Below are 144179 nucleotides of genomic sequence, written 5' to 3'. Positions count from 1 at the left end.
CCCAGACCTGCCTGAAACGCCTCTTGTAAACACATTCGTTCAAATCTACGTCAGTTCGTGGTATGATTTCACAAAGACCGCCCAAATGTATATGCAAGTAAGGCGGGAGTACCTGTCAGTACAATTGCTTTGGATCCTGATGTTCTAAATATGGTTAGAGGCGTTACATTTCCGTCACGCATTTGCAGTATTGGAGCAATCACTACGCACTGGTTAACTGGCCAATCATAGCACACCTCGCTTTTCATAGCGATGAGATTTGTAAAAAATCTGCGCATTTCATAGAGGCGAGGCAAAGAGGAGATAGAAACATGCACAGTATGTGGAAAATACAGCGTTTTTTAACCTTAAATCGTGTATACACATTGCATTACATCTAAAACAAACACTAATATTTGTTTTAGCTGTGTCATATGACCCCTTTAACTTCTGGTAGACCTTTGCAAAGAGTCAATAACTGCTGTGTAGTTTTGATTTAATTTAATAAAATTAATTTACATTAAAATATAAATAAACATAAAATAAATATAAAAGAATAATATGTTACTATAATAAAAAAGGACCAGAAGTTAACTTTAGGTTAACTTCCAGCCAGGCGCATGCGTCCGATGAAACCTAAAAAAGCAAAATGCATTAAAACATTCCAAACGTCCTTTCACTCTTTCATTTGACCCTTAGCCCTTTCCAAACTGATCTAGTGGGAAGATTTAAAAGTGGTTCTCTCCATCTCAGCTCTGTCACACACCGAGGTGCTAAACATGGCTGACAGGCCGAGCAGAGCAGGGGGCGTAAGTCCCTCCGCCCTGATCCGAGACCTGTAAGGGCCATGTCCAGCGCAAGGGTATGGGCCTAAACTCGGCCTGACAGGTCCTCGACACATCTCACAGCCTTACTGACATCTGGACGTGTGCTGTAAAATCGGAGGAGTTCAAACCAATTTAGCGATGTAACCCAGGTGACACAGGGGACGGCTCGGTGGGATTACGGAGGTCGGAGATACCTGTCCACTTGCAATTTGCAATCTCCGTGGATGGAAGAGAAAGGAAATTCTGCATTAAAAGAGCTTGGAGCAATTCCCAGCCTAAGTTTAATCTTGATGCATGAAATCATCTGTCCGATTTAATTAAGAACCGACTTGGCATTTACTACGGTGATTTTTAAAGCTCTTCTCCATTACGACACAGCTTCGAAAAGAGAAATACGGTGGATTTGTAAAACACAAACAGTTCAGACGGTTGTTACAAAGAACTATAAATAATAACCCGTCTGAGTGAATGAAAGCAAGGTCTGCATATTCCTCCGAGTTACAAGACTTTAGGTGTGGAAGACGAGGACGCTGTGTAGATGCTCAGTGGGCTTGCTTGAAAATGTCAACAAAGCTGCAAACATCTGCCAGGGACCTGTCAGTTAGATCTGATGTCCCTCTCTGATTCTCCTGTCGCGGCTCCTCGCCGGTACCCTGCGCTCCAGAGGGGGGGAGAAGGCTGAAGCTGGATTGGGAGGACCTGAAAACCAAATCTGAGCCAACATCTGCCTGATTCGAGCTGCGTAAAAAAAAGTGTTGTCTTTTTTGCCACGTGCCTTCTGTACTGAGGAATCAGGGATGCATGTGGTTGAATAAGGGGACACCTGTTATGGCAGACAAAGCTGTCAAAAGCGTAAAAAAATTGAGATTCAGGCTATGTGATATGCATAATACAATATGTCAGGATGCTTGGCTGAAACGATTAGAGGAATCGTATGTAGAGGACAATAAGGCGGATATTAGAATGAATGAGACAATATATAGTATACTGTACACCACCTAGTGCAACTAGATGGATTCACACACGTAGAGCTTTGATAAGACAATTGTGACTAATAACATCATATATGAGAACATTATGGATGATATTGGACACACAGGTACAATTGTCAGGTAATAAAACAAGTCTTTAATAATTAATTTGTTCAAGAAATCGTATAATTGCGTCTGCAATTATTGATGCTGGTGTTACTGTTATACGATACATTTCCCGGTTTTATTTATGTTCATAATATACACAACAGTTTTTTGTTTACTTTTGGGCAATTCCACGCAAATGTCAACTTCAAGATTAAGGTTTAACCAAAGGTTTTCATCATACTGATAGGACAGAAGTCTGTATTTGGTTGTTTAAATACCCTTGTGAAGTCTCTCAAAACCTTAAAAAAAATGTAATCATATTTTTCCATATCAAGTATGTGAATCGTCACATCCACAATGACATTTTTCAACCATATTCCTCATAAATATTATAATAAATTAGTATAAAATTATGATTATTATAGTCAATAATAACATTATTATTATTATTATTTATAAATTATTAAAATAACTTTGTGGTCTGTGAATATCCCCCTTTTCAATTTTTTGTGTATTATTGCTTCTGGTTTACACATTTTAATTCACAGAAACGTTGTAATGTTATCTCAATAACCCTCTAATGGGTATATAATAGCTTGTCCCTTTTTACAAATTTAAAACTAATATACAATGATAACTTTCTGATTTCACTCTATAGTCAAGGGTTTAGTAAAATATAACAGCTGAATCAATATATTGGTAATAAATAAATTCACTGAGAATTTACATTTCAAGTTTTATCTGAAAATGTCACATTCGTATTGCTGGAATTGCACTTTTTTCAGACTAGATTTGTGCTTGCAAGACCAAATTCATGTGTTTGATTTCCAGAAAAAAACATGAATCATCTGCAATTGTAGTAAATGCAGTAAAAGCCTGATTGGATTAAAATGTCTGTGAATGAATATACATGTCTCGAGGATTGCAAGTAGAACGACAGTGCAAAAGATTCCATGTGCACCATGCCTTCCATTAACTTCACGTGCGCCCTCCGAGACGACCCTCTGAATCCCATGGGAAGCTCAGCGCTGAAGCAGACTGTCCGGCTGTGACATGCCGGCCTTCTAGACAGGTCTGAAAATACAAAGGCAAATTAAGCAGTGAGAAAAAGGCCAACATCTCATCTCCTGATCAAAACTCTCGATGGGTGTGAAACATCGAGCAGCTGTCCCGTATTTGCCAAGAAACGGTGAATCGCACACACAAAGAATGTGGAATCCGTCAGCGGAGGATATGTTTGCGTTTTCCACTAAACGATCAATTATGAGCATTACGTTAAATGGTGTAATTTCAAACACGTGGAGCTGGATGCTGAAAGGGTACGAGAGAAGAAAGGGTTCAGGGAGATGAAAAAAGCGGTGTGTTTTAAAGGTTTAAAATAATATTTATTCCTCCGACGCTCTCATATCTAAGCAATTTAGCCGTGGTTGGAAATTGTCTGGCTAAATTCTTCCATTCCCACAGTTTAATCCGCTCAAGGGAGATTTGCAGACGATTTCCAAAACCATTTTCAACTTAAACTTCTCACAACCCGGAGAGAAGGGGAAAAAAGAGAAAGAAAAATGCAGAGAAATGTGAAATCTTGACAGGACGAAGCCGGCCTTAATGCTATTTGAACACAGCTGTTTTCATTTAAACACAAGGTATTCACTCTTCTTAAAAGACTAACATCATCCCTGTTTCTCTCTGTAATCTCCACAGCTTGATACATTTGGAGAAAACACTGTATCAGAGTATGCAGGCAAAAGTGTTCTTCTTTGATAACTCAAAATGTTTTCCAAATGTCATATATAAAACCCAAATAGTAGAACTTTTGATTTAACTTTTCAGCCATGTTTTATATCTACTGAAGCCATGCAATATATGTGAGGAAAACAATGACATTACATTTGATACTCAAAATATTGCACTAAAAAAATTAAATATTTATTCATACATAATTATTAAACAGACATACAGTATATTATGTAAACAAAAGCTTTTCTCTTAGTTACGATTAGTCGTAAATCGCCTGACAGCCCTACTCCCGATTCTTATACAAGAAGACCTGCTTGTAGAGACACATAGAATTTTGTTTTGTACGGCATTTATTAAAAAGAAAAAAATAAGCATGTTTTTAGAATCTGGTGACATGGTCAGACTCTTGGTCACTGTGTAATTTTGAAGAACTACTGTACACTGTAAAGGGAAGGTCATTCAATGCAGCAATGACAGGTTTTATTGAGATTAGAAGGCAGTAAATAAATTTTACAGTCATTGGAACTCTTAGCGATCGCTTGATGTTAAAGACACTCCGGTGTTTGTGAAAATTCACCTTCTCTAGTGAATTAGGTGGATTGAAAAGGGCAACTCTTTAAACTTTTAGAGATTTTTGCCTCACTTGAAATAAAAGGGATTTCTGGAAAAGATATGGCATATGGGTATATATTATTCTGTCAACGGTAGATTTATGAGGGTTAGCAAAAGGAGCATGTTTTACAGAAGAGTGTTTTAAGACTACTTCTCAAGATTGACAGAGTTAAGGTTAAAAGTTGATTCTAAATGAATACAACACCTACAAATATAAGCATTATCTTCACAGCCATGATCCCTTACGTGGACCATTTCAGTTTCCAATCAGTTTTTCTGATGGTCTTAAAATGTACTATATACAGGTATGTGTTTAGGTAAAATAACCATTTTTTGTAAATTTTCTCCCAAATTTCCCAAACAATAAAAATATGGTTTCTATTTGCATTTATCCTGCAGAAAAGGACAACTGGAGAAACAGGTCAAAATAACAAAAAAGATCCTCTGTATTTTTCAGACCTCAAATACTGCAAAGAAAGCAAGATTATGTTCACTTTTAAGCAATATAACAGTATTTTTAAATGTGATTTTTCATGTGTTTCATGCGTCTTGTCATGCTGTCAGTCTTTCACATTGCATGTCACTCCTGAGATTTGATTTTGTTTAAATTCAACAGACACTAGACAATAGAAATGCTGATTAAGTGAACAATTGGAATGGTCTTTTACATTTTTATCTTATTCTCATTGTTTGTTAATCAAATGGTCTAGAAAAGAGACAATTATAAGATATCAATATATCACAATATAGTTGATGTATTTCTTTGACACCTAAATCCTCACTTTCAAGCAATCATAGACATTCCAAACTGAGAAACCATCTTCAATAAAGGCCACAGATAACTCCACTCATCTGCCACTAAGTCGTCCTCACCACAAAGTCAGTGCAGAGTGCTGCTTGTGTTTTGAAGAAATTGAAAATACTGCCTGGGGCACCATCACATTACCGGTCATGGGGGAGCCGCGGTAAGATCACTTTATGGAATAAGCCCCAAAAATAGGCCAGCTGTCTCTTTTTCTCTAGCACTGCATGGGTACGCAGCCAACCTGACTTTAGGTGCTCCTTTCCAGATGTGGCAGCTGACGGGTGATGATGATGGGGTGATTCTAGTGATTCTAGTACATGTTGTGATTATTTCTGAACAACCTCCTTGAGAACAGTGTATTGTCTGAATCAAACCCAAATAGATTTGTTTCCTTTAATTAGACCTTTATGACAGATTCATTGGAAATATCTGAGCCACAGATGCGGATAAGGCTGTCAATCTTTACAATTCCTAAAAAGTGTGAACAACATCTCCATGATGGTAAAGTACATCTAAACTACACAGAATTAGTTATCTATATTACCTTCATCATTGCTCTACCAGCATCTCTCTCTCTCTCTCTCTCTCTCTCTCTCTCTCTCTCTCTCGTTCAGGTGAGTCCTGTAGAGGTTGCAGACCTTGTGCTGAACAGTGATGCACAGCCTCCATTACGGCTGTGCCTGCGTCCACATGGCCCGATCTGTTGTTTACGACGCTGACATGTCCCGTAATGGGGGTTTGTTTTTTATCCTGCACCTCAACATGGACCATACCCTTACACCAAGCTTTCACTTTATAAAGCTGCAGTATTAATCTCCTAAAGACAAATTATAGCCCTTTATTTAAATCTTATTCTGTTTAGTGTTTACTGGGTTTTGTGTATAAGGTTTAATAATAAAATGAACATTGATATAAAAACATTTCAATTCATTAAAATGATAGTTCACCCAAAAATTGCATTTCTGTCATGAATTATTCACTCTCTAGTTGTTCCAAATCTGTATACATTTCTTTGTTTGGTTGAACACAGAGAAAGATATTTGGATGATTGCTTGTAACCAAACAGTTCTTGGACCCCATTGACTTCCATAGTAGGAAAAATTAAAACGGTATTCAAAAATTGTTTGCTGTCCTATATTCTTCAAAATACTAAACAAAGAAATTATAAAGTATTTTTTCTACTGGTCAATGGGGTCCGAGAACTTGGTCATACGCATTCCTGAACATATATTTCTCTGTGTTCTCCAGAACAATGAAATTTATACAATTTGGGACAACTCGAAGGTGAATAAATGATGACAGAATTTGTATTTTTGGGTGATCTATTTCTGTTGTAATATAGTGGTCAAATACACGTTTAGTCAATAATTTTATGTTTATGGCATATAGTAAAGGAAGCATTGCATGCCGCACATTAGCAGTAAAGAACAAGTGGATACACTAGACGCCTTAGTTGATTCCCAGATGTAAAACAACAATCAAAACACTTTTTTCTCTTCTATGGTATGAGAGAGAGGGTGAAGAAAAAGAAAGGAAATACATCCACTCTGAAATGCCATGAGAAATTGAGTGGTGTGTAAAGAATGAAAGGTGTCTAGTTTAATGATGAAGAGATATTATCAAACACACTGAGTGATGTGATTCCCAGCAGGATCTTGAGGGCTTCAGAGTCACGAGCCTATGAGAATGTGACACTAAAACATGGCAGCTGTCACTAACAAGGAAAGTCAAACTCAGCGTACTGTTTAGGCGCACAAACAAATACACGCGCTACGAGAGCACAAGAAGTTAAATACAATTACCCTGCGTCAAAATCCATTTCTGAAGAAAAATCACAAGATAAAGCATCTTGCTTCACAAAATAAACATTCTACTTTACACAGCTCGGATAGTCTTGCGGCGGTTTCATTCAAATTTCATGCAGGTGGCACAGCGTCTGCTTTCGGTAGCCCGGGGCTACGCTGAAAATGCTCTTAAATTCTTTAAGAAGGCTTTTAAGTTCATCTAGATTGCAAACACAAGAGCCCAAGAGATTTGCTTGAAGTTCATAACTAGAGGACCTAGCATATCTCAAGAAAAAGGGAAAATACATACACTAGATCTTGGTAACCAACCCCAATGAAGGGAATTATCTTAGAGACCGCACCTCTAAGCATTTTCCAAACTTAGTTCCCAGATGAATTTCTCAGTCTATACTCGAATATCTTTACACAACCAGGTACATTTTACTTGAACTCATGAGACCGACGAAAACCAAGTTAAAATATTCCCATTACAAAGCAGATTGATCCGAACTCAATTCGAAGTAAAAGTTCAGCACCATAAATGAACACAAGCATGGATCACGCAGGTTTCCAAAATGACTTTTTTATGTGTCAGGGCGTAAACAATCAAGCCCGTTTAGTGTAATTTTTTACAGGCCTGCTTAGTGCATGCTGGGCACCTCTGAGGGGGGTGAGGGGCTGGCGAGGTTACCGCCACATCTGGAGCAATGAGTTTGACCCCCTCGAAAGGGCACAGAAGTTGCCCCCCCACCCCAAAACCGGCAAACAAAAGCAGCAGCGAGATGGTCGGGGCCCCGCGCGCCATTCATCGTGCTTAATGACTTGTTCATTAAGAGTGATGATGGATAAAGACTTCTCACGCTGAGATGAAATCAAGATTTATACGCACTGTTTCCGCACCCAACTCGTGGGAAGATCATCATCATTTAATTCTATCTCTGCGGCCGGTGATGGGCATCCAGAGAGCGGGTTATCAAACGGTGCAGTCAGCTGGCAAAACCTGCACGCAGACACACGCGCGCGCACACAAACACACGTGGGGGAGAGAAAGAAAAAACACGCCTTTGGCACATCTGGAGCTTGCCGCCACAGCTGAGGGTGAACTATAGATGCTGGCGGGAGGCCAAATCACAGAACGAAAGGAACAGAAAATGGAGAGAGAGAGAGAGAGAGAGAATGTTTAGGATGCCTCCACATCTACCAAAGCTTCACCTTGTTTGGATCTCGATCATTATTTATTTTTCCCCCGCACAATATGTGTATGCTATCTCCTTCAACGATGGAAATAGAGAAAAAAAACCTCAACATTAGTGTGTGCACTCGCATCTCTGGCCCTGCGACCCACCTTCCTCTCGCTCTTCAGCTCCTTATCTCGAGGTGGAAATAGGCCCCAAGACACTTCATCAGTGTCCTTCAGCGGGCTATCTGCAGCTCCCAACTTTTATTAAAACTTCAGCTCTTATCAGCTCTCAGGTAATTCAGGCATGACAAATTGGGCACCAGATGCCACCTCTATTTGAGGCCCGCGCTCCGTTCGCGCTCCCGCCTGGAGCCAATGAAAGGCGGCGAGCTGTTGCATTGTGGGACGCTCACCTCTAAGCCCGGTACGTCTGGCCTTCGCACGGCCTGTCAGAATTTTTTAACGATTTAATCAGTGTCGCAGAGACACCAGAAATCCCAACAGAACCCCAGATGCTGTTGTCTTTGTGTAGAACGTAGTTCTACACAAAGACAGTTGTGTTTCACGCAGCATATCCTTGCTGTCCATTCCGAAACCTCGGATGTCCAAATAAGCTGTTTTTGGAAATGGATAAAACACTTTAAATGAATAAATACTCTGTTGTCAAAGTTGACAAGCACTTTTTAATACTTTTCATTGGTTAGATATTTGCGAAACCCAGTGAAAAACAAGAGGCGACTAATGGTAATGCTTTATGACAAAAAATCAAATGGAGATACAAGGTCTCATAAGGACGAACTGTTCTTATTTGTTTCTCAGGTGAACTGTTCCTCTAACATGTATGCCATGCTAAATAACATCCGCAAACTCGGCCACGATTGGTAAATTGTGTTGTAGCTTTGAGGTACAAATTGTAATCGCACAACTAAACGGTACAGACGGGTGATCTGAGCGATACATAACGAGTCGGCCTTCTGTGTGATCTGTAGGCGGCTGCAGTTACTGCTACCTCATATATTCATGTCCACCGCCACACACAATTCATACCGGCCCATTCTAAAGATACGATGCTGTTTATGATACCTTAAAAAAAGCTGAATATGGAGCAAGTTTGCTGAACCTTAGCGTACAAATGATGCGCGCGCTCACTTAAATAAAATCACGGTTGACTGCACTGAAAATCAATCAACGCCTGCCATCCCACTATAGAGTATTACTACACATTACATTGATGTGTCAAATAGATTGTTAGACAGGCCCCGAACCCACACCACACATGGGCCAAGCGCTGACAGAGACACTTCAGAAAAACACACGACATGAATAAAAAAGCACATTGAACAGTACATTGTCACAGGACGGGGACAATAATTGAATATACCAGACTAGATTCAGCTGCACCTCATGTCCAGCAGTGCATTGAGAGGGTGACAATAATGAGCTCTCTACACGGAACAGGAGAGAGGATGAACCCGGGTAGAGGAAAGGGAGGGCCGCACTGGTCCGGACCCTTGACGGGAGATTGTATGAGGACCCTCGGTCGTAAATAAGAGTCCCTGATGGTGTGGGCTCAGCGGACGTGAAGCATGAGATTGAAAACCAAAGGCATGGGATAGAGAGAGAAAGAGAGAGCGCAATGTTGAACACTGCATAACTCTACTGACAATCACTGGCTTGTCTCCGGCTCACACACATCTACAGTATCTGCACTTTTCTCTTTCAATCCTTTCTCTCACACATAAGGAAAAGTTGTATCTAATGGAAACATTTTCACTTGTATTTTATATGTTAACGCTTCATTAAAGTCCACAAGCACACATATTTAAACCTATAAAGGGTTTCAACGGCAACAACATAACCACACGTTACAGGGTATGCACGTTTTTTTGGCCGAACTTGACTTCTGTAGACCTCCTCAAAGAAAACATCACAGTAGATTATTTCTGAACTCCAATGAAACCGTCTGTATTTCATACTATATGTAAAAATGTATAACTACGCAACTACTGAAAGACCCGACAACATAATTCTTATTTCAGACTACCAAAATGTCGTTTCAAAGCTTTGGGTTAGATCCTCCATCAAAAAATGCTTCCTCTATTGACACATGTATGGTTTAATAATGAGGTTTATTTAAATGAACAGTACACCCAAAAACTTTTTTCAATCCACAGTTTAAACACCTCCATACATCCAAGGTGTATGTGACTTTCTTGCTTTAGCTGGACACGATTTGAGTCATTTTAAAAGATGTCCTTGCTCTTCCCAGCTTGCATTGGAAGAATTGGAGAGTGCTTTCGTTTTTGAAGCTTCAAAAGGCGTATTTATCCGTCAGTAAAAACATCCAGCGGGTTAATAAATGTCTTCTGAATATGTTGGGCGTATTTAGGTGGGTTTAGACTTTGAAAGTGTATAGATGAGAACACTACACGCTTCAAAAATTGGTGCTCTCTCCAATGTCATTACTTCACTGGGAAGATCCAGGATATCTTTCAAAAATATTCAAACTGTGTTTGGCTTTGTACACCATGAGGTTGAGTAAAATATTGATTGTTTGCAAACTGGACCACATGGTTTTCTGTGAAGATCTTGCTACACAAACTCTCAGGTAATACCACATTTTCATTGAGTTCTGAGGTAAAAAGCATTCATAAACAGTATTCATTTAATCTTTATGAATAATCTTGATAATACATAAATATTAATAATAAGGATTTGTTCACCATAATATCGATAACATTATAACATTGTTAGTTCAGAAATCAGCACACCTGTTATTCGACTGGCAACTTTTTATTATCCACACAAGAATCCTAGGCAGATAAATACTCTCGTTTATTACAGACATTGTGCAATTTAGAAATTGAATATTGTCATCTCAGTATATATCTCTCAGTTAAGCCATCACGCATCCAAGCTCACAGACAATTTTTCACGAGCCAAGTCCCCCCAATGCTGCCTCTCATGTGTGTCCACCCACAAATGAAAAATAAAATGAACAAGGGACATAATCGCATCATGTGAATTAAAAATATATTTCAAAACATGGTCTCTAAGTGAATCACAATTACATGAACACGCATAATCAGATTCCTCCGCCAGTATCATTATTTCAGCAAGGCTTCGTGTGATTGGCTAACCCCGGCCCTCCCCTCCCCGCTTCAAGTTCTTTTCTGTCACCGGAGACGAGTCTCCCGGCCAGGATGCCAGCTGTTAGCCTGGGCTAAAATGTGTTTTAAGTGCTGCTGCAGGCTGGTAATGCGCCGTGCAGCCTGCCAGGCCGCGGGCCTCTGAAGGCAAATGAGAGAATCAGTGGTTAAAAAGCAGGCCTTCGCTTGGGCCCGGGCCAGAATTGAATCAACTGCGTGGAGCCGTGGCATCGCCCGGGGGTACGGGCTGAGATTTGTCTTTGCTCTCCGTCTCTTCCCTCCTTCCTTTCATCCTTCGGAAAATCCTTTCGCTGGATCTCTGCGTTGCCATGCGCCTGTGGGCCCTGGCGCAGAGATGCATCCTACTTTGAGTCAATTAACGATTCGAATTAAAGAGAACGGCAAAAAAGCCTTCAAAGTGAATTAGCTAAAACAAGCAATTTGGGTTTGAGGTTTGAGTAATGCAGGACTCTCTGCGACTAGAGAGCGCAAAAAAGTGCTTTTCCTGATGGGCTTTACACATTGAATTTACATTTGTGCCAGTGCGCCAATTAAAGGGTTAACTCCAAGCTGTTCACCCAAATTCCCCTCGGAGTTACTCAAGGACACAGGCAAACATCACCTGAGACCACATTCTGTCAAAACAATAGGGCAAACCCAGCCCGCCAAATGCTTTCCACGCTCATTTAAAGCTTTGCTGAATGGTACGGAGCTTCATTTTGAAGTAAAAAATGTACTCAAGTAACTCCAAAATAATCCCTTGCAAATTAAACTCACATGTGTTGGTCTGACTCATTGGGTTTGCATCCGCACAAACCACATATTAACCCCGAAGACCTGAATCAGGGTCTATGCCCCCCCTGTTTTCCATTTCCTTACGTCTTTGAAAAATAAGCCAATTCCCTCAACAAAAATGCATTCGGTTTGGCAATTTGTTTTGTTCTTCAACTTTACTGGATAAACTAGACTTGGGTAGGATCAGCCAGTGATAAATCGTGTCCATTAAGCTCGGATCCTGTGCACCTTAAAGTAAAACACATAGCAAAAAAGAAGGAGATCATTAGGAAAATGAGGAGAGACCTGAACTGTGTTTGTGAGAGTCGGAGATAAATGATAGCATCTCACTCCGGTCCATTATAGATTCTATTTATACAGCCGTCCTCAGAGGAACACCGCTGGTCCACAGCCATGTGTAGAAATAGGTTACCGGCGTGTTGGGAGACTCTTTTCAGCAATAAATAAAAATGGATTGAAACAGCACGGTTGTGATGTTTATTATTTTGACATTTTTACTCAAGCTTAAAGTGATAGCTCACCCACAAAGGACACAGTTGGACACAAAGACAATGCACACTCAAAAAAATAATATGTTGGACTAACTTAACTTTTTTATGTCAACTGGTTGCACGTAACTGGATTACATTGAAATTAAATAACATTTTTTATTTCAGTAAATGTAAGTTAATTGCTTAAGGTAAAAGCAATGTTGTTTAGTTGAATCAATTTAACAGGCTTTGTTTTGTTTTAAACTATTGAGTTAATTAACTTCAATTATCCTAAAATTTATATTTTTACGTTCAACCAAAATAAATTCTACAGTTTCATTCAGTTCCTGTTTATTCAATGAATTTATTCAATAATTTCAATAACTTTTACAACATTTTCCAACAAGAATAACTTGTGCAAACTCTGTAATCTCTAAAGACTGCCAACCTAACCAAAGGCAACACTTTTCTGAACAAGGGTAACCACCAAACTCAAAAATATAACTAACTCTTTAAAACTTTTAAGATAAATGAACATTAAACACTAACAAGTGTTTATTTTTACTGAAAAATGCACGATATAAAACACTTATTTAAGAAAATAGCTCTCAAAATGTAGTGTACGCAAAGCATGCTGGGAAATATAAGTCCTCTGCCCTATTATAACTATTTTATGTTAACACAACACAACTCCTTTATGTTGTCCCAACATGAATGGATTCAGTTATATGACTAAACACAAAACAATTATGTTGTAACCATATTTTCCAAAAGCTGTGTTGCTTTAACTTAAGCAAGTTAAGTAAATTGAACAGACAGCAAAAAAAAAATTTTTGAGTTCAAGTGAAGGGGTGCCAGATAACAACATTCTTCAGAATATCTTCTTTTGTGTTCTGCGGAAGAAAGAAAGACATACAGGTTTGAAATGGAAAGAGGGTGAGTAAATGATGACAGAATTTTTATTTTTGGGTGAACTATCACTTTAACATTCATGTATTATTAAATGAATAGTGCAACTATAGAGAAGTTGAAGAATCTTTACTGCATTCAACAATTCAAGTTCAAGTTATTCGATTAAGTTGCAGTGATTCTCATAATTAGTGACAAATATTGAATGTTTATTTTGAAAATTATTTTATAGCTTCCGAAAAGTTGCAAGTTGGCCCTAGGGACTTTTTTGGAGGCATCTAAGGGATATATGTCATTCCAAACCTGTATGACTTTTTTATCCTGCAGAACACAAAAGAAGATATTTTGAAGAATGTTGGTAACAACACTGGTCCCCATTGACTTCCATTGTATGGACACAAAACCACTGAGACAATTCTCAAAGTATCTTCTTTTGTGTTCCATATAAATAAATATACAGGTTGAGAGGGTGAGAGTAAATACATTATGAGAATATTTAATTTAATTCATTAATTTTATTAGCTCTTTCTAAGATAATAAAAACATAACGCTTCATTGTGTAAGCTACACCTCTGAAGACACAGTTATGTATATTATATTGCATTTCTGTCCATAGATCCTCAAGAAAATAACACACTGGACTTTTAAAACTAAGATGGAAAACAGCCACCAACAAGACATTAAAATCAGACACCTTCATAGCACGACATGTTCACATACTGTATATCTCCATTTGGAATTCCTTGTCATCACGCATTCCAAGGTATGTTCGAGACGCCCGCTCACCGGCTGACACGGTGATCCAAGCTCTGATTGGCCCACTGTCACAGCCCTCGCTCTCTGACGCAGGATAACCTCGCAAATGAGAATTTGACTGACAATGGAACACAGTGAAGTGATGGAAATGGCAGTCTTCCCCAGCTTCTCTCGCTGTAGTCCGGGCTGGGGTGCGAGCAACCCGCCCCCCACCTTCAGATAGAAGAGGAAGCAGAAGGAACATAAAAGATTGCCCCCTGTATTTTTTCATTAGACTTTTCTTTTGTTACCGGATACATAAATCGGCAGTGGCACAATGCAATATGTATGGTGCTGCTCCACCTGCGGACGCGAGGTAATGGCTGCCATGTCGCAGGAGTCAGGGATGATAAGTGAACCGCAGTGAATGTTAATGATAGTGATCATTCTGGGCTTCTCCAGCTCTCCATCTTCCCGCTCAGGCCCCGTGTGTCACCGTCCGCGTGGCAGGGTTCATAGGAGTAAAACGAAAACAAACGTTCAAGGTAAAGAAAGAAAGCTACTTATCTGGCATGGATAAAAAGGAACCACTATGGCAAGAAAGCAGTCTTTGTTCACTTTACATAAAATACTGACCTATGGTTGAGCTCAACTGGTTCTGTTATGACTTCCTGTTGGGGGTGATTTACATTCAAATATGGCAATGCTTTAAATCCAAAGAAATGAGCTAATGATTATAAAAAATATAACCGACTACTTCTCTAGACCCGCCCACTGGTTCGCGCATGACAGTACTGAAGTAACACAAGTTGTGCGGAACCAAATAGAGCGAGCAAGCAATAAACATACCATTAAAGATAGCAAAATATTGTGGAGTCAGTGTTTGGTTGTGGAAGACAACAGTCGCAGCATCACCTTCCTTCGGATTCCGACATTAGTAATGCATGGTTGAAGTTTATTTTAAAGAGGTTCCAGCTCACATGGGAAAAACATTACCGCAGTTCCTTTGTGAACAAGGCAGAGGTCACGATGAATTTGCGGAGCGACTAAAAAAAGGAGTGCTGTGCCGTCAATATTGGATCCGATAGGATTGGCGCATCAATCTTATGTAAGTAAAAAATGTGCCCGATATGCCTTGAGCCTGTGCGAATCGTTAAACACCATACAACTATATGCTATAAAAACTATACGCAAAGCCTTGCCATCACATCTGGGAAATAAGTCAGTAAATTTGAGTAAAATTACAGGATTCATTTATCCCGTGTGAATGCCCCACATGAAATACAGATGAAGGGAGGTACAGTAATTAATAAATCAGACAAGATAATACTAAAGATAATACTAAACCTACTAAACAGATAATACTAAACCTTTGCGAATAGGGCGAATGTGTGACCTAACATTACGTGTCTAACCAAATTCACAGAAGGCTCCAACTGAGTTTACTACACAACTTCTATCCAATCATAGCAGTGGGCGTTTGCTTCCAAGTCTTCATGGTGGAACGCCCGTTCAAACCGATCGTCAAGCCGGCCTCAAACCCTGGTAAAAAAATAACCTATTACTTATTGATTTTGATGTTTTTTAATGTAAAACCACGCGAACGTCATAAGTAGACCTCATACAACTGTATAAAACAATAAACAATTCCAGTTCATCACACCTTTTAAGAGACAGTTCTGCCAAAAATGAAAATTCTGTCATGTGCTCACCCTCTTGTCACTTCAAACCCGTATGACTTTCTTTCTTCTGCAAAATAAAAAAGAAGATATTTTTAAGAATGTTGGTAACCAAACAATGGCTTTGACCATTTACCAAATCAAAAATTCCCAATGTTTTACTCGCCCTCAAGGCATCCTAACTATGTTTTTCTTCTTGAAGAATAATACAGTCGGAGTTATAATACCAAGTATCGTTTTATTTCCAAGCGGCAGAATGGGTGAATTGTTGTTGACGTTTTGAAGCTCCAATAAGTGCCTCCATCGATCAAAGAACTGCTATACATGGCTCCGTGGTCAGGGGTGCCGCCAGAAATTCTTGGCCCTATGGAATCCAAAATTTCTGGGCCACCTACAAATAGGAAAATAAAAAGGGGATCTGCTCTTCTGGGCCCTAAATCAGCCTGGGCCCTTATAATCGTCCTAACCTTCCACCCCTTTGCGGCGCCCATGTCCGTGGTCTTAACAAAGGTCTTCTGAAGTCAATCGATGCATTTGTTTAAGAGAAATATCCATATTGACAGCGCTATTAACGCTGATGTCTAGCTTCCGTCACCTCTCGAATGCGTGTTAACCAAAGGCTTGATTTTCCAGCAAATCTTGCATACACTACACTTCCATAATATTAATCCTCAGAGGATCTAGGCTGCATTATTTAGATCAACCGGAACCAGGAACACATCCAACAACAAATGATGTATTTGTTGCATCAAAGAGTGCAGAACAGTACTCTACTCTAAGCCAGTCTTGTCTCTTTGTTCCAAGGTTACGGCAGGATGCAGTTCATGCCCAGACCTGATGGCAGAGCTGAGAATGGGAAGCGGTGACCTGACAAGAGCTGAGATGATAGAGCTTGATAAAGGACGCGGCAACTTGACACGATTTTTCTACAACACTTCAAATGCTTTTAGATTGTTAATGATAATCTTAAATCTATAATTTACCTTATAAGTAAGTTTATAATTTTTTTATTTAGCCTTGTTGTGCAAGCACTGTTGAGCTTGTGCAGAGGCAGCAGCTTTTGCCAATGGGGAACTGGAATCCCCTGGTTCCCCTGAAGTTTTTGTTCTCGATTGGAGTTTTGGGTTCCTCGTCACCGTTTGCATATTGTTTTGCACTATTTGCCTGGCCGGGGGGGCTGCTTAAGAATTTAGAAGTAAGACATAATTAATATTGCACATAAGAATTTATAATCCGTTTAATATTTGACCTGTGCTTCTCTCTCCTTTATTTCAAATGTGTGCTTTCACTGTGCGTGTGTGCGAGTGTGTTTGCGTTTTGCGTGTGTGCGTCTATGTCAATGTGTGTAAGTGTGTATGCATATTGTGTGTGTGGAACATTTGTATGTCTGTCTTTTGTTGTTTTCACCCTTTTCTTGTTTTTACAGGTATATGCCTTTAGTTGTTTTTCTTGTATTCAATGTGTCTCATGTACAGCTGCTTTGTAACAATGAAAATTGTAAAAAGCGCTATATAAATAAAGTTGAGTTGAGAAAGTGGAGTAGACGCTATCCTATTGGAACAAAATGGAAAATGCAGCGACACACCTGCTACATCTGCCGGAAAAACAAGCCTCTGGTGCACGCGTATCCGGACTGCATCATTCTTCAAGAAGAAAGCCATATTCATTTAGGATGCCTTGAGGGTGAGTAAAACATGGGGAAGTATCCCTTTAAAGCAGAGTTGCCAACTGGCACGCATGAGACTCTAACGATTGCAGTTTGTACCGCGAACAAACCTGAGTGCGCGCTTATATCTGTCATTACGGTAAAAACACTTCATGAGAGTTTGTGGCACTTATCGCTGTGTTAACACTAATAGAGAAGATGCGCTAGAGCTTTTCATAGAGTTGCACAACAGTTCATGTTTTCATGTTATTTTAAACTGTTTATAGGTGAGAATATTGTTTCGTAATGTTTATCAATTGTCTTTAAAGACCTTTCTCAAGCAATCTGTGGAATTGATACATCTTTCTAAAAACCTTCAATTGCAAGTGTCACCTTATAAAATATTTCTACAGTAAAACAAATTCATATGTATAAAAGCTTCTTCATTCCGATAATATTTTTTAGAAAGTTTATTTTCTGGATTTGAATTAAAAAAAAGTAAATAAATACAACTAAATAAATACCTTTTAGTTGACCTATTTGTTGTAAAACAATTCTCACTATAGTAACTATAGGTTAACTATGAAATATGTAATAATTTTGAGGCAAAGTCCTCTATATGTCACCTTGCCTAAATAAACTTTTTTTGTCATACCTGTAAATGATGTATTACTTATAGTCCTCATTCAGAATCGTAAGAGAATCGCAATCTCTATTTGAAACAAAATAATCGTGTTTATCAATTTATCCAGAATCGTGCAGGTCTAACAACATTCTTCAAAATATCTTCTTTGTGTTCTGCACTTTTAGTACATCACTTGGCCAGTCAAATTAGAGAACCACAACTAATCGTTTTTTAAAAATCATTCAATCAATGGGTCATGTGACTGGATGACCAGTAGGTGCTGATACAGAAATATTTATGCAACAACTCTAAAAGTTTAGGGAGTCATTTATGTAAAAAATGGTTTGTTTTTACTGCTTGCCCTTCTTCATTGCAAGTCAACTATGCATGTTAGTGCCAAATCTGAGACATTTACAGCTTTGAATCGCATTTGTTTATGGAAAACATCCAGAGGACAAAGCATGTATGCTAGAAAGTTGATCTAGATCAAAACATACCACTTACTGAACAGAACAAAACCGTTACATGAACGCATTCTATTTTTTCAACAACGTTTTTTTATTGTTCATCACAGATGAGCAACAATATGATTAACTGCACATGCAATAGTCTCTTATCTTTCTTTCTTTCTTTCTTTTTGATTAGTCGCACAAGCGGAAGTTGGGAACAGGTGGATACAGACAGATGTTGTAATTTACATTGAGAAACATGCCTGGGGTTCATATCTGGCCATTGTTGTAAATGGCTCTGACAACCTGCACACAAGCTGTGCCTGCCACCAGTTCCACACACGCTAATGAAACCTGACAATATTTGGACAAATGAAATGGGCTCATCCTTATTATGCAGTACGCACAAATTTGGTGAGCATCTTAACATATGACCCAATTTGAGGGGCGAACTATGTGTTGTTTTTTGGAAGTTGTGATTTGAAGTGCTATATCATTAAAAACAAAACAAACTGATAAAGCTTGTTACTTCGATGAAAGTATAAAACTGCAATCGTTTAATAATTGTATATTTTTGGAGTTGAGGAGAATTCACACTTTAGACAATAATGTAGCTTATATGGTGGCCCACAAACGCTACTTGATGTCTTCCTTTCTTAAATTAGCAACTTGTTTTTTGTTAAACTAATTGGACTTAAATGACATTTTTGCCTTAGAGGGTCAGTCACACATGTTCCCTTGAATATTTTCAATATTGCAATTTTACATTTTACATTTAATTTACTATTTGTCAGAAACTGTGTGCCAGATAAACATCTAAGTGGGAAATCAACAACAACCTATATTTCTTCCTAATTAGTATTTCCTTTCTTAAAAATAACTAGATACACTTTTAATTAGACCCTGAAGCTTTTCCTCAAGTTATTTTGCTCTTGTTCCTCCTCACAAGCAGTGGGAACATCGCTCCCATCTGGAGCTCGCAAGCTTTTTGTAGATGCACATCAAGCCGTAGAAATGTGACAGGACTTATAATGGAGTCAGAACGGCAGAATCTCTCTGAAAGTGGCCCACAACAGCGCCTCCGAATTACCCCGCCTCACCGAGGATGACGATCGGATACCGCGAGGACACTGCAGGTGCCTCCTACCGATGGCGTTCCCTTATTAGTCGCACGTCAATCAAGCCTGTTTACGACGCCAGGTAGCTGCCTTTGATTTGCTTTGACATAAAACTACATTAGAACATCCTACGAGTCTCCCCAAACACACAAATACACATACGCAATTACGTATATGCATGCATCTTCCACGCTGTGACTCCACGCCTCAATTCCACACAGAGCTGGACCAATTATTTTCTGCTGTAGCAGCATTTCCAAAGCAGCAACGGAGGGGGGGAAACAAACAATACACCTCACGGCAACTCGCAGACACACATACGGCACCCATATTCCCCCCGTGCCCCACCCTCCTCGATTACTCAGCCTTCTCCTTGTCTAACTTTGCCAAAGTCTTTAGAAGTTGCCAAATGCGGTCATGCCTGCTTAGCTTTCTGGACTGATTGTGCCAGAGAGGGAAATAAGACACAGATGTATACAAACACAGGGTTGTGCCAGTTGTGAGACAGTTAACGACTTCATTTCCACCTTCTCTCCCCCTGCAGCCGGGCACAGGTGGGGTGTAATTAGGTTCCTCTCTCCACAGTTCAAAGTCAAGCCTTTACCAGTTGTGACAACCGAAAGGAGGCTACATCCCTATGTACTTACAGCTATCCCACAATCCCTCCCGCCGAAATGAAAATGCGGTACGCGGGTCCCATATGATGGTCATCGCTTGTCAGCTTACCGAGCTAACAGTTTGAGTTGGCATGGGCGAACAACGAGGGCAAAGTTTTCCCAAACACACCTCACCCTCGCATACCCACAACCACCCCTCAGAAGACCAGAGTCCCAGAACTGAGCTGTCAGCACGGTCGTCCTTCATGGGCCAGTCTTTCATCTGGCAATGTTAAAAAGGGGGGTTCAGTGTAAAACTGAGATTTATATCCTTCAAGTCACATCACATCAGCCAAAACAACCAACTCGGTGCTAAAGAGAAAAACAAAGAGAGAAATTACCCAGGATGCCTTTGATTGTGGTGACCAGACTGAGAGTGAGAACAAGACGACGCAGTGTGCTTGACAACATCAGACAGACACCAGCAATGCAAAAAGAGAAAAAACACCCTTGTTGCCAAAATCTACAAAGCTTTTGTTAGAAATGTTTCTGAAGGCACAAGTGCTTGGATACCAACACTACAAGCCCATAATGAGCTGAACTATGCCGTATAACACATTGCTTCGGTTCATACCGATAAAAGATTGAAAACAAGATCCAATAGAGAAACATTAAATCAACCAAATCACTCCTAGCAACCCTTTGGATGAAAATCAACTATTATATGATGTGCTTGATAGGGTATTGCTTACTGCCAACAAAAAACACATCCAAGATATATCAAATATTCACCGTTGTGTCACTCAAAACTTTTTTTTAAGTGGTTTTGTGTCCATACAATGTAGGTCAATGGTGGCCAATGATATTTGGTTACCTACAATCTTTATAATATATTATTTTGTATTCTGCAATAGAAATAAAATCATTTAGGTTTGAAATGACATAAGGATGTCAAATTTTCATTTTTAGGTGAATTATCCCTGAAAGATCTTTTGACAGAACAGCAATATGATAGACATAACTGTCTTCAGAGGTGTATAAAGAGCTTACATAATGACCTATTTCTATCTACATACACCATGGGTTCACTTAGATGGAATATGTCATATTGTTTCTACAGTAGCCCTAAATGGACAAACTTCTCTACAGAAAGCGTTTCGTAATTATATTATCTCCTTCAGCAAAGAAGCGAAAACGTGACTACATCTTAGTTATGTTTCAGCCACCGTAGTGATCGAAAGGGGGGGTGATTTGAATTCAATTTAGTGAGAGTGAGTGGAGTGAGCCGTTGATTGCAGTTCAAATCTCACAGCTAGATGCTGATAAATGTCATACACTGGACCTTTAAGTTATACTTTTAGGTCCCCATGTAAGATTTGTAAAACTTACTGTGAGGGGGTTTACTCAAATCTCTAAACCCAAGTCTAAGCAATACTAAAATAATGATATTTGCCTTAGCAAGCACTAAACATCACTAGCGACTGAAAATGCTTTATCTTCACTTCTCGTGAGTGGCACAGAAACGTATATGAGTGTGTGTTTAGACGAAAAGCAGAGACTCTTATTAAGGTATATTTGCCTGACACTGAGTGATTTGAGTGTTCACCCACTCAGCAGGCACGCTGGTATAAAACACATTAACTGTCTTTTGATAGCACTTTACCTGACACTGTTCATCTGCAGTTATCTGCTCCACTCGCTACGCGTGGAGTCTTTTGTGAAAACCGAGGCTAGATTATGGAAAACAGGGGAAATAGACAGACATAATAGACAGCATCTATTGTCAGCGATAAAATTGAGACTAAGTCAGAATTATAAAATTGCAGCTATGGGCCAAGAAACATATTTATGCTCGGCAGACCCATGGCTTGGTATTGATCCGACATTGTCTGTTGACACATTAGCACCCATGAGAGATGAAATTGTTTCATAATTTTGGGGAGAGGAAACCAATTTCAAGACAAGGTGTCACTGTATATATTTTATTTGCCGTAATTACTTTTGCCTGCCAGCTGAAAGCATTGTAATGCATCAAAGGCCAAGTGAAGTGCCAGACAGATTGCCAAGTCAACAATGAGGTATTGTTCACCTCTCGACCTGAACTTTCTGTTACATCCTACCACCCCCCCCCACACACAAATCTCCCAGTTCTGAATTCGTACAGTAATTTGAACTTCAAAGCTTTTGCATATTCTCAAGTTACATGCCAGCCAATCATGTAAAGCTTTGAACTCAGAGAGATGTTTCTGTATAAACCTGGTTTAGAAATATAAACTATAACTTACACACATGATGGAAGTTAGAAACACCAGGCGAGCTGCTGCCCAGTGCTATATTTTTAATGATCAGCTTTTCCAACTGTACCACCGATGAAGATCAAACGAAATTGAAATGTGTCTTACGGTTTTCTGTGATTAAAGCTCCATACCACGCATGGTTGGGGATGGGCATTCTGGCGACGGGGTGGCTCACGGCCATGTTTTAAACACAACAACAAATCTCCAAAAACAGGCATCTGAATCTCAGTGACATCCTAAATAACTGAAGACTTCATAGAAATCAAAAAATATGGACATAAATGAATGTAATGCTTTGTGTATGTAGTCATTTGGAATATATGTTGCACATATGTGACGATATTCATACAAGCACACGTAATTTTCTGCAGATTTCTGGCTGCATGCTTGACTCTCGTCTTCAGCAGCTGCACCGCTCCACTTCACATGACCACAGCCAAAGAAAACAAAACCTGAATCTCTGATTCCATTCTAATTAACAAATAATTAGCAAGGAATGTTTTCAATGTGCTCAAAATTCATCACCTTCCAGGCAAATTTTTCAGTTACACTTTTGGCAAAAAGTAACGCAGTTCAACTACATCTCTAAACTTTAGTGGTCATAAACAACGGAGTCCTTAAATGCCCTTATACCTTAATACAAAACATGAGACGAAAAAGGCTATCGCCAAAATGGGTTTGTTGCAAATTTTAGTTGCAATTTTGTTTGGTTTATAAAAATACATTAAACTTATAAACTTTATAGATATTGAAACCCAATTTGAAGACAGTAAACAGAAACTGTATAACTAGACTAATACACCTAACACATAGGCTATATGCAGAACTTCTACGTTTCTTTTGGTCAAGTTGTATCTTGCAGATTAGCAACCCAGAGATAATTATCTCATTTTGATCTTTGATCTGTTAAACATATCAGAAAACATACCACAAGATCCTGTGGCCAATAATAATTTTTTCACACCATTGTACTGCAACTTCACACTTTTCCAAGTGTTACATGAAACAATAACATGAAGGCCGATTTTCTCACTTTGAACTTCTCTACCTCCGGCATTTAGATTTCCTCTGACTTGGCTCGTCAACGCATGCCATAGTCACAGGTTCAACAGTTAAAACCACTTTGGGCTAAAAATGGAAGAATTAAATAGCATAAGTAGAATAATTATTTACTTGACAGTTTAATAGCGAGAAACACAGACGTTGACTGGGTGGGCCCCTAGTATGATCTCACAAAGAGCTGCTGTTTTCATTTCAGTCTTTAAAGCTGAGACTACCAGATGCTTGGCACTGCCAACGTGGCACAAAGTAAAATTATGTTGGTGCTTTAGCAATTTGTTTGACGGCCTTTAGTTTTAAAATTCTTACTCTTAAAAACAAAGGTTCCTATTGGTTTGCAGTTGGGCTGTGTGGTTCCATATAAAAACGTCCTTCCACATGTAGTGGAAAAGGGATTTTAAAACCATTAATCATTTTTGAATCTTGCATATATAAACCTTAAAATAGTTGTTTGACATATTGATTCAAATGTTCTGTTGGTTCAAACGTATTTTGTTCAAACGTTTGTGTAGTGTTAAAAAACTGAAACAGGAAGTTCTTGGGTACGTCATCCGAAGTGATCTATTAAAAGGTAAGAAAGAAATTGTTCTTTAAGAACCTTTGATGAAATGGTTCTGTGGGAAAACAAAAATGGTTCTTCTATGGAATTGCTGCACCTTTATTTTTAGCGTTACTTTTTATTTTGGTAAATTTCGAATTCAAGCAGGACTTAAATCTGCCTGCCTCAACACAGCCCACTCTCATGAATTGCGTATAAATAACACGCACTGTGCAATATTGTGTGAAACGTACGACAAAGTTCGATTTTGCGTGCATACAATACGCCTATTTTTGCATGCATATGATAAGTCAATTTAGCATATTAAACAGCAATTTGTCTCATTAACCTGTCCCCTAACCCAACCCTAAACCTAATGTTAGCCTGCGTGCATATTCTAACCTCTACCCGAACCCTAAACCTAACAGTATTATTTAAATTATCTCAGTGTTTCCTCAATTACATTTAAAAATGGCTGCTCTCCCCCAAGGTGCATGGAAACATTGGCATATCATGTGCACCCAAAATCGGAATTTGGCGTACGTATAACACGATAATAAACAGCTTGTTATTTATAAGCAATTGATGAGACGGGGTTGCTCAACAACAACACTAAACAGTATCACAATCAACCACTATCAAAAATTAGACCATTATGACACAGACACATTACAAACACAAGGTTGTTTGACACAATACCTTCTGGATTCTACCAGATTCATCCCAGTCTTGATAATCAAACTCAGATTACTTAATTTTGTTAATCTAGATGCTTGACCACTATACAATAAAAGAAGACTCCAAAGTTAACCCAGAAACTTTTTTAAAAGCATATTTGTAAAGGCCACTTTGCCTTGCAAATTATCTTGAGTGTACTTTAACAAGGCCCATTTTGTATATCTTTTCATCAGTGGAAAAGATTCTGTCCACGCCTGTCAAATCTCTCTTCCTTTTAACACTGCACACATCCCCTCTCCAGCCTCCCAACCTCTCTTCTAATTGCATTGCTTTTAGCACAGTAAATCTCTCTGTGTCACTAGCTGTACTCTCTCCATATAACGTATTGCCTCTGTTCCGGCGTGCCTGGCACTTTCAAAAACTTGCTGCCTTCAATTTTTTTGCTGTACTGACGTGATTAATGATTGTATTAATTAATCGCTGAATGTATGCTAATTGTTTAATTGGTCGCTTGATCTATATAAGATCATTTATAAATTAAATGAGTTGATTTACCCTGGGTATTGATTGGATCTGACAATGAATTATTTGGCCAGCTACCTGATTTGCAGTTTCTCCAATTAATTCACAAAATGGACGTGCAAGTACTGGTGGGGTGAGGTTAGAACCAGCCAGGTAATCTACGAAAACGGCTTTTATTTATGAAACCAAGCAGGTGAAAATAATCCATTAGTATTAATGCAGAACTGTAAATTTTCATAGTAGCTGGTTTAAGGAAAGCTAATCTTCAAGAATTTGTCATTGTAAATCTAAATGTGCTTCAAAAAGGAAAGCTTAGCTTTGAAAATCCTCTGGAGGGATAAGAACTGATTTCATAAAGCCTCTGTATGTTTTTCTGCTTCAGTTTAAAATCGACTGTAATATATTCAAACTGAACTTATCTATGTCAATAATAAGTTTCTTTCTCAGCATGTGGAAATGTTTTAATTTTCATATTCATGAGAATTTGTACATAAAATGTACACCTGCATTTGCGCATGCTTGCATAGACAGTGCCACATATCAACGTTCTTGACAGCATCTAAACATAAACCCTATTTTGTATGCACAGCTTCAGAGATGTATAAATGTTTACAAATCCTTTAAAACTAGTGAATACTGAAACTGAGAGAACGTGTGATGGTATCTGCATAGGTGGCCATTAAACAGAACTCCATAGAGATTGTGACTCTCATTCAACAGCACCTGGGGAATCTATGCACAAGAAAAGTCTTTTTAGTTGAAAAAATTATATTGCTGAATTAATCAAATATAGATGAATAACAAAATGTAGATAATATTAAAGTAAAATCACTTCAGATCAAATTGCTCAGCATTTCTAAATTTCGAAAGAGTTTACGCTTTAGATGTGGTCACTGCATATTGCATTTTACCTATAGTCAATCCAAACTTTAATTTAGGCCTACACACTAAGAATTGCTGTGTTACAAAATAACCCAACCTTAACCCAGCTGCTGTGTAACTATGGGACAGAACACGCGCTGGGTTATTTTGACCCAAAATGCTGGGTTGTTTGTTTGACCTGTGTTTCGGGTTAACTGTGTTTCTGGGTAAACATAACCTAAACATTGGGTTATATGTTGTCCCATTGCCTTGCTACTTTTATATTAACCAATAAAAATAATCTCACGGGAATGTAAAATTATTATAATTTTTCTGTAGTACAATTACACAAAACAAATGCAATTGTAAATATGCATTTTTATTAAATTTATTTCTTTACATTTATTGAATGGGTGCATATTGGGATACATTTCATCCAACACCTACAGACACATAAAAACAAGTTTTTGTAGATCAGAAAACTGGATGCATGCTATAATCTCACAATCATGTTGCTTTTTTATTTTAGATGGCTATTTCTTTCTTTTTCTTTAGACAAATATTTTTGAATAGCACAAATTGTATTCTTAAACTTTAGAGAGAAATGACATCATGACTGTCACATTTTTCTTGTGTGCAAGATCATTTTATTTATGGGTCTTATTTTGAGAGAACTAAAATAAAAGTAGTTTCTGCACTATTTTTGCAGATTCTTCATGTCGTTTGTTTCGTCATCATTAAAGTACATTTGGCGCGCTTAAACGCGTTGTCTGCGCATGCGCGTCGTGGTACGCTTGATGTTACAAGAAGAAGCGTTTGCCCGTCCTCACAAAATATATAAAAAGGATTCAACTGTCTACTGACTCACTGCAACAAGGTAATAACACCACGATTTTAAAATGTGGTCATGACGGTAAACTAAAAACGTGCTAAAATAATAGGCTACTAGTTATTCAAATTGTTAGGATTCCGTCAGATGTTCTGAATGTAGCCCAGTGTTTGTATGTTTTGTAAACAAAACGTTCAATATTAGGTTCAACTTAAAAGCCTTTTTTTGTACTGACATGTATTTCTAGTTTGTTTGAAAATACAGCACGATACGAAAGTAAAACCAGTGTTGGGTGTAACTAGTTACTAAGTAATTAGTTACTGTAATTTAATTACTTTTCCCTTGAAAAGTAAAGTAAGGGATTACTCATATGTTTTCTGTAATTTAATTACAGTTACTTTTGATGTACTTAAACTAAATACTTTGTGAAATATATGCGTGTGCAATAGTGTAATTGACATCAAAATTCAAAGTCTTACTTTAAAATCTGTGCTTTAATGTATAATTCTCACATTTGTAATACTTTGGTTCATAATATTATTTATTTGAATGATTTAAATAAGCCGTTTCATGTCTATCCTTGAATCACTTAACTAATCAAGGTTGATGTAGGATATAGAAAGTAATTAGTAATGAGTAATTTGGACAGTAATCTAATTACACTATTGAATGTAATGAGTAACTAGTAATTAATTAATAACTAGTAACTAGTAATTAATAATTACATAAAGTCCATAAATATAACCAATAACTGAAAGAAACATTCGAAATATTCTTCTGCATAATATAATAGCGATTCATTATTTATTTTAACCTTAAATAATAATGTTTGGTTAAAGTCTCTTACTGTATGCTACAGCTTGTAAAAGGTTTCTAAAATAACATATTATTTCAGTAAGAGTAAAATAAACGGCAATGAGTGAATGTAACATACTATTTCAAAACAAGAATAAACTTGAATATCAATAAACCATATATTTTTATTAGGTTTCACCTTCAGTATGTGTCAGCTCAGGCCACTGTCATGACCTCATCAAAAGTCTTGAAACATATTTTAGACTAAGAAAGAGCTCATTTAAGCATGTACTGTATCTTTCTCAGACTCTTTCTCTCTCAATCTCCTTCTCTTTCTAAAGAGGAACCTTAAGAGGTCAGGAACCCAATCACACTTTTGTAGACTTTATGTCCTGCCCTATAGACACGTATGTGCTCAGAGCTTGAAGTTTCCTGACTGCCTGAACTCGCACATAAATACTCCTCTAAAGGGCCATTCGGAGACCCTGAAATGGCCTGTTGCCTCTAGTTGGTAAATGAATTTCAGAATCACCTTGATTAAGCTATGTTATTAGTGACAGCCTAAATAATAGCAAGTGCTACAGAATGCCATTTACTGAAAGACACAAACCAGTTAACCTCTCTGGCAATCACTGAGGTTACACTGGCTTTGTGTTCACTGAAGATCTCACGGGCATTCTGCTCCTCTCTAGGATGCGTTTCAGGATATTAGAGACTCCGATCACGTCTGGTTTTAGGATTTTTTGGGGATTGTGATGGACAAAAACCATGTATACAAATATTTTGTGGATTAATCACTGAAAAACAAAATGAATTAATTAAATCCCCATGCAACTTGTGATTGTCCCAATCAATACAGATCTTGATACCAGTTGTATGCAGTTTGATAGAGATTAGAAGATGGTTTGCATAACTTCCTGTGGACTTTGAGTAAGCAGGAAGGGAAGGAGGGAGGAAGCAGGTGATAAATGGCGATGGGCAGTGCCAACAGGGAAGACTGTGGGAGAAGCTCATTCAGGCCTGTCTGATTTATAGCATAAGGGGGCACTGTGTATACCTCGCCATTTGCCATTTTGCCCTCTTGCCGCTCTCCTTCACTCCACTTTTGATGTGGAATAGGTTAGGGGGCATCGAACTGACACTGATCTGTGTCTGGCTAAGAGTGGAAGTTCTTTACGTTGATCAGAAAAAACACTTTGGTTTAGTTAATACAGTGGATGCTGTTACAGCACCTGTCTTGACGCCCTTGTTTTATTGTTTTTTTTAACTCTATCAAACATGCCAACACGGCCGAGCGGCAGATGAATGATGGGGAGACAGGCAGATGGTGCGATGTTTTTCTGAACAAGAGTCGAAAGGTGAGCGACGTTTGAAGAGTCTCTTCACAATAATCACAGCAAGGAGGAAACGAAAAAGTCGCAAACATTCACGCGACCGTCACCACGTCAACCTGTGCCATGCGATTCCTCCGCCCCCCGAGTCGTGCCCTCTTCAGGCTAATTACAACCTGTCAGACTGTTGTGTCACCTCACCTGCGTTTTTCAAATACCACTCTTCTTTGATGATGTTCAAAATATTATCTTTCAGATGAAGAAAAAGCAACGAGCACACGTGTGTGTGACTGGTTGGGTAATTATCATGTTTGCGCTGTCAGAGGAGCTGATTAGACTGACTCATAAAAACATGACCCTCCGGCCCAGAAAAAACAAGGCCACCCATATTTATAACAGGCAAAGGGAGAAAACACCTGAGCAGACTATTAGTCTGTCACAACATTCTCACCCTCCGAACACACACGCATTTAAACACTTCCACATGGAGCTCAAGTCAGCAATTTATGAGCGTCTGTTAAACACAACTTGACAACTCAGCAGGAGAGCATGTTGTCACTCAGTTTTAGTTTGTTTAAACAAACTTAAAACTAAAAGAGAGAATATATGTAATGCATTGTTGTTATCGTCATGGTAACACTTTACAATAATGTTGCATACGTTCACACAATAGTTGAGAAAACAATGAACAATACTTTTACAGCATTAGATAATCTGGGATCATGTTTGTTTTAACTTATACTAGAAGTTGAATGCGTTAATGTTAGTTCCAACATGATCAAACTATAAACAATAGATTATTCATAATCAAAATTAGGATTTGTTATTGCTATAAAATATTGATATTAATCATTTGTTATATTTTATATACCTACCTAACACAATAATTCATATTAAGATATCCTTATTTTAAAGAGCTATATTTGAAGAGTTTATTTGCAAAAACAGATAACTTGTTTAAATAAAAAACTTTTTTATGATGTTATCATATCTTATTGTGTTATATGTATTTTTTCAGTTATTGTTTCCTAATCAGAACAGAACACAAAATGTATTTTGAAGAATGTTGTTAACTGCCCCTCATACATTTGAATTGGTTTTGTGAAAAGAAGAGAATGGGGTCCGGTGCTGTTTGGTTACAAACTTTCTTCAAAATATCAATTGTGTTCTGCACAACAGACAAGAGGGCGAGTAAAGATGACAGTATTTTGTGTGAACTATCACTTTAATTTTTACTTTAAATGATTAGCTTCAATGTCATGAATGTAAAGATTTTTTTTGTGTGTTTGATGAAAACATACTAAAAATCATAATAAAATATCATTTGTACACTTTCAGTACTCCACACTAAATTTTGATTGCCCGTGCAGACACTGTCAACAGTGTTAATTTGCGTAGTAAATTAGACAACATTAAACAGGAGAGAGAGAGAGAGAGTGAGAGAGAAAGGGGGGAAAGAAGGGGAGAAAAAAAGGATAAAATTGGGACTTTCTTGGCAGCTGAGTGACAGAAACAAACAGTCCAGGCTTGAATAGCGCTGCATGTTGACTCTGACAGGTAACATGTCACCCAATCGAAAGCAAGCCGCTAATTAAGACTCTCAAACACACACACGCGCGCACACACAAACTGTTTTTCCAATGATGCCTGAAACATAATTTTGCATATGGACTCGCTGCAGCCATTTTTGATTTTGCAAATAGGTAAATTATACATATTTTTTGCAACAATAACGCTAATATTCTTATTTAGTAAGTAAAATAGTTTAGACCACTTATCAAGATTTAAACACTGGTCCAACAGCACTTCAGATTTCATTTTTGTTCTATTTTTAGAATCATGTATAATTATATTTTAAAGATATTTGTTTCTGTTCTGATGGTGGAATTGTGTTCAAATGTTTGTGCAGTCTTAAAAAAACGTAATAGTGACCTTTCCCCAAGTCCTACACAGACTAAATAAACTAGACCATCAGATGCCCACCCAGTGCACAAATAAATGTCTCAATAAAAGTCATATGTAACATTTAAGCCATCTTCTATACCGAGGATCTAACGTCAATGCCAATTGATTTCACTGGCAATTTTTTATTGTTTCTGTGCACTTTTAGATCCCCCTGTCTTATTAAATCATATTTAAATAATACAATCAATGTAGTTAAAATGTTTTGGGAGGATTTTAAAGCCATAGAGACGAAATAAGCGTTTGAAACTCTATTAATTTCATCGGTACATGGCGTCATATTTAGATTTAATAGAAAGTTTTTAATGAAGCTCGATTGGGGAAAAAGATCTTCTACTCCATTACGATTTGATGGATGGCGTAGAAAGGTTAGCAGACGCTCATTAGCACTCTCTTAAATTACCAAAGCAGTAGCCGCTCTTTCTTGTTTTTCCTCTCTCTCTCTCTCTCTCTCTCTCTCTTTCTATCGCTTTGTCTGTCCCTCTCTCACCATCACCCTGGCTGACCTAAAATAAATATAATCTTGAGGGGGAAAGATGCCATGTTTTGGGTCTATGTGTATTTAGGGTGTTTCTGCCAGAGGCGGCATTCGGCAGTGAAACAGGAAATCTATATGTAGAAAACTGTCTTAACATATAGGTTTGTGAAGTCATTTTGTATTTTTACTCGGTACAAAGCTGCATTTATTCAGTACGAACTCCAGGGCAAAATATCCCATCCTTTAGATATTAGTCTGCAAAACACAAAAAATTGCATATACAAAACGTACAAATATAAACCAAAATTTGGACGTGTGGTTTGGTTTTGATGCTACGGTCGGTATAATCCAGGTGTGTGTCTGTCTACGAGTATGTAAATGTGGTGGTACATTTGATATGATATTATCATAATGGCCCCTCCAGGAGAGTCTGCATCTCCATCATTTCACGTGGCATGCAGATGATGGAGACCCTGGTGAACTAATATACATATTAAAATAAATGTACATATAAATTATACGGGGGTGTTTTATATTCGGGTGAAAGATGACGCAGGGTAAATGTAATGTCGTTATGAGTGAAAGGCACATGCTGGCCTTGAATTCACAGTCACACATGCATGTAGCATGCGTATAAAAGCGGGGATAAATTAAAAGTTGCACATATATTTTAAAAGAGAAGATGACATGTGCGTATTACCTGGATCACTGAAGGTTGTAATTCCCTTAATATAGAATTCAACACTTTTTTGTCTACAAAATTGTCTCAAATTGGAGTTGACTAAAATGATGAAAGTTTATTGTAAAATGCAAACTTTAGTGCACAAAGGATCAAAAATAAACTAGATTAAATAATTCACAGTTATATAATACACACTAAAATAAATTACTGGGAAATTGCAACTGGCAAAACAGAGAAAATGCTAAATTGTCATTTGACCAACAACGGTGTAGTAAAATAACCAAATGAACACACACAACAATTAACATGAGTCTTAAATGCAAAATAATGTGTTATATTTAAAAATGTCACTTAACACTTTAAACTGAACCCCACCATCAGAGTAGCGGTGGGGAAAACCAGATCTGGATTAAAAATGCTCTGGAATGAACAAGGCACACCACAATGCCCATACTTCACCTCAGCCGTGTACGCCGATCATTACAGAAACACCCCCCACCCCGACCCTCTGCCACAATCCATCGGCCCTGCAGCTTCCTGTCTGCACATCATTACAGCTCTGATTATTAGTGACAACGGTGAACGCCCATCACTCAGCCCATGTGCCATATTGGCAGATGAAGAGTACCCTCCGCTCCACACAGCCCTGCTTTCAGACCACAAATCTAACTGAGAGGAAAAAGGAAGGGGCCCAGACTAATGATCAGTTTGGTCTGACTTGTTGACTTTGAAAGGGGTCAGTGCATGTGCGCCAAACCAAAACGTACCATTGGTGTAATGTTTTACATAATTGTGCTTATGTTATGCATACTCTATTTTACCTTTCTTGATTATAAGAAACCTTTCTGTTGATTTGTTTCTTAAACCATAGATATAAATAAATGCACAACATTTTATCAATAGGTGTACACATATTTTTCTACAATTTTAATTGTTGGGCTCAGATTGGATAACATAGATTAGATAACAATGGATTCCACTGTGGGGTTAGGGGCTTCAAGATGTGTACACAAGGGTCTTGCACGACCATTATCCAACCCTGTATGTCATTGTAATATAGTGTTAGCAATTACTCAGCATAGTGATAATATTTACCCAGTTCATTTTTTCACATTCATTTATTAGAATCCTCAAAGCAAGGTAAGCATGTGGAAAAAATTCGAGTAAATTTGCATTAAGCAATGGCAATAAAAAATTCACATATGCTAATCCAAACGGGCAGCATGATACAAAAAAAGTTTAATAACAATAATTTATTCATGCAACACCGTCCCCACTGAACGTGGTCATTTTTTAATGCATGTGTTTACTCGTTTTTTTCATTTTTAATAATGCTGGCGAAACAAAATAGTCTCCCCTCCGCCACTGGCCCGTAAATAATGATAAATCAGATGTTTCATCTCACCGGAACGCCAAATAAGCAAATAATGCAATTTTATCAATTAGGCTTTTGTCTTAATTGTTGACTTCACTTAGTGTGCGAGCAGCAGAAAGGCAGAGCGCTGTGCCATTTTTCAATTAAAAGGTCCAGATGTTTTAGGAGGCATCAGTAGGCACCGGCAGTTATGAGAAATGCTTCATCTGCATTGTAATAATCACTACAATATCAGCTCCGGGCAGCATTTACATACTCATGTTTTATTCCAGCCTTCTTTTCTAATGTAGCGCTTAATTATAGTCAGCATCCCACAATAGCAGGCCTCTGGAGCACCCAAATTTATTTACTCTGTAATGTGGAGAGGCACCGTCTCTTTCTTTCACGCGGCGGTGGGCGCATGGGACAGGAATAGATGAAGTTAAAGATAAAAAAACATATACTTATTTTTACGTGTCACACATGCATAAGCGTTTGTGTGGTTCGATTTAATTTTGGGAAGGGAACTGGAAAGACTTAAATGTGTTTGAGTAGCTGAAATTGTGTCTTGCTGTCTTTTTCCTTCATAGACAGACATTGAACCTCAAGTGACTGATTTCGAACAAGGGATGCACCATGTGTTGACATCTTTGCGTATCGCAATGGTAAGCAATAATGTAATCTTTTTAACAATTTTAAAAGTTCTGATGTATGGTTTCATTGGATGCACACACTTGGCCCGAAGCTATACTTACGATATGCGTTTGGATATTATATAACAATATATTTTATATTAATTTTATATTAATTTATATTAGTATTATATTAAATACTATGTGTATTAAATTACATTAAAACTACTCAACAGTTATTGATTCTTTGCAGAGGTCTACTGAAAGTTACGTTTAGGCCACAACATGACGTTTATGTTGTTTCCGCGGAAAGGTATAAAGTCTGAGATTGTGTGGAAGATGATCAATTTATTAAAAATAATGTGAAACATGTATTGTCGCATTTGAAGGTTCTATTTGATATTATGTCAACGTATTCATATACAATTTTTTTCATTATGTTGAGTACATTTTGGGACTTGGTTATATAAAAAAGTTATACCTGCAAAGTCAAATGGAATGCAAAAACTTTGAAGATCATCATCTTAAAACTGTTCAAAATGCAAATAGAACCCATCATTTTAAGGCGATGGTATGTTGGCTATACAAATGTAAATTTATAACTATTGTAAAACAGTTTTACTTTACAAAGTAAAACCATCGCATATTGTATAATGGGTCGGGCCGATATATGTCGATATCATCCATCCCCGATGTCCGATATCCATCACAATGTTGGGCTGGCATCGTGATTCCCCTGCATGACGCAATTTTCATCAATAGGAGGGTCCCCGGTCGTCCAAATGTTGATAGCTGAGTCCGGTATGGCTTTCTCCGCATCTGTCGAGCTCGTCTGTTCATTTTCCGCGGTTGGAAGCTGTGGAACACGTATGCGCACATGACGTAGTGAACAGTGATTCGTAGTAATGCGCTGTGTAAACTTGTCAATGCACGTTTACATGCACATTCTATGCCGATTTTAATTAATCAGCTGATATATGCAAGATCATCTCAATGTGTAAACCAGTTTTCTTTTATAGGGGAACGATCAAAAAAAGCTTAAGCAAAAACCGATCGGCAGAAATAGTTTTTTGCGCAATACATGTTAACGCGATGACCGGTTTTCTCTCAGTTTTGTTTATGTGCTCATGCCTGGAAGCGAAGTAGTAAAAGTCCGCTCTCGAATCATGCAGTTCATGTAGAAAAATAAAAATGAAGAACTATTGTTGCATATGCAGGTACATGAGAAGTGATACTAAAATACAGCCTCTTACCGTATTCATTTTCAATTACTAAAAAGATTTTTTTTTAGATTATGTGAGATCTTTTTTTTTAACAATGTAATTAGAAATGTTGTAAATTAGAAATTGAATTTATCATAACATTCTCTAAATAAGGAGACTTCACAGAAGATCACATATACGCTCTCCCTTTAACGTCATCGCTTTCTAGAAGAAACAAGATCTAGATATTAAAAATATGTTTATCTTCCTTTGATGTAGGATAAATTGGCTACAGTGATGCACTAGAATTTAGGCAAAATAACGCGGATAGAAAACTTTCAGAATAACCTACATGGAAGGAGAACGCCTATGATGCCATAAGCTCTTTCTCTACAGTCAGCTTCATGTTCTGGAACGGAGCATTTGTGTCTCTATGTGATAGTTAGAGAGGAAAAAGTAAATGGGTGCACAAGAGAAACATAACAATTGGGCAAGATGCATTCATACTCCGATCTAGAGACTGTGTGTGTGTGTGTGCAAGCAGGGGAAGAAAGAGAGAGTTGTAATCCACTTTCTGTTCTCTCTGCAGAAGGCAATCAAATGTGCTGCTCATGTGTAAAGACACTTATCTGCTTGGGGAGTATTTGAACATCATATTTCCACAGGAAGTGAGTATCAGCCCTGACAGGCGATTGCCTCTGTTCTCTCATATGTCTCTATAGACAGCACCTCAGAAGAAGACGAAACAGAGAGAGAGGGAGATAAAAAGTGTGACATTTTCTCAAAGAAAGGCCTTTTACAACAATCATATAAAAGTTATCGATATCCTCAGGAGTGTCAGCATCGTGTGGTTTGCAGACTTTGCGGGGGGTGGGGGGGGGGGGGTCGATCGCACGGTGATAAAGATGGAAATTTTAATCAGACATGCTCATCTTCCTCGTGTGCGGGCACCCTACTTCTTCGGCTCGCTCAAGGCGCTTTTTATCATTTCTTTGTAAAATGATTTCTCTTCATCATTTTCAGTGCAGGTAATATACCCCTTGCTACCGCTTCGAGCTAGACAGGTTTAATGTGTTCTTAAATTCGCAAACAAATAGTTTTGTGATTGTTTTGGTGGTATAGTGTCATTGAAGTCAGCAACAGCATCTGCATCTTTTGGGAGTCATTTTCAGCAAAGATGCTCTACTCTTCGACTTATTCCTCAATATTCGTAAAGGAGTTCGCCTAAAAAATAAAATTCTATCATCGCACTTTTTCAGACACTTTCTATTGTAATGAAAGTGAATGATGACCTGTCAAACTCTAAAATACAAAAAATCTAGAGAAAAGAATTATAAAAACTGTCCATATGACAAGTGTGCTGTATCTTCCCATGTAAGATCTTTGTGGGAAAATATAAAAATTGAAGTCGCTTTTGACTTAGTATTTGGTCTGTTAAACGATGAATCGCAATTAATTGCTTATTGAATAAAAGTTTGTGTTTAAATAATATATGTCTGTGCACTGTGCATATTAATTTTGTATGTATATACACATAAACATACAGTATACATTTTTTACAAACAATTATATATCATTTTAATTATTGGGAAATATAAATAAATACATCTAAATATTTTGTATGTGTTTATAAATACGAAATTAATATGCACGGTACACAGACTCATATTATGGAAACAAACTTTTATTCTGGATGCGATTAATCGTGATTAATCGTTTGACAGCCCCAGTTTTAATCTTTCTCTCTAATGACCTGTTAACTGTTGGTCGCTTCAACCAGATAAATTTGAGATATCAATATCAAATGTAGCATCATTGCTTTTCATAAAAGACTTCTACTTTGAAATTGAAAATAATTTATATGTTTATACTTTCATTATGTTTTTATTTTAGCCTGACATCCTTTTTACCTCCATTATGTTAAACGGACAGGATTTTCGTCAAAAGGTGTTCCATTAAAAAAATTACTGTAAGTACTGTAAATGATCACATCATTTCGATTTTGTTTTGATGACTACTTAACAATCTGGGGAAAGAGCTAGTAAATGCTACTGTACAGCTGTAACATTTCTGGCATGACTTAAAAATGTGTGTCAATTTCAATAGCACCCCGATAAAACAAGCTCCGCTCAGCTTCCAACCAAGCAGGAGAGATGCTAATCAAATTCACACAGTCTGAATTTTTTATAGCTTTAAAGGATTGTCAAGGCTAATGGCGCCTCCTCCACTGAATGTCTGGCAGTAAATCAGTGCGCACGGGCCTCTTCCCCAAAAACAATGACTAATACAGCACTCTGTCTCTCCAAATGCTGGACTGGTGTGAAAAATCTGGGCGAAGTAGCCCTCATGACACTGATGCATCGCAGACACAGTCACACTTACATTCATCATGTCCTATGCTAAATTAATCTTGATAGGCTGGAGACCAAATTACATTAGTCCTCAGTTTCACACACCGCTCCTGCAAAAGATTGCTGGACAAATGTTTATGGTCAGTTACTGTTTTAGGACAAGTGTAGTGAACGTACGACATAAAACATAAAAAAATTTGTGACACTATTAAAGAACTACATTTTAGACTCATTACAGAATCATGACAGTAGCTACTATTTTTTTAATGAGAAAGCCGTGTAGCACTACAAAATGTTACATTGTTGATGTCACGTTGTCCTACAGTTTCAAGTCATCAAACACACCTCTAAATACTCTATGTTGACAGTCTGGTTTATTTTTGACTCTTTATAAAATATCAAATATTGATCATAAACAAAAGAAAAACATTTTGTTGAATGTTGTTTTTACTATGTTTTACCAACTTATAGTACTATTTTACTATGTTTATTGGCCGGTTGCATAAACTGATTAGATTAGTCTTAGAAGTTATATCTCATCTTTTTCTGCAAGACTGGTCAAAACATCTTTATATCAATTACATAAAAATATAAATTGAGCTAATTGAAATATAAAAAGTAAGACGGATTAGTCCAAACTAATTGCTAGTCAGTGAGACAAGTTGTTAAGACACAGTCTTAACTTAACGGCTACATTTATGAAACTGGGCCTATAATCTAAATAAATAATTAAGTCTTAGTTGTACCTAGAATGTTCTTAAATGTATTGCTAATAACTCCTAACTGAGATATTTTGTTTTTTTTTGTAAATTAAGTTGTGTGTTTTAAAGCGATAGTTCACCCCAAAATGAAAATTCTGTCATGAATCACTCACTCTCTAGTTGTTCCAAATCTGTATACATTTCTTTGTTTGGTTGAACACAGAGAAAGTGTTGTTTACTTGTAACCAATCCGTTCTGGGACCCCATTGACAACCACAGTAGGAAAAATGACAGTGACCACGTTTGCATGGACATCAGTAACCAAAGTATTTGCCTTATTCTGAGTAAGCTAATATTACGATTAAGGTGTTTACATGACTTGCTTTAAGAATATACATTTGTTCCTGTTTTACATGTTATAAACTACATAGTTTGATTAATGGCATACGTCATTACGTCCCTAAGCGATGGCGTTTGACGTTCCCTTAATAATTTCATGTATCGACAAACAGTTCGTCTTCGCCATGGTATCACATACAGTTTTTGGTGTTTTATTAATTTTCCAGAATTGTTGGAATCTTTCTTGTTTCCCGTTCGGACCAAAAATTAGCTTTCTTGCCTGAAGCCATGTTGTTTGCCGTAAAATGAATCGCTGTCCACTGCTGTGCATGCAAGTACCCTGTCGCAAAGTGGCGAGTAAGTTCCTACGTGCCGATAATAGTGCGATTAAGGTCATGTCTAAACCGCACTTCAATAATGCGTCTAAAATAGGAGAACTCCACCCGTCTTAATTCGATTTTTGTTTACTTCGATTATGAGTTTAGACGGATTGAGCTGATCACAAAGCTCTGTTTGCACGGTCCATTCTTAATCAAAGTATTGTCTTAAGTGTGTTAATATCGGATTATTGTTGTCCATGTAAACGTGGTCAGTGTTAGTCAAAGTGCCCCGGAACTGTTTGCTGTCATATATTCTTCAAAATATCTGATTTTGTGTTCAACAGAACAAAAACATTAGAAAGTAAATGATCCTACTATTATAGTCAATGGTGGTCAAGATCTGTTTGGTCAAAATAATTCTTCCACACTGGAACAACTCAAACCGTACGAGAGTAAATGATGACAGCATTTTATTTTTGGGTGAACTATCCCTTTAATTGTGATCTGTTATGTATCTTTGATATAGTTTTAGAATGCGTTTATAAAGGAGATTTAAAGGAGATTGTAATGTAATTTAATTGAATTTGGTACATTGAAAAATGAAAATCTAGTGGTGAATTTTTAGAACCAGGTGAGTTAAAATGCAATAAAAATAGATCAGTGAAAGGAACGACTGAAAGGAATAAAAACAATGCATTAAGCGAATATTAATTACTCTCTTTTCTCTTTTAAACCCAGTGTTAATTGCTTAACTGTTTTAATTGAAACAAACTAAATTTAAGTTGAACTGTTTTAATTGAAAAAATAAAAATAAATTCCATTCAACACACCTAAGACACGCAAACATTCACACATACGTTTGCAAACACAAGCACTCTCACTCCTGCATGTAAACACATTGTCAACCGGGGCAGCTAACCACACATGCATAACATTATTCCTCTTTCAAATAAACTCATTTTCTTCTGAACTAATTAATACATCAGTAAGCAGGAGAAGAAAGGTTTTTCCTTGTAATCATTTATTCATATCATCACGTGAATCGCTCGGCTGCCTTGCGCAAACAGCGGCGACAAAGCAATGCGAATCATCCTGATAGGTAAAAGGAACCATTTGTATGCATGTGCTGACACTTCATTTGTATCAGGAGTCCTCTCCCCCCCCCCAAAATAAATATATAAAATAAAAGTTGGGAAGTTTGCCAGGCTGGTGAGGTGGCCATATTTTAAAATACATCATCATGTCACTTCTTTAATGTACCATAATCTATTAGGCACATGGCAAACTAACAGGAATCTTTTTAAATGATGGCTTTTTATGGCTTTGTGCAGGTGATTAATTAAATAAAAAGTCAGCATTGCACAAATCATCCCTTTAATTAGTAGGAGGAACGTCACCGCAGCGTTCAACGGCGTTTCACGGCGGGGGGCCGAGGCGGCAGGGGGTGCCAGTCAAAGTGCCACCAAGAGTGAGTGTGTGTGTGCAAGTATACCAGCCTTCTCCGGGCCTACGGTGGGTACCCGGCAGCAAATTCCAGGTGCTCATGTCAGCTGGAATTCAACTCCAGCTGTTTGGAGGAGATTGATTTCATTATGTTCTTCTGCCTCCCTGTTTTTCTCTACAGTTTTCTCTATAGTTTTCTTTAATTGCTTGTCTTGTGAATTGGCGAACGTTAAATCGGAGAATTACCAGTTTTCTTTATCTTCAGTCCGCTAAACTTTTCTGGAGTGTCGGAGAGAGGCAGAGCATATAAATAAATTAAAACGGCAATTTATTCCCATAATTGTGCTTGCTTCAAGGCTCACAATTATAAATATACATCATGCATCCGAAGCCTAATTAACTTTCTCCAAATTAAAGAGCAAAAATAGACCCTGTACAGTACCGTTCCACTAAAATTCAGCGGTGACATTAAATCGGATTGGGCGTCATTCACATCCATTATTATCTAATAGCGGCGGTTTTCTGTTGCGCTATAATTACTCGCTGAGAAATGTCCCATAAGTCTTTGCTGCTTCGCAGATCACACGAATTGTGTTATCAGGACTCGCCTTTTATTGAATTTACTCAGGTTCCTCTTTTCTGATTAGAGGAATCCATTTCTCTCTCCACTTGGATAGATCTATCCTCCATCATGGTTAATGTTAACTTCATGTACACACTGAACAGGCACTGCCGGGATCATCATTCTCATTAATGAAGCTCAGACTCTGGTCCCTGTGTCCTCCTCTATACAAAATGCTTCTTCATTTCAGAGTTGCTCTGCTTTATTAAAGCTCATTACCATTTCTCTTTTAATAAGGCCTCTTTAAAGTCATTACCTGCAGTGGGGTTTAAAGAGTACTGCTATTAAAAGGTTACTTAGATGTGAATAATAGCCCTGCGATATACTCAAGTTAATTACTATTGGAAACTGGTTGAGGTTTAATTTAATGCTGACCCGTTCCATTGAAGAATATGTTTTACTGACAGAATTGACAAAAGAAAAAAGAGGAGGGGGAGGAATCTTTTACGGTCAATAAGCTTATTTATGTCAGATCGTTCAGAGTTTGGTCTATATTCGTGTTCACAACACAGGGATCTATAGGCACGTCCATCATAGGTGTTTGTATTGTTCTGTACGGTCCATTAAAGATTATACGAGTAGTGTAATTTTTTACTAATCGAAGATGAACTGAAAACTAAAGATATTTTCCTTTATATTCCCTCCTTGTTCATCACGACCTCTTCCACCACCTTATTGTCACCACTGAACCAGACAGAGTCTCACTTGAATTGTTTTTTTCAGTCCGAACCTTTTTCGGAGAACTCCTCATTCGTTTAAAGACTCCTAACTGACTGCACAACGCACAGGCGTATTTTACATCGTCGTCGATATCACACGTCAGTTCGGCTTAACGACAACATACAGGAAAGATATAAGGGAACCCCCCTCCCCAAACTAGACTTGGATGAACGTCGTATCCCTCGTTGCCGTCTCCTCATACATAAATCTGCGAGGCTGCTTAATTCAATCTGCCTCGTGCATCTGACTTGGCACACCACAATTTGATTACCACAACTGTACTTTTTAACTCCTGTCAAGGAGCAAGTGAGGCTTATGTAAACATCTGCCAGAACACATGGTTGCTTCCGATTAGGCCGGCCTTAAATCAAACCGCAGCAATGAATCTTTACCTGACACTAATACTTTTAAACTTCATACGCACAATTAAAATGAATTGCGGCTAAAGCATACAGGACAAACCGCATTAACAGGTCATCTCCTATGTATAGGCTCTTTCTCTATGTCTGCCTGCCAAGGATTTCAGACTGGATGTGGTTAGCTGTCTCTGCCACGGTGGAAATCAGATAAACGCGGGGCGTAGATATACACAAATCCATGACGAATCCCTTTGGCATGAGGGTAAATGGCTAATGTGGACTTGGGTTATGAAAGTTTTTACTTTTTAATTTTAAATGTTGACTGTATGTTGCATATTGCGACTTCTTTTGGTTTTCTATGTTTAATTCTTGTTGTTATTAGGGGGAACAAAAGTTGCATTTGCATAGATGCACAAGACTTCGGTATATTCAAGCTGAAATTGAAAAAAGGATTTTATTTTGAAATCCTTTAAAGAAATATCTTGAGAATTTTGTGATTATGCAATATTGTAGCATCTTAACTTAAACAATATTGTTAATACATACGTAGAGTATTATTTTCATTCAATATCAATACAATGCAGTACATTTATCATATCATTCAGTGCATTTGTTGCAGTTCCGTTGCGGTTCCATTGTTTTTTACATGTAAAATAAAAATGTAACAGGGTTATTCTCACATGATAATAGTAAATTAAGCTTTCCAGCAATATTTGTAAGTGACAATCCAACAATCATTTAAAAACAATAAAAATTGAGTGATATATTAAAGTGCATCTTTTATAATGTCAAATAATATTTTTTTAAATATGATATAGACCATTGTAGCACTTGTGTTAACAGAATTGTGTGTATATATATCGATCATAAAACTTATTTGTCCCCTAAGTGGTCATCCTAACTGTTGTTGAGCATGCGCTGTGCCTTCATTACAGGAGAACAAACTTCCCCTTCTGGTTTCCAAATAAACACATTGCTATTATTCTTGTTGTGTCTTGGAGAAAAGCAAAGTAACAGCTATCCATTTTTAAAACAGATTTGAGTATTAAATGAGAAAATGGGGTGGTGAATGTTAGATTAGGCCGTGTTCACTCATTAAACCAGAGGGACTGTTAATGACTTCAGCAGTGCTGAAACGGCACATTCGTGAGAGATGAACAGGCAACCGAGCCGCTCTGTTCACAAAGTTAGCGTTCAAGTTTAAATGGGCTGTCGTAGTCTCGATTCCTTCTGGTTTTGTAAAAATACCACTAATGTGGCCCGAAACGCAACCTCCGATTTATGATACACGTATTGGCAGAAAGAGCCGAGAAATTAGAGTCAGAGCCCATTACCTTATTGGTCTGTTATCAGTCCGTTTGATTCAGTGCATGCAAAGCTTAAGAAAGCTTGTTCTGTATAACATAAACTGCAGAAAAAAATCTTCTGAATTTATTATAAATGAAAGAATCATACTTGCAACATTTTTCATGGAATTGGCAATGCAACACAGTTTAGTCATACATCAATCCACCTGAAGAAAGTGTAATGAAATTTAAATGAAAATTATAAAATAAGATGCATTTAAATGTTGCTAGGGTCTCTGTCACTAAGAGAGATGTTATAAGTAAGATTTTACTCTTTTCCTTTTTGTCACTCACTACCTACCCCCCAGACCCTCCTGCAATGATTGACAGCCTGACTTAATGACTATGTTTTAAAGATGCATTTACCAGAAAGCAGCAGACCTTTAAATACGCATTTTTCCCCTCATTCACAAAAAAACTGAAGAAAAGACCCAGAGCAGAAATTTCTTAATGCTCAAATGGAATTTGTGCATCACTAGAAAAGCTCAGTATAAAAAATATGTATCGCAATTGACTTTTTAATTAATCTTGGTTCGTAATGTGCCGCACGAGCGTGTTTTCTTTTTTTCCAAGCAATCTGTTTCCCTCCATCTCAAGGTTGCTTGACTTTAAACCCGTGCACAGGAGAGACTTACGGGTGTATGTTCGAACCCTTTCATAAATCTCAAGACTTTTCTGGCTGCATAGTAATTAGCAAAGGGCAGGAAGTCCTGTCATCACTTTTTCACCGCACGCGGCGTTACAACAGTAGAAAAGATTGAGATGGGTGATGTCATACATGGGTGGTTAAAGAGTCAGGGGATCCTGGGGTGATCTTTAAAAACAAAAGAGCCTGGAAAAGTCAATTCGGAGTTTAATATTTTTTGTATTTGTTATAATGCTGTTTATTTGTTTATATTTAATAGACATTTTTGGATGTATTTTTCCAACAGAGAATTCTATTCTATTGAAAAAATATATTTACATATAAAATGCTTACCAAGTAAAATTAGTAGTGTAGAGGAAAATATAAAAAAATTATAAAGCAATAAATGATATATAGTCGATTGAAAATAAATAAATGATATGTATTCTCAGGAAATATTTTAAAATAGTTTTACTTAGAAACGGTATATTATGGTGTTCATTTAAATGTACATTTAGGATTATTAGATCACTTTCTTTATATTATTAATGAAAATAAATATAAAGTGCAGCGGAGATAAACAACGTTGTTGCTAACTTCAATTGACAGATGACCATTACAAACAATTCAGAGAACTACAGAAACAACAGAAGCAATATCATAAAAGCGATTCAAATTTTTTGTAAAAGTTTATTGATTTCAGAGTTCTTATAAAAGATTTTTAGTTTCTTCTCCAAAATGACAGTGATCACAACCTCCAGCATCATATTAAAGCATGAAAATGAAAACAAAGACATAATACTGAAATATGTCATAAAACTGCAGGCTTGACAGTCGTGTTTTCTTAATGGGGTGTGATGGTTCGGTTCAGTTTTAATCAGTCTAACATCAGACAGCCTCTCTGTTCATGCAAACAGCGGAAACAAATGCAACTCTTTAAACTTTTATCTATTTCTGATAAGCAGCTTTTTTGGCGTTCTGCTGGACTTCCACACACTGTGTCTTTATCTGTCGCTCTTTCCTTCAGACGCTTTGAGTCTTTGAGCTATTGCAAATGGACAAATGAAGCTCTGTTCATATAACAGAGCTGGCTGATCACAGAATGTTGTCACACATTAAACAAGTCCTTCTGTCATCACTATCTGACAGGACAGATTCGCAGATTTACTAGCGGATATATCAGCTGCTCACTTGGCATGCTGGCACACCACACAGCGGCACTACAGAGTGCAGGACTCTGTTAGTCTACTGAGGAGAAACAATATAGAACGGTGTGTATACTAGTAGGGTGACAGTGGATCGAAATGTTGTAAATTAGAGTTTTTCAATAATAACTTGGTTTTGAGTGAATATGCACAATTGCTGTTTTTCTGTTTCAGTGTTTTTATTTCAAAACTGAAGGTAAAATTTTTGTAAAAATTACAAAAACCTTGTTACTGGTCGTTGGCAACTTGTCACATGTTTTAAATGTTTTTATTATATTACAAATGTATTAAATTCTTTGATTACTTTAATGAATATTTGCTCATCACTAGTCAAAGTCACATCAATGGTTTTCATGTGATTGTGTTTTATATTTGTTAAAGATTAAGATCAGTTCCATTGTGACATTTTTAAACAGACATGTCATTTGATCATGTGCATATCTTAAACTACATCAAGTAAATTAAATCTTAAATGTAATGGATTGGTAGAAATTAGTAGAAGCTAATTTAGAATTTAGAGCGTGAAAAATACAAAAATAGGATATTTACAATTACGCTGTTGCTCTAAAATGTATAAAATGACAAAAATGCATTTAACTTCTTTTGAAATATTAGGACTGTCCAAAAGATACTAAATTTTGATATAAAATATAAAACTCAATAAAAGTTGAACAAAACAAATATAAGCTGAAGACGGTTAGCATTCAATACACCTGGCTTAAATCTCAAAATGTTTCTTCCTGTGAGAATTGTGCAAAAAACAACCAACAATCTGCAAGTTGTCTAACATCAGGTTCAGGATTATGCACATTAGTCTGATTAATGGTGTCCGCCACCAGATTACTTGATTTGATAAGCAGTACAACCTATCATCAACATAATACATCACAAATTGTTTTGTCAACAATTTATGGTACTATTTATCAAATGACCATCGCCACTCGCTGAGTAATAGTGTCATATCTGACATTATGTCAATAGAAAAGTTGAGCTAAGGGCAGCCGAGCTGCCGTGATTTAGACACACTGTGTGCTGACCTGTGTCTATGTTTAATTCATAGCAGATGTGCAGAGGTAGATGGATTACTGTTCCTAGATCAGTGTTTAAAGCATGGATGGGTAGGAGTGGCCAGGTTGCTATGCCAGTCACATACCTAGACCCGCTAGAGTTAATATCTTTGAACACACAGTTGGATAGAATTGTACACGCAGGAGGAGACTTCAAATAAAGAAACTGGAGACATATTCCTCTTATAAATACCAAGTATGCAGTTCCAGCTGTATGGATGTGAATTTTACAGGCAAAACTTGAAATATAAAATCTCTCAGAAAATTTATTTATAACCAATATATCGAATCGTCTGATTATATTTGACTAAACAACCGATGAGTCCAAACTTCAGAAAAATATTAGTTTTTGCACAAGTTTTCTATTTTATAAGAGGAAAAGTTTTATGGATGAGACAAAAAAAGACACGTGTTTGACAACATACTATGAAGGATTTCTGTGAATTAAAATCCACAAACAAGAAGCAATAATACTCGACAAATAGAGAAGAGATGGCTCTTTATAGAACATAAAATAGTTACTACATTTTAATTTTCATGTGCCCATTTATGAGAAATATGGACAGTTGTGGATGTGACAATTCACTTGACTATGGAAAACAATGCTTTTAAGACTAAGAGAGTCTTCACAGGCTTATTTAAATCACCAGATATTGACATCTGACCCATCAGTATGGTAAAAACCATGCTTTTCATGTGTTTGACATTTGCAAATGTGCCCTTTATAAATAATTGTTGTACAGCTGATGGTGGGCCTTCTTAATAATTATTTTATATCATTTGTTCCATTAAATGCTTTACAAATTATGTACACAATAGTATTGTTATTATTACTGGGGTTTTGAGAGTGAGGCACAAAACAGTAATATTTTTAAAAGTATTTAAAAAGTTTTTAAATTCATTAGACTGACACATTTATACAAAGTGAATTATCTTACACATTCTCTGTGATTTAAACTCATCACATTTGCTATTTTTAGAGCAGCATACATTTATTGCATGAGTTACCAAAAAATCTGTGTGATCTGTGTGAAAGTGGTGTACAATAATTGCGTAGAATGTGTGTATGCGGTGGCCACATCTTAATTCTTTTTAGGTCATAAATACTCCCCACATCATAAGACTTGTCACATTGTACTAAAAATCAATACTGAGTAGGACTAACAGATATTCGGGCACTTTGCAAATACAGGACAGAGTTACTACAGAACGTTAAAGTTTTTGCACCTCATTTAATGTGACAAAAGTCCTCAGTTTTTCTTCCACGCATCAACAGCTCAAGGAAAGAGAAGTCATTTAAAATCCCACCTTTTCATATAATCATTCTAGACATCATGATGGTCAACACTTTCCGGCTGCTTGTTTTATGACGTTGTCAAAGGTTTTCAGATAGCGTGCCCTTGAAATGAAGGCCGGGGTCCGGGCCAGTCATCAGGGGGATCAATGCTCCTCCTGAGATTGGGCTGCAAGTGGCAAATAAATTCCACAGCAAAAGCATCACTTCCACAGGTATGAAAGAGGCGAGCCAAACCCTGCGATCCAGCGCCGGCTGGTATATATGGCTCCTGTCCAAAGCATTACTGGCTCATCTTAAAGGTTACAGTGACTACCCTGTGCACTAGTGTTAACAGAGCTTCCTCTCTCTGGGTTTATGGTCTGTGTAATAATTTTAAGCAAAGTGAAGAGTGTGTTTCCACAGGAGATGTTGGAGGAACAGCTGTGGGCCGGGGAGGAGGACAAGTAGAGAATGATTGATCACTAGGAGCGGAGAGGCTGTGTACCTCTCACCTTCCCCCTGCGAGGCTCCACGTCTGCCCCTGATCCCCTACATCTGCCCGCCTTAAGCTGAGCTGGAGGAGGAGGAGGAGGCCCGGCTGGATCTATCTCAGATGTTTCTGTATTGTGGAATGAAAGAGAGGTATGCAGAAAACATGGGCCAGGCCTTTAGCTGTAATGCTATTTTTTATTTAAGTTGGAAGGGTGCTTATAGATACAGTTTTAAATCGATATGGGACATGAAACATGACATCTGAAATTTTATAACAGATGCATATGTTGATAGTTTAATGTTAGAGCTGTTGATAGTTGAAACAGGGTTATGTAATGATACGAAAGCGTCGGCCAAAGTCCACAGTCAATGTCAGCGGTAAAAGCAATGAATATTGCAGAAGTTCTCACACGTAAAAAAGTGTTGAATGCTCCATCATTTGAAATTCGCTTTATTAAAAAAGCATCTGCTGAATGAATAAATGCAAATATGGAACATGTTTTAGTCTTTTTAGTACAGGACATTTGGCATGCAAGGGATGGGTGTTTTTAGTGTTACCTTGTTCAAATGCTTTTTTTAAACTAACAAAAGTTACCATGATAACCAATAAGCACTTTGTATTTGTATGGAGAACTCAAACTAAAGGAATAAAAGACCCCTGAGTTTTGAACTACATGTGGGTGGGCAGGCAATGACAGACTTAACAGCAAATGTCCAATTTTGGATGTAACTTAAAAAACACTTTCCTTGAAACATGTATGTATAATGCATAATAAAAGTAGCTTTAAAGCATTGTAATGCACCTTTTGATGCATTGTAATGTCTTATAAATAATTGTTATTACTGTTAATACATTATATTCATTTTTACACTACACATATTAAATTGGTTATAATTATTAACTACATTAACTACATATAATGTATAACAACACACATTATGAAGAATTATAATACATTTTACCTTTTAATAACACTTTATAATGCATTATGCATACATGTTTCAAGGATTAACAAATATTTTTGTGAAAGTTGGATTAAAAGTTATCTTGGTTTAAGGGTGCACTGTGTTATTTTTTTTGGAGGATCTATTGACAGAAACGCACAAAAAATACATGTCTTCAGAGGTGTATAAAGACCTTACATAATGAAGCGTTATGTCTTTATTATCTTAGAATGAGCTATTTCTATCTACATATACTGCGGTTCCCCTTACATGGAGTTCACCATGTTAATTCCACAGTAGCCCTAAACAGACAAATTGCTCTTCAGAGTGCATTTCGTAAATACGTTATGTCCTTCGACAAAGAAGCAAAAATGTGACAACATCTTTGTCCGATATCAGCCATAGTGCTTCGTAAGGGAGGGGTGAACGGTGGAGTGAGCCGTTGGTTGCAATTCGCAACCTCACCACTGGATGCCGCTAAAATCTCCACATTGCTCCTTTAAATCTCTGAATAAATATGATGATTCTTAATAAGAAAATATTTTGTTTTTAAAATATACTAGTGTAAAAGTAATTTGAATAGTTAATAAAAAACAGCAAAGCTTTTGCTAATTGAAATATTATTTAATAATGTAATACATTGTATATTTTAGAGCAGCTAAAGCATTCTCCAAAATGATTGTTAAGTCTTTATCAGGCTCTCCTTGATGATTTAAGGTATGTTAAAGATCTCATTTTACAACCTGAGGGGCCTATTTCTTTTTAACAGGACATTGTTACTAACCTGTCAAAATGAAGCGATACTTTATAAAAAACATTAATATGATATTTGATTGAAATACACCATTATGGTTTCATTAGCTCATCGATTTAGCACTAATCTCATATCAGAGACCATCAAGCAAGTTACTTGCAATAACCCGGGGCTAAATGTTAAAATATGATCCAGACTAGCTAATGACCCTATTACAATCGACCCAGGAAGCTGAGAAAGAGATTCTCCAGGTTCTGCTGTGGCTCACGCAGGCTGCCCTCTGCTGTATCATCATCTCACTATTATACATTAGAAACCAGCACATAATTCATTCAGCCAACACAACTCGTAATGTAGAAAATGAGAGAGCGAAGACAAAAGAGAAAAATCCTCCCTGTACTGTCATTTTTTCTTCTACTCTATGATGTAAGAGGTGAACGTCCACCAGCAATGACCTATTAAATCAGGCTTCATTCCCGCAATCCCTTCGCCAAACAGGCACCAGATCAAGCTGTCTGCAAAGACAGACAGTCAGGAAGAGAGAAAGAAAAGACGAGTGTGAGAGAGACAGGCAGGCTGACAGACAGACAGACTGAAAGAGACGAGGGGAGAACTGGAACCGTCCAATCAAAAATTATTGCAGCTCAATGAATGTGTCCTGTAAATGTTGGCATGCTAATTGTGCATTTATAACATTTTTAATGGTTTGTTAATTTACCTCCCTCTCTATGATTGCACTTGAAATGAGTTAATGACTGTGGGGGGAGAGTTAACAACATGCCCTGGCAGATGCAATATTTCCCTCTTATTTATCAATCTGGCCTGGAGAGACAGAGCAACTCAGACTGAAGTGAATGAAAAGAGAGATGTCTTGTTAAGAAAGAAAGAAAGATCTACAGGTCCGTAAACACATACAAAAGTTTGAATATAAAACTTGCAACACCAACAAACTTTCAAAACTATATATATATATTTTTAATGTAACACAATAAATTCACATCAATTCACGCTTACCCTACTAAAACATTCCTGACCGTAAAATTGACGTATGATAAGCATGCGGCGAATATCGGGAAATAAATAAACAAACAGATAAACTAGTTAAGAGACTGGTGCTAACATGGTTAGTAATGTCTCTGGCACTGTCCGTTCAACTCATTTCCTCCAATCTTCCTCGGCAACAGGACACGACTTGGCGACACATAGGCGACAGAGTGAGTTGCTCGACTACTTGTGCTGTAACCCGGGGGATGAAAGCATGTGCAGAGCACCACTCGAAAGTCCAGCTCAAATCCTAAACTGTGGAAAAGGTGTATTCACATTTTTAAAGTAGTTTATATTTTGAAAAATAAAGTAGGTTACCTCTTTTAGGGAATCTCTTTGGTAGGAAATCTCTCTTTTTAGGATTTTTGTTTTTACTTAAAATTCTGAATCGTGTATTTTTCAGTACTACCTTTTTGATTCCTGTGCCATACCTCATATACCTTAACTTTCTGAAACCTCCTATCTCCATATTTTCTGGGGTTGTTTTAACTTTTTGCTATAATTCATTATAATAAGCCACTAATAAGAATGTTTTTCACTGGGTTTTGAAAATATCTTAACAATAAAAAGTGTTCAAAATGCACTTGTCAACTTTGATAACACGATATCTAATATTTTTAAAAGTATAGAGTTTTTTCTATTTCCTGAAAAACAGTGAATTTGGACATTTTGGGTTCCGGAAGGACATCGATGATATGATGTACAAATTATGACAAAAAACAGGAAAGTTACGTACATTGCTTTATACTATACATTTTACAAGTTACAAATATGTGCAATCTCTGGGATGGAACCCACGACCTTGGCATTCATAGTGCCATGCTCTAATCATTGAACTACAGGAAAGCTTTAAGGGTCTATTCATATATGCCATGTTTGGTTCGATTAAAACAAACTCTGTTGTGAATGATTTGTCAGTGCGGTTTATTTGTGAAAGTGTTAATGCTGCTAACCGAACCAAAGTGAGCACCAAACAAGCAGACCGAAAGCACTGAAAAGATGGGTCCGCTTTCAAATGAACTCTGGTGTGGTTCGTTTGAATTATGCAGGCAACACGTTCCAAAGGCATTAAACCTAACCAAAAACAGGAAGTGATAACATATACAACCCGTAAATCAAGTGATTTGGTAATATAAAAGGTGTGTTTAGTAGATCTGTGCTTGGGCATGTAACGGATAAATTCCTGGTGCCGTTTTGACTGCTTTAAACGGTTCATGAGGCCTTCGCGAGCCGGCATATACTGAGCATTTATAACCCAGCACATAGCATTGTTTTAGATGTCCGTTTTAAAATAAAAACCATAAAAGCTGTCCAATCATGTAAGTTGTTAGGTTCGATATCTTTAGGTTCACTGTAAAAATGCCAGTCTGAACGCTAAGCGAACCAATTTCTTTTTTGGTCCGGTTCAAAAGAACCAAACTACAAATATGAATGTACCCAGTCTCTTACTTCCAGGACATAAGACCAACAATATTGATGACTCATCCTGCACTACACAGACCTTTATTCACTATAACAAGAATACATTTTTAAAGAGTACATATTACGAGATCATTTAGATTAGATTAGTGGGTAATGTTGCCGTGTGTGAATGTAAGCAATCTGTCAAGTTGTAAAGCCGAAGGTGCACGAATAGCAAAAAGTTATTGGCTTGGAAAAAAGTAGTCGACTCTGAATCATGCAAATGAGTTGTGCCCTAGTCCGATTCGGTAACTTCCGCAGATCAACATCACTACAAATAGTACCCGCCTACGTTTTTGCTAGGAATGCCCACGAAAACTTTACTCTTCTCCCTCAAACACTATAGCTCGTGAGCCTCATTCAAGTAAGACCAATCACAGCAGAATAGACCATCTGACCAATCAGATCAGAGGAGGCTGGCGGAAAGGAAGGGATTAGACGGATGATTCACCAAACAAATCATTTGAGAGTCATTCAAGAAGTAAGGTAAGAAAAACTGCATATTAAAACAAAATAATTGTGTTTTTACACCTTGTATGCACCTAAACATGTTGTTGAACACAACATAAACCAAAATAGGATCTTAGAAATAAAAGAATATTTACTCTTTAAAGTGACAGTTCACCCCAAAATGAAAATTCTGCCGTCATTACTCACCTTCTTGTCATTTCAAACCTATGATCTTCCACAGATCACAAAAGATTATATTTTGACGAAAGTTGGTAACTGAACAGCGCTGGCCCCCCGTTCACTTCTATTGTATGGACACAAAACCAATGCAAGTGAATGTGGTCCAGTTACCAACATTCTTTAAAATACTGCATCTTCTTTTGTGTTCTGCAGAAGAAAGAAAGTCATACAGGTTTGAAATGACAAGAGGGTAAGTCAACAATGGCAGAATTTTCATTTTGGGTGAACTATCGCTTTAATATTTCCCGTCCCAAATTCCTGTTTCAAACTTTTCCACACCAGTAAGATCTCTTCACTGAGGCTGATCTCTGACCCAAAAAAAAGAGAGGGATGTCTTGGGAGGCACTTTACGGTAACACATGCGTTAAGTTACTGTACTGGAACTCCACTCCACCCCTCACTAAACAAGCCACTCTATCAGTAAATGCTAATCTCCTAATTAACAAGCTAATTAGGTAATTATGGCTTTGCAGAAGGATGCCTAAATGAATTATGACAACACAGTCAATGCTTTCTGAGACACCTGTGGGCCCCTTTTTGGCTGTCATAAAAAAGTGGGGTGACAGCCTGTTCAGTTTTAAAAACTTAATTCTCCCGGAAATGATGTGTGTGTTATTAGACAGGGGCTATTTGTTTTAAGACTGTCAATTAAACCTGTCAGAAAAGAATGATTTTATGACTAATTAGCATCCCTATATGCATAAATAAGCAATAAATAATTTAATGTTAATTAATTGTTAAGGAGGTAGAAGGTAGTTACACAGTTTTGTACTGATTTTTTCGCCCTTTTTGAGTTTTGATGATATATAAACTGCAAATGCAACAGGCATTTCGATTGAGAATTATCAAGCTTTAAACTTGTTCTTTAGGCACGAGGAACAATTAGTTTCCATTTTATTATTGTTTTTATGACATGATAATTGATGTTTTGATCACCTCTATTTTCGAAAATGTTTCCAGCTCAAGTGGTAACTTATTAAATACAAGTAAAAATGTTTCTTTATTGAAAATAATCATGAACTTTGGGCTTATCTCCAAGACCAACGTTCAGCAGCAACGTTACCATATATGAGGCAAAACTACAGCCGATTAAAACACTCTTTCACTTTCCAAATGTTTAAATATTTTTACTTCTGTTGAATTATGAACCACTCATGAATTCACATTTCAACTTAGTTGAAGCGAGCGAATGGTAAACAAACAATAATACAAAATTTGTTTATGTCATTATGTAAACATGGCAACGGGACCACAATAAACTCAAGTGTCTTTTTTTCCCTCCCGCCAAAAGATTTGCTGTCATACCCGGGGAAATGAATTATGTTGACATACGGCTGAAAACAATGGTGAAAAGGGATACAACGTAAGGCAATGAAGAATCATGGCGTTGTGGAGGAGAGGATCTGGAGCTGTTCCTTTGAGCCCTCTGTGACAGGTATACAGAGCCACCTGACAGCACAGTATTTCAGTGATAAATGCAGTGGGTCTGGGACTTCCATTCACTAAACTCAGGAGTGTACTGGGCTGATGCTTCAAGGTCAAGCGAATATGAAAGAGCGGAACCACACAGCTTGCTGAAAAGAGAGCGTGAGTGAGGGGCTTCCTGCAACTTCTGCAGGTCAAGGAGCGTTGAAATATGCCGATGGTTTAATTCATAGTTTGGTCCATTTACACAGTGAAAATAAAAAAGACTACATTTATGTGAGAATGAAGTGGGAATGCACACGCATACACACGATGCTTGTGTCGCAGCCAAAACAATTGAATTACAGGGCTGGTGCGTGTTGTCTTACTCCGTGATATGTGTGAAATGGTTAATTAAAGGTGAGCTCATTATTCTTGCTCAGGATCCAGTAACTGCGTTAATGTGATCCATGACTAATATATCACCCACTTATTGCACCCGAAGAATTTAATCAATTGCTCTGAACACCAATTCATACACAAGAGTTTAAGCAAATATGCCACTATAAATTCCGCTGTTTGATCTGCATTGTTCGCGTGGCTGCGTATAAATCAAAAACAGGTCTTTGTGAATGTAGTACGATCACATGGTGCTTTATATTAAACCATATAGGCCTAACTCGTATAGCCCGCATTTAATGTCCTCCAAGGGTATACTAAATGGAAAAAAATGATGATTACTGAAACTAAACGTGGAACAATTTAATAAATGTCATGGAGACAAAATCCAGGCTTTCAAACCTTCAGGCGTGTATTTCTGTGTACTTTTTCTATTGTTTATCCTCAGCTGGCTTATCCCAGAGGAAGTTTTCATTTCCTGCATATCTGATTATTCGCTCTTTAATTAGCCCGTGTTAATTTCCCGTGTTGATGTGTCAGTGGTGGAGGCAGTCCACGGGGCCTTCCGTCAGTTCATGCACTATATGGAACGGGACTTTCTGGTGCCAGCTTTCACAAATTCTCAACGTAGCGTCACGTGATTTTGCTTCTGGAAGGGTGTCTGATTGACTTTCTTACTGTGGAAAAATTAACAGCTCTGTTTGCTCTGTATGTGCCTCTGATTCGTGGTAATTAGTCCCATCACATCAGAGGCTGTCATGTCACAAGTGCAACCCTGCTGAAGTGCATTAACTCCACTATTGTACCGGAGGATTTAAAATTGATCATAACCTGTACGTAGCGTAGGCCTATACCATACAGAATTAGCTAATTTTTTTTGTGAAATAATATAGATAAACTTGACCAGTGATGCAAATTCCAAATCTGATTTAGATGGAAGAAAAAAGCACATTTTAATTACAACAGAGAGTGAGGCGTATTATGTAAATGCAAAAATATATTATTTATATGCAAACATGATTAGTTAAAAATAATTTTGGGAAAAAAATCATAATAAGTGTTTGTGTGTTCTGATGATATTGACGCTCCTGTATGGAATTCGCATAGCCTACTGCATAATGACCATGGATTTGATTCTTAAGAATGCTCCTTGTGATCAAACACTATAGTAGTGTACTTTCTGTCAAAATACATAAACGTAATGGTATATGTGTAAATGTCTGTTGAGATTAAATATAAAGGTGCTTCACGATTTCATAGAAAAAACGTTTTTGTATAAATGGTTCCATATTGAACCTGATAATCCTTCACAATATAAAAAATGAAGAAAGAGACGGATCTTTTTAAGAACCTTTGACTGAATGTTTTTCCTAGAACCAAAATCTGTTATTTATGAAGTACCTTTATTTCTTTAAGTGTTCCCACATTAAATATTGCAAAACTGTGGAGGTAGTGCAGATTTTTCGAAAGTTATGGTTATACTACAAATAAAATGTATTTGTATTAAAATTACTACACTTTTACAATAGTTAAATTACGGTTGATTTAGCAAAGGTAGCTTTCATTATTATTGGCTGAAGGGCTATTATTTACAGTCTCTTAAACACAAGACAGGACATTTTGGCAGTAGACAATAGACCGGGTATTTTAGGAGCGCATTAAAACCAGCTCACGAAATGTCGTAATCTGATATACAAAATACGGTAGTTACAAAGCTTACTAGGCGTATGCAAAAAGCCAGAGGAAGACGCAGATATGTTTCAATGTATCTCTTCGCTTCAAGCCCACAGAGCAGTCTGCTACCATAGCAACTGCCGAGGAGCGCTGCGCAGCGCCGCCTGCTTGTGCAGTAGATGTCACCCTTGGCAACGACCAATCAGAAGTTGATATCTCTCTGTACAACCGTAGCGAAGGTATTGCGCTCGGAAGGCGGCCGCTGCCCGCCAGCGGGAGTCTCGCATTGGTCGGGCGCACCGCCACTCAAACGCTGCGTCTCCCGGATTGGTCCGAGGCGTTTGTTTCCAATATTATAAACATGTCCTCTGCTCGCCTACCCCTGCAAGCACGGCTTGTCGGAGGCGACCATAGTGTGGTGTAAGGAAGCGAGGGGCTGTGCAATTCATTATTAGTTTTGAATCAGACAATATAAAACTCCGGTATGCACTGCCTTTTGTTTGTTTTATTGAGAATGTAACGGCATTTGAACACACGAGCACGCTTTGAAATGAGGCAGACGTAAAGCAGGGACTTAAACGCTCTTGATTTGATGTTCTGCTCTCATCATTATCATCACCACCAGTATCATTAGTAGCTAACTGGCATTTTGTTTTCGGGGGCTCCGGCGAGAAGTGACAAGAATCCGAGACCCCTCCTCTGCAGGGCGGAGCGTGCATTTTGATGTCGATTTGTATCTTTTTTTCTTCTCTGACACGTCCGCACTGAGTGAATGGCATTGGCACATTGTCAATCGCTCACTACTGCTGCCATCAAACAACATAAAGCACACACAGACTGCGCGCTCGACTCATAAATTTCAGCCGGCAGATATTTTTGCGCATCGCTTTATTGCGCGTGATTAATTTTTTCGCCGGTTTTTCTATTTTCCTGGTCAAACTGAGAAAACTTTTTTATACGTTTTTATATTTTTCCTATAACCTTTATATTTTCGCTCGCCGGTGCTGACGATTTAATTTATTTCGCCGGGCTTCTTTTATTTTCTTACGTTTCGTTTTTGGAAAAAGGCAACATTTTGCCACTTACTCGTGCTCAATGAGTTTGTGCATTTATTTTTAATTACATCGTCATTAATTTTGCCTAATTGTTAGTTTCCATCAGAGACGTGGGATGTTTTGTTTGCAGCTGTTTGTAACGCTACGGATTTGTCCAAGTTTTCAAGAAGTGCACAAGGCGAAATTATCCTAAGAAGACAGCGAATAAGAATTCCAGACATCTGCGAAGGAGCCTCAACAATCACATCCAGCTCTTCAAAGAAAAAAGACAAATTGGCATGAAGATTCCGACAGGATTGAACGGGCAAACACTGGCACCTGAACGCTGAAGTTTACTTAATAGACAAGAAAAATCATCGCTAATTTCTCTCCAATGGACATTATTTCAAGAGGATCAAAGACGATTTAAACCTTTTCCAAAAAGTGGTTCCTGGGACATCAATTCCACAATATTTCATCCGAGAAAGCGATTTATTGTATTTGCTGCGTTGCTTCACGGTCAATATTTTTGTACATGCTACGGACCCGTTAAACGCCGCACATGAAATAATCAAGTTGTTTATTGCATGTGCATTATCCGACTTTTTTCCACCAATCTCAGTGACTGAGCAGAAGCGCATTGATTGTGTTGCGGCGGACTATGGACGAGCAAGCCCGGATCATGCAGGCTCTCGGCGGTGTCAGCCTGGCTGGTCACTCGGTACAGGGAGGCATGGCTCTGCCGCCTCCACATGGACACGACGGAAGCGATGGGGATGGAAGAAAACAAGACATCGGTGACATTCTGCATCAAATCATGACCATCACCGACCAAAGCCTGGACGAGGCGCAAGCAAAGTTGGTGCAATTTTTAACAGAAACGTTTTCATTGATACTGTTTTGATGATTTGCGTTTCTTATTCGTGGTTTAATGTGCTGTCATTTATCCATTCAAGTAGGTTAACTTTTAATATGCACTGCCCTCGACACGTCTAAAATCCCTTGTCATAACAGTTAATATTTGTACAAATGTAAACCATATGCGTGTCACCCCGTCACGTTTGGCATTTCACATTTTCACAAATTGCATTATCAAAGTTTAGGGTAGAATACACCACTACTTTTGCCGACACATGTGTATTGTAATAAATAAAGTGTAGCCCTGACCTTCACATTGACAATGATACACAGGTAAAGAAAGTAGTGAACACATGTGGGCATCTCATTAAAAGTTTCAACATCACACGTTTTACTCCTGAACTAAAGAGGCCTTCTACGGCCCTTAGAAACTACATGGAATCTTTGTGTGTAATGCTTGCATCTCATTCTAGAATTAAAATAAATATTCCGTTTATATTTTATGTTGCTTTTTTTATTTCTTGCTGTGTAACATTGACCATGACGTTAGAAACCCCGACCATAATCATTACTTAAACGTGTTGTCTGTATAAAGTAATGCATTTTCTGCGCAAATTCAAAATAAGTACTGGATGTCTGCAAAAGTTTTTAATGGGACAGAATTATGAGTTTTAAGTGACTATATATCAATCTCGTTTCTTGCTCCCAAATGGTACAGGAAACATGGACTCAACTGTCACAGAATGAAGCCTGCCCTCTTCAGTGTCCTCTGCGAGATCAAAGAGAAAACAGGTAAGATAATGCAAAGGCAAAATTACGCACAGACATCTCGTGAAGAAAAAAGCAACAGTACAATGCCACTAATCCTTTAGACACCGCCATCTTAACTGGTGCGTTTTATTTTGGTCGTCTGCGGGATCCGGTTGTACTGAGCCAAATTACGCATCCCGTTTCTGATTCTCAGATGTGAAAATGTATAGTCACACTTGCATTTGCCTGCATAAAACTGCGTAAAAGACTAAAATAATAAGCAATTTCCCCTCTACGTTGCATCTCGTCCGTTGCACCGTGAGGCTGAACTGAGTGCCTTCTACTAGGTGCAAGCATGAGAGAGGCACCCTGGCAGTGTACCCTTGTTTACAGCGCGCTATTCTTACACCATCCGTTGAATCTTTCCACACCCCCAGTTGGTGAATTGTTAAAAATTAGGAATCATATGGATATTGTGTATTTGACATTTAGGGTTGCAGTGCACGGTGTTAATAATGTAGATCTTGCTTGTTTTAATTATAATATCTTCAAGTGAGCGCTTACGCCTGTTTAGAAATGCGGTTCGGAGAGCGGTCCAATTCCTGCGCTCCTCTGCCTAATTATGCGACCAATTTACTAGATCATTATTGGCAGTTTTGGAGGATCTGTAGTTAATTATTGCCCCATTTTATTACGAAAGGCACCGATATTGTGAAGGTTACATTGTTCACATGCGCGTTCAGAGACGCGCGGGATGTTGGTGTCGTTGTGTTAAATTGTGTTAAGACGGACTTGTTATGAGCAGAAGCGGTCGATGTGTCATTTATTATTGATAGGAGACAATTGATTTAGTTTGACGTGAGACTCTGGAAAGGGATTTAAAAACGTGTATTTGCGGTTACCACAATCACAGCCCGAGATCTTCAAGTATGCATATTATTTATAAAATGTATATTTTCGTTTTTGAGTAGGCCAGCAACAAGCATTGATTTTACTGCCTAGTTTATTTAAATATATTCTTGTGATTGTTTTGTGCATATGCATTTATAGCTCATTTCAGAGGGACGTGTGAGAACACGTGCACGTGTGTGTATCTGTCTAAAAAAGTGCGTGTGTGTATTTAAGAAAATACGCCTAAATTGTTAAACATATCTATGTCCTGTCCCACCAAACAGAAATATTTCTGTCCTCACTTTTCTGACAGACTGAAGCAATGAAGTTCAATGACAGAAACAGCATGTGCGTTACCAAGGCTATACCGCCTGCCCCAATGACACGAAGCATTAGCATATGTCACTGTCTCCCAAAAGATAGTTTTTCAGTGCCCGTTGAAACACGGGATAGCTTAGAGGATGTAATTTAATGTGCAGTTTTTTCTTGATGTTCCGCGGCTGGTTTTATTTAAGCGACGGTTAACACACGCGGGTGATATGGCGAGGATGAGCGCAAAGGCGCGCGCGTTCTGTACCCATGCAGGTATAAAGAGAGAATGACCACATAACCTGATATGCAGGATCCAGAGAGATACTTAGATAAAGGGCTTTTACCAGGAGTGTGCAGTGTGTATTTTGGAATAATGGGGAAGAAGAATAACAGACCGAAATCCTCAAGGTGAGCCCGAAACATCATTGCTGTGGCATTAAATTCGACCAAAAAGATGTTTGTGGTTTTGTCTTTTCTTAAAACGAACAATAGCAGTACATCACTACTCTAAGTGTTTGTTTTAAGAAATTACATCATAGGATGTTGACATAAATATGTTCAACGGTGCTCTTTGGTTAAAGGTGTAATTATTATTGTTACACCTTCTCAAGTCTACAGGAATTTATTATAAATACATATAAACTATAACTCGGTATTTAGAAAAAGGGTTGTGCTTATTTTGTAAGATTTGAATTCTTTAAAATGAACGAGTTGATCATTTTACATATTAGAGCCTATAATGTAAAAGTTTGAAAATCAGTTCATGTGTTTATTGTATAGTCTCGGTGTGGTGGCAGGCAGAACAGTGCTTTTCCAGATTTGTGGCCTTTGTGTGGCTTATAAGCAGGAGTGACTAGAGGAAGATCATAAAACTTAATGAACTTCTCGGCCGTTTGAGGTCTCGACTGCGGGAGGGCAAGGCCCTGCTCCATTGCCTGGTCTGCTTGAGGAGTTCTTTATGTCTGTCCAGAAATGATTCTGTAACTTATCTGATGAGGCTGTGATATGTTTCAAGAAATGATGAGGATAAAGTACGAAGGACCAGTAGAGAAAATTTATGTGTGGTGTTCTTGCATAATATGATAATACACTTCATTTAAAATTTACATTAATATTTAAGAATGTCAGTGCACGTGATGATATTTTTATCTCAAAGAGTCAGATTTTTTAATAAGTGGAAATGGATGCCTTCACTTTGTGTCAGTTTGTGCGTATGTGAACACAAATACATTCCTATATTTTTTTCATTTAAACAATCCTCCTTAATTGTCACATATAAAACACAATAAATTTTTATTTATAGGAAACTTTTATACCCTTTCTTTTTGCCTTGCATGTGAATTGTAATTATTTTAAACCCACCTGCAGCTGTTGACTGAGTTTCCATGTGCACCTATCATGTTTCGTTTAATACAGCTATGTCCCTTATTACATTATAGCTCTAATTAAATATGCATAAAGAGTAGAGTCCCTAAGTATGCTAATTATTTAAATGAGCTTGTTTACTAGCTCACTTGCTGTAATCTCGGGTAATCCCTCTGACGCTGCCTGTTTGAATGCTTTCTTTTTTCCCTTCTTAACGCATCCGGACTAATTTCCTAACAAGCTTCTCTCTGCTAATTTGTTTCTTAACTCACAATTGAACTCTCAAGCATTATATTTTCTGCTTTCCTAGTTTGTGCATATATGTTGCTTTTCATTATTTTCTGCTCTGTAAAATAATTTCAGAGGATAAACTAGGAGTAAGAGAGGTTTGTGTTGTTTTTAAAACAGACAATTGACTACTGTAGGATACCACTATTCCAATCTACCTGCTGTAGTGTGAAAGTATTTCTAAAGCCGAGGTTTTTGTCGTCAGTACAATACTTTTTTCCTTTCAGCGCGGGCCTGTTGAAGGACATTGTCTCCTCAGACTGATAAGAAAGACTTCCTCTGATAAGCATTCTGCTACGGTTGCTCCTTGTGTTTTTTCTGTGAGGTTTTTAAAACATGCCACACACATACCTAGTGAGCATCTAGTGTCAGAGTAGTATGCACATTTTGCTTATCGTGCTTAACAGATGTGGTTCTTCAGAAATGAGAAGTTGAGGGCCCGTTGTCGGCGTCGTTACCGTGAGGTAATCTGTCCCGCGAGAGGGTAAGAGACGGACAGAGGAAATTTGTGAGAATGGAAAACTACAGCACGCAGTGGATATAATTCCTGGAAGTTATCGGATGCGGCGCAAACGCTCGGCGAATTGTTTTGCATGCCGTACAAGTTCTGACAATTTATGATTGCTGTGGAGATCAGTCATTGAATGTGCTATATTTGCCCATTGGATCGTGTTTATTATTTTCTAAATAACATAACAGAACGAAGCTTTAAAGTTACACAATAACCGGTTTGCTAACATCACAACTCATTTTTGAACATTTACTGGGTATCAACCACCATCTTTGCATGGTTTACGATTAATTCTTTTCATAGTTGAACCGTACGTGTTTGTGACATTGTACAGTTTGCGTCATGCAGTCATCGCTAAATTTATCTCTTTTTATACAATTATAGAAAATACTAACAACTGCCATGGCTGATGTATGAAAAAGTTCCTATCAGAGATATTTTTCGTCCTTTTATTTGTGAATCGCAGCAGAGCTTTGAAAAGATGAAACATTCATTGTTGCTTTTGGATGTGATGCAAAGGGGGCTTGAAGGCGAAAAAGGGTAAATCAAACCTGAAGTGTTTGTACTGTAACTATGTAAACAGTGTGAAGGAAAAGCTGTGTATGTACATCTGTTTGTGTAGAGAGCGGAGAGAGATGATGTGTGTGTGACTGTTGCACGAGTGTGTGTGCGTGTGTCACGCCGGTATGTAATAGGTTTATGAGTGTGTACCCTGCATGTTTGCCGTGACTATAGAACATCACACGCTTCTCTCGGCATAATCATCATGTCACCGTCACTGGAGGGGTGAGAATGTTGGAGTTACACATTTGCACCAAGAAAAGGATGAGGAGAGATGTGTGGAGCGCCTCTGGATCTCACTTATCACTCATTCTGAAGGTTGTGAAAGACAACTGCTATATTGACAAATGAACATGCTGAGATAATTGTCCGATTAACCGCAGATTACCGCAAATTCAAAGTCCTGTCGGGGCCGGTAGGTTTGAGATGTTTTTCTGGGGGCCCCGGGGCACTGCGGAGAATTGGCATGAAAAAATGTCTTTCTGTTTTTCCAAAAAAGTGTGGCTGGGTGAGATGATGTGGGAGAGAGAGAGAATGAGAGAGGGTGGGCGGAAAGGAGGAAAGGAGGGAGATGCATACATGGCGGATAAATGGATAGAGCCGGTTTGCAATGCAAAGCCGTCTGTAGTGTTGGAGAGCCTTCTTGGCACTCCACAAACTGCGACTGGAGGCCCTCAGTAGATTTCCCCATTGCTAATGCCCTAGAAGTATTAATTCACTTTGATATGCTAATTAGAGGGCATTATGCAAGAAATGAGATTAAGTGGCAGCGTGAAGTCATTTGCCTGTCAGTAAATTGAGTGTTTTTAGCAGGAGGGGTTTGTTTTTTCCCTTCCACTTTCTCTCGCTTTTGCATTTAAATGAATCAAATGAAGGGAATGTGGCAGAATGCTTGAAAATCTTTTTTTTGTTAGCAGATGCTGTTTTTTGCTTTCTCAGTGACTTTTGGTTTCCGTCGCTGTCTCGCTTTCCTCCAGGTATCTGTTTTTTCTAAGGTCTCTCAAACTTGTTGGCCCTAATGGCTGACTCTTTAACTTTTTCTTGCATAAGTTTTTAAATCATCATCTTTATAAGTGTGTGTGTGTGTGTGTGTGTGTGTATGTTATGACTATAAATGACAGCATCAATTTATTTGTTGGTATTAGGGGTATCACAGCATATCGATATGCTCGATAACTTTGATATAAAAATCCATGATCATTTATATTGTGTTATCCGTACACATATCGTGATATCGTAAAACATTCAGCATCCATTCGAAATGTTGCTTTAAGAGTGGTTGCAAACTCTCTCGCTCTGCACCCATGAACTTGATTTGTAAACCAAGAGATAAAACACAAAGTAAATAAAATTACTTTATTTCAATAAATAGATATTACCACGATAACCGTGCAGTGAACATTTGATATTGTGACAATGCTAGTTGGCATCATTTATAAAAAAAAAAATTCGGAGCTTTCCTGTAGCTCAGTCGTAAGAGCATTGCAGGTTGTGGGTTCGATCCCAGGGGATTGCAAATACCTATGTAAAATGTATAGGATAAAAGCAATGTAAGTCGCTTTGGGTAAAAGCGTCTGCCAAATGCATAAATGTAATTTAGTTTACTATCTGTGCCGCTTTTGATCTCGGCCAAAGAAGTCCCGAATCTCGACGTGCGGAGAACAAACATGTCCGGTCTGTTTCGAGAGGGAATACAGAAGTGCAGCAGCGAATTGAGGAAGACCTCTGCTGGGTCAGCTGTGTGCTAATCAGTCAGCGTGCGTGCGCGCGTGGGGGGGCCTTGCGCTCTGGTTGTTTGCTTTCTCGCCGCCGGTAGAGAGCAGGGCTGCCGGCAGCAGTGGCAGATGCGGCGAGGAATAACAAAGGTGAAAGATTACCTCCATATGGCATTTCTGACCAGGAAAGAGAGAATGGGGGGGTTAGGTGCGCTCCGGAGCAACACTCCGTTCTGAAGTGAGGTTTAATCAATACAGAGAGATTACAGAAAACTATTACAGGACCAAAATCATAGGCTCTTCTTTCTCTCTCGCTCGGTTTCTCTCTTCTCTTGTTTGCGGGCTCGGCGGCGACTGCCTGCCTATTGACTTGTTGTTTTTCTGACCTTTGACTCATCAAGTTCAGAAACGGGAGGTCTGGAGGAGAGACTGCAGGAAGCCGGCAGCGTGGCCCCCGCTGCGCTGTTCCCCTCACATACGCACACGTACACTGGTGGTTATTTTTCAGTGAAGGGATGCGTGTTGTTATTTTCTGCGTGTACGGCGAGCCCCTTCTTTGTGCACTCTGAACCGGCTGAATTAATTTGTAGCCACCGTCGTAATTAACCACATGGAGGCCGGCTAAAAGCATTACCTTGAAAAAATGGAATGCAAGGATTTCGAGAGTAAGCGTTTCTTAAGCCCTCGGGGACCATTCATTTTGAGGCGCCCGACAAAGCGGTAATGAGCCAACTAAATCTACCCTGAAGTTAATTTGACATCTGCTGGGTTATTGTTGTTATTACTTGTATTGTTATCGTTATGTTTTTGGGTATTTATTTTCGATCGTTTATTGCTTAGTTAAGTAATACGGCGCAATTTTAACGTTACGTCAACGTGAATATCGTCAATATGACGTTAAGCTAAACGCCACGGCTCGTTATAAATGCCGTAATTACAGATTTATTAATTAATGAGAGAACATACTCATTAATTGTTTGCTAATTATAAAATAACAAAGGAGCACTTAACCATGAAACTATGAAAAATCGACTACCGCTCGTGATCCATATTCGTGGAGGTGCGAAGCTGTGCCTCTCATTCTCCTTATGACATCATCAGGAGTGCGGTCGTTGCGTTCCAAAGTAAATATTAGCGAGCGTCGCCTTCCTCTCTCGCCTTTAGTTACAATAGAACAGCCTCTTTTTTCCTAAATGCCCGAGTAAATGTATGCAGCCTGCAATAGAAAGCCATTCAGCAGTGGAGACAATTGACTTTGGGCTGGTTTTTTGTTCCCGTCTGCCCCAGCGATGCGTCTGCAGTGACAAGATAGAGCAAGGCAGAATGGCTTTTGCTCAGCGGGGCGTCTGGACGCCTGAATGCCGTGGCCTCTCTCTCTCTTTTTCGCTCTTTATCTTGCTTTCTTTCTCTCATCCTTTACTCGACCTAGTGTTTGAAATCGAGGAAGGTTGGCTCCTATCTGCCTTCATGGTGCTGTCGAACCCTTTCAGTCAGCAGAAGGTGTGCATGAAAAATAAAGAGCGGATGAAGGTTTTAGGAAAAGAAAGAGGTGGAGAATGTACGTCAGGCTTGAAAGAGGCGAAAGGGAGAAAATCTATGAATGCAAACCTTTACATGATCAGAGTATTTGTCTTTTAAGACGAATTGTTTCTCTTTTGCACCTTTTGCTCAGTGCTGTATTTTTGTTTTCGAGGATTATCTTGTTCTTGTGTTACGAACACATAGTGTGCACAAATGCAGAGAAATGCATTCACTTCCATCCGATTTCTCGACCTGTTCTTCATCAAATTTTGGTTTCCGTTTTCTATGAGACATTAGTTATGCAAATAAGCTTTTATGGAAACTGCCATAATAATTAGCGTCTAGCAAATTATTGCTGATTTATTATGAAATTCTGTTCTTGTGCATGTGAGTAGAAATTTGGCAGAGGTGCTAAACAGGAAAGGATGCTTTTGGAGCAAGGTTAGCCTTTTTAATTGAGAGAGACGATAGAGATGACAAACAATTTGAAGTTGGAAAGAAAATAGAGTTGAACCTGGATATTCCACGTGAGCACCCGGATGCATTGTGCCCAGAGCACGAGGTAACTGCTACAGGTTTGTATATATTTTTTTGGTGAGCTTCAGGTGAATATGTGATGGGTTGTCTACATCACCTGAACGTCCTTTGGGTTCAATAAAAAGGAAAGTGTTGTGATAGAAAGTGTGACATAGGAGAGAGTTTTAATAAGCCACTGCAGTGTTTCTCTGTATGTGGTCTTTGTATGAGAGGAAATGTCCACCTCCCCTGTATCTGTATGGCCATTAGCCACATTGTCTTTTATTTGCTTGTCTTCTTCATAAATTGCCTCTTGAATCCCCAACACTCACACACTTACACACACACACAAGGCCAGCCTCTTCTCCAGTCTAACATATCTAACATGAGCGCGTGTTTCATTTAATTATCTCTTCAGACTGCAGCTCTAGCATATCTGTGAGGAAGCTGACGTTAAATAGTTGATGAAGATCAGACCAAGATTGGGCCAATCAGAGCGGGGTTTCCACAAATTCATTGTTTTATTATTGGTCAAGAAATGAAATCCATTAAATATTGCAAAGCGTATGGAGAATTTTTTACCCCATTTGACACTCTTGATTCCTGACCAGTGACATGCACTCACGCATGCACACAAACACAGTAATGTTCCCCAGACATGGTGACTGATGCAAACCACTGATGAATCTCACATCACCTTTGAATTGTCAGCTATCATTTGCCGTTTAACCAAATTGTGCTCTGTATTGAAACATTAAATTTTCATTTAGAAAAAAAGGGTAAATGTTCCCACCCGGCGCTGCTGTTTTAATATTTTACATCTCCCCTCGCCCTGTCATCTGTATATGAAATAAGTGCAATTTGGGATGCGTTGTCATCAATAATTTTGTCACCGGGGCGTAAAAGCCATGAAACAAGCATCCACCCACAGCAGTGTCTGTCGCATACGGAGCAAGGCGTGATGTGATGAGCTATGCTAACATTGGCCAAACGTTCTCGATATGTTATTTGTGTAACTCGATTCGAACGCCGCTGTCTAACACCGGCCCCATTTGTTATTGACGAGATGTACACGGGCTGCTATGAGGTTTTATAAAAATATATGTTTTTGATATGGCAAGGCATGGTTGTGTGTTTATTGATATATTATTCACAATGTTCTGGCTTTGGTTTGATATTTGGGAGAATATTCTGAATCCCGTTATTCTATTGTAATCACTTTTCAAGACCTGAAATTACTTCTGACACTGTTATTCATTTTGAAGTTGATTATTCAGTGTAAGTACATTACTCACAGAACTATTACAGTTGTTTCTCTCCCCATAAGAAAAAGTTCCTTTCAAAAGTTTTCTTGGGTCATGGTCACTCTGGCCGCCCAACACGGTATGGTTACCCACCAGAACCTGTATCACTGTCACAATGCTTATTAGCAGAAAGAGGGTCAGGTGGGAGGGGTGGGGAGGAGAGTGGTCCTTTCATTGTAATGACATCGCTATTTATAGATCTCCATTTCATTAGCCTTCTCTGTTTCAGTGGAGAGACTTCCTCAAGGGGCAGAAGATATAAGTCCATATACTTCCTTGTGCAACGTACATGTGTGTGTTGCTATGTTTGTGTAAGCACACTTGCTTTTCTTGGGTACACTTACAAATATGTGACTTGGTAGAGACAAATGTATTGTTCCCTTAACTTATAGGGTCACGTTTATTATGCATACTTATGCAAAATCTGCTTTATTTCTTTTGTATAATTTCGAATTATATATATATATATATATATATAGTCACACAACCGGTTTGCTGAAATAAAAAAAGTTCCGTCTTTATAATTATTTATTTTTATAATTTTGTATGAATATTTTAATAGCAACTCTCCAGCAATTGTACACAATATTACCCAATGAAATTTTAAGAGATCACTCCAGTTTTTAGCAGAAACCAAATGTTTCCTTTAATGGTGATCTTAGAGTGCTATTTTTTAGCCTAAATCAGCATTTTAGGGTGTTATTCTCCCCCGGCGCTGCTCCGTCTCCCCTCTGCCCATCTGCATTCCTCAAATGAAGCCCAAGTGCCATTGTTCCTTCAGCCTTTCATACGTTACAATGATATATTGAAAGTAGAAATGGGAAAAAGACTGCAATGCAATGAAATTTTAATCAGCGTCTTCTGCTGCTTTAACAAGGCAAATAATTCTTATTGGCCGCTGCGTTAAGATTTCTAATATTTAATTCATAACAAAGCTGGTGTTATTCTGCAGCGGTTTGACAAGCCTCGTTTCGCCTGGTGACGATTGCCGACTTATAGAAAAACTAAAACTATAAGCAGACGTAAATGTCCGAAAGCTGGTGGGCGACGTTCTCAAGAGTGGTTTTTAAAAAATCAACTACTAGGCATTCTTTGGATTTAATCGCTGCAGGAGTTATATATCGATTGATTTGCACTTCTTTATTTAACATCAAGAATCCGGCCTAATGCCATCGCTCACTTTGACCGCTGTGTTTTTAGTTAACGTTCACATTCAGTGCCCCTTTCACCGTTAAACACACTGAATAATTGAAATAGTTAACAGAAGGCTGTAAACAACTTTGAGGAGTTAAATGTGTTTATAGTGTTTTAGCGATCATGTCGAGTGAAGGTTTAATTTCTGAATGTGTTATGAGATTTACATTACGTGAACTGTATAATGCTTCCGATGGTTTGTGCAATCTAAAAAAGCATCAACCAAATATAGTCCTCCGCCTCTCTTATTCTCTGTCTCTTCACCCTAAGCCCTTGAAGTTCATTTTTGTAAGCTGAAGCAACGGAAAGATGGCGTAGGGCCAGTCAAAGCTAGGTGCTGTCTCATGTTTCAGTTAGAGGGGGCAGATCCTGTTCTGGGCTCATGGTGAAATGGCTTAATTGGTGTCAGAGCCCCTGGGATAGTCTTTCTCATGCTCTCTATCTTTCTCTTTCACTCTCCGTTTCTTTCTTTTCTGTTTCCCTTTCTATCGGTGTGCTCCAAAAAAGCTAATCTACAGTCTCACCTCTCCTCTCTTCTCTCATTTAATTTCCATCCTCTCGTTTAATTCCTCTCCTTATTGAAACCGGGCCAGTGCGTGATACGTGAACGAGAAGCGTGCAGCACCATAACAATACTTGCTGATGTTTGGTATGACAGAAATGAATATGTACTCAGCTCCTGGGAAAGCGGTGATTAATGACAGCGGGTAGAGGAACATGGACCTTTCCTTCTGCTGCACTTTGATGGGGATTGAAAAGCAGAAACGAAAAGGGTCGGGCTTTTATTCTCTCTTGGAATGCGGAGGTCACTCGCGGGGACATTATTACAGTTTTTTTTCTTCAGTTCTGCTCCCTGGCTTTCTCTCTGTATATATTTTCTATTCCTTTCTCACCTCTCTGCTGTCGTTCCCGTGCGTTTCTGGTGGTTAGAGGTCCTCACGGATGGAAACCTCTGCCAGCTTAGATGTGATACTGTCTCAGTGAGGTGTTGACAGTTGCGGCTGACCTACGGTATATGGATTTTTTTTAGAGGCGCATGCAGATACCAAGAACTAGAAAGAATATACAGAATGTTCAGTTTACAGTGCTTAAGAAATTTATTAGACCACCACAGTCTAGTTCAAAGGGATATTTCACCTCAAAATAAAAATTCTGTCATCATTTACTCCAACAACTTAAAGGTTGTTCCAAACCTGTATACATTTCTTTGTTTTGCTGAACGCAAAGGAAGATATTTGGAAGAATGTCAGTAACCAAACAGATCTCATCTCAGCCCATTGACTCCCATAGTAGGGAAAATATAGGGACATTCTTCCAAATATCTTCCTTTGTGTTCAGCCAAACAAAGAAATTTGTACGGGAACAACCTGAGGATGAGTAAATGATGAAAGAATTTTAATTTTGGGGTGAACTATCCCTTTAAGGTTTGTGCTGCCCTTTACTAACAGTATTGTTGATAACCAAAATAGTTAATCCTTTACATTAAAGCCTTTATAGTTTAAAAAGATTCCTAAAATATTTTTCTCTTTTTATGGCATGTTGCGTAATAAATAAACCAATAAATAAAGTATTAAATACACTGCACTTTTTATTGGAACTATTAGACTGCATGAAATCTATATATGAATATATTAAATAACCAAATGTAGATTCATTACATAGTAACATTAATGTCTAAATGCAGTGATTGGCTGTTGATTTTGTTTAACACTCGGCTAACCAGAGTTACAATTATCAGCCTATCAAAATTCCCAAATATGAAATATTTAGCTCAAATATCAGTACAGCATTCCTATAAATCATTCATATGTAAACCACCACACATAGAGGATTTGGTCGAATCAGACTTTTCGAACACCATGTATTCATGCCTTCATATCGGTTAAGATAGTGAGGTTAATTACTGTCACACAATTTCTTCTTCCCCCACACTGGTTCTCTCTCTCTGGCAGCGGCAGGGTCCCAGGGACATCGCCTCAGTTACTTGTTAATTCATTTAATCAGAGTTCTTGGCACTCTGCTCCTCTCCTGGCTGGTGCAGTAATCTTATTTAGAGCGAGGCACAGAGGAAACCGCGTGTCCGCGACCCGAGACTTTCATTCCTGTCAATATACACGCCGTTTCACGTAGTCCACTAGGGTTCTGACGCAGGCCGATCTGTGTTTGGCTAAAATTGATTGTTTACTGACTGACTGTGCGAAACAACCTCTGAATCTTTTCTTCCGGCTGTACGGCAGGCTTACCTAGAAAATCGGCTCTTTGAGTTTCATCTCAAATATCTCCTCCTCTTTGAAACTATAACTAAATCCTCTTTTTGATCTCGGTTTCATTTCGCATCAAAGTCAGAAGAGGCCAACCCGACTGGACGACACATGGCGGTCGCGATATCATTATCTCATGTGTCCTGCCCTTGATGGCATGTATTTTTAATCAGCCGCGGCACGTCTTTTGGTTCACCCCACCTGTACCCAACCGTATTTGCTTGCGTTCATCTAGGTGCGGCAAAAAAAGGGGCCAGGTCTGCTGAGCTTTATCACGTTTCGTGAGAGCGCGGTGCTGTGGAAATGTGAAGTGTAGGTTTAGACACTGGCCACTCTGCTGACAGTTAGATTTTAAGCTCACTTCTGCCTCTCAAATAAGCAGCAGCTCTGTCAGAATGATTGATAGCGATTTGTTTTACGTGGCACAGTTTGAGGTTTTTCGCTCCCTTCGCTGCCTTACAAGGATCGAGAGTTGAGAGTTTTAGAAGTGGAGCAATGAGCTTCGTGAAAGACGTACTATTGTTAACAAACAGACAAGCGGTGCGGAGGTTTTGTAGAGGTCCCATTGATTTGCCAGCGAATTTGTACACGTCAGATATTGACTGTAATAATGCAGTAAAGTAGTTTGCCATTAAAAGTTTTTTTTAAGTGGCAAAGTCTATGTTATACATGAAATATTTTTTGTCTCATCACACTTGAATTGATAAACATATATATACCTTTAATATATATAAAGTGTGCATGGTTTGAAACACGTCTCTTTTTAACAGTCTTTTTAAATTAATGTAGCACTTTAACACAGATTTCTTCATTTATCCTGGCCTTTATAATATTAATGTAGTGATGTTATTCCAAACCATGCAAATGAAGATTACTCAATGAGGACAGAGGGCGTTTCTCAGCTACCTCCTCAAATTAGACCTTGTTTTTATCTGAGTTGCGAGTATGTGTGCAAGGATATCAATATTGATTTAGCATGTGTGCGTTCACTAATTCTAATGCACACCTTGCATTTTTGCAGACCGTGTTTAAGCAGCACGGGTGCGTGCATTAGATTTTCGTTCATGTGCGCGTATGCAGAGCACGGCCGCAGTCGCGCGGGTGCAGAGGGATGGTGGTGTAGCAGAGTTAATTTATTTAATGACTAAGACTCTGCCGTCTCCTGAGCCCTGATTATTCTTCCTGCCTGATGAGGACGAAAGATGGAGGACACCCACACACACACGTATTTTATATTATGCATTTTAAAATGTATTTCGAACAAACAAGGGGATCCAAAAATCCATTTCGATAAAGAAACTAAAAATGTTTAGATCATGTTATCAGCACAACAATCATAGTAAAAAGTTGAATTGTCATTTTTTTAGTATTGCCAAACGTGTTCAAGATGCATAAACTCCAAAAGTATGTGACAAATCTGATGATTCATGTAATCCCAGCACGTTTTGAAAACGTTCAGAGGACGTGTGCTTTAATGGAAGCTGGGAAATCTGAGCTTTTCTATAAATATGGTTCATCGTTTTCTTTGCTTTGCATATTTTTTCTTAATCTATTTGAAATCCAATGTATTCAATAATTCTGCTTCTAATTCTGACTTTGGTAAATTATGTCTCTTTTTCTGGACCAATGAGACCAATGCAGTCGAGGTGACTGAGCTACTGACCTCTTTGTCAGACTTTGATAATTGTTCCCACAGTGTTCTCTCCTAAAACTTAGCTGTGGGTTTCCACAGTAGTGTGGGTACTTCACCTCTCCTCTCTTCCAGCCAGGCACCGCTGATCAGCCCAGACTGCAGGGCACACTGCTAACACACAGAGGCCGTAGTGGAATAGAAGCAGTGGCCCCTTGAGCTCAACCTGTACTTGGTATGAAGTAATGAAAACACAGCGTGATAGCTCAGAGTATACAGATGAGAGAGAGAGTCAATGTGTAGTATTTCCATAGCCATCATCAGCAATCCAGTGGAGGGTCACACAAATTTGAAATGATTTCTTCAGGCATTTGCTGTCAAGTGTTATTCAAATAGCACCGGCTCATATTTGAATAACAGCCGACATTTTGAATTAATTAATCAGCCGAGATTGTCCAGGGCCTTTTCTCATTAGCAAACGGGTCAGGCCGGAGAAGATATATGCTCTGGTGATGATATACTTGTCTATAATCGTGATTTATGGAGATTTGCGATTGCACACAATTTGTCAGCGGTTCCGGGAGCATGCAAAAAATAAATAGATAACAAAACGGGACAGAGCATATTTCATTACCTGATCTTTGATTGATCTCGCAACGCTGAAAAGATTTTTGGGAACTAATTCAGTGCAAAAACATACCCGAAAGATCGAACACGGTTTGATTCCCCCTTTGTTGCTGCAGCAATTTTTGTTGCCATCTGCAATGTAGGGATCAACACGTCACGATCAGTCTCAAACCAAATGTGCAATTGGTTTTTTTGTTGTTGCTGTGTGCAGTTGTGTCAATGTAAATAGCTTTCCACAGAACTGCTGAGAGTTCAGCGTTGCCACTTTTTTCTCCTGTTTTCTTAAACTAATTTAGACCGGTCATAAATTGCCTCCTCTGTAACTTAAATCGTGAAATACAAATATTCACAACTCATATCTTTTATTCATCCAGTAGCATGTTTTTTGGGGGAATCTGTGTGTGTGTATGGTGCGTAAATGTGTGTGTAGGTAGTATGTTCGATACAAGTCCAGACAGCTTGTGGCTAAGGAGTTGTTCAGAATCTAGTATTACACAGACCTAGTTTGAGCAGAGCTTAGAGACTTGTTAATGTGCTTGTGGTTTCAGACGAATTAATCATTTCTCCGGCCAGTACTTATGCAGTGTGTGTATATGTGTTCTTTGTCCGTATGTGTATATACACAAGTAATATGTGTGTTTAGCAAACGAACAGTGTTCTGGAAAATAAAGCAGAGTTGTTGTTTTTGCGTGTGTGTATGCGGTGTGTAGAACAGGAGTTTGTGTTGTAACGGGCATGTCTGCCGAGCGAGGGCTGTGTGTGGAAGTGTTAAGGTGTAATAGGAGAGGCGGTCTTCTAAACGCTCGAAACAGCTGCTAACTACATCTGACTGTGTGTTTTAACATTAACGCTGCCCTTACAGGACGTACACAGCTGCTGCCGACACAACACAAAGTTTACATGTTTACTATTGTCCAATGTCACATGTGGAAATATACCTCGCTTTTTGCAGGTACAGGTGTCAAGTGTGAAGAGTTAATGTCCTTATTATTTTTTCTGTCTATTATATTTATACTATTCGTAAATAGAAATGATTACAATTTTCACCAATTTTCAAGAGATTCAAATGTACCTTTAAGCTTTAATTGTTTTATCCTGGTGAAATATGTCAATACTGCGGAACTAAAAACTAAAAGGATTCCATATATATATTTATATATATGCTTTATATCAGGTGTGAATTCTTCATTAAAACAAGCTGAACTAAAACACCTCGGCTTTAAGTGTATGCAGTTATTGGATGAGAGTGACAGTAGCTACATGTTATTGTATGTTTGCATGTGTGCGAATGTGTCCACACGCATATGAACTGGGTAGACGTGTCATATTGGTGCAGCCTTCATATAATGCAGCACGGTGGTGACAAAACATTCAAATAAATTGCTGTCAGTAAGTGCAAACGCCGGCTTCGGTGATTTTTATCTGATGGGCAGAGGACTGGCTGACAGCCCATGGCAGGACACCTGTGACAGGGAGAGAGAGAAAGCGAGAGATGATAGAAATCAGAATCCGGCTGATCTGTTTCATGCTAGCACTCATCAGTGCTTGATGTTGGAAACGTAAGAATAGAGGCATGCGTGTGGTGATATGTGCTCAGACACGCCCAGAGAGGATATGACATCACATATTTTGTACCGCTGCTTGTCAACATGCTAGCGGTGACACTTTTGCCCCTTTGCCCGTCTTTTTTAAACAGATATTTATTTTTGTAAATTGCTTTTTTAAATTTGATTTTAAATAACATTTTTTATTTTACTTTATGCACAGTTTGTTGTTCATTTTTTACTTACTTGTTAAGACGGCGACTGTAGATTTATTATAAAAGCATTTTTATCACTTTTTAGCATTTCATTTTGTTTCTATTTGTTACTTTTTTATTGAACCATATTTTCCTATTTTGAACAGATGTCGTTTGTAAATTTGTACAGTCACTAAAGTTATTTCTAAAGATATAAGAATTAATTTATAGACGGGCCTCATCTAATCGGGTTTTTGTGAGAGATGCATATTTGATGGCTGGCTGCTCAATTCAAGCACGGCGCTTATTAAGAAATCTCATGTCGAAATCTCATTCTGCCTTTTAAAGGGAAAAGAGAAACATTTTGTCGAACCCGTGACAACGGACCATCCTCCGCGTGTCTGCCGTTCTCTGTAGCATTGTTATTTTTCTCGTATGCCGTCTTAATGAGAAATAGAGCCTCATTATGATTTTAAGGATGAGAGGGGAAAGCTTTTAATTAATGATATGTAAATGGTTCTGAATTGATTACGTTACAATATCAAGAGAGATGGGCAGAAGCTGTGGTGTAATATATTTTAATTAAGAATTAATTAAAAATGATGGCAATTTCAGAAATGCCTTACAGAAAATAGTGGAATTTACTTCCTGTCAGAAGTGAATTAGCCCCTTATTAAATGAATGCCTTGTATTTATAGCGCGGTTATTTTTAAGCCTCGCCAGGAAGAATTACGCATTTTCTCTGATATAATTAGCGCTCGTGTCTCAGCGGTTCACCAATCGCAAAGATGATTCGAGGTCACGTGACTTCTGTAGATTCTCATAATCAAGCCAGTTCCCTTATTGACCTCAATTTTAAAACATTTTCGTATTTAACGTGTTTCAAACCAAGAGAAAGGTCTGATGTGCTCTGCTTGATCTAACACACACACAGGTGTGTTACAATATGTTAGTGAGGACTGATATTATACGCTTGAATTATTTTTCCTATAAGCTAAACCTAACACATTTTAACTTCAGTCAAACATGAATTGGCCTTTTCCCCCACTTATACTGAGATCTTCCTAAAATGAACTAACATTTTTATATCGCACACACAATATTGAAAGACACACTCCAGGGTGAACGGAGAACGCGGGAAGATCCTGATTAACCTTTAACCGCATAGATCCTTTGTTTAAAAAGAGACACTAGGGCAGAAGATGCAGTAAGTGTAGGAGGCAGAAGAGAGGCCTTTGTTCTTGCCGCTGTGCAGCGCACGTTTCAGGGAAGATCTCCCCCACGATCAATGGAAGCACGCCTGGGCCGGGAGTAATCGGGGTGGGGGGCGGGGGTCCCTCGTGGTCGGGTTTGATTGGAGTGCCGAGTTTGGTGTTGAAAGGCAGAGGGGAACAGCCTGCAGGAATCAAATCCCGCAGGATCAGTTAGAGCTTCGCAACAAAAACACCTCCATATTCCACAATAAAACAAAGTGCCTCGCCTGAACGACGCATTAACAAACATAGTGAGAGATACACAGAGACACAGATTGTTCCCGATTTCGTGTGAGCGTGTGTGAACAATTGTTGCTAACGTGTTTCCATATAGCGCATATTTTTAGTGGATGGTGAGGAATATGAAGGCGGACAGCAAGTGTTAGCTTTACTGTGAAGATCGTTGAATGCTGTGGGCTCCAAATGTCTGGGGCCACTAGTCAAATGTTTTTGTATCTGTCTTTTCAATGCAAGTTTTATTATCAGCATTATTTAAAGGGATAGTTCAACAAAAATTAAGTCATCATTTACGTTCCCTCTTGTCATTTCAAACATGTATCATTTTCTTTCTGAGGAACACAAAAGAAGATATTTTGAAGAATGTCGGTAAGCGATCGATGGCGGTACCCATTGACTTCTATTGTATGGACGCAAAACCAATGCAAGCCGATAGGTACCGAAGTTGTTCAGTTACCAACATTTTTTAAGATATCTTCCTTTGTGTTTTGCAGAAAAAAGTAAGTCATACAGGTTTGAAATGAAAAGAGAGTCAATGATGACAGAATTTCAGTTTTGGGTGCACAGTATTTGGTATTGTATTATGTTATGCTGTGAAGGTGAAACCTGTGATTGATGTTATCCCAGCGTGATTTGAGAACGATCCAATGAACATCTTGAGCACTTCAATGGAAGTAATGAAATGTGATATCTCTTTCATAGTGACTGTCTCAAATTAGTTTGCATTGGATTAGTGACCTAAAAATAGTCAAAATATCAAGGCTCATTTTTGTTTCACATCATAACGCTTGTTGGTTTTCTTCTATATCGTTAAACTTCCTAATGTATTTGTAGTGTTTGTATTCTCAATTGTCACCTTGCTGAATGAGAAAGGAAAAAAGACGCCAAGAGAGAAGGACTAGACTGAAGGAGGGGTCAACATGTAAACTGGGGTATCAGTTCTATTCCCCACAGAGTATCTCTCTCGCTCTCTCCCTCTCGCGGTTCACGTCCTTCTCTCTCGCCCACCCACCCATGACTGGTCGAGTCTCGCTCCTCTCTTCGACACCTGCAACCAGTTGCAATACATCACTGTCAGGTCTGCTTTCCCCACCCATCCGAACGCGTGTACGGGGAGAGTTGAGCGCTCCTGACACACTCTCTCCGGGGGGAGCGGTTGTAGGTGAGGGTGCGTATGGATATGCCACGTCCCCTCACCACCCTCCACTGCTCTCACGCTCAAAATATCATTCAAATGGAAGGCTGAGGAGTTGTGTTTTTTAGCTACGGTGTGATCTGAATGCAGACCTGTATCTGCGAGTGCACACTGGCCGTGTCCAAGCCGTTTCTATTGGCTCGTCGAGGGAGGTTATACACGCGTTTGGGTTTATAATATGTCTTGTGCCTAAGTCAGGTATACATTGCAATATTCTGGTCAAAATGAAGACACACAAAAGTTTCGATTGTAAAAGGAAACACTTTGAAGTGCTACAAAGTTTTTCAAAGCGGCAATCTGTAAGATTTGCCTTTATATCGCCACCTCTGTTTGAAAAGTAAAATTGCAGGTTTATCTTTATGTGTGTTGAATTCACATGAAATCATATTTAACAGTTATAGATCAGTTTTATTAGCCTACCCTATTATTGTAGGGTACTTTTTTTTACAAAATGAATACAGATTGCAGCTTTAAACATCTCTGGTGTATTGTTTTGAGGATTTATTGTTCTGTGCTTCGAGAATGTTCTTTGAAAATGTTCACTACAGCAGCCTTGATAACATGTAAACATGTTTTGCGACAAAAACCTTGTCCGTCTTGACTTCCAGAACCAGCCAATCAGATTACAGCTTGCTATTTTTAAGTGCATTATGCCAAATGGGCCATCAACAATTAGTGGCCATCTAAGGATTAGAGATTTAAGGGATAAAGATAATGAAGTTTATTCTTTATTTAAATGTATAATTCACTTTATATAGACTCTCGTACATTCCTAGTTTTGATGACGATGCACTAACATGAAAACTGTGGAGTGAAAGTAGTTGGGCTTTTAAAAGTTCATTAAGCTTCCCCACGTGAGTCTTGTGTGCGTCGACACCTACCATGTCTCGCTTTTAGAGCAATTGTGCACGTGCCTGTGGTCAGTGGCCATACCACTGGATGGGGTGCGGAACACGAGGACGTGAATTGTGTCTGTGTGTGTCATGAATGGGGCAGAATTACTAGAGAGTGTGAAAGCAGTTACATCGTAATGGGGTCATTTGGGAGGCAATTGGCAAGGGTTAATGTACTATGGAGAGATGAGGTGAAATTTGGGGCCATATAATGTGTTTAAATGGAAAAAGGCAGCCACGAACAGAAGTTAAGCACAAGGAGATGGGGAGTGTGTGTGGGGGTGATATTGAAGGTGGGAAATATTGAGGGATTTGTGACAAAGAGAAAAAACTTGGAGGCCTACAAATAGACTTTGGTTTCTTGCTTGCTTTCTCGCTCAGTCTTCTTTGCACATTTGTAAAACAAGAGTCCTCCTGTCTTTCGCTCGATGACATCAGCGCAGTGGAGGAAGTGTTGTTTTACCAAGAGCCGCGGACAAAGCGCCTCATTGTGCTTTGCAGTTCATGAAATCATTTCCTGTATCATCAAGGAAAACACCAACATGACAGTATGACAACATGAAATGTCACTTTGAAGGACTGCTTTGAAACTGAGCACCAAGGGCCCTATGATACTTAATACTCTGCATATGTTTAACATTAAGGCTCGGATAAACAACGCCATGGCCTAGTCTAGTCTTAACTTAAGTGGTAGAAAAAACATAATGGCACAGAGAATAGGTCTTGAGAGGACGGATCTTACATCAGCTCAGAAGTTCCAAGAGATGCAGGAAGGGTGACTTTAATTTTTTTAAAGCCATATGTGCATAATTTCCAGCTTCTTTTGTGCTTAAAATGTCAAGTAAAATAGGATCATTCAAAGTGGGCTACAAATTTAGTTATAACATTTTGTTATTTGTTAAATGGGTCGTGGACCAAAAAGTGAATGACCTTTGTATTAGCTTCATTAGCCTAATTGCTGTTAGTAATCCTGTTTTGGAAACTTGGGAGGGGCGGCTTACGTCTGGACTGTGAGCTTCTCTTTGCCAGGGATATTAAAGGAGATTCATTCTAAGGTTGATCTGCAACGTTGTCCGGCTTAAACTTTGATCAAAGCCAAACTTCCTCAGGGTCATTCGTGTGAATTCCCCGAGAAGTGTTAGTGTGCACTGGAGCGCAGGGTAAGAGAGGAGAATGTGTGTGGGAAGAGAAAAAGAGAATACAGTTGAAGTGCCCGTGCTGGATCACTGACTAGCCATTGCATTATCATCAGGTCTGGTCTTCAGTATCATACTGTACTTCCTCTTCTCTTCTTTCTGATCCAACTGCATTCGGATTTAAAGGGTGCATGTTGCTTACTACACAAGTCGACATGACAAAATGATGTTGAATATGAAAATACAGCATGTGATTTGTTTCATTGAAATTAGCCATGTGTCTATATTATGGAAGTTTTTTGCACCTTTGTGTACTTCAACACAATGTTCATGTGAATTCAGCTTTTCATGCAATTTAATGAAGTATTGGAGTGGTGAACAATGAATGCTGGGTCATTTTCCTTCTACACTCACTCAAGTATGTTCGTCGATGCACACTTCACTATACAGTGTGCAGTGGCCTTTAGCTTGAGCATGTACACATCCTGTAGGTTGTCCTTTTGTCAAGCTGTCCTCTTGTTTTGTTTTGCTTTAATTCACCTCATGAAGCTCTTTCGTTGCACGTGCACGCCCACTACAACTCTCTCTTTCTGTGTCTTTCTCACACGCTCATGCATACACACAACTGTGTCCTCTACTCATCCTGAGCCGAGGGTTTTGGCCAAGAGCCGGCTACTTCAGCTGAAGCAGATTTTCCCAGGCTCCCACAGGGCTATTTGAGCATGATTCCCATTGGGCCTTAACCCATTATCAATGTTCCAAATCATTTACAGAGAATCTATTGAGCCTTATACTGTAATGAACTCACTTCTCATGGCATTCTTTAACTCACTCTCTCTCTCCTTTTATATGAAAGTCAAAGTACCAAAGTGCTCAACTCCACTTCTCCATTTTCATCTGACGTTACTGCTCTGTCTCAAAAGTCGGTGTTTGCTTTGACTTTAAGTGCAAAAGTCCAAACAGTGAATGATTCCAATCAATGTAGGGCTTGATATCGGTTTGATGAAAAGACATTTGTGAATTTGTTGCCGCATTTCTTCTTTAAAAAGAAATTTTAGCACAGTCTTGACAATAAAGGCTTTTATGGTTCTCTCCAGTACTTTACAGGATAGTGAAAGGATACGGGATCAGAACAGCATAGGCCTGGCACAAACTAATGCCCAAAGCTCTAGCTAATGTTCCCAAACTAATTCTCTCCCCACTACCTGACGTCTTAGAAGGAACCTTAGACTTGTTCTAAGAAAATGCTGGTGGATCTAGTCAATACCCCCGATTTCCAGCCCTTCTGAATCCACTAAAAAAGCCTCTCAATGTGGAGTAAGTGTACAAATCTCCATAGTGTCAGGGCATGTACAGGCTCTATAGCACACATCTTCCCCTGTCTTTAGGGATAGCCACTCCTCCTCTTTATCTCCTCGCAGCAGACATTGGTTGAGAGATGAGGAGATTAAAGCTGCCCTCTCTTTTGTGTAACACCGTGTCTGCATTCATGTGAGATGTGTGATTGAGAGAGGTGAACGAGTGCTTAGAGCGGCTCTGCTGTGGATGATATGAAGGGAATTACTCTCATCTCTGTCGCTTCTCCTGTGTGTGTGTTTCTGTTGCTCATTCACTCTGCCATTGTGCAGTTCTATTTCCGTCTGTCCGATCCATGTATTTAGTTCCATAAATATGTTTTTGCGAAAGTACATTAACATCCATGCATCTCAAGATTCGTCGAGAAGCAAACTAACATGTTTTGCAAAACTATTGAATTAAGTTTAGTTTTCTTTCTTTATTGCAAATTGTTTTTCTTGTTGTACGCATAAATCTAACCCCATTTTAAGAAGTTAACGCTCAAGACGGTATGATTTTGCCAACAGGGTAAACTAAATTCAAAATATATTTTTGGAAAACAAGTCTTAATACCTTATGCAATTACACTTCCCATGCAAATTTGTCTTGTTAGGATGATTAGATATCTTTTTCACTTTATAACAACACAAAAAATACTAAATAAGGATTTCTTTTACATTTTCTCTAAATATTTTGTTAAAGCAGCAAGGAGACCGTAGCAAAGCGTCGTGATAGTTCACACAAAAGTAAAACAATTCTGTCATCAATTACTCTCTCTCTAGTTGTTCCAAACCTGTGAAAATGTCTTTGTTTGGTTCAACACAGAGAAAGATATTTGGAAGAATGCTTGGAAGTTCTTGGCCACCATTGACGAGCATACTAAGAAAAATGATAATGGAACATTATCTGTCTACATTCAGTGTCAACAGAACAAAACAAAAATAAAGTTATTTTTCCTACTAGGGTAGTCAAAAGTGGCCAAGAACTGTTTGGTTGCAAGCTTCCAAATATTTTTCTATGTGTTCATCGGAACACAAAAATGTATAAAGATTATACACGCCGACCCTGCATTCAAGTCATGTCACTGCAAAAACACCATCAGAGAGAGAATGAAGGAATAGGGAGACGAAGGGGGAAAAAATCAATGCGCAATCTTTTTCTTTTTGCCTTCTCCAATCCGTAATTGAAATGGAAAATCAAATGAACGGCGAGCAGATAATTGTTTTATCAATATTCCCGGGCTGCCCTACAAGGGTCAGCGGCGAATGATCACGAGGCAGGGGATATGACGAGGACGAAATGCGAAATTGAACAGCTAGGAGGCAATAAATCAGTCCTGACAACTGAGAGTGACCAGCACGTACCCGGAGCGACCTGTATCCCCTTCTGAAAGTTTGTCTCCAGGCGGAATGTGCTGAATGGAGAAAATTCATCTCATTACCCGCCTCTCTTAATGTCCTCATCAAATATTAGTCTTAGAAATTCCTCCGGAAACGTCAAGGTCAGTTTGACAAGCTCTGCTGTCATCATTGCCCCATAATATAATGATGAAAGAAAAATAATACATGCTGGATTGTGAAGTGTTTTAATAGAGAGTGATTGGTGACATTATTCCATCAAAAAATAATTCATGACTAATTCTTGGCAATCCGCACGATTCCAGATTTCCTCGCCAACCTTTCGGCTCGCCGGATTTGAACTCTGAACGCTCCTTTCCACTCCATTATGTGTTCTCAAATGAACACGTCTGGCTGACTTTACAAGTCTCGTAAAATTCGCGGCTGAAAACTGTTGCTGAAAATCAACATCCTAAATCAGACGTCAGTCCCTCCGAATACAAACCGTCGTCTAGCAAGGCGTCGACAAAAAATATTAAATTGATTTGCTTGACGGGTGTTAAAGAGTCGACAGTGGAATGTCACAAACAATGAATGGCGGCAGTCGCGGGGAAGAAGAAAAAAATCAATGGCAAAGGGTACGTGCGCGAGGGGGGTGTTTAGACAGACCTGGCAAGTGCTTGCCATCTCACGGCCGAAGATCCATCTTCCAGGGCTTGGATCTGTGATCAAGAAGGAAAGCTGGATGGGTTTAATGAAGGAGAGATCCAGAGAAAGCTGACAATACAGATATAGATTCAGCAGCACAGCGCTACGCACATCAGAGCAGACTACTGTCAGTGTGACTTATTGAGGATACATCTTAATCAAATGTGCAGAGGCAGTAGAAAGTGATTGAATCCTCTGTTGTGCTGGATTTGATTAGGCGGTTGATGCGCCTACAGATATTGAGAAACCCGAAGCACTAGTTTTAGTCAGCATGTGATGTTAATACGGCCAACTTTTCATGTTATGTAGCTTGAACATAAAACGTGATGGACGATTTGGCCCACCCACATTTATACAAGAAGTGTAAAGAGGAAAAATTGTATGTGTGTGTGTATATATATGTATATATAACCTCATATATAAATAATTCTCAGACAATATGTTTTAACTTCCAAGATAAGCCACTTGTTCTTTAACAAAGCGCAAAAACGTAAAATATAGTGACGGCAGCCAGCCCAAAACGCTCTCACACTGACACCACAGAGCCGTCTGGTCCTTCTCATTGTTAAGCTTGGGTTATTGAGGGAAAAGCAGCGAGTGGGAGAATTCCAAACGTAGGGAAAGAAAAGAACGGTTGGCACGGTTTTGTTTAAGTAGCCATTACTGTTAACCCCTCCTCTGTGAATCCTGTTACTTTGTTGGGACTGCATTCGTAAAGCCCGGGCCATATGCCGCTTCCTCTTTAGCTGGGATTATGCCACTATTACTGCTGATAAAGGCTGTTTACAGGCTTGGCGCGGGGTTGGCGCTTAGGGCGATTGGAAACTGGCACCGGTCTCTGTAGAAGCACTTGCCTGATGCCAGCTGCTCAATGCTCTGGCCGTTCTGTTTTTGTATAGGCCCTCTCAGAGTAGAAGCGCAGTCGTGTCGGCAATTTCACCTCAGATGTTGGGTGTTATTTTTATTGCAACTGTAATTATGTCTTATTGGCGGTGGATTCTGAGGTGAATTTCATTCATGACATGTAGATGTAGATGTCTGTTTCTGAGGTAAAGTGAATTTCAGAGTTACGGTGACGTGACGTTTTCAGTCAGATTTTGAAGTATAAATTCTCAGAGAATGTATTTATTATGAATATATTGAACCATCTGTTTATATTTTATTTAAATGATAGAGTCTGAACATAGCCCATGCACAAGATTTCTACTTTAAAAGAGAGAGGTTTATGTGTTAGGGATGTGTCAAAAAGGACATATCTAGGATTTCAGTTAAATATAAAGTCCAAACCAGAAAAAATAATTCCCAACAATTGGAGGAGGGATGGGTTTTGACATATACCAATAGAATAGAATAGTAAAAATAGTTACTAAATCTCATTCTTAAGTTATGTATGTGACCATTCATTTACCTGACTATGTAAAACTGCTTTACAAACATGGGTATTAAAACTATCAAGTATTGACATCTGACATCTGTACGCTAAAAACATTTGGTAAAAATCTTGAGGTTGACTTTTGCGTAGAATTGCCCATCTATGGTTTCACAGCGAGCAAAGAAACGGTCAACTTTAAGAACGTCGTCCTATTGCTTTCTATACATTGATTCCGTTTCCAAACAATCAGTTCAGTCTTCGTCACGTCAATCAATGTGTGTGCAACGCTCGGCGTCGCCCTATGATAATGACCCGTTCCCATGACACCGGGGGCCCCGATGGCCTCGCGCGTCTCCAATTAATAATGTAAAATCAACAACTGCCCGTTTCCCAGGCAATTGTCCGGCCATCCTTTACCTGCACTTGTCAGACTGATGCCTTTCATGCAAGCTCATCTGTCTGCGAGGGAAAAAAACAACAAAAAAATGTGTCTCTATTCAAGTTCAGCCAAGACAAGCATCCACGGCACAGCTGATTGAGTGTATTGATTGGCACAGCGAGAATCAGCCTCTTTGATCAAATGCACATTGACGCTGATGTGTCTGCACATGATATGGTCTTTTGTAGACTTGCCAAACCTGCTTTTCTCATCCAGGGCTTTAAACGTAGGACAATGAAACTGTTATTAGTTTTTGTACTCAGGTTTTGTATTTGGTCGGCAAATCAGCGTTTGACGCTTGATACTTTCCCGCGCAGAAGTAGTTTTATGATAGTTAACTTGAAGCCATATAAGACTCAACCATACATGTACGTACCAAATTGATATGATCTCTGAATTATCTCGTATCGATTTCAAAAAAGACTTGTAAGCTTTTAACATCACATTTTTATAGCCCTCTCATGGCTCGAGGCTTGGTTGCTTTATTTTGTTTTGTTGTTGTGTGTCTTAAGCCATCTCCCTCTTTTTTCCCCCTTCGGGTGTCCAGGGAAATCACTCTGATCAATATTTCCCATTTTAGAGGAATTGCAGCAAACATTCAAGGAGAGGAGAATTTACAGTTACCTTCTGCCCAGCTCTAATCAAACTATAATTTAAATCCGCCCGGCGAACAATCGAGCCAAAATTAAAATATACAGCATGCACAACTGCTGCATCTGCGTGTTTTAACCTCATCTCCTGATTTGTTCACCACATCCGTGTACGTATGCTCTCGCTACAATACGTATGCGTTCGACCAACCGAGCAATGTGAAAACCTGTATTTGCAATTATTCGAAGTTTGTCGTCTAAGTATATAAATCAAAGGATGTAATTTAATCTGCCTTTTATGTTGGTCAAGGGCCATTGCACAACTCAACCTCTCGCTGTCTTGTCGTTTCAGCTGCGGGAAGATTCTTTACATGCCGATGCGCGCTTCTGCTCTTTTTAGCATGCTGGTCATTTTCTCTTTCTGCTGCTGTTCCTGAAGCCTTTTGCGCGAATGACCGCAGCTCCCAGGAAAGAGCTCGGATTACGTGTTAACATTGTAAAATTGAAAGCAAAACCTTTAGATGCTGTTAACTGGAAAGTTACAGCGGCAAAACGTATTGCACGTTCAATAATGTGCTTGTGTATTGTTAAACTCAGAACGCTGGGGGGTATGTTAATAAAGAGATTGTTACTATTTTTACCCAAAACTCTATTTTTATAAGGGTAGGTTTATCTCATTGTTTATTAAAAGGCACATGTCTTATCCCTCCAATGTTGTCACACTCTTTGGGGCAAGTTGTCACAAAAGAATTAAAGGAATTTTAATGAAAACAGTGTAACATTAATAAACTATCAAAAATATAAAATATCAAACTATTGTTGTGGCCATCAATATTGTAATTAATTCACATATTATTCTAGTTTATTTACACTAAAGGAAACAAGCTCATAAAACATTGCTTAAGAAAACACATTTGTGTATTTTGACTCAACACATTATAAGCGCTGAGATATGCAGAAGCAAATGTGACAACTAGCCCCAGTCTTCCCATAAAACTATGTTTATTTGTTTTTCCTATGAGCTCACTTGGTTGTCTTTTGGGTTCTTATGAACCCACAACATCCACTTTCTCTACAGAGAAAATCAACTCAAGCCACTTGCACAAACGGTGAAAGCAAGAAAAAGCAAAGGAAATATTTATACTGTCCCCTAATGTGGGACTTCTTGGCTGCAGAGATTCTTTTCTCTAGCCCGAGGGTGTTGTGTAGCCCTTTCTCGCTCATGCATGTCTGTCCGTGTGCACTGAATCAAGCCCTCAGTCCCTGTACAGGAAGCCCTGCTGCAGGTCTCCGGGGCCCGGTGAGCCACAGACAAACTGTTGGCAGCGGCCAAGTTAAGCCCAGCTAGTGCCGACAGACCTTGATATACGACTAACGCACCGTGCGTGTGTGTGTCAGCGATGTACACTTCTGGTATTTCCCTTACTCCAACCTTTTTATCTTTCGCTTTTTTATCGGGAGTGTTAACAGTAATGGTTTATGATGGTGAAAACATTTTCCCAAAATGGTGTTTATGGGAAGATTGGTTCCAACCCAAAAGTTCCATGCTGCTTTTAAAAGTGTTTTTATTCTGAAATCTGTGCTTACTTAGTAGACTTGAGTGGTCATGGTGATCCGTAATGGCTTGTTTGTTGTGGGTTGGTTTTCTGCAACAGAGCTCCAGGCGGGAGTTATCTGATGCTATCGGTTACAAAGTTATTTAGTTACTAAAGTATCAGACGCTGCATGCAGTACATTGGCCTCGAGAAGTATTGAGACACTTAAGATTTTTTTTAATATGCATGAATGTCAATTTATTTTTTAACCCACTGTAAAAAGAATTCAGTCCTCTTCAACTAAACATTTTCTATAGACTTACATTAAAAAATTCAATTCAATTTTCAGACCTGTTGAAAAGATTTGATGCCATTATTATGTCAATTGAAGACTTTAGATTTTAACAGTTTTGAAAATTTTGAGGTGGGCGCTAATTTTTATTACAGTGCACATCACAAACAACTTTCAATAGATTTGTAATAGATGTTTTTTTTTCGTTACCGTTACTGTACTTTTTTTGTGTGTTAATGGCTGTAATTTGTTATAAAAAAATACTAATACTGTGGTTTCTCTACTAGGAAACCTGTGTGAACTGAGAACTGTCTTCATACATCTACCCACACTAACAATTTGCTTGCAGTATTATCAAAGATTTCTAAGTATACTAGTTTATTCTGAAATTGTCACTTTAGAAATTGAAAATAGTTTTTATTTCATGCCACTTTATGAAGTTGTGGCCATACGAGTCGGGATGTTCTTTGGTTCAAAGGACTGACTGTGTTTGTGTACAGTGTGTGTACAGTGTGTGTATGTGAACCAGTAGGGTTCATGGAGTGTGCACTGGGTTCAGCTGGTTTCTCATGGCAGGTGTTGGCAGTGCTCCGCCTGTCACAGGTGTGTGCGTTCAGTTCTTCGGACAGTCCTGAAGAGCCATGAAATGAGACACTCGTGTCTTTCTCTCTATTGTACAATCTCTCTGACCTCCTCCAGACCAAATCAAACAAAAAGACAGAATGCAGCATTACGCAGCACCACCTGCACAATATCATTTCTTCCCTCTTCATGCCACGGGCCTTCCGAAGAGGCGTGTGTGCGCGTGTTTGTGTGTGTGTAGAGGAGCTAATGTTTCGGAAAATGTCACTTTCGCTGGCTGGCTGTGGCTTGTCGCAGGTCATACTCTGGGTGAGGGCTGATCCAGTTATTAAGTCCAAAATCCCATAAACAACAGTCTCAGCCCAATTAATAATTTACATAATTAACATGCAATTTTAAGTTGAGGCTGGCAGAGCAGGAACCGTTTAAGGAACGGGAGGGGACGGGTGTGCGGGGGGGTAATTAGGGCTAACGCAGCCGTGCCGCTAGGACCCCTGTTGGCAATTCCAACACATTCCCCTCTCTTTCTCGCTCTCTCGTCGTCCTCCGCATGGTCGAGTGACAACTGGGCGACAGGCTTTCCCAGCTAAAACGAAAGCCCCCTCTGACAGTATTAATAGTTGACAAACGGCGCCTAAAGCCCGGGCATTGTTTCTGTCACTTGTTTGGTTTGATGTCAGTGTTAGCCGTTATAAATCAATAGTGTCAGGATTTGGTAATGTTTATAGCAGAGCCAAGGTTTATTATTTCATGTGACTGTCATGGACAAATAGTATTTATCATAGCTGTCTATAAATTACGCTCGACAGACTGTTGGTTTACTCAAACCCACTCCACTCTTGCAGGGACCATTCCGACGTCCACTTCCATATTTAAAGCAATTTATTTTCCCTGCGCCGTAGCCAGACGTTAACCCCACACTGGTTCTCCTTTTTCTCTGTCGGCCTGTGTGTGCGCGCTGTCACATTTTCGCATTTCCGGAGGGCAGAGCTCCAAACATGACCTCTTAGATTTCTCGCCTCTGGATTTTTTTGCTTTTCTTGCCTTTTCATTATTATAATATTAGTAGATATTTCTCCCAAATGTCTAATAAAAAATATTGTTTCTATTTGCATTTGTTTGCAGAAAACGACAACTTGAGATACAGGTCAAAATAACAGAAAAGATGATTTGTAATTTTTGTTGACTTCATAAACTGCAAAGGAAAACAATTTTATATCCACATTTAAGAAACACAACAGTAATATTTCTACATGTATTTAGGAAAAGTTCTGAATTATTTTTCGTGCGGAAAAAGCAATTTTTATCACGGTTTCTTGTGTCTTGTGTCTTGTCATACTGTCAGTCTTTCACATTGCTGTTGGGTGACTTTGTCACTCCTGAGTATTGATTTTGTTGAAATTCAACAGACACTGGACTGGAATGACCACGATACATCTAGAAATGTTGATTAAATGAAAATTTGGAACAGACTCTTAATTTTTACCGCTGGGGTATTATCTAGTCTTGATATCCAGAGACCTTCAACAGTCTATCAGGTGTCTGGATTACATGCTCACAGTGCTGAAAGTATTTTACGACGCTATAGCTATGATTTTGGCGATAACAGTCTACAGATATTTTTAAAGCACATAATAGGTCAAATCTACATTTACGAGGAGAATTAACTACAGTTTTCAACAGTCTTGCCCTCACTAGGGTCATCTTACAGTCATACATCACTGGTGTCTCTCTACAAGACAGAAGAATTTGACTGGAAACCTAACTAGTAAAATATTACCGCAGGTCTTCTGTTCGTAACATATTACCACAGTCGGCGTGTGTAACTTCTTTAATATTTATTGTGACGATAGCAGATCCTTTGTACACTGAATATTACGGGTTAAAATTGATTAACCAGTACATAAGCATTCCGCATCAAACCATGTTTCTCGGTCTGCCTCTCTTTAGAAACTGACCAATACCCCTCACTGTACCTCTCTCTCTCTTTTTTCTCTCTGTGACTTCATGCGTTCCCTGATAGCCGTGCTGTCTGTGCGTAAGAGATGTCTTTGGCCTTGGAAATGATTTCTCGGTGGCCAGGCCCGGCTGTGTGCTATTGATCAGTGGCAGCCATTGACTATCAGTTCCACTTGCAGCATGGAGGTCATTACTTACCCACACACACTCATTCATCAGAAGGCAGCCGTGGATCAGTTAGAATGCTAATGCACACGCTAGGACCTGACAGCTGGACCAGGGAGAGAGAGAGAGGGAGAGAGAGAGAGAGTGTGTGTGGCGGCTGTGGGGTTGTTCCTGTGTTGAGGAGGGTGTATCAAGGGAGTGCATGCTAAATTGCATGCGTGTGTGTTTGTGTGTGTGCTATTGAACTTCACATTCTATTTTGAGTGTTGTGGTCCACCTAGGACAGAAAAAAAAGATCTCTTTACTCTCTTGGCTGTTTCTACTAGAGAGCAATGACGTGTATAGTGCAAATAGTTTTCATTAATATCACATGTTTTTTCTATGTCAACACCCTTCCTGTGTCCAGCCTGACGCAAAAGAGAGATGACATTAACTGTCCAGCCTAAACCTGCATTTGCAGTCTCTTCTGACAGGGGCCACCATGCCTGACCTGCCTTGTTTTAGCCTACAGCTGAACGTGACCATACCCTTTGGAATCAAAACATACAAGGAAAGAGCGGGAGAGAGCGAGCGAGTGAGCTTTATAATTGGGCCGCGCAAAGCTGCGGGAGGTGGCCGAGCCTCCACGTTTTCCTTTTGTATATTCATGACCCCCCTGAATTGATTGATGGAAGGATAGCGTTTGGTGACACTGTCATTTGCAAGTTGAAAAGGTAGCACAGTTGCTTGAGCCGCGGGCCGGGGTCCGGGCTAGGACTGTGATGCGAGCCGAGAGAGAGAGAGAGAGAGAGAGAGAGGCTCATTTCTATGCTGATGATATCCAAAGCCCTTCTCATTTCCTTTGTCTCCTGTGGAATGACATCTGCTGACAACAGAGAGTTTCCAAAGGGCTCCACAGGGCTGGAACAAAGCACAAAAAATCGGTGTGCGTGCGTGTTTGGATGTTACAAAACTTGCTGTTAAATTATAGTTGCAGTCTTCTATTTTAGGCAAATGCATTTTAAACATTGATGACTCATTTTGCACTGCACAGATTTTGACCAATCAGAAGCTCTCTCTTGAATGGAAATGTCCCTCCCCTGATTTATAGTCTATGTGACGTAACTAAATCCTATTTTGTTATATTATTGTCTTTTTTTAACAAAAGTGCCCTTTCATATGATATGCAAACATGTCAGTCTATAAAACACACAACCGTTTTTCACACAAAACGAAACATCCCTGTACGATCTGCTTGCCACAGACGTGCAGTTTGCAGTTGTGGTGTGACACATGCAGGTGTAGCTTCCATCTATGTATTTACACCAATTAACACATAAAGTATAATTACCCCTGTGGAGTCCGTTGGAAGTCCACAAATGAAGGCGATGCTGAAGCCCCTGGCAGCTGACACCGAGAGCCAGTGAGGAAAAAGAGGAGAAATTAGTAAGTATCAATTAAGTGACAGTGATACTGATGAATGCTCACTCTGAAAGGTGTCAGTGCATTCACACACACACACTCAGAAATGCGAATGCACCATGGGGTCCTGTGTCACTTAATATCGCCTGTAATGGAACATGAGCGCGGTGGGGCAGCACAGCCCAAACATAGCACAGATTTTTGATGGTGTTTCAAAAATGTTTCAGTGTTAAATGAGGACTTTAGTGTGGACACCAATACACCAAACATAGATGAAGGGAAACACTGAGAATGATGGGACTGAATGATGTAACACAGCATCTCTGTGGTAGACAAATGCTTTTTGTATTGGTACTGTGATGGTATTTGAACATTTATATGATAATGTAAATTTATGGGCAAAAATAAATGAAAAGAATACTGTAGCACTGTATAGTAATGTACAAAAATCTTTTTTATGGACACATAGGAATATCAATAATAAAACATGTGTGTTTAGGAGAAGCTTTGTCTTCAGAAGTTAAAATATGATGAAAGCAGCAGCTAAAAATGATAAAACCTTCCTTTGGGATGTCAAACTTTGAGGAAAAAAAGGACACATCCAGTCAAAAGTTTTAGAACACTAGTTTTATTACACAAACATTTTTCATTACCTTGCAAATTTTTGGATCTAAAGGTCTGTGCTTAAATACCTGAAATTATTAATCGATAACAAAACAAAGAATGTACATAGTAAAAAAAGTACAAAAAATTGCAGTCACAATGTACTGTAATTCCCAAAGTTACATTTGTGTTGTTTTTGGTGAGTTTACTATTATTATTAATATTCTACTATTATAATAGTTTACCATTATTATTATTATCAAATGAGGAAAAATATGAATGAACAAGTTAATGTTACAAAACTTTTGACTGGTAGTGTATATCATTTTTATCCTAAAAGTTATTTTTATTAGGGGAAGGAGTCTGTAGTAATTATAACAAATGGAATATAAAAACACAAGAAGTCAATAGCAAAGTGAATGTGTGTGTGTATTAGAGTGTGTATTTGTACTCGTGTTGTTCCTCGTATTATCATGGATTCCACAGATAGACAGAAAAGAGAGAAAGAGAGAGAGCGAGCTAGTGTGATGGATAAGCTCAGGGGCTGTTTACAACAGTGTGTAAAGCATTAAAGAGCTGGCAGAAGGGCCATTAGCATAAATGTTTAAATCAGACAAACAAACTTATGTACCCAAATGAAAATGTTTTCCTGCATTAATCTGGAGCAGAAGGCTCTAGCAGAACAATTAGTGCCTCTCTCATTCACTCTTACTTGTTCTCCAACTCGCTCGCTCGCTCTCTCTTTTTCTCACCCTCCCTCGTATTCTGTAAGTGTTTATGTTTAAAGACCACAAACGGTTCTTCTCCGGTCCCCTATTAGTGGCGAAGCAACAGACGCTTTAGAGACCCCGTTTTAAGAGTCGGGGAGTAATCGTCAGTCTGGTGTATTATGTCTGAGTTTGTCAGACAACTGTGAAGTTTCACAGAACAGCTGTGAGGCATCAGATTCTCTCCGATTCTCTTTTACCGTGTCTCTCTTTCCTCAAGCTTCAAGCGTTGAGGACCAGACCGAAGCTCGGCTGATTTAAGGCCTTGTAAAAGTGTCTGCTTTTTAAATACTGTTTGCATGCCGCCTCCCGGCAGACATTTCATATTCAGCAGATTTACATGATGGCCATTATTATGATTTTATGAAGCGTGAGGTTTTAAAACTATTGCCTCAGAAACGCTAGGGCAATTTCGGAGATAGTTCACAAGCTCCTGACTGGAAAAGACCATAAAGACGGAAGAGTGAAGCTTAGAACAGGGCCAGAGAAGAATAAAGTTTCATGTTGTTGTCCGAACCAACGAAAAGTCTTCCTTTTTATTATCATGTTTAAACTCTGGTATCGTTTTGCAACTTTATCCATCATGTTTGTTCTCTTCATCCAGTCAATTCTTGATGGATAAAATTATTTTTTTATTAAAAGATATACAGGGGGATTTAAGACGCCTTTGCGCTTCAGCCTAAGGAAAATCCCCTTTTACAGAAACCTTGTGCATGACAGAATAGCATAAATCCACATTTCCCCGTCCGCACCACCATACATGAGCTGTTTGTTTAAACTAGCCGATAAGCTCTTCAAAGTTCAGCTGCTCGAATTCTCTCTCCGAGCGCTTTTCTCCTCCCTTTCTTCTCCTCGAATGTAAAACTTGGATAATTTACACGCCGACCGTTCCAGCGCTCTTGGCCTGGCTCCCCCGGCCCGCCTCAATCCATCTTTACAGTAGTGTAAGCACTGATAGCGGAACATGCAAGGTGTGACAGAACCTCTCCTCTCGTGGGTCGGACTTGACGTTTCTCTCGTGGAGAGTTATGGCTGTTTTGGTAAGACTGGCGGGCCAGGCGGACTCTTTGCTGCAGGGTGGAGTGATAGATTCAGCTGCCTGAAGCATCCCAGTGTGTTTATCCATGGTGAGTATGGCAGCTTTCAGAAGACATTTACCCCATGATTTGCGATGAGCTTATGTGTGAATAATTAATGGCAATTAATCCTTAATTACAGTAATTAGGCAAGTCACAGGAAATTAAGCTGCAGCTGGAGAGGCCCTGCGCGTCGAGGAGGAGGAGCGGGGAGGACGCGCCGGCGAACGTGGCATGAGGTTGCTGCCGAGGCGGCAGAGGGTGGCTCGGGTGGCACGGCGAGTGCCGCTGCGTGCCCATGCGAGATTGGCAGCCTCGATGTGGCGTGCGGTGACACAGATGCTCAGCGGGCATAGAGCCGCTTTGCAGAAGAGAGCAATACTCGTCTGATGTCAACAGCACTTATGTATTTATCCCTCCGTCCCATACGTTCATTCTTGTTTTTCCCCTCCCCAGTTTAGAACTTGCAAATCGGTCACCGAGTTGTTGCCATTCCCAAAGCTAGTACCCACCGAGATCACGGACAGCCTTTTGATTGATCCTCATGTTTAATTTGCTTTTAATAAAACCCAAATTTATGGCATTTCCGAGCACCTGAGCCGTAAAGCACACGTGCCAGGTGAGAAATCCAGGCGCGCCACACTAACTCATTCGATATGCCAGCAAGGGTCCCGACGATACGCATGCGGCGCAAGAAAGTACAGGCATAAAAACTCATTATTCATACAGCTAAAAATGATCCAAAGCCAGATTTGTGCTTTTATTGGAGTAAGTGGACATGGAGAGATGTTTGGATTGTGTTAGCCGTTAATTGAGACGGGAGTCCAAGGAAACGCTGGTCTGCTTTTTTCCCTGTTTGGTCCAAAGCTCATTTACGTCTTTTCATGGCTGCCTGTGTGAATTTCCGCTTCTTTCTTCTACTGTTACTTCCAATTACACTGTTATGCACATCATTAATTTGTGTGCCAGGGCCTCTGGATGAGCCTTGGGTTTTTTATCTCTGCCCATTTCCAACATAATATGACCTTCATCAGTGTTTTCTTTTGTCTTGCGGTCAATTTACATATGAAAACTCAGTGTGTTCCGCAGGGGCAGGTGCTGGTCACCGTTATCTTCTTCCTTTAAGCTTACCTGTCTGAAGCATACTTATAAACTTCATATACATGGATTTTAATGCTAACTCCTGTTGTTCTATCTTGTGTTTTGGTATGATGGGAATAATTATAACTGAGAGGCTAGACTCGTTTTTTTCCCGAATTCACTACCAGTTTTTGACAGTCTTTTCTCCTGTGCGTCGTTGAAGTGGCAATGTGGGTTCATTTTTATAACACAGAGGGAGAAAGGGAGTGTTTTACTAATAGGAGGTTTAAGTGGCATGGTGAGGCACCCAACTGTGATATTACATTAACCCACCCTGCCTCACATAGCCTGCCACAGACGACAAGATTAAGAGAACACACACCACCCCACTCTTAGCTCTCAAATACTCCACTTCAAATAATGAGAATTTATTGAGGAGCTCAGACATGCTCCTCACACACCTCCTTTACCTCACCCCTCTCTTTTATCAGGACGCGCAGCGGAAATCGAGCTGGAACCGACGAAGTGAATGCACACGCTCTCTAATGATGGCACGGCTGCCTTTTTCCTCTTTGTCAATTTGCAGAGGAAAAATAGTTCAGTTCTGCATAACAGTCACACAGTTAAATCTCATACGCGTTAACCCTTTTAGCAGTCCGCTGTAATGGTTGGTGTGTTGAGTTGAGCCAAAGCATTTTCCCACCACGCGTGCACCGAATGTACTTATATTTGAGCACCGACTACATCTGCTCTCTATCTGTTAGAAAGCTCACTCATTTTTTATTTCCATTGCTAATCGTACAGAACCTGAGCACCAGCAGATTCTTTAGCTCCAGATAGAGATAGAGCAAGATGGGAAAGAGAGAGACTGTGGTGGTGTGAAGTGACAAGGTCAGCAGGTTCTCGCAGCGCTGTACAGAATCTTCCGGATAAGTGAAATAAATGAGGCTGTGTTAGCCGCTAACGGAATGCATGTCACTGCGATGCTAAAGGCTAACTGCCGACTGCCACGCCTTCAAATCTCTTGGTAGGCTAAGCTTCAGCAACAGCGTAGACGTGTTTAAGTGTCTGGGAGAAGTGCAAGGAAAGCAGAGATGCTCATGTAGTCCAGCTCATTGATTCAGAAAATACAGGAAGTGTGATGGAACAGCACTGGTTCGATGCTAACAAGGCAGTTAGTTGCTAAACAGCAAATACAAAGAAATCTGAAAAAAATTGCGCCGTAATGCTGTAATATTTGTTAAGTTATTTGAGTGCAAAAAAATGTGACAAAACGGTGATACTTTACAGTAAGGTTGTATTTGTTAACACAAGTTCGATTAGCTAACATGAACTAACAATGAGCAATGCTTTATTTATCTTAGTTCATGTTAATTTAAGCAATTGATAAATGCATGCATCCACAAGTTTGTTTTATATAAAAATCAAAACTTTTAATTGTAACATTAGTTAATGTACAATGAACTAACTTGAACAATCGCATTGGTATTAACTAACATTAACAAAGATTGACAAATGGATAAAACTAAATTGTTCATTGTTAGAGTATGTTAGCTAATGCATTACAAATGTTAAAAAGTTTATTTTCCTAATAATTAATAAAAAAATCCACAATAATGCACACTTCTGGGTGGAATTTTGATCAGTCTTACAATGAGCTGTTTCTTCACATAATCCTGTCTTTTCCAGTGTACCTAATGGCTAGAAGCAGTAAGAAAGGTTAAACAAATCAAAAGTTTTGCTACGTAAGACTAGACTGTGTATGGCTAGTAAAAAATAAGATGATTAATAAACTGTACTCAGGCTCCCCCCACCCCAAAAACTTGAATTTTACATTTTGCTTGATCTTTGTAAAACAAAGAAAATCCAATTGAGGTAAAGACTGGAGACTGCGCTCTGCATTTGCGTTCGCTTAATGCAGCTTTTCCGAACAAGAAAACTTTGTGGTGTACATACCATTAAATCTGGACCTCCATATATAAACATAATTGAGTAAGGACGCAATTTGTGAAAAGTAACTGATGCCCCGAGTCTGTCCTGTCCAACGCTACCACAATTAAACATCCATAGCACACAAAAGATTGGCGATTCATACGGAAAATATCTAATACCATTAGCAGACATTTTAACGTGTACATTTGTGGCTCAGTTTATTTGTTTAATTAGAGTGCAATTGTTTTAATGGCCAAGTTTCATACACACCAGCTGTATTCGTATACTTCCGCAGAGACAAAAAAGAAGCCAATTGAAGCGTTTTCACTTGTTTCTCTCTCGTCTCTTGATATTTTTCTTGGGCTGTAATTGTCCATTGCAGTCGTGAGTCAGAGCCCCACTACTCGGGAAAATAAGTGCAGCTTGTTGAGGCTATTTCTCCCGGAGAAAACTCTGCGAGGCTGCACCAGTGACAGCACTACTGACGGGCTAATGGAGCAGTCTAAGTGCGTTTGTGTGTGCGGTTGTGTGTATATGTGTGTAAGGCTATCCCTTCGCCCCTTCGCTGACCCCTTTGTGAGCCCGAATTCCTCAAATGTTTGCAGGATCAAGTCACTTTGTCTCCGCCAGCACCCTAAAGCAATGGGTCTCAAAGTGGAGGTAAAGAAAAGGAAAAGTTATGGAGATTGAGATGCAGGGTGGAAGGGGGGGGGTTGACATCGAAGAGGCTTTCACGGTATATACTGTACATTCAAGTTTCATTCAGCAAGAAGTATGTGTTATTTCACAGCGCCTCGTATTGTCCTCCGCCAATTGTTCTTGACAGGTAAAAACGATCACGGAGTCGCCAAGGGAATTCTATGTATTCCCACAAAATGGCAGGCTTCGGCATTTAATCACCGAGTCTGCGGTGTGAAACTGCTCTCTATTGAAATGTATGAATTTGTAGCTCTGGGAATGGGGTGCATCCTCTTTAGGTTGAAGACTATTCCGGAGGGAGCGTTCGCGGAGATAGAATTCCGTTTCCAAACAGCATTCCCGTCGCCCGGCAATCACCGGCGCTCCCTTCATCAGCCCGCAACAGCTCTCGCTTGATGGGAGCAATTCATAATTTCAGCTCCATGTCACACGTGCGCAACCGCGGCCCACTCACGCCTAATAGCGAGCTGAGCAAAAAGAATGGGGCCTTGAGAAATATTTGAGGATCAGTCGACGATATATTCTGATAGCTGGAATGCATAATGTAGCCGGGGCCTCGGCAACATAAGACGCTATTTTGCTCCGCTCCTGTTTCCCGCTCAATCACCGTGATGAAACAACAGAGAACGCCAGAAGGGCGGCGGAGAGGCAGGTCGGTCTTCTGTAGCGGGCTGCGGGGCTCTATGCTCCTCTCCCGAGCTACTCTTCCAGGGTAAAATGACGGCTGTGCGGTGGGGGAGCAAAGGAGTCCTCAGTCAGCGGGTGACACTGCTGTCAGAACATGCATTAATTATGCAGCCTGGGGCCACAGAACGAGAGCGAGAATGTGTAAGACTAAGACGAAGAGATGGGAACGGAGAAATGAGAATAGAGAAAGATGGATAAAGGAGACGTGCGTGTGACAGGACAAACAGTGGAACGAAATGAACTGTGTTTAAGAAATGGCCCCAGAGTCCATTTTAACTAGGAGGAGGAGAATCGCTGTAGTTGCAGTGGGCCGTACATTATGAAACAAGTCCGAATACAAGCACTGTAGAGCAACCGTGTTTTCTCTCGTGAACTCAAATTCTTGTTTATATTCTTTTTTCTTTTTTTTTATAACGCTCTGTCTGTGCTTTTTATCATAATGTGCTAACAACCAAGGTCGTTGTAAATGAACTATTGTAAATAATTTAGGATAAACTATTACAGTCTCTGCAAATTTTCCACTCACACTCATCCAAATATTACAGGAGTATTTACTTTTGGCCAAGTGAAATCTATGTTGTGTAGACAGGGCCAGCTGTGTTTAAGATATGACTCTGCTTTTTTTAAGATGGACTAAAGTGAACTGGACATGGAATGACAGCGAATCGCCATGGCAGGCAACTCTCCCTGAGAGATGCTAATTTTAAACCCTGTCCTAGATTTAGTACAGCCTAGCACAGCAGTTTCTTTACCGCGTGCACACACGGCTCAATGTGCTGTCTCCTTTCCTGTCAGTCATTTCCCATCATGCACCATAATTCAGAGGTGATGCCTCATGACTCCTCACCGCCATCAGCCTTCTGCTCTGTAAGCGTTCCAAGGTTTGAATCCAGGACTGTCAGTATCTCCATTTTAACTTGGGATGTATATTTCACTAGACAGTCTTAATTGCAATAAGAACTTTTTTTGATCAGGCGTTTGTTTTTCTTGAATGGATGTAGCCGGTGCCTTATTCACCTGCTTGAACTTGTCTTTCACACTGCCGAGTGTGAAAGCTTTGTAGCTCGCGCAATTTTGATCTCGGAAAAAACGTCGTTCCGTTACTGTCACCTGTCACTTCCATTTTTCCTGGAGCACAAACGAACATATCTTTTATTACAAGGTATTCCACAGGGGCGTTTCTTTTTCCTTTCCCAGATCTCTGCAGTTATTGAAAAATAAATGCTGTTAACTACTGTTTGAGTCGACTTTGATTCAAATGACATGAAAAGGAACTAGTTGCTTTACTCCCAGGCAGCACAATTGAAACCATTAACGAATTATTCACTCTCTCCGAATGTATTCTTTTCTTTACTCTGCCAGATCATACATAACTATATTCCTTTTGACGGCAAAGTATAAAAGCAATCTTTCAGGGATATTAGCAGCCCAACACAGCATGGCGCTACGTATTCCCAGACTACGCACTTCTGCGGAAAGAAGTAGGTGGCCCCAAAGGAAAATATATGGATTCGGTCCCAGAGGAATGAAATATGCGTATAGCTTTTACGTCTTAACTTCGATCTCTGTTATTCCTTAAACAAATTCACGGCCGCCCACAGAACTCTTAAATATTTAATTTGACAACTTTTTAATCCGTCACTACGCCATGATGAAGTAATTGTCACATGTCGGGAAAAAGGGAGAGAGGGAAAAAAAAGATTAAATTATACTTTGAAATGCGAATTGAAGTGATTTAAAAGGTGCCAGACTCTTATTTGTTTTAGAACCTCGAGGAATAAGCTGGGGCTAACAGAAACGACATTTTTCGCGTAGTTATCGCAAGGCTTTTTGCCTCTGCATTACAAAGCCGGACTCCCTGGTGATTTCTGAGCCCAGCGTTGCCTGTGTGAAGCTCTTGCCCCGCAATACAGAGGCTGACAGGGGGTTTCAAACTGTAGCCCATACTAATGGAGTTCAAGGGTCTGCTTGCACACACCCGGTTCCACACTCAGCACCGCCGTGTATGACCGATGACATTTTGTGAGTGCTTTTAAAACATATGCCTACTCTATTGACCTTGGGTGTGCTCGGATAATATGGAAGCAGAGGATTTGGTTGAATGAGAGTCTCATGCCTATGAGACTCCTGAGCTTGTGCTGGTGAATATCTGCCTTTTTTTAGCACGCTTGATCTTTTCTGATCACAGATTAGCTATCACAAGATAGACATAATGCCCTTACATCTCTTCTGAAGAGAACAGGACAGATTATACTGTACCCATAATCCTCAGGGGCTGACCAAAGTGGCCTTCGATGTTTATTAAGCATTCAGAAACGCAAGTCATTTTGACCTTGATACATTATTTAAATGGACATAAAGTATCAGAGGAAGCTTTTTTGGTTGGACTTTGCAAATTTGTCTTTTTGGTGCAGATAGCTAACATCTATCCTGCGATCTCTTCACACCCGATTTGCCTGGCATGGGAGGTGTGCGCGCCTGGTTGTGCCCGGCTGGCGATCGGCTTTGCAGGGCATGACGCCGAGAGCAGCGGGCAGAACCTTCAGGCTCTCTCTACCTTTCATCCACCGCTGAAGGTGAAAGTGCCCCCTCAGGTTTACTGAGCTCTGCCCCTCCAAATGGCTGCTGTGCTGTGGAGACAGATAGAGGAGAGAAGATTTAAAACATGAAAACTGCAGAATTTGCCCTTGTCTGTAATGTATGTTAATGAAGGCATTTTTGTTAGTTTCCTACAGTGTCAGAAAGGAACTTTTTTTATTAAAGGAGCAGTAATGGTGCCCTGGAGTTGATCTTTCATTTCTTTCCAAGCATATGAAGATACGCAGCATGTCTTCCATTTAAATAAAAATACTTGCGTTACAATAACTTAAAGCAATTAGTAATTGGAGCAATTTGTTTTATCATTTAACATAAAAGTAGCTAGAAATAATTCAAATTGAAACAAAATATCTTAAAAAATGTTAAATGCTCTCTCATTTGTAAGTAGCATAGAATAAACCCGTCTGCAGAAAAATATGAATAAATATAATTCTTTTTTAGAACACAAAGTGGCCAAGTATATGTAATGTTAAAAGTGAACATATTTATATACATTTATATAATTTAATAAATATAAAACAAGGTTTCATTTATCAATTCTTTCGTTTGTATCTTTACAAATCCATTCTTATCAGACGGCATAAATAGCCTGTGTTCATTGAGGTAGTGTTCAGGAAACTACAGTAGCACACACGTGTGCACACCACTATTACCCTGCTCAGAGCCAGTGGAGATTTATGAAGTCCACATGTTTAATACATTTCATTTGGTCCTTGGGATTTGTACTGCGTACGGTTTCTCTGTGCTTCTACTACTGAAATATTTACTCGCATACACAGCCACCACCAGTATGAAAAAAGGCCTAAAAAACGAGTTGAGGGCACCATGTGCACAAACATTTTATCTTTATAGATTTCCATGGGAACGTAAGAGCTGCCCATGTTAAGTGTTATGGAGCCATAATACGTAATGCCTCAGCGAGCCTGTTGAGAAATGAAGAGCAGCGTTACACATTACTGCTGGACTTGTATGTTAGACGTTCAGGTATGAAGAGTGTGTATAGACAGAGTGCAAGTGGCCCCATTGTGAATTATCGCCCCGGAAAATGTAAAGCCCCCACTTTCTCCCATTTTCAGGAGGAATCCTTCCATTTGTAAACACTTCCTGTGAAGATTGCAGATGGTGGAGTGCACGAAAAAAAAAGGAAAAATAAACAGAATTTTCCAGTGCCTGGCGTGGTCACTAAAATATTTGCTTAGCTTAAGTGGTGCTGGCTTTTCAAAGGAAATTAAAAAAAGCGAGCGAGCAAGCGATGAAATCATAACCTCATGTCCGATGTACCTGCTCAGCAGGTGAGAGTTGTTTTAGCAAAGTGTTTGCTTATCTAATGGGCTTTCCGTTTTGACTCAAAGTGTCATCGCTTCTCCATTTTGACAGCAAACAGGAAACGTGGACCAAGAGATAGAGAGAACGAGAGAAAAAAGTGTACTCTCCTCTCTTGACTGAATGAGTAATGAGGGCGAGAGAGAGTTCACAACCTGACTAAACAGCTAGCTGTGTAAGCTGCTGCCCGTAGTGTGATACACGCGAGAACCCGAGTTTGTTCACACTCGTGGACGCAGATGCACTTGTGGCGGCGGATGCTTTTGTTTACATGGGTAATGCGGGCGTATTTAATGTTGACAGATATGGCTTTCGGGTGTGTGCTGTCCGGGCGGATTGAGGGGCCCATAATGTGGATGTCATGTACGCACATAGAGGTTGAAAAGAAGCAGCCTACCTCTGTCTCCCCCGCCTGCTTTAAATGGAGCCCGGGCCCTTCTCACTCAGCACCGCCTGTATTTATGGACTGGTTTTACTGGCTTCAAACACGGCACTTTTACACCGTTCTGCACAGACTCAGGGCTGTTCAGACATTTACGTTATTCCCACTCGGAGTTACATTGTTGTGTAAAAAATGAGAGTAAAGCTAAAGGGGAATTGGGAAAGCTGAACTGTATATGAACCTGTTTATGCATACAGTATGTATGAAGTGAACTTGTGGATGGATCCAAAATATGGTAACATGATGCAAAATTAACTTTTTAGCATCTAATTTGTTATGGTAGACATACTGTAGTGACCAAAAGTGATGTCCAGGGGGGTCTAATTGTACAATATTTACTTTTAATGTTCCCTCAGGTTTGATCCAAACCTTTTAAATGTGAGGTGTATGGTACAAAAAAACAAACTTTTAAGTTTTGAAAAAAGCTAACTACAGCCTATTGGAGAAAAGTGGGTTTTAGTTGAATATGCAAAAAACAACCTCACAGGAACTACTTTATATATCGACTACAACATTATCTGTTATTAATATTTATTGATCCTGTCTATACAAAGTTTATAAACTCTACACTTGTGTATATTTTGTCAGGCCTTCTTAAATTCGTGTCAAATTTAAGCTTCAGTTTATATGTCAAAAACAACAATGCGACATGGATGTTTTGTTTTTATTACATTTTAATATATTTAAATGAAGAGCAACAATGTCAAGGCCAAGTTGGATATCAACTAATGTAGTTTTGGGGGGGGAATATGCATAATTGTCATTAATAATAATAGTAATATATTAATTATTATTGCTATTAATAATAATAATAAAGATTTTTTATCGATTGTGAATATTATACTAAATATTAAATTAAAACACTTGCGGAATCTACCATGGTAGTGATATATTATGAACTATATAAAAGGCTTTTATTATTATTATTATTATTATTATTAGAAAAAAAGCATTTTATATATAATTCATAATCTTTCATTTCATACTTTTTAATTTGTATTATATCCACAGGCAACATCAAATATACACCAATACAGCAACAAATAACATCAGCAATGCATTTTCCTTTCATATTTATGTAAACCCTTTGAATACACATTTATATTCAAATCTGCAAACTGACCGCTGTGCTCAAAAAAATGCAGACAAAAGTCATCCCTCTCACGCTAAGCCCCCGAGTTTATATTCAAAATCACACAGAGCACACAAAAAAACAGCCCTGAAAGCGAACAACGAGAGAGCTCGAGACAGTGGCGACCCCTCCTCCTCCCCCCAATCCTAAACACTGTTTACTTCACTGCTCTCGTATTTTAAAATCAGCCTTTCCACTGCCCCACTGTGAAGATATCGAACTCATTCAAACACGTCATCTTTAGCAAAGCTTATTAAAAAGACGGACACAGCCGCGCTGGATCCTCATTTTTCAGGGTGTGCTGTAATTGCCCAATGCAGACTAGCGAACAACAAGCGCCGAGAGAGGGAGCGAGAGAGTGCGAGCAGAGGCAAGGAGATAAAGGGCTTTAGAGGACTGGGGAAAAAAGAGCGAGAACGTCTGGGAATCTCTCAATGGACCATGTTCCAATAAATCCCCTCGCATTTCAAAGGGGTGTGGGGTTTCACAAACACATTTTGAAAGACGATCCTGTGAATCGAGCGAGCACTTTACGGTATAAGTGCCAGCTTCTTTAAGCTGAGAGAGTGAAAGCGGAGGGGGGCGAGCGGGCGGACGGCCTCTTTGCGCACGTAATGCCTCGCGTTTGACCCGAAACTGCACGGGCTGCGTGATCTTTTGCGGAAACGATATACATGTGAAACAGAAACATAAGGCAATCCAATCTGAAAAGGTCAGCCGCCACCGCAGTCAGCTAGAAAACGGAGACGAAATGCATGTTTCCCCTCATCTGTTTCATAAAACGAAAAAGCGAACCAAAGGATAATAATAACAGCTTCGAGGAGGCGGAATGCACTGAAAGCCCTTCAACTGCAGACTTGAACCACTGGAGTGAGGCTGCTAAAAGCATCAAGTTGTGAGAAGAAAGGATGCATGAAGATTGAATTGTTTGCTGGCAGGATAGGCTAATGGTGCTGTTGTTGTGGAGGGCTTGCGTGCTCTCATTAACCCTCTAGCTTGTTAGCGGCGGCGGTTGCGCGTGCTTGACGAGCCCCGGCATCTCAACCTGACGCATGTCGTGTCAACGAGCACTGTTCTTCGCCCCGAGACAAAAGCACGTTGGCAAGACATTGGTCCACCCCGACCACAGCCGACAAAACGTTATTCCCTCTAATGTCTTCCCCTCCAATTAAATCTGTAACTGTTAATTACTGTAATTAGCTAAGCAAGACCTCTCTCTCGCTCTCTCTCTCTCTCTCTCGCTCTCTCTCTCTCTCTCTCTCTCTCTCTCTCTCTCTCTCTACAGCATTTAACAACAAGCAGAGGTCTCTGTTTTTTGTGCCGTTTGGAACGGAAAGGTGTGATGTTGTGACAGTTTGTGCATATAATATTAGCTTAGATGGGCAAAAGGTAAAACCCAGAGACACTGAAACCTCATTAGCATGTGTAAAAGAGTAAATAAATAAATGCGGTATTTTTATTCCATCACCTGCAGTCATCGCTTTGAATTTAATAAAGATTGAAAGTTTGGGTTTAGAAAATTATTGAATATTTCTATTGGATCAAAGAAAAATGCATTCGATTCTCTAGATTCTAGAGGGCTTTTGATTGGTCCGGAATTTCTGATGAAAAACGAAGTGCAGGACAATCGTTGATCCATTTTGGTGAAAGACTGTACGTTTTAATGCATATATATTCATATGAATTTGAACAATCTTATTTATAGATTGTGGTACGATTTGGTTTTGCGCCAGTGACGTTTGGTTTAAGGGAAGGGTTTTATACCACTTTATAGATATGCAACATGTTCATACTAAAAGCCCCCAAAACTTTGATTTCACAAGGACTAAGTGATTTAATAATATTGAGTAATAGTATACTTGAGGCTTATTGATGGAGCTGTGGGTGTACATAACACAAAAAAGAGCCTTAAACCTTCTTGAGACGTCTTGTTCCTTCGCACCTGCTTTGTGTGAAATGTAAAGGCTTTTGTAGAGCAGCATCGGCAAAATAATTGTGTGCGAGAGCCCTGTTGGCCATGCATCCTCTGTGATTGGAGCTCTGCAGGTTTCCTTGCCTCAGGATGGATAAGACAAGGCAATGCTAATCCGTAATTTGGAGTGTAGCTCTTGTCTGAAGGAAAGAAAGAAAGAAGAGACCCTTCAGAGGGTGCGCTCGCTCTCTCTCTCTCTCTCTCCGCTCCAGGCAGCAGAGTCTTTGCTATGGATTCACTGCAGCCAAATTTATATGATGGACTGTCAAATCTGGCACAGAGGACGCCATTGCAAAAAGTCATTTCTTTGGCACCGGATCACGGCCCAGCTGTACGTTTCTAACACTGCTTTTGTTGTTTATCAACACGCCCTCGCACACACGCGCACGTTTTGGAAAAAAGACACACGGGCATGTAACATGCAGGAACGCTCCAGCGAATTCGCAAATCGCACCGAGAGAAATGAAGAGAGCAGGCAGAGAGGATTCTGGGATTAGCGCGGCTGCATATTACAGGGATATTCGTCCGCCCAAAGCTTTTTATTCTCGCCTTGCGTGCAGCCGTGCTCACGCGTGTGCGTATAATGACACTAATACACCAGAACCTGCCGTTTGCGTGTCCTGTTTTTGTGTGTGCGTGACCTGGTTTTACATACTTCTCTCTTGCCTAATTAGGCAGTGCTGGAGAAGGACGAGGCGGCTCGCATAGATTAGTTGCCTGTGGGTATTTCATAAGTGCCTTTCAATGACACATTTGCATTATTTGCTGGGGGTGTACATTAAGAGGCACACTACCTTGGCCGCAAATGAAGGCCAGGAGCTTAATAAGACAAGAACAAATAACCAATGCAGATATTAACATGAAATATGCCAAGACAAAACAGGCTAGAAATTGAGAGAGTCGAAGGGGAAATGTAGAATATTGAAATGTAACAGTGCTCAAAGCTCATACACATATTTCATGCCATGAAGATGTTTGGAAAATGAAGAGGAGTTTTTTCCGCATTATCACCAGTAGACAAAATAGTTCATTTGGAGGGATTGTTTTAATGAACTGGTTAATATCCAAAATTCACTTTTTGGAGATTACATTACGGTACACGACAATTCTATACTGCAGTGTATGTGCAGTTTAGATTTTTTTAGAGGGTAGTTTACTCCAAAATGAAATTCTTCAATCATTTATTCATCCTCATGTCATTCCAAAACTGTATGACTTTCTTTTTTCTGCAAAACACAAAAGAAGATATTTTGAAGAAACGTTGGTATCCAAAGAACACTGGCCTCCATTGATTTCCACTGTATCCATCTTTTTTTTGTGTTCCACTGCAAAAACAACATTCATATACAAGTTATAAATAACATAAACAACATACAGATTTTTTATTTTGCGGGTGAACCGTCCATTTAATGACCTGTCAAGGACTAGGGCCTCTACCACAGTATGTGCACCCTCAGCATCTTGACCGTTGACTAATTACACATACAGGCTAAACAAATGATTGAATAAAGCTCAGGCCGGCCAAAGCCAGTGACCCTTTGAGATCCAGCACAGGAGCCCATGCTGAATAGGTCCCGTCAGGTCACTGTGTGCGAGCGAGTGTGTCGATCTATGTCACTACGGCCTTGCGCTCCGCTTTGGCCGGCCTCTATGCAAACACACAAGCGTGCACGGTCGCTGACCACTGTGGTTCTTGGCCCGGGGCCGACTCCATGTCCAGGAGGGCGCACACACATACAAAGAGGCAGTGACAGAGGCTCTCTTGTTTAGCCGGTCTCACTCTCTCTGTCTGTCTCGCATTCTCAGTCCTCTCCCCCTGGACTATCACGCTGTGTGTCACTTCAGACAAATGTCAGCTCCTCAACGGGACAGTGATTAATTTTGGTGTGCTTGGCAAAATGTCTACAAGATGTTTGTTTGGGTTATCTTTTCCCACCCCTGTCTTCCCTCGCCTCCTCCTCTCCCTCACGCTGTCAGAAACCTCTCTCCTGGGGAGAGGAAACGCATCATCATCCAGGGACATGGGCTACCTGAACTGACAGGAAATCCTCTACTCTGACTGCTGCCACTTTTAGTCACGTCTCCGTTTCTCGCTCTTTGTCTTTCCGTTGTTCGGTCTCTCTTGCTATTTTGCATTTAAAATTCAGATGTTTAGAACTTAGATGCCCAGCTGCCGCTCTGAGGTGTGTGCATGTTGTCACGCATCACTGTCAGCGGTCCTGATTAGCTTATCATTCCGGGGGAAGGGAGAGATACTGTGTATCATCAACATCATCATTCCTTCCGGACAAACACAGTTGTCTCTCTCTCTCGTCTTTTATAGTCTCCTTCAATCTAAGCCCACTGATCATTCATTCACATTTGCAATTTAGAATAAAATTTCAATTTTAGCAACCATGTATAAGTAGAATAATTCACCGTAAAACTAAAATTCACCGGAACACAAAAAAGAAGATATTTTGAGAAATGTCTCACTGGTTTTATGTCCATACATTGGAAGTCAATGGGAGACAGTGTTGTTTGGTTACCGACATTCTTCAAAATATCTTTTTTGTCTGTTTTGCTGAAGATAAAATGAGGGTAGATTAATGCTGAAAGAATTTACATTTTTGGGTGAACTATCCGTTTAAGTATGCAAGTATGAAGAAATTATTTTCACTCAAAGCATTTATGTGATGTCACAAACGGCCTTCTCTGTTTCCCGCATCTCACTTTATTATTGTGGTTAATGTTGCATTTCCCGGGAACTGTGTAATTATATATATATATTTGAAGCATATACCATAGCTTAACCACCTCAGAGCTCATAGCAGACCTGTCTTGAAAGGTTTAGATGCGTGTTATTATGTTACACTTTATGATCTCTATATAGAAAATAAATAGGAAATTTACATCCAGAACTACATTGCAGGTGGACCAGACCTTAACCCAATGTTAAACAGTACGACAATGTGAATCTTCCCCTCTTTTACATCTTGAAATGTAGATCCACACATTCTATTCGTCTATCATAGTTGATGGGCAGACCGGTCCGCATGAGGAGGTTTCTCAGTACATGCACCCCGGTCGGCTGTGGGGTAATAGAGTCCCTCTAGTGTGTGACTGGGGCTGTGATTGTGCCGGCTGAGTCGATTTGGTGGGAGGGCGCAGTGCACTGGCCTCCCCAGTGCGGTCTCAGGTATGGTAATTAGTCTGTCATTAACATTGGGAATAGCTAATGTGTATTAATGTGTTAATGGCATGTTAATTACCCTACATGTGAGAGCGAGAGAGAGCCCGGAGGCGCTTTCCCCTGCGTTCTCATTGCCATGTGGATGTAGGCCAAGACTCATAAATGGACTACAGATACAGTACACATGCAGAGAGAGAGACACTTAGAGACGTTTTAACATTGCAGATTTTTTCTGTTGTTGTACTTGGCAGAACAAAAGCTTTTCAGAAGCGATCCGATCCACTTGAGCGGTTTGGCGGCTTTCTGATCTTCAAGTTTCTCAAACAGACAGGCGTGATCGAGTCTGATAATGAAAGGGAGGCGGAATGCGTGGTCTTAGATGTGTACGTCTGCCGGTGTGTGTGTGCATGTCCACGGCACATCGTAATTGCGAAGCTGATTCAATGCCAAAGGTGTTTTGTAATCCTGCCTAAACTCGGCCCACCTTAGAAGCTACAGTCAGTTTTGTTTGATCCAGTTAACCCCCACCGCCAGCCTGTGGATGCATACAGAAACACACATGTATTGACAATAGCCTTGGATTTTCAACCTGTATGGCTACATTTTTCTTTGGAACACAAAAGAAGATATTTTGAGAAATGTCTTGGTGGTTTTGTGTCCATACAATGGTAGTCAATGGGAGACGGTGTTGTTTGGTTACCGACATTCTTCAAAATATCTTCTTTTGTGTTCTGCAGGAGAACAAAGTCAAAAAGGTTTGAAATGACACAATAGTGAGTAAACTATGCATGTTTAAACATTTTAATAGCACATTATTTACAATATTCATTAAGCAAACCCTGACACACACACAGTTTCATGGTCATGAACAGCCAAGCACCGCTTTGCTCTGAGAGAGAGATGACCTTTCTAGATATTGACAGGAAATAAATTCCCTTTCGATTAGTTAGCTTTGGGAGACCTACACGGATCGATGCAATTAGACGTGCCAAGGTGTCGATATGCGCTGGTCTCCTCCAGAGAAGCTCATCGAACGGAAAATAAAGAAGAGAGAGGGGGAATAAGGGGTTAGAGGTCAGTTGGAGGTGTATTGAACAAAACTCGCAGACCACGGATGCATGAAAGAGAGCGCGGGAGCAGAAATCACTCACACGCGGAGGATATCTGAATCACTGGAAATTTCTTCCCTGTCTCCTCATGTTGCTTCAGCAACCCTGACGTTGCTTCTGATATGAACTAACACGGGAAAGCGCTTCTGCTGTCAGCGCATCACAGCCGAATTTAAGCCTTCCGTTAAATGGACGAACGGAAAATAACAACTTTGTTGTCTAGGGTTTGTGTGTAAACGCAAACACGCGAGTGGCTGACCGTACTGGAGAGTAAAGCACTTTCAGAGGCGTGTATGTGTATGTGTGTGTGTGTTAAGAGCTCCAACGGTGCGCATTAACACAGCGGGATGAGTCTTTATGGCTCTCATGGCCACTCTTAAGTGATGGGAGTAAACAAGGTAAGGGTCAGAGGTCAGGCGTAAGGGCATGCCCGGTGCCTGAGGGACAGATTGGGAGAGACAGACAGGCGTGGTGTAAATTTGCTATAATTGTTATGACGGTTCACAGGTGTCGAATATTCTCCGCTGTTAGAAGGTCTTCAGAGCGTTTTTAGATGAGGTGTGTAATTTATGCGTGGAAAAGCAGAGAAATCTTTTACAAGCACCAGACTTTTAAGAGAAGGCAAACTACTAAGGGCTTGCTAACTGTTATTTGTGCACATTAAGCTTGGAGAGCAGAGGGAAGGGTTTTTATACCCATTTCGCTTTTATGTATACATGTATATTTATGCATTAGATGGATCCAAAGTGACTTGCGTTGCATTCAAGCTTTAAATTGTATTACTTTGTATTTTTCACGTTTCATGGATATCAAAACCATAACTGTTGCTTTGCTCTGCCAGTTTGGTTATGCGAGCATGCGTTTTAATATTTAATCATTGAATACTATTTCAATGTATTTATTTTCAATGTGATTTGTTTTACAATATTTTGTGAAAGCCTTACGCCGGTAGCACGCCACAGTTTTCCCCCTCAGCGCTTCTCCTTTTTGAGCTGATGAAATCAAGTGACAGCTCTCTGTGTAATTGGGACCGGTTCTTCTTCATTTGTTGTGCGTATTTTTAGGGAACTGGTGAAGTTGAAGCTTGGCCTCCATTCTTCAAACGAGCTCCAAACCCCCTTTCATCCATTTACTATGTTACCAGGAACGTTGCATCAGACCCAGCTGTGTGGAACAGAGCTTTCTCAGTCGCCTCGGCTCGGAGTATCAGTCAAAAGAGAAAAGTTTAAAGGCGAAAAACGAATGTTTTGTGCTAGTACCTAGCATTGTTGAGTGAGTTTAACGTTAAAGCCGGGGATGAAGGAATGCGCGGGGTGCGTGGCGTCTACCTGCCGTCAAGCTTATGCCGGGAGTGAGGTATTAGGTAAATCCAGTACAGATATCTGTGACTAAAGCGATGGAAATTCTCAGCTGCGCATTTGCAGCTTTGCAGCCGATGAGAGATTTAATCACCGCAAAGCCTATTTTACCAATATCATGGCGCGATGTTTACATTGCTCATCCTAAAAGTGTAGCTGCTTAGCTTAAAGAAAATCACAGGCCTCGGGATGAAATAACCTGCTGTGGGGATGTGATAGCGCTAATTCATTTCAGACATATTGGGGTTTAGTTTGAAATGATAAAAGTGTTGCTACGACGGAAGAGATTTGGTTGTTTCTTATTTGTCTGGATCCGCTGTAAGCCAGAAGTCAGAGGAATAGCGTAGACATAATAAAATGTGAGAAAAGCACAAGCAGGGAAAGAATATTTTAAATGAAAATATGAGTTTCTTTTGCTCAACTGGTAGAATGCTTGGTTGTGGGTTTGGGAAAACACATACTGATAAAAATACACCTTGAATCCACTGAAAAATGTTTTAAAAGTATCCACCTAATGGAAGTCCATATAAACATATACAAGATAAAAAGAAATAGGTTACAAAAAGAGCTTGAGCGTTTGGGAGGGAACTGGATGATATAACAAGAAACAACTTGACTCTTATTTCTGTGGTTAAAAGAAAGCGGCCCCATAAACCACAGTGCTGTGCGCTCGAAGCTTTTGCAGCAGGTGGAGGTGGAAGAAAGAGGGGGGTGGTGGGGGCTATGTGTCTACAAACCTGCCCGTTATGGATGGCTCTCCTGGGCTGCCGTGGCACCAACGCACCCTGTCTGCAGCCTGGAGGGCCCCGGCGCGCTCTCCGCACAGCCGAGTAATCATTTTTATCCTCACCATTTTCCAAATAGAAATGGACACGTATGATAAAAGTGTCAGGGCCGGTGTGGGCGACAGACCCTTCTAACTGCATTACACGTCACATTCTCGCGTCCCTCTCTGTTGCGCTTTGCCCGCGAACGGCCCCGTTATTGCTTGCAGGAACTCGGCGGTAATATAAAGCGCGAGACAAGCAGCTCTTTACGGTCCTAGATTATTTGGTTTGAATGAAACTGCTGATTTATGTCCGTTTAAGTGAAAAGCTCGGTAAATTCCCCCTGCTGCGTTTCCTGTTCTGGTCCTTCAGGAGAAACCGAGCGGAATGGCAGTGACAACCGTGGCTGGTGTGGAGAGGTGTCAGCTGTGGTATGTTTAATATACCTGACAGCGATGTGAAAAATAAACGAACGTGCTACATGAAGCCGCTGGGCCCTTAACATAACGCGTAACAACGTAAACCAAACACAAACTGCATATTTGCGTTACCTTGCGAGCGTATCGTTGACATCTGGGTCATCTGGAATGTATAACTTTTCTAACGATCGTATTTGTGTAAAAACGTCTGAGAGTATTTTTAAGGCTACTTCACTTTGCATCAACAAACACTAACATTTCAAACATAATGATACACACCAACAAGCTTAACAGATCCAACACAGGATAGCAAACACAAGAGCTCTTGACGCAATGTGAACGTGACAAAAACATCTGCTGACGGTTGTTGTAACATCTGAGAGAAAACATTACGTACACATGTTATCAGTGTAGTGATGTGAATATACATGAGAATACCAAATGATAAGTCCGAATAAATTTCAGTGAGAGTATCAAAAAAATGTCAACGCTAAAGAAACGCAACAAAACAAGTGGCTGGAAGTTATACTAATGACTTCTTGGTCCCATTCGCCAGTGTTTTGGCAAAACATATATCACCCCTGTTTGGTTAATTTTGTGTGAGTGTGTTTGTGTACGACTGCTCATGGAGTCACTGGAGCAGGGTCATGTTGTCCCTCGTGTGGCCTTGGCTATCCACGCTGACACTGCATTGTCCAACACGGCCAGCTGAACGTCTCACACAAATGACCTCATTCATCCTCTGCTTCTCACACCATTACACCCCGTGGCCTAATATCACCAGCACATACGTGAGCTAACACCTGATCAATACCGCGCGGGACGGGCGGCGGCCTCAATCGGGGACCCAGGCTGGAGGGTACCGGCCTTTAGATTTGTCCTGTTAGCGGAGTAAATGGTCTCCTCGTGTTGACGGCACCTTTTCTTTGTTTATTTATAAAATCGGGATAGCTTGAGTGTCTGAGTGCGGTGGGGGTTTGTTTGTGCGCGGGGCGTGATTGCCGAGGGCCTTGATGGATTGTAGCGTGTGTAGTTTTTTTTGTGGTTGTACGGGAGCGAAGTCTTGAATCTGTTTGGAAAACCACAAAACCGACATGTAAATATTTGTTTTAATGCGTGCGAGAAAAGGAACTGAGTGTAAGTAAAGCATTGCAAATGCAGTGACAGTTTATCCGTTTTTTTGGGGGGGGGTTAGTGGGCCTGAATGTGTAATATTATCTAAAAATAAGCACTTTTCCCAATCATACGTATTTATATGTGTTGTTTTTATAACCGTGTTTTAATTCAGCAACTACATGGAATATCCAGAGGTTTGCAAATTCTGTCGCATTGCAAGACCCTGAGAATTTACACGCTTCAAAGCTGTAAAAAAACACCTTTTTTATAAATAAAGATTAAATGTATAAATACAGCGAATGGACACAATGTTTCCCATTGATTTCTGGCTTTTGTCTTCTGCCATAAAGCTAGAGTTGCCAGCACAGGTGCTCCCGCTCACATTCTGAATGAGAACTAATTAGGATTTACTGAAAGATAGAGACGAATGAAAAGACGAGAAAAGATGAAAAGAAAATGAAAGAACTGGACAGACCACGTGACCCAATAACAAAGGCAGAAGGCCATAGCCGAAGACAAAGAATGACTGTGTCATCTTAGAGCGGCACCATTACAAATACATGTTAAGATTAAAATGTTTGATTAAAATCGTTTTTTTCTGCTTCATTATTTTCCTATGAATGAAGTTCATTACACAAACACACACACACAGAGAGAGAGAGAGAGGCAAGCACTGATGAGGAAGTTTGTAATCAATCTTAATGGCTCTTTACTGCTCCAAGGTTCATTATGAATATCAAGCAAACACAATGAGCTATCTTTCACCCTCGTATCGATTGCTATGCAAATTTACATACATTTCGTGCAGCCTCGCCTCTGCGGTGAGGAGAACCGGGTTGTATAATAAAACAGTTTGTTAACAACAAAACATAACAGCACTTGTGTGAACTGTTATTACGCTGCTCTCACGATTTTGGAACAGCAGGCGAGCACACACACAGACAGAGCGAGAGTCTTTCTGTTTAGCGTCAGCTCTGTGAGGAGAGGTGTGTGTCATTCGGTGAGTGTCCCTGTCATGTATGGCTGCTTGTACATACGCCGTGTGTGCAGTGTGCTGTGTAAATTCGAGAAGGCAGCATTGCAAACCAGAGAAAAACTCATTCGTACCTACGGGCCATTTTAGCAGTCTCTCAATACCCCCAGTAGTCGGATCTGTCTCGCTTTAACTCAAGCATGGCGTAGCCATATTTGATGGCCTTGACTGCATATCACACTACAAGTAATGAAGGTATCGTTTAAGATGAACATATATAATTCAGTTTCATAATTCAAGCCTCATGAGTGATGTATATTTGCCAAAGAATGCCAATATTCAAGCAACAAAATGTATAATTTGTATACAATAAATACAAGACACACAGAACATGGTATGTAATTTCACCGACCTGTTTTTGTTTACTAGGTCTTAGTATCCGCGGGGCTCAGGAAGAGGACCCGCCAGATCCTCAGCTGATGCGTCTTGACAACATGCTTCTGGCGGAGGGCGTGTCGGGACCGGAGAAGGGCGGAGGATCGGCGGCGGCTGCAGCAGCGGCGGCAGCGGCAGGAAGTCCCACCGACAACTCCATCGAACACTCGGACTACAGGGCCAAACTCTCTCAGATCAGACAGATCTACCACACCGAGCTGGAGAAATATGAACAGGTGAAAAATGAACCTGGTCTGGTCTGGTCTAGTCCAAGATCTTAAGAAGCTAGTTTTGTGGGATTATTAGTATTAAAAGGCTTTTTTTGGCTAAATGGATTACCTTTTGCTACAGTGACCTTGATTTTGGAGTAAAACTATGGTCGTACAAAACGTAATCTGTTTGCCAAAAAACGGTTACATTAACAGTCCTGCACACATTTATATTGATCATATGGATGTAAAAGGACCCGTCTTGCTGTTTAGTCTGAATAAAGGATTTCACTGAAGCTTTATGACAGGTTTAAAGCAAGACTCAAAGAACTTCATCTGAACTAAAGGTGTCAGAGGTCCAAACCTCAGCTTGCACTTTCCGGTTTATATTCCTGTCTGTCACGATTATAACTGAGAGCGGATGTGATTTACGGCGATATTTAGACATAAGGACATTTTCAACTTACCTGACCTCAGAACAGCGGTAGTCTAGACATCCTCTTATAAATATTGAGCAGACGCTTTTAGTTACAGCGTGGAGAGAAGCCTCTTATTGCAAAGTGTTGCTATGCAGGACTTACTGCTTCATTGAGGTCATGTATTGATTCTTTAATGGAGCTGACATTAATTTTTGATTCAGCGCTTTACTTATTTTCCTCATAAACAAGGATGAGGGGAAGGGTTGCCTTTCTGAGATGTGATGTAACTAAAGAAGGGGTTTGGGGGGATATTCCTACAAAAAGAAATCGTGTTTGTGCTCCACTTGTCCATAAAAACGGTACTTACGCAATGAACAGTAACGGTCTTATTTGTAAATAACAATCTTTTTAATGATATGGAAGTTGTTTTAGCTGATAGCCTTGTCAGGCAATGGGCTAAATTAGTCTGATTAACATCCAGCTGTTCAAAAAAGAGAGCGTGCGGAAAAGGTGGCACAAACCTTTCGTCCTAACTAAATGCGTCTTTCTTAAGGGCGTTGCTTGATTTTAATTATCTAAATGTAAATACTTAACGAATTTTCTACCGAGTAATGAGCTAAAGTGTGCACTACCTAAATGAGTTATTTTAATTAATCATGTATGAACTGCTTTAACGAAAAGCTGTTCTGAATTCTACGGCATCTGGACAGGTGCCAAATTGCAAATCGGCATTTGCGTTCATAGATGACTGCAACTGTTAGGCATTCCGAGTCCTCGGTAGCGCTACAAACAGGATGGACGGAGTTTTCCATTCAAGAGGAGCGGCTTTGAACTTGCTTCAAAAATTGCTGATTGCCGCTCCAGAGAGCTTCAAACGAACGATAGCGCTGCTTCTGCCGCATAACGTCAAAGAGAATATATCTCACCAGGCTGAGAGTACATAACTGTTCCAAATAAAGAGTCGATATCTAGGATGTTTTTTAAATTTGAAGCGAGGCGACGCATGAATCGTAAATTCAAAAATTATTTATTAGCAGCTGAGGCTCCGTAGTTGGTCCTAATGACTTCAGAGGCTGAATACAGCTCAATATAATTCTACAAACTGCATGCATCTCATCAGCCGTTGTTAATTTGGTTTTGTGCGATACGTTTTACTCCTTTATTCTCACGTGGATTCTACTCATAGTGCAGGAAAGCTGGATCTTTATACAATTGTTGCGTTTCTCCACAGGCATGTAATGAGTTCACCACCCACGTCATGAACCTGTTGAGGGAGCAGTCTCGCACACGGCCCATCTCGCCCAAAGAGATCGAGCGTATGGTCAGCATCATCCACCGCAAATTCAGCTCCATCCAAATGCAGCTTAAACAGAGCACCTGTGAGGCTGTAATGATCCTGAGGTCCCGCTTCCTTGATGCCAGGTTAGTATGAGCACTGTTCTAAGAATGATTTTCTTTTGCATGTCCAAAATAAACTGGAACTGCTTTGCAGCTTTACTTGTTCTGCTGTGTATGTGAAGATAACTAGTTTAAAATACCAAAATAGTCATTTGACCTTTAACCTCAAAGTTTGTTCAGGCACAGCCATTGAACCCACAGCATTTGTTTGCTTGGGCATCATCAGCATACCAAAACAAGCTGCATTATCCAACCATTAGTGGTTAAGATGCGCTTTTGCCAAGACAAGAGCTCGAGAGCCTAGAAGCCATCCACTGAACGCAATCATGCTAAGCACCTGAAAGCAGTTAAGAGTTTTATAGAGTGGAAATGAAGTCATTTGCGTTTGGTGGGTAGGAGGTCATCAGCAGGTGGTCCAGATTACTGTAATCACAAACAGTTGGTGGAGGAGATCTGGAGAGGCAGAGAAGGGAGAGAAATGACTAGGCAAGAGCGAAAAAGAGTGAGTGTGGATCAAGAGGTTTCAAGTGGAGCGGATGCACAATCGTTCGGCCGGCCACTCGTGTGAAAAAGCATTAAACAAGACGAGAAAATGCAGCCGGCGCTTAACAGCGGTAGGCCCCGAGTTGGGGTGAGGGAGGGGGGTGGAGGGTCGCGGGGTGGGCCGTACTGGGTGGCGGTAAATGCAGCTCCATCAGGCCATGCCCTGGTACTTGAGGAACAGTGCTCAGCTGCCCATGGTCTGATTTCCTTAATGTCCCAAGATACATACGGCTCTGACTGGGAATGCTCGAGCACCTCTAAATGCCCCCATCAGAGCGAAAGAGAGATGGAAAGCCGTTGCGCTCGCTGCTCTAAACGCTGAACATTTCACGCTTTGCCTAGAGCTCGACCAATGATGTGACTGCATCCGTTCGGGTGTCTACATGTCTATTCTTAATACAGACTTTCCAAAACTGCTTATTTGATTCCAGCCAACAACTTCATTATGAGTTTGGCTGTTATCCTCTCAGCAGAGAATGGGTCAAGAGGGTCGACTAGTCAATTAGCAAAGCCGTCTAGTTTATATTTTTTCATAGTTAAGATATTTTAGAAGGTGTGCTATGTATTTTCCATTTTGAAAACAATGTTTATTCATATTATACTTACCTAAAATAAGTATACTTAGTCTTTTTATGTACATTTTAGAAAAACAAGTTTGAACTAGTTGTGTACTCAAATATACTACAACATTTCCTACTACACTATACTTAAAAGTACACCATAACGTAGGCCAGTTTTGTCCTAAATAGTATTGGAATTTCAAGTATACTAGTGTAGTAGTAGTTAGTACATGTAGTATACTTAAAAATATACGCAAACTTTGCTTAATTATGCTTAAAAGACTTAAAGTATACGTATCTTCTGTAAATGTTTGCTAATTTAAACATCTTAAAATTGGTAAGTTAAAAGTAGTCTAACTTTTAAAACTGTGTCGTAAGACCTCTGTGTTATGTTTGATTTTAATGAACTACATCTAACTGTTTTGGAAAACATTACATCATACAAACGATAAAACCTTAAAAGCTCCCCTAAGAAACGTGTCTGTAGTTTCATGTTTTAGAAAATATATATTAAACCACTTTTTAGTTTAATTTTTTATTATTTAATGTCTCTCTCCATGATCATGGCATTAAAAAGAGAAAAGAAAAGAAAAAAATAAGTCTGATGTTTGAAAACATATAGGCACAACTCTATGCATTATTCAATTCTCCTTATTGTTTTCAACTGCATTCATCCTTTTATTTCAGACGGAAACGGCGGAACTTCAGCAAGCAGGCAACAGAGATCCTGAACGAGTACTTTTACTCACATCTTAGTAACCCTTATCCAAGCGAAGAGGCCAAAGAGGAGCTGGCTAAGAAGTGCAGCATAACAGTATCCCAGGTGAGCTCACCATTCAATGCTCATATCATTTATGTTTGATAGTTTGGAAAGAACGACAAACAGGTCAAAGCCTTCAATTTGTCCCCATGTCAAGAGTCCAGGTCAAAAAAGGTTGATTCCAGAACGATAATAAGTATGAATATACGATATATCTCTCTCTCGTTGTGCCCTTCGTTCCTCTTGTCACTGTCTGGCATGCATACCTGTTTGCTCTAACACATCAGTCTGATACTTCCACCGAGCTGCGTCTCAAGCAGGGCCTGAAGACACAGCGTGTACCCTGTTGTGGATGGATGCCACAGTTTGTGGTGATCTGTGTCAGTCATTGTGTTTTAGAGTAAATGTGTGTGTGTGTGGAAGAGAGTGCATGTGTGCCGAAGAGTGGAGGAATGAAGAGAGATAAACTTTATTTTAGGTGCACATTCAGGGAATAAATTCGTCCTTCAAAGGAGCATTTTAAGTCGGTTCTTAACATGAGATGTTTTCTGACCTGTTTGCCAGATATCCTTCAGTACATCAGTATTGGGCAGCACCTGTCGATGGGCCTACATCTCTTTTTAAATTAACGTATAGGCTTTGTCTGGGCTAGTCAATGTGCTAGATGAACATTCATAAATGTTGAAAGTATTTCACTGCTCAAAAACCTAGTGTAGTGCTGGATGAGTCATCGTTTTATTCTAAAGTTTGGGAAGGAAAGATTTAAAAGTTGTTTAAGCGTATAAGTGAGTGTTAGGATTTAATTTCGTGGGGTCTTTAAGAGTATCACAGTGTTTTCCCACTCAAACAACCAAATTCAGAATCCACCTGAAGGCAAGAGCACCCACCCCCACCCATCTCCCCACAGACAAAACTTTTTTCCTTTTTCAAACTGTCACAGAGGTGGTCAAGGTCAAATGTGAAGTTGTACCCTATTTAAGAGCGTATTTGCTTACTCTGTGATGTCATAAATGTTTTTTTTTTCTCTGTGGGGAGGGGCTTATAGAGGGTTGTTCAGAGTCAGATCCTGTAAAAGCCATTCTTTTTTGCCTTCAGGGGGTGGGAACCACCATCACAGTGGCACAGGTATGTCATGACTTCTGCATCACTTCTGTTGTGCCGTTTGTTTTTCTTTATTGTTGCTTTTCCTTTATACTATCACCCCTTTATGTATGTTCACTGACACTTTAGACAATGTTAAGCACTCCATTGCCCAAAATGTCATTTTCCTCCACAGCAGAACCAGACAAACTGTTGAGTAGGTCTATATTTGGAGTGCATATTAATACAAATTCGTCTTTTTTTAGAAATCAGATATGTATCTTCCAAGACTTCTATTTAAACATATAACCCCTCCACTCTTCCCTTGAGAATTACACTCACCTGTCAAACCACTTAAAGTACGTCCTTTATTTTATTGTGTTATGTCTTGTCATACATGCCTGTGATAGATATTTATCCCACGTTGTATTTAATCCGTGTGTTTTGCATATGTCCAGGAGTTTTTTATTACAGATTTGGGAAATATGTATGTTGCAAAACTTTTGGTTAAAGCGATAGTTCACCTCAAATGAAAATTCAACATTTACTTACCCTCATGGCATTTCAAACCTGTATGACTTTCTTTCTTCTGAAGAATACAAAAGAAGATATTTTGAAGAATGTTGGTAACCAGACCGCATTGGCTCCCATTGACTTCCATTGTATGAACACAAAACCCTGTAGACATTTCTCAAAATATCTTCTTTTGTGTTCCACTGAAGAATGAGTCATATACAAGTTTTGAACAACATAGGGGACATAAATAAATGAGAGAATTTTTATTTTGCGATGAACTATCCCTTTAAGTAGTTAAAGTAATCCAAAAATGTGTTTCAAAACAGCAACTAATTGCAGCATTAAAAATAATTCATACCAGTTCAAATAACTTCTTTCTATTTCTACGCTGGCACAAAGTTGCTTCGTTTTTTTCTTGTTTCTGAGACGTGAAATTAGAAGTGATGTGAACTCTTAATGGTACTGTTGAGGAAATTTAGCCGCCTTTATCAGACACCACTGCACAGAATCAACCTCATTATCTGAGCAAAATCTCTGTGCACGTGTAACGCTCTGCAGCCTCCCAAATGAGCCCCGAGCATTGCAAGCATCACGTGATGCTTTTTTGGGGGAGTTACCATAACCACAGTCTAGAGGAGATGTTGTGCTCCCTGCAAATGAGCGGGCGCGAAATGTTCCGCCCGTCACCCAATTAAGTGCGGCTCTTCCGCTTCGATCTTCCTGCGGTTCAAACGAGCGACACTTATCAATATTTCAGCTCATTATACATGTAGCTGAGTTCTGCCTCAGGTTAATGTGTTAACTATTAATGCAGCCCGTTTCATTATTGATAATATCAGCAGCTCTGGCCACAGCAAACACCCGTGACAGGGAATGTGTGTGCGTGTGATGAAGCCAGAGGTCTGGGTCTCCATTTAAGCTCTGTTCTCGGCAAGAGAAGCAGTATAAATCGGGCGGTATTGAGACCTGGCTAAGATCATCCATCCCCTTTCAGTGACACCAGCGGCGTATTGACCCAGGCTTGGGGAGGTAATGGTGGTGAATTATTTACTACTCCTAGACAGGCTTTCCTCTCCATTGCTTTAGTGCAAACAAACCCGATATTGGGTTCCGCATCTCTAGTGTTCAGCTTCCACCTCTCCCTATCTCTCTCACCTTTTTTTATGGTCAAGTATAGAGTAGTAATTCTGTTCGTAACAAATAAAAGTGAATAAGCAGTGTATGTTATCCTGCAACATGTTTTGTAGAGTTTTAGTGTTTTCAAAGCATTATGTCCAGACTTCTCTGCACACAATGTATAAAACTCTAGCAAGCAAAGCTTACCAATGCAACAAATCTCACAAGAGAATGATGATATAAGTTCATGTATTTATGTTTACAACCTGGTCAGCAACAGCTAGGTTCTAGGTTCTAGTCGTTGGCCGTAGGTTAGCTTAGCCTCTTTTCGATTGCCTCAAAGCTGCTTCATAAGCAGGTTAAGTAAAAAGGATGGCGGCTAGTGCTTTCATTGCTTCCAATTAAACCTTGCTTGTTAGTTTAACCTCTAGGTAAACCCATCAAACAATTGATGTTAAGGCAAAAGCCTGCCAACGGTGGTGGCTTCAGTCGAATGGTCATTAATTTTAATTGCCTAGATATTAAAGATTTAGAAGCGCGGACGCATGGTGGGGGTAGAAATGATCTGATGTCATGTAAATTCAGCCGATGTAGCGTAGCGTGGCCTGAGCTGCTGGAGATATTAAAATGGAAGCAGAGAGGTGGAAATTAAATAAAGCATCATTAAGGGGCTGAGGCTCTCTGGTCCTCCAGTCCAGCCAGAGCCGGAATACGGCAGGAGAGATCGCCACGGCGACAGGCCACCGTAATTTATAGGGCTATTAAGAAACAACCCCTAATCTCTTTATTATTCCACAATTATGCAGTGCTAGCATTTGCACATCCACCCACCCCCCATGTGACCCAGATCTTATTGTTTTCCGGCTGCTGTTTTTAGTAAAATTACCATTATTGTAATTATTAATGTATTGGGTTGAGGCTTCACGATTGCTTTTAGGTGTACAATCAGAGTCAGGGTTATTAGCGTGTCTGTTATTCGTCTCCGGGCAAGAGCGCAAAAGTGGTTTTATGCAAAAGAAATGAACATTAGCGTTATTAAGATGCATTAAAGCTGTGCTGTTGAAATCAAAGCAACCAGATGTATCATCTCTTTAAAAAAGGAAGAGGAAAACAATGTTAAAACTATTAAAGGGAATTTGTTCGTATATGAAATAAGGAACGGGGAACAGAAACAACACCAACACAAAGAATCCACCTCAGCTAACCTTGTGAGGAAATGTGCCACCTTCATGCTTGGGTTTTGCTAGCTGATCTCGTAAACGCAACGTTGCCACAAGACGAGCAGCCCCCCGAGTGTTGGTTTTTGTCTAGAGACAAACAGAGAGCGTGTCACGCCTCCATCCGCAATAACGCACAAGCCCTGTCTGATAATCGCTTAATTAGTCTGCATGCCCAGCGGATATTACTGTGGGAGGCTGGGGACTGTGGACTTGATAGACCCAAACATGACATCTTGAAACAATCACTGTGCTCAGCGCGCAATGGCTCGTCTGCATTGACGTCTGACGCCCCCTCCTCTTTTTTTCCTTTTCCTATTCTTTCTGTCTCTCCCTCAGGTATCCAACTGGTTCGGCAACAAGAGGATCCGTTACAAAAAAAACATCGGCAAGTTCCAAGAGGAGGCCAACCTGTACGCAGCTAAGACAGCCGTGACTGCCGCGCATGCAGTGGCCGCCGCCGTCCAGAACAGTCAGACCAACTCGCCCACCACACCCAACTCTGGTAAGCTTACCCCGATCCCGGACAATTCTCCAAAGACCAACCAACCAGGCATCCCCAACCTTGGCTTGGTCCCTTCTGATTCTGCCCTCCCTTTGGCTGATGTGACAGTGAGAGGTCCCAGTCTGGGGCTTGAACCTCACTCCCCTGCCTTTGAGATTATACATGCTGAACGAGATGAGCAAAGTCAAGCAGAAACTGTGTGAGCGGTTTTCCCATGCTGAATATGTTTGTAGTTTTGGGGGGTGGAAGAAATCCTCACCCACTTCTCTGTTCATAAATATTCCCCCGCTGTGAATTACTGGAAATCTCTTGCTTGGAGCATGTTAGGCTCTTACACAAATATACAGTATGGAATAATGATGAATATTTGATTAGCAGCATGATTGAGTGTGTAGCTTAAATGGATGCTCTTCAGACGTGATAAGCAGAAGATATGACTATGATATGGACATGGCTTAGACCCTGAGGAGTTGTCGGTAAGCAATTTTTAAGGGGTCCCCTTTTTCTTGCACCCAGGATTCCAGATGAAAGATGAAGAATTTCAGCTGGACTCTGCAGAGAACAAAAACACTCTATTAACCAACATGTTCACTGGTACTGGCCTTTTCCATAAGCTTCTTATTGTCCTTCTTGTCATTGGCATATTTCCCTTACCCCTTATTAACTAGTCCATTAGATTAGGTGTAGGTGTGAACCCATTGTGGAAACCTAGACCACCAACCCCATACACCATCTCTGAATTTTTTCTGACCCCCCTCCATCTTTTAATTTGGCATTAATTGGTTATTTTGGGCCAAATCATCCACATCTACCTAAAGGTGTAATGCAACCCATCATCTCCTTTCCCTATCCTTTCGTTTCCTTCCGCTTGCTTTCCGAGCGTGGCGTGTGCTGTGTGTACGTCCTTGTGGAAGTCGCGTGTACGTGTGAGTCTGTGTGGTAGCCTCTCTTTCTCCTTCTCACCCTATTCAGCCTCATCTTTTCCTTTCTAGGTTCGTCAGGTTCTTTTAACCTCCCAAACTCGGGGGACATGTTCATGAGCATGCAGAATCTGAATGGGGATTCTTACCAAGGGGCACAAGTCGGAGCCAATATGCAGTCACAGGTAGGCGCTACGCACAGGAACTGGGGCTGTGAACCAGAGCAGACCTGTCAGCTAGCCTACCATCCACATTATAAACTCAACCTCGTCCCCCCTACATGCAGACAGTGATATAGATTCGATCACCCCCTCAACAATTAGTCTCATTATAGCCGTGAAAGATTAATGATGACTGTAGTCTGGATATGGATGGATCCTTCAAAATTCCAGACCGGACCCCGACTAAATTACCATATCCCAGGCCCATCTGAATAGACGCTCATTATTTGCAGAAGTATGCTAGCATATCGATCCTGGGACAGACCCCATTTTGTAGTTGATGTGAATGCATTTGGCTCTGACTTGAGCTCTTGGGTTGGTATTGGGTGTATGGTACTGTTTCTTCCTCTAAACTTCTATGTCCTTTTCTGTGTCCTTTTCATCCAGAATATGCCATTCTTTCATTTTCACATAAATTCATCTCATCTCATGTTTAAAGACATCATTTGAAGGAGAGAGAAGTTACTGTATACCAAACATTTCTCAAATTCTAAAAAAACTGTTTATGTGTCACGTTTCGTATTCTCCTCCAACTGTTGTCATGTGTGAGTATTTATTTCTTTTTTTTCTTTTTGTTAATTCACTCAAGACCCTCATTTCTGCGTACTCTGGAAATACAGTAATTGTTGCCAGATAGCAGATGTACATATGTTGTTCTAAACGTTTCATTGAACCACGCATTTACAGTATCCCTAACTTCATTCAGCTGTATAATCCATCCAGTGTGATTCATTTAGTAAACCACATGTAGTACATACGTGTTCAAACACCACTGCCTATGTCTATAGTCAACCGTGTGTTGATGTTTTTATGTGTTTTTGAAACCCGAAATGTTGACGAGCTTGACTTCCTGTTGTGTCCTCTGCAGGTGGATACCCTGCGCCATGTTATCAGTCAGACGGCAGGATACAATGATGCCCTGGGGGGGAATTCCATGTATAGTCCACATGGCTTAAATGTAAGTAATGGCTCATTCAGCGGAACGTGCAATATAAAACTGTTTACAAAGCATTAAAGAGATCAATTCATAGCAAACGATAAGAAAGATATTTTGTTGAAGACTGAACAGAAAGACTATACTGTGCTGAACTGAAAGTTATACATTTATTCAAATGATCAACTTCCAATGCAAGCAAATTTGACAGAATTCTGTTTGACAATCAAACACAGTATTTAATAAATAAATATAAGGACCAGTAACAATGAGTTACTTCAGTTAAGTTTCATCAATGTACATCGTATTGAGGAAAATTGCAATAATATCATGTATTATTACATCATGTATTATGTCCATTATTTAATTTTTCAATATTTGGCCTAAATGAATTTAAAGCTGCTTTGCAACATCGCAAAACTGTGAAAATCATTATATAAATAAAATTACATTATTATACAGTATCTCACTGAAAGAAATAGTTTACCCAAAAATGAAAATTCTGTCATTCTTTACTCACCCTCATGTCATTTCAAACCTGTATGACTTTCTCTCTTCCACAAAAAATATATTTTGTAGAATATTGTTAACTGGCACCCATTGACTTGAATTGGTTTTTGTCCATACAATAGAAGTAAAAGGGCGCTACTTTTGTTTGGACCTTTTCTAAATATCTTATTTTTGTGTTTTGCGGAAGATAGAAAGTCATACATGTTTAAAAAGAGGGCGCGGAATTAATGACAGAATTTTCAGGTTGAACTATCACTTTTACTCCATTAAGTCTCTAGAGCCATTAAAAAAAGCAAACTCTGAGCTCTGAACATTTTATTGCCTTCTTCTATTGCTCTGGAGACTTAATGGAGTTTTCTATAGTACTTAGCCTACTAGATGTTTTTCCCAAATGCAAAAAATGTTTCCTTAAAAAAAAAAATCAATCAAACATTGTGTATCAAAAAGACTTCAAAAAGTGCCATATTTTAAATACATTAACTTGACACGTTTTAACATTTACAAAAAAATGTGCATTGTATAGTTATTATAACATAATTCGAAAGATTCTGAGACATCAAGGAACCAGCGTAAATCCAAACTTCACGGCAATCTACGATGATTCATAATTTGACAGACGTATCTATCCCATAAAATGCGTGAGGCAGAAATTGTGACTGTTTTAAAGCACGGATAAAACGCTTCGCTCAGTAAAACCTGGAGCAGCTCAAGTATTTGGGAATGGTGTGAGGAAAATGAGATTCAGAAATATATTAAGTCTGTTTGTTGCCTGTGTAAACAGTTCATATTACAGTAACCTATAACGTGGTAAGATGAAAAGGCTTTTACCAGCACGTCTTGCCTCTGTTTGCCTGTTTTGAAATGCTTCAAAGAATTTGCAATATCCTTATCAACATGATGAAATATGAAAGTATGATTGCCTGCAGCCGTCTGCAGGCATGAATTTTATCTTCCTTGATGAGGTTTGATATGCAGTTTTTTCCCCATACACTGCGTAATCTGAAACCATCAGAGTAAAGACTCATTTATTTGATGAGAGAGAGAGAGAGAGAGAGAGAGAGAGAGAATATACATATATTTTTCTTGTGTTACACATAGCAAAACAGGTTCAGATGTTATGTCTGTTACCTCAAATGATCAACAATGAAATGTATTTAAATCAAATGACCCCAAAAAATGTGCTGGATCAATAGATATTCCCACATTATTTGTGGGTCTAAATGTTTATTTTACACTGAGCAAAAAATAAACAGCTTTCCAAAAGCAAAACAAATCACTTTCTATTGAGAAACAGATGCGTTCTGATGGAGGAATAATTTGCATTGTGGTAATTAATAGAGCTGAGCTGTCACGTGCACGTCTGGATGACTGTTAGAGCTCCATTTGGATGAATTAACTCCCCACATCAATAAATGTCACAAGTCAAAACGTATGCCCGATGTTTTGCAGCAGCGGGACCCAAACACGGCTGACTATCTGTGGCTAACTCTGTGTGTCAACGACACGTGCGTGTTCGGATGTGTCCGTGGCCTGTAGCTGTGTAGATGAAGTGTCAGCCTCACGCAGGCTCAAACGCCACACTTTCACACTCTCTCACTTCGGGCCAGTGCTCAAGTCAGAACTCACTCTATCATTTGGGTTCGGGCGGCGTGTTTGTGTGCCCGCGTGTCAGGCTGAATGCGAGTGATCCATGTCATCCGGGTACAGCAGACTTCCTCATAACGCTCGCGTTTCAGCCTCAGTCCAGACAGCGTGGCTGGAGGAGACCAGCGCAATCTATTTATTGACCTGTTCCTCGAACTCCAAATCAGCAAAATCCTAATTTCGCGCACACACGTAAACTAACGCACACATCCCCACGGGTTTTCCGGAAACACAGACGGATTGTTTTGATAACCGAAAGCATCATTAGCAGATTAGCATACGCTAACCTTTGTTGTGGAGAGAGGGAGATCTGCGTGGGGGATTGTTTTTTTTCTGATATTGTGGTAGACACGCAGCGATTCTCCGGCAAGAGCCATGCAATCCGCTTGGGAGCGCTCAGGCGAGCAGGGTGGAGGAAAGGCCCGCACCGTCACTTCCACTCAGCATCCTTCCAGTATCGCCCCCGATCCCCACCCTGGTCTCCCGCCTCTTGACTGACATCAAAATATGGAGCGACAAGCTGTCGGCCCACCGCTGAAATCTGATTAGACATTGATTTCAGCAATCGTTCCCATTGGCCACAACGTTTATGCGAATTTGTTTTCCGAGAGCAAGGGAAGCAGGGAGCGAGAGAGGGGGAAGCTGATGCGGGCTTAACGTGGCAAGATGGCCGCTGGCGTGTCAGGCGGTGGATCGGGGGAGACACTCGCTCTTATTAATTTCTTAATGCATTAGTATGCATATATATGCATGCCTCACACGTACACACCATGACACACACTTCATCCTGAACAGAAAAACACACACTTCAACACATGCTTTTGTGAATTTATGATTACTGGGAGAAATATTTACCTTTTACATAATTAATATAACTGTACAACAATATTAAAGAAATGCAACAAATCTCATTAAGGTCTCCATTACTTCTATTAAATAAATAAGAATTATCGAAGATTTTTCGTACGCAATACTAAATGTAAATTTATTTAAAATTGTCCTGGTTATATCTCAAACTCTGTTTACATTGGCCAAGATACAACAGCCTGCAATAAAAAAGGATTTCAATATAAATTTAACCATTTCTCATCAAATTTGACCAATAATGTCCATATTAATTGTGCAGCTTTGTCTTTTCTGTCCGTTTTTATTTATTTTAAGTAATTTTTATATTTTCAGACAAAGTTGATAGTTAAAAATATTTAATTGAGTAACTTTCCTGAGCCATAAAAGAGTTTTCTAGAGCTCTATTCGGACGGGACTAGTTTTACCGGAGGAGGTTTGAGTAATTAGTAGTCTCTGTTTTTTTCTCACACTATCTCTGTAAAAATTCAAGAGCAATTTACCTTCTGTTTTTGCCGAACTCAGTGGTCCTCTGAGAAATCGAATCCCGTCCGAATGCATATCATGTATGGGATTGTTGACGAAATCTTTTCAAAACGCGTTTCTTTACGTGTTTTGGCCAATGTGAACTGCTGTAAATTCTTCATAACGCGCGTATACTTGCTGTAACCCATTCATTCAATATATTTCTATTGAATAGATATGGATGCTTTTGCAATTCTGCAAAATACAAAAATAAAATCGAGACTGGCCCAAATTCGTAAACTGTTAAGACTGGTAACTGTAATATCAGTTTACTGATATCAGTCCGGAACTTTGTCCACTTAATTACATAATGGTAATGTTTTTTAAAGAAAATAAGAAATGATTACATAAATGAATCATGTTTACTTCATTCCTGTGGGTTTATTATAAGCAGGCTGCTGTTGTTGTGTCATATGACTAAGCAATCAGGGGCTTAGATTATACACCTCTGTTATAATCTAAGAGATCAAGTCCCATCGGAATCAGTATATAAAATCACAGATGTTGTGTGAGAACTGTTATAACTCAAATGTTGTTCAGAAAACTTGTCCCGTCTGAATAGGGCTCAAGTAATATACAAATTAAGTAATATAAGAACAATAAAAGAAATTCTTTTTCATTTCTCTCTATGCTTTGCTTTTTATCTTTTTTGAATGGGAAACTAACAAAACTTGTTTGTGTTTTAGGGTAACGGGGGTTGGCAGGATGCTACGACTCCATCCTCTGTGATCTCCCCTACAGAAGGCCCTGGAAGTGTGCACTCTGATACCTCGAACTGATTTCCTCATTGACATGGCCCCTCCCCAAACTGTGGATAAATCACAGAATTACAAACCACAGACTGACCAATCAGAGACACAGAAAAAAACTCTTGCAGAAACAACTTCACGGAACTCTCGAGCATTCAAATCTACGGTACTTTAACAATTCCACAGTGTGTTTTGGAAGCCGAACATTTCTTAGCCGTCACATCGGTCCACTGCAATTTTTACTAACAATCTCTCCTCCAGTTATATTAACTCAATATGTTTTGTTTTTTTATCATTTGAAGTGTACACGTTAAGAAAGTGTTTTTCTCTTTGCCTAAGAATGTATGTTACGTTGATTACTGTTCATTGCCCATTTCCATTGTTCTGACTGTCAGAAAGCTGTAGTGGAAGAACATTAGAACATATTGTATGCCTAAAGTCTATTTAAAGTATGCTTACCCATGCATTTAACAGGGCTAAATGCTACAGAAGGCAGCTTGGGGAATTCATTTCTGATATAATGTGTATGTTTTTTTAAGTGTTTTTTTAATGTCACATGTTGTGGTTGCATTGAATTCAAATAAGACCTGAAAGCAATCCACTCCATTTTTGGGGGTTGATTTTTAAATATCTGGCAATTATTGTTTTTGAATACAGGAACCGTAATCAATATTCAGTCCACTACAACAAATGAAGACACGTTGGAATAATATGGGTCATACAGTACTTTTGGTAGTTACTCTTTGGGCAGTTTTCCGTTGAAAAGCGTTCTTGTATATGAATTAGCTAGTAAGAGTATTTATACATCTCACCAATCAATACTCAGCTTTATTACCTCATTCAAACTCATAGAAAACCAATAGATTTAAAGCTTTTCTTTAGCTTATAGTGCTCACTGACTACCTCTCAACAATATCACCACCGCCATTTTTGTCTTTTACTTTCTGCCATTTTTCGTTGTCTTTTTTAATACATTTCTACTTTCGTTAGTTTGGTCGCAATCTTGTAAGAAACTTTCTCTCTCGCACACACTCGTTATGTAATCTAATGTATATTTTAACCTTCTAATAAAAAGCGAGTTGCTTTCTTGCATCTTTGAAAAGAAAAAAAGAAAAAAAAAACATAATATGAATCAAATGAATATCACGGAGAGTATACAGTGGCTGGTGGAGAGGGAGTTTTTGTGGCTGAAGGAACGCGCAGGGGGAACACGGTCATTACATTAACACCAAACAGTGAAACTGTTGTAAATACTGAAGAACATTTTGAATGTTGCTCATCTTGTTACTAATTCATGCAAAAAAAGGAATAAAAAAATTAATAAACAAAAACCCATGATTAAAAAAGAAAACCTGTATTGCATAGAGGTTACAGTATTCAGAATTGTACATTGCAGGCCCTGTGAGACAGGGTTTCGACTTTCTTTCTCCTTTTTGTATCGTATGTGATTCTGAAACTGATAAAAAGTCATACGAAATTTATTTGTGGCAGTGGTTCTAATGTATTAAAGATGTTTCGTGTTTCTTTCTAACCAGACTACACCCTGGACTGAAAAGTCTTCCTTGTGGTAGTTATGTGTAATTTCAAACATGAATAAACTGTTTTCCTTTCATGATGGCGGAATGTTTTGATATTGTCTTATTTGTGTTTGTGTCGGTGTCCTTCAGAAACCTCATATGTCCGCTTTCGCTGTTTTTCAGGAAATGGAAAAAAACCCTGTACCCTTTAAATGATTAAATACTGTGTTGTCAAAGTTGACAAGCACTTTTTTATACTTTTTATTGGTTAGATATTTGCAAAACCCAGTAACAAACATAAAGAGTGACTAATAATAAAGATTTATGGAAACACAAATATGGAGATACAAGGTTTCTGAAGGACAGTTTACATTGTAAAATTTATTGTTAAAAGATTTAACAGAATGTTGTGTAATAAATTACATGTATTATGTTATATACATATTTAAATGATCTAAATTACAACAATATATGAAAAAGTTTTCTTTGTTATGATATTACCTATACTCATCTTCAACAAAGCATGAGATATTATTCTACTCCAAGGCGCATGTATTAAATCAAGAATACATGCAGAGGTAAACACAGCGCCCCGCTTTGCTAACACGTAAGTGCTTGTGTCACATTACTTAGACAATCATACGGCAATATCATCCATGCATTAGTATGTGTCTATGCAAACCGCACATGCGCGTGACTAAGCCACTAAGACGAATTGACAGTCCCTTCAAAGAAATCACAGCTCCCCCCGCAGGCTTGTTTTCTGTCAGAGAGAAAGAGTGAGATTTTAGCATGGCAAGGGCTGCCGGGGCCAAATTAATTATTTGGTTTGATAGGGATCCATGGAGCAGCTTGTGAGAAGCTATTCCATGTGGCACGGCGACATGTGACAAGATTGCATTAATAGTACTAATTGTTGCCTGAGCCCTTTGACAAATGCAACTAAATTAATAGCTTCCTTTAATTGGCCTGTTTGTAGATTTGCACTCCAGCCAAACAGCGGGATCATTCCACATAAACAGCATGCGTACCGGACAATAAATTTAAGCTTCAGATGGGAGCCTACGGTGTATGGTATTGTGAAGAACGGATGAAGGAAATGACGTAGTGGTTGATGAAGCACTGCTGGGGTTAACGTCACATCAAGGGTTCGAATTTAACTTGCAACATTTTCCATTGAATTGTAATTATTAATAGTGCATACATTAAAGAGATAGTTTACCCACAAATACAAATGCTGTTATCATTTATTCATCCTCATATTGTTTATAACCTGTATTTGGCACTGTTTTTAGTGGAACACAAACAAAGATGTTATTTGGTCATCAACGTTATTGAAAATATTTGTTGTGTTCTGCACAAAAAAGAAAGTTATACAAGTTTGAAATGTCATGAGGCAAAGCAAAGTTTTTTGGGTGAGCTATTCCTTTAACATTTCAGCTTAAAGGGATAGCTCACCCCCAAATGAAATCTGTGACATCATTTACTCTTGTCATTTGAAACCTGCATGACAATTAACAAATAATATATTTTTTATATATTTAATATATATATTCAAAATATCTTCTTTTTTGCACTCCAGAAGACAGTCAAATAGGTGTTTAAATAACAAGAGGGTAAATGATGACAGAATTTATCATTTTTAAAACGATCCCTTTAACGCAGCCCGTCTTTCTATGGCTGCTAGCAGTCTTTAATTTTTGTAAATATGTTTTTTTTTTCAAAAGCCATTAAAAAAAGTATAAATAAAAACTTTGATGAAGAATGATTCAAAAAGTGAAAATGCAATGGGAAAACGTTGCAAAAAAAAATAAGCTAGTATACACTCCTGGTGTGATGTAAACCTGCCAAAAAAAACCAACCCCATACGTTATATTCAGAATGAAATCACAAATGGCCACACTTCCATTCCTTTTACAAATTTTTTAAATATTGATGCTGGAGATTCCATGAGCCTGGAAAGTGTTAACTGTAAGTTTATAGACGTTTCGATTAAATATGTGATATAAACAGCTGTATAATAATATCCTCCATTAAAATGAGTGAATGCCTGGACCACGAAACAGTATTCCTTGTGTCACGACTTAACAAGCAGATGTGAATAAGAGAGAAACCATATCAACTGATCTTTAACGTGAATCGATCCTAAACTATCCACTTCTGATAACAGAGCAGATTTTTGAACAACCTAATAAAAATTATGACTTTCCCTATAGACTATGACTACTTGCTGGCAAAAAGGTCTACCAAGATCATCCACCACAGTTTGTGTCACTTTTAACCTAAAGTAGTAAACTCTTACCCCAAGGTGTATGTCTGCAAAACCTTTTGTTCTGACCATTGACCTGATTGAGTTTTGAAGAGAAGATAAAACAATGGATCTAAAGAAAAAATGTCTGATGCCTTAAAGTGATAGTTCACCCAAAAATGTGTCCTCATTTACTCACCCGCTTGTCATTTCAAACCTGTATGACTTTCTTTCTTCCCGCAGAACACAAAAGAAGATATTTTGAAGAAACCGAACAGCACTGGACCCCATTCACTTCTATCGTATGGAAACAAATCCAATGCAAGTGAATGGATGCCAGTCAACAACATACTTCATAATATTTTCTTTCGTGTTCTACGGAAGAAAGAAAGTCATACAGGTTTGAAATGAGGGTGAGTAAACGATGAACGAATTTCTATTTTCGGGCAAACTATCCCTGTGCCTGGATGTTGTGAGAAAGGCTATTTTGATGTCATAAACTCACCACAGAATTCTATGTTTGTCAATAGCTTGGTAAATCACCTAGGTATACTTGCACTTATCCAACACATCATCTCTTTGTGTCTTATTTTTCAGTGGATGGCAATTTGAGCGGCAGGGCGATAAACAGTTTGACCTTCAGATCTTTTAACAGGTAAACCTATTTAGCATTGCCTCAGTCAACTGCTCCCAGTGGTCAGTACCTCTAATTAGAAGGGGCAGTGCAAATCATATACAGACCTTGAATAATGAAAGCCAATTGAAACAATTCCCCCTCTGATCCTTTCGGAATGATTTACCTGCCAATGTGAGCCATCAATAGCCTCATTTGTCGCAACAGTGTTTTTGTATATCAACGTAACGTGGGGTTGGACTGCTACGAGAGGTTCTTTGTGTCTGTTTGTGCTCTTTTTAAGAAAACGAGTGTTTCTATTCTGATCATTGGTAAAGAATGATGCTTGGAGTGGCACCGTAGCTTATTAGTCATAATGGATGCCGTTTTTTTGTAACATGGCTGGCTCGCGGTTAAAACGTTCACTTTGCTGTTGTTTGAAGTGCGAAAAGATCAGAGCGCAAATCATGCGGATAGGGTTCAACTTCAGCCGCGGCAGAATTTTGAGAAGCAAGATGGATGTTGTCATGTCTGAAATGTGCTGTCAGAAAAGTTAAGACGTGATTAAAAAAATCCTGCCACGTCCAAGGAATCAGTTCAACGTTCTGCCTGAAAGATTTACACCTCGAAACAAATATTGAGATTTCATTGTGGGGGAAACTCGAGTTGTCACTTTATATCTGCCGTCCGAGCATCACTCTTTCTCCATGTGTGCAGCGTCTCTCTCCTCTCTCCAAACTCTCGGCTGGAAAGGTGAGGACTTAATTGAACCTGGTTTGGAGGTTACTGCAGGAGCCGGCCACACTCGCAGCAATTAACTGAAATGTCAGCCGCTTCTAATTCGAGTTATTCTGTCTGTCTGTGCTGGAAAGGGCTTCCTCCATGGGTCATTGGCTACCAATTTAAAATGGAAATTGACAACCATTTATTCCCATTTTCGCCGCAGACTTCTCTCAAATGAACGATGTCTTTTAACCCAACCGGGGAAAGGAGAAAGTAGCTCGCAGAAGCCTTTTATTTATTTATTTATTTGTTTTCATTTTACTTTTCTGTGCCGTTGTGAATAATGGATAACGCTGCGGTAATACAGCAAACAAAAACAGCAGGCGCAATAACATCATAATTCTCTGTTGCTTCATAACGGGCCAAATGTGTTTAAATCAGCAAAATCGAACCAAAAGACCTTTAATGTAATGGAAGTTACATTTGTTAAAGACAATGTCTATTAGGATTGCATCTAAGGTTCATTAAAGACAACATTTCCCCTGTAAAATTCGCCACGAAAGGCACGCATCATTAAATATGGAAATCCTGAATTTTATTAGCAATCTGCTAGATCTGAGCTGACGCCAATTAAATTAAAAGAAGATATCATTTATTAAGCCAGAGTTCATATTCTGTTAAATATGAAATGTAATTTTCTTCCCTTATTGATTAATTGCCGCTTGCGCATTGTTCAAAGACCCATGATACATTTCAGAGAAAGGACATTGTTTATTCATTAAACTTTGAAACCATCCTTTTTGCTTGATGCTCCTCAGCTAGAAACGAAATGACTGTGATTTAAAACTATAAATTAATAAACACATTTGAAAGCGTGAAAAAGAAAAGGCAAACCTCCTATTTTTCATTAGAGGCCTTTAATATTTTATTCACTCCATTGATGCGATTTTTTTCACGTCCGTGTCTCTCTCTCCACCCTCTTTTCACAAAATCACACATATGATAACTCACAGTTCATCTACAAAACAAATGCTCACGAGACGATTGGATATTGCAATTTGAGCAATGGATGGGGCTATGTATTTATTTATAATACCTATATTCAGTATAAACATTCTTGAGGATTCTATCATGTCTTCTTTTCAAATCATTTTAACTAAAGAAAACTTAACAAAGAAAACTGTATCATGTTCTATAGTTTATGATGTATTTTGTTTGAATTCTTTGTACTTTTGAACATACAGTATACAGTTTATACCAACATTTATTTTGTTATGATTACTTAATAAAAACAACCCAACTGACGTTGGATTGACATGCAAAATAAAAAAATAGTTTGAAAATGTAAAATATTAAGTTACCTGTTTTTGTCATGCAGTTTTAACATGTAACGTTAATTTTCCACTTCAAGATAAATACAGGCACAATTCCTTTTCACCTCCCCAGCAGCAAAAGCGATACATTTTCATCATCTTTAAATGTGTAAATTATTACTTTTGTTAGTAACAATACCACGACTCTGGACAGAGCAGATATCCAACAGGTGCCCTCCTTACTATTTCATTCACACAATACAAATATCAACAGCTATAACACAAAGGACCTCACCTGGCCCTTTCAATTGTCCACACTTCCTACAACCTACCCAGCAGACTGAACAAAGGGACGGCGAGGGCGAACCAAGAGGAGATGTGTTGATTGGTACTTGTTAAAGTATGATGTATGGCTCTCTCAAAAAGTACAGCTATCTGGAAGTCATTACAGTGGACTCTCTTATTCTCCCTTCAAAGTGAACTCTACATTTTAAAGGAGAATGTCCAGCTCTTTAATATCTGAATATAAATGGAGTGGTTATTTTAAAATGAGTGTGTGATTTATTACGGATACTTTGTCAAATTAAGTATACTTTGGGAGTTGGACTGAGCTCTGAAGTTTGCCGCTGTAGTTCAATTCACGCTTTGCTCACTGTTGTATTGTGTCACAGGTTGATTAATGTGAAGGGGAAGATCCGGGCTGGTGGATAAGAAGGATGGGTTATGATCCCTGAGTTTCCCTCAATGACATTGGAGGAATGTCAAATATGGTAATGTTTGGATGGCTGTGTGGCTATGGACAGATGTGATTTCAGAAGGTGGGTTTTGACAAATGGTCTGTTTTTGTATCTCCAATTTTTTTCAAATTAGGGCTTGTTATGTTATTAAAATACAGTAAACCCTACAAAGTTTAAAAGAATGATTGTTGTGTTACCACCTTTGTGTGCTTGATCTAGACGCTTAACTACACTTCGTTGAAAGCCTGGATACTGTTCTAAATTGCTGTACTTCAATTTAACCATTTTAGTGGCTTCCAAAAAATGATTTAATAATATTTACAGTAGATAATAATAACAACAATAACGATAATAATAATTATTGTTATCATGAACACAAATATGAATTTTAAATAAGTATTTCAGGTGCAGGAGACTAAGAATGCTTTTAAATTATGTTTATAAATAGTCCCAGGTAAGACAAAAACTTGCTATTTCGTTTTTGTAGATATTGATCATAAGAAATACAAAAAGCCATGTTTATAAATATGTTTTACTTTATTATTTTATTCCTTTTGCTCCTTCCCTTCTGACTCGTCAGCTTTTCAAAAAGGTTTATACAACATGAGGCTATTTTTACGTTATTTGAATGACATCTACTAGGCAGTGTGAACATAACCACCTATAAAACTAACATAAAGTACTCTTACAACTAACCAAATAAAACTTTTGAGTCTAAAACCACCACATTTGTTTTTTTTCACGCTCATGTAAATAGCTCAACTAATTATCACATGCCACCATTTGCTCTTTTTTTTAATGCAACATAGATGTGTTCTTACACAAATTCAACAAATCCCTTCAACAACAATTCATCTGCTGTCTCACCTCAGCCCAGAGCTATATTACATGTTTCAGTATTATACGGTAGGTGTTCTGGGGGGTCTGTATATCGTACACATCTGCGAGTGTTGGGCAATGGCAGAGATGTGAAGACCAGTGACAGTAGACATAGACAGGTGTTCTCTTTAGCTCTCAACAGAGGCTTGTCAGACAACATAGCAAAGCCTTTGTGCTCCTGAAGTGACATCACAGACACATCACTGAAATATGACTTTTCCCCTCTCTCTCAATTTTTTCTTTGATTTTTGTCATTTTCACTTAAAAGTACGAAAAATGTGTCATTATTTACTTAGCCATGTGTTGTTCTAGGCCCATGTGCTGTTTTTTCTTCAGTGGCACAGTTTTTTCTCATTTTTACTGTCCCATCTACAGACATCGAATGGGAAATTTGCATAATTCTTGTATAAAAACTGAATATGATTAAATACAGCATTTGGGAGTGAATTACTCTGTCATCCTATCCATTTTACACCTCTCCCACAGAACCTCAAGAAGGCCACTGACATAAAATGCCGAAAGCGCCTAAAGCGTAATGTTTCCTACAGTCAGTCACGTTTTTCTACTTTGTAACAGAGAGACCCCGCGGTTGGATCTGTAGATTTGCCTTCCGAATTCCCCTCACGCTTCATTTATATTTCATATTTTTCTGTTTCACATAGAATTAACAGCTGCAATTTGTTTTTGCCATCTGTAAGCGATTACTTGGACTTTATTTGGCTTTGTAACAATGGCGTGTTTCGTCTTCGCGTCTCTCTCGACAGGCAAAGCAGATCTCTGACAGGTGCTGAAGCTTTTGCTCAGGAGACTTGGAGAGTTGAGTTACTACTGCATTATTCAAGTGAGCTTGGATAAACAAACAATGTTCCTCCGCCAAACAATGCGCTCTAACAAGGCATCGCTGTGTACTACAGTCCCCTTTGCTGGATTCCCTACTCTCAATTTTCATTTGAACTCTCTTCCTCTATGGATATCACAGATTTCTCTTCTCCTTTCTCCACCTGGCGCTCGTCCTCCAGTCATCAGGTAGCAATTTCACCTCTTTCTAATACCATCACAGCGGTACGTGTCCTCTTCAGACGCTCATTTGCTCGCTATCTCTCCTTCTTTGGTGACCTTCTCTTTTTTCCGTATCCACCGTTCCGCCTCCTACCTGACTTCCTCGCTTACAGAGCGGCGGCCTGCTTTTCGACATAATAACTTAACACTTCAGATCGCATTAGTCCGTGTCCCCACAACAAGGCAGCATGACCTACGAAGTCAAAGAGCACACTCTTCCGTTTTCCTGTAGTAGCTATTTATCAAGACAGCCCGGGGCCTGCTATGATTCAGCCCAGAATAAATCCAGATGAGAGGCGGTGAGGGTGACCTGTGGATGCGCCTCTGCTGGAAATGTCACATGATGTTCAACGCTGAACAGAGCAATTAGATAATACCAGTTGTTTTTGGATCTTTTAAAATATTTTTGAATATAGAAATGAATTTACGCATCTGGTCTCTTTTTTTCCCAACTTACATGTATTACAAATGGAAGTAAAAAGAAGCAAGAAATGCTTTTGTAGGCAATTATATACCATTCACAGGTGTTAAAAAAGAAATGTCATTCATTATTTGCATACATTTCCTTTTTCCATAACATCAATTCCGTATCAAGTGAGAATTGCATTTCATTTTATGCTTAAAAGTCATATAGTCCTATATAGTTCAAATCCAATATTATCATCATAAATGATAATAATAATAATGCATTTTTGTTTTTATAAAAAAAACATATATATGTATATATATATATATATATATATATATATATATATATATATATATATATTGTGTCCGACACAGAAACAAAACAATTTCAAATTGGTTTCACAAATCATTTATTGGACAGTTTCCAATCTTTACTTTTGCCAAGCTTTTTCTGTTTTTGAATTGGACGTACAATGTAAAGTATATGAATGTGGAAGACAAACATTTATTTTCATAACTTGAACAATTGAAAAATTTAAGTTTTTTTATTGAGAAGCACAACACCTGAGCTCAAAAAGGGAAAGTAGGAAGAAACACACAGAAAAGCATCCATGGCCCCGCTTTTACATGCAGCTGCTGCCGAACCCTGAGGAATTCATTATGGGACCTGTGACCTCAGTGGTGCGGTCCGACCGACAGGCCACCCACTGGCATGATGTCATACTTCACATGTCAAGCCTCATCAGAGCTCTACTGGCCATTGGAGAAGATCGAGCTGTGCGGCACAAACCAGGAGGACGCCATTATGACAAAGACAATGTGCTAATATCAAACACGCTGTAACTGACAACAGCATCTCTACACTGGCCCCGAGACACAATGTGTCAGAGACTAAACGGAGTGTGAGACAAAGTGCAAGGATTTTCTGTTATCAAGTCATTTTTTGATAGAGACCACAGGCATTGTGAGGGGGTGCAGCATTCAATTCAAAATTGAGAAATTGGTAAGTCGGTTTTAAAAAATTGTCCGTAGGGTGTGAGTGCGTGAGTGAATGAGTGAGTGTGTGTGCCCTGCGATGGGTTGGCACTCCATCCAGGGTGAATCCTGCCTTGATGCCCGATGACTCCTGAGATAGGCGCAGGCTCCCCGTGACCCGAGGTAGTTCGGATAAGCGGTAGAAAATGGATGGATGGATGGATGAATCTGTTTCCTATTTATTTGTATAAATAATGCGTCAAACCAAAGTTTAACGTGAACTTGCCTTTGGTTGTACATTAATTTTCTAAATATATCAACAAATACTTTTATTTTTTTCTTGTTTAAAACAATTTCAAGATATTTAAATAATGTTGTTTATAAATATACATTAAAAAAATTCTACTTAAAAACTTTAGTAAAAAGTTGACTTAAATTGAGTTAAATCTGACACTACAACAGTACAAATTTGGTAGATGTTTTTCAATAGTCTCACCTTATTTGTGACCCCCCTGCTTTCCATTTACAAATATATATCAGTCGAACAAGTATGTGAAATACAGGATTCTGATCTTTACTGTCAAATCTATAATGAACAACCTTTTCATAGACTCTTTCAAAAGTCCTATTGTTCAGCACTTGTTGACTAAATATTCACAGACTCACTTCACTACCCACCTTCCACTTTTTCCTCCTCTATCTTGCTCTCTCCGTCCAAATCCTCTCCGATGTGATCTGATACACATGTCTGCATGTGACTGCCAGGCTCCCAAGGGTAATAGAGTGGGGTCCAGGGCCTGCCAGTCCTGAATTCAATATTTAAACTCATTTGTAGTCAGTGTCACCACCTCTGCCTGTGCAACGGTGCAGAGAAGCAGAAAGGCCCCAGAACCAGTGCTACTTACTACAGAATCAGTTAAAAAGCACAGTCTACTTTTCCAGAGACACACAAACATTCACATACACATGCATGCTGAGGGGAATTTCTATATACAAAATTACTTTCATGCTTCACAAACTCTATCTCCTAACCCTAAAACACAACGCTCACAGCATACATGTACATGTAATTAAAGTTAGAGAAACAGTACTGAAAATTACAAAAGATAGTTTGCCTATTTGAATAATATTGTGATTAAAAGCTATTACAATGCTAAGTAATGCAAGTTAGCAGAAGACATCAAAGAATAATTTTTTCAGTATGTTTTTTATTATTTAATAAAATGAGTACAAATAAATGCCTTCAATTTTTTCCAAAGCAACTTACATTGCATTATAATATACATTTGTTTCTTTGTGCAATCCTGGGATTGATCCCATACCATGTTCTGTCTAACCACTCAGCTACAGGAAAGTCCATTTTTGGACTAGATTGTCTAATTTGACCGTTTAAAATGTTTTACAACAAGAAAATTAATGATCTGATTTACGTCTTTAAAACCTTCTGAATTTCTTTTGCATTAAAGACATAGTGAGAGGGAAATGAATCTAATAACAATAAACAATCAATAAATAAAACAAATAATACAATGTGCAATATTAAAAAAAATGTTTACCAAATTTTTATGCTTTAAAAACAGCAATTTACTTTTTGAGGTTCTTTTATACTGTATTTGATCACGCTGAATACAATCCCTTTCTCCATTTCATTAAACTTCAACTGGTCTGCTAAAACTAATGTTTCTTTGTTCATGTATTGCAGATGCGCATATTTGTGTGCATGTCGGTTTGTGTAAATATGCATGCGTATGTGTGTGTGTGTGATATCCAGGTCTCACGGGGGCCACTCTGTGCTTCGTCTGCTTCCTGGTGGCGTCTGGGACTTCAGGTTGTTCAGGCTCCAGGATCAAGTTCCCTCTGTAGCCATTGTCACTTGCATGGATTTGGCTAATTCATCTCGCTAATGGCAGGCAGCTAAGTTGAGGTGTGCTTTACCTCTCTTTTTCTTTTCAACATGGCGGCTATTCCTCCATTTTTTATCCAGTGATATGATGCACTGTTGCAGTTTAAGCAATGCTCACCCCTTAGAAGCTGTTTTTTAAAGCTGTTTATCCAATAACGGTCAAACGATACATAAAGAGGATTTTCCCCCAAAATATTGCTGCATGAAATGATGTTAATGAAAAATTCATGACTATGTTACTTTCGTGTCAGAACGCTAGCTGCATTTTTGTTTTGCAGATAGCTGCAAATAGTCTTAAAGTCTTCTTAAAAGTCTTACAATTTTGTAAGGGAGGAGCACCATCTGTTACATTTGAAAACTGGAAATTCACTCGACACTTACTTGTGAGATTAACAGCCAAAACATTCATAACTTTAGTCTATGAGCTTGACAGCTAAAGTGTTTGGGTTGAAGACGTTCTGTACATTAGCACTTGAAAGATTTTGTAAAACTAAGTGAGTTCTCTAGTTGGAAAGTTTGGCTTGCTTTTTTTCAAGTTATGTTTTTACAGTTTTAAAGCAGTTAATAAAAATTCAGTTTACTCATATCAAAATTTACTTTCTCAATGAAGAGAAGAGGTTTCTTTAAAAAAAAGTTGTTTTTCATAAGCCAATGCCGGCTATCAAAACCAATTTCAATACATTCAAAACAACATTGAGATTTAAATATAAACATTCATTGACAACGTAACTATCTAACCTATGCTTTCTTTCTGTTAATAAATAAATCATATCCACAGAAGCATTAAAGTGCTCCAAAACCAAAATACCCAATACTGTCATCAATTATTACTTTTATGTGGTTCAAACCCTTTCTGTAAAACGCAGAAGAAGATATTTTGAGAAACAGTTCATGTGGTCAAATGTCGATACAATGGAAGTCAAAGGAGGCCAATGTTATTTGGTTACCAACATTCCTCAAAATATCTTCTTTTCTGTTCTACAGAACAAAGAAAAATCATACAGGTTTGGAATAACATGCTGGTGAGTTAAAGTTTTTTTGAGGGGGGGTTTCCTGGCTCAAGCTTCTCATTAAACAAAATAAATCCAGAAGTTTATCAGTAAGTTTAACTGTTAAAAGCTCCAGGTTTACGCCTGTAACTTTCGTTCAAAGAGCCCTGTTCCCAGAGGAGGCTCTCGCTCAATGACCTCGTGCTTGAGTCCGTCACTGCAGAAGGTCGTCGCCTCACAAATGAAGAACATGAGAAGTGGTCCGGGGTCTAATCAAGTCCTTCGGCTGCACTCGCTGGGAGCAATTAAGGCTCTTCTGCTGCTCAGATTCCACCTAAGTAACCAGATACG

General features: G+C 39.2%; 1 protein-coding gene across 6 annotated transcripts; it reads left to right on the top strand.

Annotated features, from left to right (window-relative positions):
* Positions 1–57016: 57016 nt before the first annotated feature.
* Positions 57017–132083, top strand: pbx3b (pre-B-cell leukemia homeobox 3b). 6 transcript variants are annotated; one of them, XM_056729872.1, is made up of 11 exons: positions 57017–58522; positions 59241–59314; positions 115790–116031; positions 117655–117845; positions 119612–119747; positions 120780–120809; positions 123953–124118; positions 124635–124712; positions 125111–125223; positions 126128–126217; positions 130402–132083. In XM_056729872.1, the coding sequence occupies exons 1-11, from the start codon at positions 58326–58328 to the stop codon at positions 130492–130494; spliced, it is 1410 nt and encodes a 469-aa protein (XP_056585850.1). In that variant the 5' UTR covers positions 57017–58325; the 3' UTR covers positions 130495–132083. The 6 variants fall into 6 exon arrangements, with proteins under 6 accessions (XP_056585850.1, XP_056585851.1, XP_056585852.1 ...); XM_056729873.1 differs by lacking the exon at positions 120780–120809; XM_056729874.1 differs by lacking the exon at positions 125111–125223.
* Positions 132084–144179: the final 12096 nt, after the last annotated feature.

The sequence above is a fragment of the Triplophysa dalaica genome, chromosome 18 (assembly GCF_015846415.1).
Source record: "Triplophysa dalaica isolate WHDGS20190420 chromosome 18, ASM1584641v1, whole genome shotgun sequence".
Taxonomy (NCBI): Eukaryota; Metazoa; Chordata; class Actinopteri; order Cypriniformes; family Nemacheilidae; genus Triplophysa; species Triplophysa dalaica.
This window is presented reverse-complemented; position numbering and strand designations above follow the sequence as displayed.

Bases quoted from the DNA above. Each gene is read 5' to 3' on its own strand.
- pbx3b (XM_056729872.1), top strand. From the start codon at position 58,326: ATGGACGAGCAAGCCCGGATCATGCAGGCTCTCGGCGGTGTCAGCCTG. The intron at 124,119-124,634 runs GTAAGCTTACCC...TCTTGCACCCAG, and splicing joins GCCCACCACACCCAACTCTG to GATTCCAGATGAAAGATGAA. The intron at 124,713-125,110 runs GTACTGGCCTTT...TTTCCTTTCTAG, and splicing joins ATTAACCAACATGTTCACTG to GTTCGTCAGGTTCTTTTAAC.